Here is a 144,179-nt window from a genome sequence, read left to right on the forward strand (position 1 = left end):
TGAAACTCGGTTAACTCCAGAAATTGGGTACGTATTGTGTTTTTACTGTGCATGTACAAAGGTTCAGTATCTGACAGAATGGTAGCCCGATTCAATATATAGTGTCGCCAGTTAGTAGGAACATAATGGGGCCTTCGGTTCCCTGTAAGGATGTTTTGATTTCTCTTTTCAGCAACACTGGCGTTTCTGTTGTGAAAATGTCTGCTCTATATTTTACAGGTCAGCTGGAGCCCCGACAGCTCCCAGCTGATCTCTGCCTCGGGGGACAAGACCGTGAAGCTCTGGGATGTTGACGCAGGTACAGCTGTCACCACTTTCAACATGGGCACTGACGTGTCAGACCAGCAGCTGGGCTGCCTGTGGCAGAAGGACCATCTCCTCAGCATATCCTTGTCAGGATACATCAACTATTTGGACAAGAACAACCCTGACCGGCCCATCCGCACAATTAAGGTCAGCCTCCAGCATTTAAGGATCCTGTTTTGAGATTTCCTCGCGACTAAAGACAATATTTTTTAAAAGTTTATAAATGCCGTTTTAAATCCCCTATACTAATTTAACACTGAAACTGACTTGGTGAGCCAAGTTTTGAAACTGATTGTGTGTGATGTGAAATTCGTCAACTGTCGATGTTTTACAGACTTCAATCTTATTCACTCCTTGGGACTGGTTGTTTCTGTTAATGTGGTGGTGCTTACATTGTGACTGAACTTTGAATTGAGTGACCATGTTGGCTGATCATGCAGCAGCCAATCAAAGTCTGACCACCGAACAGCCCTGTAAGATGGACAGGTTGGCTGACCCTGCTATCCATGCCAATAGAAGACTTCCCACCAACCCTGCACCAAACATGTGCATGTGTGTTTTAATATTTCTAACTTTACCATTAAAAAATGTAAAGCTGTTTGCTATTTTCAGATTTTCACCAACACAGGCTGGTATTGACATTTATAACACATACAGTCACTATACTGTATTATGTCTTGAAGCAGCAGTATGATAGAATGTAAACCATAAATGAAACCTATTAATTATCACAATAACATGGGCTTTTTCTTCCTATAGGGCCACACAAAATCGATCCAGTGTGTGACGGTTCACAAGAGTGACGGTCGATCATGCATCTACTCGGGAAGTCATGATGGACACATCAATATCTTTTTACGTGCAGAAAATACTACAGAAGTTGCCATTTTTATTTTTAAATACCTTAAAGTACAATAGAAAATCTGGATTTTGTCCTGTATTGTTTTTCTCCAATAATTGTTTTGGTAAAATAAGAGTACACAGGTGGTATAGCGCATCTGTCATCCTGCCTCCATTTTTCTTGCGGTGTTCTCTGCCGTTGTAGTTTTCCTCAACAGTTGCCTCACATTACTGGGATGCAGAGACTGGAGAAAATGATTGCTTCTCTGCAAAGGGCCACACCAACCAGGTGAGCCAGATGGTGGCCAATGACTCCGGTGAGCTGGTCACGTGCAGCATGGACGACACGCTGCGCTACACCAACATCAACAAGAAGGAGTACAGGTGAGGCTAACTTTTAATTACTCCACGAGTATCAGTTGTGAAGATGACTTACTGAGTGTTTGGTGATTCAGAAACAAATTATGTTTGAGAGGAGAGTCTGTTGCAGTGCCTTTTTTCCCTCCTTGTGTAAATGACTGTTTTTTGGGGGTTTTTTTTCAGTGCCTCTGATGTGGTGAAGATGGATTTCCAGCCTCAGAGTGTTGCAGCTGCTGCAGGAGGCCTGTCACTTGCTGTCTGCATCGGCCAGGTAAAATCTTTGCTTTGACTCGTGCCTTCATTTGCATTGTTTTTCACTGATCTTGTGCCCAAACGTACATTTTTGGTGAAAACGTTGCTCCTGTATTTATTACTATTAGGTGGTCTTGCTGAAGAATAAGAAGAAAATCTTCACATTGGACAACCTTGGCTACGAACCACAGGTTGGAGCCTTGCATCCAAACGGCAGCACTGCTGCCATCGGAACTGTAAGTTACTTTATAGAAACTTGTGATCTTTCCTGAACTTTCATGTGGAAACTCTCAAATGTGTAGATCTTTTCCACACTCCCTCAGCACACGGTCTTTTAATCAAACCCGAGTAAAAACACAAGGCCGAGGTGTGAGGACTAATACACAGGACTAAGTGTGAATGGAAAATGTATTTCATCTATACAAGACAAGTGATGCGTTACATTTGCCGAAGCGCGTCACATGATTAGACACACACACACACACAGTGGTGGCTGTCATGCAAGTTGCCGTTTTAGGTTCAGTTTTTTGCTTAATGACATTTATATGGACAGAGGATCGAACCTAATGTTTACCATCACACGCAGCTTCCAGCAGTTGGAAACCAGAGTTAAAGTCTGGATACTGTTGCACGTATACCTTCTGTGCTGGCTGCCTTGTGCTTCTCAAATAGAGATACGGGTCTATTTGGCTTTCTTGGACTTTGCTTCTCAAAATGCCATTCTTCAAAAAATCAAACCACACCGGTTCTACTAGAATCCATGTGAATTTGCGCAATTATTTCTTCGACTCATAATCACAGCACACTCTTCACCTCACCATATTGTTGTTGGATTTGTTTTAATTATATGCTTTTCTCCTCAGGATGGAAAAATCTACCTGTACTCGATTCAGGGGAACACTCTGAAGGACGAGGGGAAGACTCTGGAAATTAAAGGAATCATCACAGACATGGCTTACTCCAACGATGGAGCTTGTCTGGCAACCGTTTCCACATCGAAGGTTGTCACGGTCTTCTCTGTGGTTGACGGTTACTCGGTAATAATCACACTGGTGGATTTTTGAATGTTCCATAGTTTGGCATTGCTATGAGTTGAAATTAAGGTATTCTAGTGTTTGTTCATTTTTTTGTTTTCTTCTCCCAGGTCAAGGATGAGTTTCATGGACATCATGCCAAACCAGTGACTTTGTCCTGGTCACCTGATAATCAGCACCTTGCCACCGGCGGGATGGACATGTTGGTGTATATCTGGACGCTTGGCGAGTCAGAAAGAAGGATCAAACTAAAAGGTTTGACATGCAAAGCCTACCTACCTACACTCACTAATGTTCAGCAGGTTTACAGATTTAGTGTTTTTATTTGTAGCATTTTTTGTATATTTTTGTATTATTATAAGCTTCATAGAAGAAAGATCAGAGTTATTTTCTCACCTTTATTTGATCAGTAAATGCATATCAGGGAAAAACCTATGATATGGATGTTTAATTCACAAACGTATTCACAATAGCATGGGAAAGATGATTAGATGATGAATAAATCACTTGAACAATCTTTGTAGATCTTGGCATTGATGGGGAAAAGAAATGCCACTCTTTTTCTATTTATTAGCAAAATCTAAGTTGATTTATTTGATGCTTTGAGTTTTTACCTTCAGTATTCACATTCTCTGGTGTGGTTCTCTTGTCACAGACTATTGGAATAAAATGTAAAAAACAAAACCACAACATGGCTGTGAGCTGTACTGTGCACAATGAACCAATACATTGCTGGGCTGTGGCATTTACGATTTGGGAAAACTTTCAGAAACTCTTGGAATATGTCTGCCATGTTTTTTGGTTTCTATCCATTTCCAGGTGTTTGTAATACAGATGAAGCTGCACCAGTTTCTTTCGAAACAAACTCTAACCTGCTTTTCAGCGTGTGACTTGATTGCCAGCATTCTTACAGAATTTAGCTGGAAAGTGGTTCATTTTAATCAGATTAAACCGGAATGGGTTGAACACACTCCCTTGGGGGAAATCTGGCAGTCTGTCTTTTTTTTGTAAAACAAAGATCAATATTCAATGTAAAAAATAATAAGCTAAATCACACACATTAAACAACATTTTCACAAAGATGCTCGGCTTAAAGAAACGGACAATGTCATTGATCATTGCTTAAGTATTTCATTTCTAACAATTCACCCTGATGTCACCGCCCCTCTCTGTTTCCTCTCTGTAGATGCTCACCGGTTGCACCATGTGAGCAGCATGGCCTGGATAGACGAGCACACTCTGGTCACCGTCTCCCACGACTCCTCTGTCAAGCAGTGGACTATTGCATATTGAGCTGCAAATAGACTCCCCCAGGGACAAGGACTACTGTAAAACAAATTATTTCCTTGTGTGTTTCTTTTTTTTTTTTTTTTTTTTTTTAACGATCTCAATGGTGTTCCTTGATGTCTGTAAACCCCCCCCCTCACACACGCACAGTCTGCCATGGCTTTCATGTGAAGTTGAAAGATGAAATGTAACCTTGAGTGCTTTTACACCCAGACAAATAGGTGTAAGCTTATCATTCTACTGGTGGCCCATTTTAAAAACTGATGATCTTGTCTGTGTTTGGGGTCAGTGCATCCTGACTTAAGGAAATGTTTTTTTTGAAAATCAAAGTAAATTTTGAAAGAAATTAAACCTTTTGGTTGCATTCCTGGAGCAAGCAGTAAACTGGTCTGAATTGAAGCTGTCTGTCACTTTTTTTAATTTTTACGGTTCTGTTGGGGTGAATGTGTGGTTTGTTTGTTCGGTTTTTTTTGCTTTGTCGTAGCATTCATACATTGTTATTCACAACTCTTCCTGTTGGACTGGGGAGCATAAATAGGAACTGAAAAATGGTATGTCTACGATCAAGATGTCTGTTCAGTTGACGGTTCTATTTCTCTTTGGGCCCAACCATTCATTTCACAAATTTCTTTTTTTCTATGTCTTTATGCATTCACTTCCCAAGTGGAAGAGACTCATTACCAATAATAAAAAAAATCTTTTTATGCATTTCTGTTTTCTTGCACAGTTTTGTCTCTATATGTACAGTTTGTTGCGTCTTCCCAGGGTTGACGAGGCACTGAACAATGGCTGCTCGCCAGTGAACGTATTGATAATTTAGTCATTGCACAACTCTTATCTGGGTGGCTCATTGTACGTTGCCACTACAGTGTCATTTAACCCTCATCAAGCAAGGATGATGGTATATTCTTTGATGTAATGGCTGAACTCTGCATGTTTACATGAAAAAATTATTCTTTTTCAGTACAAATGTGGAAGGAGTCCATACCACAGTTCAAGGCGTACTGGAGAGGTTCACAATAAAAAAGTAATTTTTTTAAATGTTTATATAGAGGGCTGTGCTGTGTTTATAACTCTCCTCTACTTCATATACTTGCTGTATGTAGTTTGCGTGATTTTCCGTGGAGCACAACGGCCTTCATAAATTGCAGTTAAGTCGGTAATGCTTTTTGATTATCCACAGTTTTATTACCCTGTGATATTCTGGTGAATTCTCCATGCTGAAACTTGCTTTCACCCACAACCCCGAGCTGGATAAATCTGTTAAACATGGATGGCTTTACTTTTTTTTTTACAATGTTTGGAAAAGAGAAAAACTACATTGACTGCTCATGTTTCAACACAAAATGAAGTTGGCCTGTTAAGATGCATAAAGTTGAATACTTCCATGCACCCATGCCATCCTATCTATTTCAGGGCACCGAATAACCTCAAATACATGTTTGCGTGTTAATTTAGGGACTCCAGATTCCTTCCTCAATCTAACAAAGAGGAAGAACACAAATAAAAGCTCAACATGGACTTGAACCAGGGAAATACTTGTAATGTAACATTGTAAAAGTGTTTTCAAATGTCATGTAGAGCCTAATGTCCAGGTATAATAGAAGCAACAAGTGAGAGGGGTTCAGTTTCTCTCAATGTTTATATCCACAGTTGGCTACTAAAAGAAAAATTCTTTCCCTCACCCACCACAGCTTCTGAGTCAATGATCTTCATGTTGGCTGTCATCACACTTATAATAATTCTTCAAGAAGGAGAAGGAGAGGAATTAATGTACTATTTTCTGTCCTTGGATTAAAATGAGAAGAACAATCTGCCAGAAAACTAAAAAGTAAGGAAAAAGTTCCTTGATCTAATTGAATGACAGACCTTTTGTGGGATAAATACATTAATTAGACCAAACAATCCCAAAGAATAGGTTGTTGAGTTTGCAGCATTATACTTGTTAAAGCAGCTGGACATGGTGTGCAGTGAGTGTCCTCATCAGTGTCTGCTGCCACTTTTGATTCATGTCTGCAAATTAGGTTAGCCAGCTTGGGCTCATGTGATGCTGGTGTCTTTTTAATAAGGTGCTTGCTGCTGATCTGAAGTCTAAAGGGAACGGTTGGTTTTGATTGCAGGATCCTACAAGTTGGTGAGTGTTACTCTTTTTTTTCTATTGTTTATAAAGAGATTACATTATGATATTTAAAACATTCTGTTGACTTCCGTGATGTACAATAGCTGCTTCACAGCCTGCAATCTGCATTCTAAAAAGTCAGTGTGCTGGCCGGGGGAAGTCAACGTCCAACTCTGCAGCTGACCATTTTAATTAATCAGAGCACAAGTTGTTCGAGTTGACACAAGTCCACAGGAAGGTTTAGGACAATATAGTTGTAATTACCACAAACCAAAAAACCACAGCCAAAAACACAATCTAATGACATAACAAAACAAGATTTGAATGAAGTCCCTTGAAATGAGAATATATCAAATAAGACAATCATAGTATTAAGTTGTTGGAAATAATCATTAAAGCTCTTGAATAATGGATATTTTCAGATAGTACAGATTTAGTGAAAGTGCATAGATAATAAAAGGATGTGCTTATAAGTGAGAATTAAGCAAATTAAAGTGATATAATTAAACTGAGAAACATTATTTATGGAAGTGTTTAGAAATAAAAAAGTAATTAAATAATAAATAAATAGAAAACATTTTAAATTAAGCACTTAAGCAAATCAGTTAATACCAAATAATGTAATATTTATGGAATATGTTTAAAACATAAAATCTAATTCTTTTGAATTACACAATTTAAACTAATAACATTGTATTTATGGAACACTAAGTGTTTTCAAATGATATAATTTCAAATAGTAAAGTTAAATGGCAAAATTAATTTGAATGAAAATAACTGACATAAAAATCTAAAAAGTTCATAATGAAAGTGCTTGTTAGTATGCAAATATAACAGGAGCATGCTGTAGAAGCAGTTGGTTACAAATCAGTTAGGAGAGTTACAAGTTAATTCATTATATTTTGTTTGGCCAAAACCTAGCACTTTTTGGATTATGAAGATAGAAACAGAGCAGTTATTATTATTATTTTTAAAATTGTCAGAATTTGTCTGTTGTCATAAGTATTTTTCTGAGTAGTTTGGTACCCCCCCCCCCCCCCCCCCCCCCCCCCCCCCCCCCCACCGAGAAACACAATACATCTGTTACCCCGGCTTCATTCCTGAGGAAAAATGTCCCAAAGGAGGAGGTGTTCAGTTCACATGTCAGTGTTTCTTTCCTGGGTCAGGTCTTTATCCCAGTGCCACAAATGTTTTCTGAGGATGGCTCACATTGCAAACAACACAATCCTCCTCCTGCTGTGTGTGCAGAAAAGTGATACTTTGTCAGGTTTTTTGCGTGGATGTTTTGCCTTTCACATAGTAGAAATGAGGCTCACATGTTTCGAATATGGGCACCCAGCAATCTGAAGAAGAAAAAAAAAAAAAGACCTAAACTATTATGAGACTGAGGAAGCATAAAGCAGCCATTGATCAAATGAGTGGAGAAAAAAATGCCTGAGGACATGGGTTTTGGGGCGGAATTAAAGACCAAGTTGTTGTACAGTTTTTCCTTAAAGAAGCTGCTGTGCGTCTGCAATAATTTCACAAGCAAACAACCTCTTTTACGCCTATGGCAATGACTTCCCCACTGCATTTCCCAGGACATTAACTCTCGACATGTTTCTGTGGGATCACTCAGGCTGAGTGTTCCTGTAACCTTTGTAAGCTGGTGTTGGGAAGCTCCCTTCTGTTGTTCCCCTGTGAGGTTCTCTTTCTGGACTTTGACCAGTGGCGTTAGTGGAGGGACCACACCTCCCACTCCCACATGCTCGAGGAATTTAAGCAGAACAATGGAACATGTCTGCCTGGGTGCACTGGAAAGACGTTCTTTCTTAAACTCATCGGAGACAGAAGCTTTCTCCGTCTGCATGGTATTTAGAAACAAGGTTTTTGGGATCTTTAAGTAAAATTCCTCATTCAGAGGATGACTTTTCCTGTTCAAGGTGAGCACTGGGAATTCTTTTATTATGACTTCATGTTAATTGGCATGCATCGAGAATCTTCCTATTGTTATTTTGCATTTTGCTTCTGACAGGTAATGTTTACTGGTTACCATGGAAAGCAGATGCGAGAGACTTCATCGATTCTCACACCAATTTATGTTTGCTTCGTTAACAAGGACAATTAGATTAGAGGCGAACCTTTAAACAAAACCATTAGTTAAAGTTAAAGTAACATCTTATCCCAAAGCCTGTGGAGAGACATGATAACAGATGGCTGTTTTTCACTTCCTGCACATGAGCTCCATTGGGACCTGTGACTGAACTGCTGACACTGATGTAGGACAGCGGCTGCCCCTTGTTGTCACTGTCAAATAGAGATCACAAATGTAATTTTATATCAAAGGCATAATAGCATGTGCTCCAGAAGAAATATGCATAGCATTAAACCATTTAATACAGTGGAAAAGTTAATTAAATCAAAAATTATTCAAGTATTACAATAGTAGTTTGGTTACTTTCATATATTGTCAGTGAACATTGGTTATGATGCAGTGAGCAGGTAATGTTCAGGGCACATCTTCACAGATATCAGGCTGTGTGCCACTGGACTGTTTTCAATGTGAAAAATGATCCACTCTGTTCTGCAATCACGGTTCGGTTTCATGGTGTTTTGGTCAAGAAAATAAATGATTGGCTGTGGTTCAACTTAGTTTTCTCATTTCACCGAAAGCTTAGAAATAACAACACTGGTGCAGTTTTTGTGTTTCCAGTTAAGCTCCTGACTTCAGTCTGGACTTGTTACATAACAGCAGGACTTCTTTGTAGTTAATCATTTCTCAAAGTCATTATCACAGTTATATCTGGGTAATGTTTAGTCACTGATCTCTCTGCAGACTCTTGACACACAGTCTGCACAAGTGTAAGTATGTTGACAGTGCTGCTTTTCTATCAGTAACACTGTATATATACATATATTTTTATTTTACAATGAGGCTGTGAATGGAGTTGTACACTATTCATGTTGTGCCATTTAGGCTTTTCAGTACAACAATGATAGTTTAGTGAAAGTGGCTGTTGCCTTTTGGGTTAAAGAATTTTATCTTAAACATGCAGCGTTTTTGTATTCTGTTGGTGTTGTGGTGCGTTGAAATAATCAATATTCCAGTGGCAATTGCAAAGTATTGATCCCAGTTTGCTTTCTGAATTTTTTTTAGACTTACGTGATTGAATGCAATGTTAATGACACAATATTGTAAATACAGAGAGAACATAATAGATGATAATGGTAGCTTTTGGATGTATTATCTACACGAATAAAAAAAAAAATATTTTCGCTATTTGCTAAAACTTGCATTTTCCATATCACATGTTTTTGAAGTATATTATGGGACTGAGAAAAGCAAACATACATTATATTCATTATTAGATATTATTTTGACTTATTCAGACAACAGATTGCACAATGCAGTACCTTGTATTTCCTTAACTTGTGGTTTTGGCATGACAAAAAAAACATGTTCTTTGAAATTCTTTTTGAATTTTGGAACTGTAATCTTGTGTGTTTTCATTTACCTCCACATCCTTTAGGCATGGAAGTGTTTGACGCAAACAAAATTCTGACAGTCTCCAGAAAAAGGACACTTGTTGAAAAGCTGCACTGGTCTTCTCAAAAGATTGGTGGTGTATTTTACCGTGACTCCAAGCTTGCTGAAGATGCTGTTCTTCTGAATGGAGAAGTGAAGGCACATGTCTTTGAAAGCAACTCATCAGGTCCCTTAAAGCCTAAATGAGACGATTTCATTTCACTTACAACACTACAATAGCTGACATGTCCCATCTTACACTCATCCGTTGGTTATAGCTCACAATTTCTATATGCGAATGAGCATGTCTGCTGATTATTTGCCAATGGTACAATGTGACACGTGTGTTTCGACTAAACAAGACGTTATGAAACAGGAAACAGTCTGACTGTGTATTTGCTGTGTATGATCATAGAGATCAGTTTACATAGCCAGGTGCATGGCTGTGGTCAGGGTATCCTTCAATAACCCCAGAATCATGGTCCAAGTGGGAGGAAACCTAAAGTAAACACCAATGACTGCTGATAAGTAAGTGAAAGTAGCTTGGGCTGCTTGTTAAACAAACAAGAAGAAAGCTGGCTCGCAAAGTTGAATTAACATATTTTCTGCTATAGTCATCTCCAGAGGAAAGACCTGGAAGAACTTCCATTAATGTCTGAATAGTTCTTCTGATGATAAAGTTTGTTTGAAGCCCAGTTATTTTCTTACTCTGTGAGAATCTGAGTGAAAGTTTATGGTGGATTTTTTAAAGGGTTTCTTACCATCTCTTGCAGTTGTGAATGTATCTATTTCATAACAATTTAATTTATTTGCTTCTGATACACAATGAAATGTGTCTCTTATACTGTATGTTAACATGTAGCTGAAACAGTCAGAGAATATTGTCAGGACCACCCGGAGACTTTTTTTTATGAGTTTGGAAAAAATTCTGGAACTTTTAGACAGTTTAGACTATGCAGAATCGTGCATTTTTCTATAAAGCCCCTAAAACGTATCACTGGCATTACAATTACTAGGATTAGGTCAAAATGAAGATTTCTAAAAGCACCTGATGTTGATTTAAAGTTTTCTCCTTGGAACTCATGGTCCTGCTGGTTTATATTCACACTCAATCAGAGCCTAATTTATTTTCTCATTTAATTACCTTGAGGTAGGAGAGGAAATATATGGAATGGTGGGGCTCTTGCTGTCAGTCAGTGACATGTGAAGTGTTCTCATTAGGTTGATGATAAACCCCGGGGCACCTGGAAACACACTTAAACTTACAAGTTTACCTGATTTATTTAGATTAAAATTTTTTTTTTTTTTTTAGCCCTAACACCCCCCCGAGCTATCCAATCACTATCCTCCAATGACAGCGCTGCTTCTGATGGACTGCAGAGACACTGATGGATCTCTACATTCTGTGCTAAATTCAAGGGTATATAAATAATTAACCACTAGGTGGCAGGCTCAGTCCTTAGTCCATTATCTGGTACAACCGCTTACTATGAAATACAATAGAACACTGAGCCAGACCGCTGTTTTGAATTATCCTGAGGTACGAAATGAGACATTTTTCACTCCACAGATTTAATCATATTAAATGTATTTTTCTCTTGATAAAAACAAACACAATCTGATTTCCTTAAACGCAGGTTTGCACACCCAAGGAGTCGATCATGAGTTCTGATTTGCAATAAACTGCAGTTGTCCAACTGGCATCTGTATTGCATGTCAGCACATTTTGCTCTCCTTCTGTCTTTTCCTCTCCAGCTGAAGTTTCACTCGGTGTGATGAACTCCACTTCCCCAATGTTTGTTTGAAATGTGTCTTGTCAGCCTCGGGAGGATTTCTGTCCACTCGAGCTGTCCTATATGATAACATGTGGCTTCATTTTTCTTTGTTTTTTTCCATCGAAGGTTGAAAGGTGGAAAAACAAAAGCACGGCCAGGCTGACGACAAGATGAACAAAAAGGTTAGTGGAGTTGTGTTATTAAAGTCTTCATGATAAAAACTGAATGATGAGGCGATGTTTCAAGCGTTTAATAATAATTAAAATTTAAGTTTTATGGTTGGGCCTTGTTCCGACTGTTGCCTTTTTATACAATCATGGAAATGGCTTGCCCAACTTTCCCCACTGAGAATCGCATGCAGGAAAATACACCAAGGGCCCGGCCACTCGGTCGAGGTGAATTTTCTGCACGCATTTGCTGTTTTGCATCACTTTACTTCTCTTATTTCTGTTCACTGTCATCAACACTTTTATGAATTAGCCCTGTTGCAAAGGCACCTTGTTGAATGTGCTTTGAAAATCAGCTTGCAAGATAGCCGTGAGCAGGTTTTATGTAAGGATCAGTTTTTTCAGAATTTGTTGTGGGTTAGTTCAGTATAGACCATAGGTTGTGAACCTATGAGTGGCGGCAATACATGATGACACAATGTCAGACTGACAATGTAAATATTTTCACAACTTTGGTGATAGAGGGTATCACAAATCTGCATCCAATATCTGTCTCCACTTTCCGAGGTTTTGACCTGCTGTTTACGATAAAAAAAAACCCAACAACAATTAGAGAGAAAACGTATTATATAGTACACAATTTACAATCTTTTGGTCACAAATTTGTAGAAATACATTCAAAATGAGCAAAAAACACCAATATACAGCTCATACAATACAAGGTCCTTCATATATATATATATATGGACTGGTGTGGAAATGTGCTACTCTCAAAGAGAGTAACATTTTGAATTAGTTTACATGTGAATTAGAAATATAAAAAAGCGACTCTTTACTTTTATGTTATTGCTGTGAGGATCCTCCTTTTTCTTTGTGAAGTACTGAAGTATGTGAATGTGCTTCAGTACTCCGACGGTGTAACATGCTGTAAAACCTCTGGAGAGGTTTCTTCTTCTTCTTCTTTTCCCTTGTTGTGTTCCAGCTGAGAAGCTGACACCCTGAATCCACCCCACAACCCCTGGGGGTGGGGATGTGGGGGGGTGGGTGGGGTGTGGGTGTCACATGTTAGAAGAAAAGGGAAATTATGTGAAAATTTGAGCACATGGATTGCTTAACGGCTCACAGAAAGTGCAAAAACAAAGACCATCTAAGCACAAAGACAGACACATGCTTTATCAGTCTGTACAGTGTCATTGCTTTCAAAGTGTGAGAGGTTGAACCCCCCCACTTCAGAAAACTCAACTACATCTCCCAATTAATAGGATTCTTCTGATGAAATCAAAGCCTTGAAGATTTCTTCTTCCCAGGAATACTGCCAGCCTGGTTTGTGCTACAACTGCAATATTCACAAATGCAAATAGTAACAAGCAGGTAGATACAAATTCTCCAATCTTCTGGTATTTTCAAACCTTCCAAATGCATGAGACCATGTAAAATGACATTTCAACTTACATGATCATTTTTCATTTCATTTCATTTCATTTTATTTATTCTTTTTTCAAGGTAATGCAACCTAAAATAAAGCAACAATCCAACAAAAAACAAACAAACAATACATTCCATGAAAAGAAGAACAGGAGTTGGATGAAGAAAAAAATCTTATAAACTCCAACCCCATTCTTGAAGAAAAACGTACAAACTAGATGGCCTAACCGATGTAAAAAACAGCAACAACAAAAAAACAACAATTACATATACACATACATACACATACACATATACACACATATACATACATTCACCACCGTCATCATCATCATTATTGTTGTAAATTTTAACGTTTTTCACATTCGTCTCTGTACAAGTTAAGTGTCCTCTGTTTATACTTATATTTAAATTGAAGAATATTTGAACAACATTTTAGATCATTTTCTAGAGAGTTCCACTGTATCACACCAGATACTGAAACACACATTTGTTTAAGGGTTTTTCCTGCGAAAGGTTGTTTAAAGTCATTATTTCTTCTGCTTGTCTCACTGTTTACTGTAAAAAGCGCTTGCAGTCCATGCGGTAACAGGCAGTGTTTTGCCTTGTGAACAACTAATAAAGTTTGTAAAGAAACCAAGTCCTTCAATTTGAGTAGTCCTGACCTCAGAAACAGTTCTGTAGTATGTTCCCTTGGAGCAACTCCATTAATTATTCTTATAGCCCTTTTTTGTAAAATAAATAAGGGCATTAAATTTGTAACATAACAATTTCCCCATACCTCCAAACCATACATTAAGTATGGCAAAATAAAGGAGCAATATAGGATTCTCATTGCCTTATAATTCAACATAAACTTTACTTTACTCAAAACTGCAATGTTTTTACAAATTTTATTTCTTACGTAAGCTATGTGTGACTTCCACTTAAATTTATCATCAATGAGGACTCCTAAAAACCTAAATTCTGACACTCTCTCAATACTTATTCCATTTAAAGTCAAAGTAACACTTTCAGGGCATTGTTGATTTGTGAACAACATAAATTTAGTTTTGCTTAAGTTTAAGGACAATTTGTTTTTATTAAACCATTTCTGAAGTTGAACCATTTCTTGTTCAATAGTTTTCATTAATGTTGTTAAGTTCTTCCCTGATACAAAAAAATTTGTATCATCCGCAAAAAGAACAAAACGTAAAATCTTTGATTCCTCACAGAGGTCATTAATATATAAAGTAAAGAGTTTAGGCCCCAGCACAGAGCCTTGAGGGACTCCACACTTTACTGTTTCTAACTTGGATTCATGGCCTATATGCTCTACATATTGTTGTCTATTTTCTAGGTAACTACTAATCCAGTTTAACACTACACCTCTAATACCATACGTCTGTAATTTAGATATCAATATACCGTGATCGATCGTGTCAAAGGCCTTTTTAAGGTCAATAAAAACTCCAACTGTGTGATTTTTATACCCCAATTCTGTTGTAATGTCCTCCGTGATTTTCATCAAAGCCATAGCTGTTGAGCGGGTGCTTCGAAACCCAAACTGATTGTCATGTATCAAGGAATGTTTCTCAAGGAAATTGTCAAATTTATTAACAAAAAGCTTCTCCAGAATTTTGGAAAATTGAGAAAGCAAAGATATAGGCCTGTAATTTGTAAGACTATGCCTATCACCAGATTTAAAAAGGGGGACAACCTTAGCCACCTTCATTTTATCTGGAAAGAAACCTGTATTAAAAGACAAATTGATAACATATTTTAATGGTCCTACAATGCAATGTATAGTTTCTTTGACAATGTACATATCTAAGCCATCACTATCACATGAATGTTTACTTTTTAATCTGGAGACAGTAGAAATAATTTCACTCTCACTGACTTCGCCAAGAAATAGAGATTGCATGACTCTGCTTTCACCTGTACAGCTTTTATTTTCGTTATGTAGTGGTATAGATTTGGCCAGGTTTGGGCCAACACTGACGAAAAATGAATTAAATTCCTCAGCCATTTTTTCACCACTTACCTCAGTATTCTGTTGATTCATTAAGTATAGTGGCTGACTATAATTTATTTTACCGCCCATAACCTCCCTTAAGACTTTCCACATTCCTTTGATATTACTTTTGTTTTCCATTAACAAGTTTGTATAATAATCTTTCTTTGCACGTCTCATTACAGCAGTCAACTTATTTTTATAGGCTTTATATTTTTTTTCTGCATTTATTGTCTGATATTTTACAAAGTCGCGATAAAGCTTGTTCTTCATTTTGCAAGACTTCAATATACCCTTTGTTATCCAAGGTTTATTTATTTTTTTTCCTGCTATATCATACCGTATTTTTGTTGGGCAATTTTTATTATATAACCATAGATACTTTTTTAGGAATGACTCATAAGCTTTGTTTACATTATTTGTACTATAAACGTTTTCCCAGTGTTCTTTCATAAGATCATCCCTAAATTTATTTAGTCTTTCCTCAGTTCTGGACCGAATGACTTTGGGGCACTTTTCTTTGTTTGTTTTCACTTTACAAAAGTCAGTTACAAATATGGGTAAATGATCAGTTGTATCATTTATCAAAAGACCACTTTTGACAGTTTTATCAAGTATATTAACAAAAATGTTATCAATTAATGTGGCACAGTTGGAGGTTATTCGGCTAGGCCTGGTAATAGTTGGATAAAGGCCTCTGCTATATATTAAATCTAGGAAATCTGAACTACTGGAATGATTAGACACATTCAAGAGATTTATGTTGAAGTCTCCACAAATTATAGATTGTTTGTTTTCATTCATCCCAACTAATAATTGCTCCAACTTGTTATTAAATGCTGTAATGCTAGACCCTGGAGTTCTATATATGCATGTGACAACAATATTCCTCTGTTTGTTCATTTCGATCTCAACGGTTAAACATTCCATTAAATCTTCTATTGCAGTAGTCATACACTCAATTGTTTTGCATTTCAACTCACAATTGACATAAAGAGCAACCCCCCCTCCTCTCTTCTTGATCCGATTAACATAAAACAATTCATAGCCCTCAAAATTAAATTCTGCACCTTTCGCATCCGTTAACCAAGTCTCAGACAGAGCTATAACTGTAAATTTATTTTTTAATGTGTTCAAATAATCATGTATTTTACTAAAATTTGAATACAGGCTTCTACAATTCAGATGAATAAGAGAAAATGACCCAGCCGTTTCTATGTTACTATTAAATTCTGCGTCTGTATAATATTTACATGTATCATTTGTGTTTGGAAATAAATTTGACTCGGAGTCCAGTTCATCCTGGTCATAGACACGACCTTCTGTGTATTATTTGTAGTTCCTTTTTTCATTGAATGATAACTTGATGTTTCAAATTGACATACAGTTTATCTGAGTCCACAAACAGTAGTCAGTGTTTCAAGTTTTAGCTTTTGTTTGTCAAGCGTTTCACCCTGGCACCGGCTGTTCGGCCATCTTTTTGTGGTTAGAAAAAAAAGCAATTTTCAAAGATTTAGTGTTTTTTTTAGCTGTAGCTCTTTTTAGATTTATTAAAATAAATCATCAACTAGCACCTCTTTGCAAATACCAAACGAGGCTTCAGAAATCGATTAGAGAAATCCAAGTTTAATCCAAATGAGTCTGTCCTTACTCTGAATGCTAATACTAAAAAACAAGGGGGCATTCAGCTCTGAGCTGAAGTAAGGTAAACAGTTGAATATATATTTTGGTATAGCACATGCATTCCCCTCACTGTGAAAGCTACATTATCTTTATTAGCACATATCCTCTCAGTGATTCTGTGCATGTGACGCTGACTGTGTGCTGAAGTAAAAAAACAAAGTTCGACTGTACAAAGAGCACACACAAAATTAAAGTGTCAACGGTTAAATTCAAGCTATTGCTGACTGTCATCTCATACCCAGTCCACGGGTGACTCTGCTTGGTTTAGCAATAATTTAGCAATTATTAGTGTCCCTTTAAATAGAAGGAAAGTACCCACACCAGTCATTTGCCATTAAAGCACGCGTGAAGAAAAGTTATTTCTATTTGTGCTCATAAACTAATTGCTATACCTCTCTGTGGCCTTGCATTATGATGTGTGACTAATTCTGTTGAGTGGCAAATGCCATTGCAGCACTCCCCGACAAGCACAGCAAATGTTCAGATTAGCATGTTTATCATTTTTATGCTCTTTATTATACACCCTTGGGATGGTAATGACAAAACAGCTCAGTGGTTGGAGGCACAGTAATACACCAATGCAGACGTCGATGTCTTTCTCAGTGTCTGAAGGCTTTAAGTGCACTCTTGGGAAAACATTAACATGGAAAGCAAGTGTAGCAAAAGAGGTGCTGCTACATTTGTATGGTAACACATGCAAATGGGCAAAGACCGTCACTGGGCCAGGGCTCTGATGGATTACATCTTACAAACAGATATTGCAACCATACCGTGCACGCACGCATGCACACACTGACAGTTTCACCACCTCCTACGTAACACCTTTTCAAGGCTCCTGATGAATTTCTCATAAATGTACTCATTGTTGAATAAATATAGACTTGCAAAGCACAGTCTCACGTTTTTCCAGCTTCACACTCACTTCTTCCTAATATTTTGAGTTGCTTTGAATGGCAATAACACTTTCTGTCATTTATTTATTTATTTTTTCAAAGATCAATTAACCAGCTCAAATCAGATTTCATGTACTCTCAGATCAGGATATATGAGAGCTTCGTCACGCAGAGCCTGAGGATATTTGAAAGCACCTCTTTAATTTCCCTTGGATCTCACATCAAATGGTGAGCAATAAAAACAAGACTCTAAATTAATTCTACCTTATCTTATCTTCTGTCTCATCACAACTTAGGAGATAATACTTTCACCCATTCTACGTCTGTATCTAAAAAACTCAAATTTCTACTCTGAGCAGTATTCTTCTCTAAATTCACCTTGAGCATATATGTAACCACACGTTTGCAGTTTGAAATCCCACGGCTGTGGCTGCTTGAGCAAAGCCCTCGATCCCCAATTGCTAAGGTTGTGCCACAATACGTGCGTATCACATGAACTCCTGAGTCGACCCTGGAAATACTTCATCACCATGCAGCCCTGTTGTACATTCACATCGACACAGGAGTTGTGGTGTCGAAGTTGGTGTTTGTGCAAAATGTGGCCATGACAATGATCATAAGTCCTTTAAATTGTCAGAGAAGGTTACTGTTCTCCATCCAATTTCTTTTTTACTATCTCCCAATAAGGCATTGATCTTTGTGGCTGCCTGTTCCATCTTTCTGAAAGAAAGTTGTTAACCTTGGCTACGGCTCATGCTTGCGCTCATGGGAATTTCACTCATGTTGATTGCTTGTATTCTTTTTCCTTTACATATTCAGTTGACCTTGATCGTACATATAAGTTGGCGGTGTATGAATGCGCATATGAGATGAATATGTGATAACTGGCTACACTTATTGACTACTGATGGAATAGAACTGAAGTTAACTGATTTGATCTTAGTATGTGGAGGTTTTAGTTTTGAGGTAATGTTGATGCTATGTGCTTCTAATATAATGCTCTGTGCCTCCCATGTATTGTGATGGGATGGCCAAAATTTTAGAAATGCTCTTACAGCAATTCAGGACAAAGATGGAAAGAGTACATTTTCCTATAATTTAATTGAAACTGAATCTAACAGACAACATATGTTGGAATTAAGTCTTAACACTATAAGAAAAATTAAACAAGAATAAATTGAAAAATCATCAGTTTGATGCTGCTCAAATAGATAGTAAATGTTTTAACGCTTTTTATACTGAGACTCTCGGGAAGATTCCCTTTGTATCTATTACAGTTTTTATTTAATTTGTTTGTGTTTTTGTTTCTATATTTATTCATTTCAAAGAACTCAGATGTATTAATTTTTTTAAATGTATTTGTTCAGAGAAAGCGGCTTGTTGTTTTTAGTTGTTTTCAGAAGCTTGGGTGCTTCTTTTCCTTGTGAGATCTGGCAACACAGGCAGACAGTCACTGTGTTTTATCTCCATCTGCTGTTGCTGTTTTTTTTTTTGTCATTTTTGGATTGCAGTTTTCATTGTTTTTGTATTTATCAACAACTTACAACAAATGTCTAGCAACTGCTGGAATTTATTTTTCCCTTAAGAGCCAACCATGTTGAACTCCATGGCCAGCTTCTTTGACAAGAGACATTTTGTCATTCTTTGTATGGCATTGTATGGCATCATATATACTTGTGACTTCAACCACTACAGAAACCTAAGGATGAGACAAAAGTAAAGAAGAAAACGGCTTGATCCTTGTTAGAATTCTTACCAGACTACCTCAAACTGTAGTCCTCATCTTCATAGTTAAACATCAAAATCCAACTTCACATGTGATCATTTTTTAGTATTGTGTTCACACAAGCCTTCCCTGTATCGCGGGCCACAAATGTATTTCTCAATTCACAACCTATACATGTGGTACATATTTTTACATTTTCTTGGACCTATTTAATTGGCCTTTATGGTAATGATTGCTTTTGCCCAAGTCTTATTTATCAAGTTTGACCAAGAGAGACCCATGTGTATTTTTAGCCTTCTTAACTCATGTGTCACCTTTTAGTATACAAAAGTTGAACCCATGCAATCAGCCCATGTAGTTGTGATTATGTTTGCGAACCCATTAAGTTAATGCAATAAAACTAAACTATTTTTCCTTTTTAATAACAACCTTAGTTGAAAACAAATAGTGCACATGAATAATCCCCAAAATAACAGAGAGACATAACTGAGTGCTATAACCCATAAAAACATAAAAATCATAAAACAATAAAACAAGAACAAAGTCTCATGTTGGGTTGGAAGCCAAAGACTGAAAATAGATCGTAAGAGTGGTTTTAAATATAGACAATGAAGCTCTATGAAGCTCTTCTATGATCTTGAAGCAGCAAAAGAAAATGATCTGTCGCCCCTGAGACTCTGCTGAAACCTCCAGGAGCAACTGATCAGCTGACCTGAGACACTGAGGAGAAGTGTAGGGATGTATCATTTCAGAAGGGTAAGTCAAAGTAATCAAAAAAAAAAAAAAGCAATGCTAAAGTGCACCGGGAGCCACTGAAAGGAGACGTAAGCAGGCATTGTGTGCTACCTTTTACATGCTTCAGTTAAGAGACGAGCAGTCACATTCTTAATCAACAAGAAAAAGATTTCCTGAGACCAAAGGTGTTTGCCAGCTGCAAAGCTGAACGTTACTAAAGTGCTAATTTGACCAATCCGATCCAAGTAATCATTGAAAACAATTTTAATACCCGAGATACAAACTGTTGTCTTCAGGTACAATGGAGTTTTACAGGAACCATTGAAACCAAACACTATGCACTCTCTATGTTTTTGTTGTAGCACTATCCACACAGAAACACAGGACACGTTTACACGTATACGGGTATTTTAAAAAAAACAGTGATATTTCTCTGCGTTTTGGCTGTGTATTTACATAAACACAGCTACGAGTCCTGAAAACTCAGTGGAGATTTGGAAAAAGTTTGTTTCTGTTTGCATCTAAACGGGGGTAGGTGGCTATTTACATCACGATTGATTGATGATGTCGTGTTTTTTTCAAGGATTCTGATTGGCCATTATGGCTTAACGCTTCTCGTTACACTGCCCCCTACAGGTTTGGAATGCTCATAGTCGCTCTGAACCAGGTGTATATGCAGGTCCGTGTCAATGAAGACTTTTGGAAACGTAAAGGGGGGAAAAAAAAAATCTGTTTTAGTAAAAACCCAGGGAGGTGTAAACGTGGCCACACACAGAGCAAAAACCAGTACATACAGAATATTTCCCAAAGCCACCAGGTGAAGACAATCACACATACAGGTACAGGTGAAAGACATTAGGGCGTGGAGCAGCAATCAGACACAGGGGGCCTGAAACAGAGTCAGAATCTCAAAAAGAACAGAAGAGGCAAAATGTGAAGCATGGCATATACCATGTTTTTAAAAAGGGAACTCAAAGAAGTGAATACAGAAAAATTAAAAACAAAACCGAGCCCTGTGCATCCCAAGTAACCCTAGCTTGGCAAAGCCAAGCGTGAGAAGAGTCTGATCCTGGAGCGGAGATGACAGCCCTTTTGGAAACAATTTTTTTTAATAAAAAAAAAGAAAAAGAAAAAAACGCAGAAAGTTATGTGCGGTTCAGAGGGCACTGCCAAAGACTAAGGCTATTGATCATCAACGAAAGAATCAATCATTTTAAATAACACAAGTGATTTGCAATTCAATGCCCATTCCCACTTGGCAGCAGACGCATCCCACATGGTGGAGTGAGACTTTGTTGTTGGATAGAGTAAGACTCTGGGATGCATTTCTTTGATATGTTATATCTGTTTTGTGGCTCTGAAAAGCTTTTGTGGGGAGTAAAAATACAAACTCTGAGTACTGCCATTTTCAAGTGCCTGTTTACAAGTGAGTGGATTGAAACTGTGTTATACTGCTGCCTCTGCCCCGCAGTCTGACAGCTCCCGATTTGTACAAGTGTTGTGATTGGTTTCTGTGACAGTCCACAGGCCTTGGTCAAGAGTGTTTTCCTGAACTCATGTCGGTTTGGTTTGGTTTGGTTTTGGGTCCATTATGTTAAGTTTAGCCTTCGTTTTCATTTGTCTGGCACTTTCAATGAGTTATTTCATTTAAAAGCTGTTCTGTATTTACCTCCCTTCTTTGTTATGCTCTCCAATGAGCTGAGCCACTTGGCTCAAAGAAACATTACTGGCCATTTCTTGCATTTTTTTTTTTTTTGTGTGCAAAACACAGCCCTACAACGGAGGACATCAAGGTGACAAAGCACTCTCCAACAGTTCAGAAAAAAACATAGTCAGGCAAAAGATGAGAGGACACAAAAAAATATTGATACAGGAAAGTAAACTCATGGTCGTTCGTCTCTGGCTGCATGTGTTCATTGTAATATACCCCAAAAGGTCTGATATGTGATTTCCAGATGGCTGTCTGTCCTGTTACCAAATTATCCCTGCAAACCATCCGTGTGTTCTTTAAAAAACAGCCTCCAAGTGGTCGTTGTTCTCCGCTTCATGAGTGGATGACCGACAGCATGGTCAGGCAATCTAAAGCTGAAGTGTGACAAAATGCTATCAGCAGGCTGAAGCGAAAGAGAAGAAATGACTCTGATAGCCATCTGCTGAAATCTATGGTGCTGACTTCCTGTTCTTTGCATAATCTGTATGAAAATCGATTCATGAGACTTAATTGGATGTATGTACCTACAACAGTATGTGAGGCTTTGAGCAAAATGACAGACACGTATGAGCTGCTCAGGCCATTTCCTGGCTCGTTCTGTCCAGCTCCCTCTGGATTTAGCCACCTGTCGCAAAGAACAGAAAATGTTTGCACACTATGCTTTTTTCCATGGTACTGGTTTGTGTACAATCATTTCACAGTCAATATCTAAAATTCACCACCCCAGTAACCCTATTTTAGCGCTCTCTATAAAAGTTTGACGTCTGTGTGTGTGTTTGATTTTTGTGACGGAGTTGCTGTCGGGTGTCACTCTATAGCCAATTAGTGTTCTACAGTTTTTAGATGTCAGGTGTTTGGCTCCACTCAGCTTGCTGGGAGTTTGACCGAGCAGATACTGACAAAGTACCTGGTAGCAGATACTACAAAGTATACAGGCAGCCCTGAAAGCTGAGTGGCGTCGAGATGATTAGGGTTCAGTAGGTGCTTGTGTAAATGTCTTATCACCACATTTTCTTTTGGCCAGGAGTCAAGTCTGATGCCACTCGGTTTTCTCATTCCTATGATATGTGGCGAAACAGAGGAAAACAAAACCATCTCACCTGCTTCATTATACAGCCAATTTTTGTATTATTTCATTGGTCCCATTAGTAAATGTGGAGGTTTGAATTTTAGGAAGGGGGCTGTCTTGGCTGAGGCTTTAAACAGAGTAGGAGCGCTCTCTATAAGTTTGACGTCTATGTGTGTGTGTGTGTGTGTGTGTGTGTGTGTGGGTGTGTGTGTGCGTGTGCGTGTGTGTGTGGGTGTGTGTGTGCGTGTGTGTGCGTGCATGTCTATTTGAAGCTTAATAAGAAATGGCCTATTGGAACATTACTGGAGGCTACCTCAGGTTTATCAGATTGAACAGGTTTCCACCCAACTGGGTTTGTTTTAACTTGTTTTGCTAGAAAAAAATTGTATTGCAGGTTTGTAAAGAAATTGGGGCTGCTTTTCACATTAAGGTTTTTTCTTTTCTTTTCTTGATTGAAAGTCCAGAGAATACATCAAGACATTAGTTCCAATATACTACAAGATTGAAAAATTCATTCAACAAACTACTATGGCCGTTGACTTATATTAGTTAATTTATTTCACAATTAAATTGAATCTCCTCCACTGGGAAAACATCCTCATTAATTGGTAAATTAAGTTCCAAAGTACTCTAAAATGCTGTTAGTTACAACGCACCAAACCAGCAGTGTAGCAGGTCTAATACACACCATCCACACAGTTATGGGTCAATATCTAATATCAATTAAATAACATGGGTTTTATATACAAGAACATATTATCAACCATGTGTTGCCAGCTGACAGTCATGAGGGCCTGAATAAATGGATACGTGCCTTTGAGGAGGAAACTGTAGGCATCATGTTGGCACCGTGGGACACCACATTTTTCTGAAGCACTGCGACAATATCCACTTCAGTGCATATTGCCATCTGGAGGGCACTCTCTGCTGAGTACCCAGTGACACTGGATCTTCAGGTTTTGAAGCAAAAGCTTCATTGAAATAAATAAATCCAGTACAGTGCAAGGCAAATGCTACATACACCATAACAAGGGGCTGCGTAGCACAAAATCATGTCGGCGATGCCAGGACATGATTGTTATAGAAAATCATCCAGAAATGGGCTAGCTATTAATTACAGCCTATGATTGCCAACTGTCCAAATTATACACATATCAAAAGAGAATGATAACAATAACAATACGGCAACGCAATCATCCATCTGCTATTTGCTTGTTGGTTTATCGTCTCCATGAGAAATTAGACATTGAAATCTTTGGTTAAAAGAGCACAGTTGTGCTTCTCAGAGTGAATCTCATTCAATTAATACTCTGCACCATCGTCCGGCTCAAATGTCAACTCGGCACACAGGGTGTGCAATAACGAAGTCGTGTCGTGAAATCTGCAAGGCACGCTCATCCTCTCATGGGAAAAAGGATTTCAATTAAATGACTGAATGGCCTTTCCTCTTGTGTCACCCAATGACAAACATTATGCTTATAACCATTCAAATGGTGCGACTACCTGCAAAATGTCCTTCATGCTTTTTTGTGTCCTGTAGTGAATTAACCGCCCATAGGGCTTCACCTTTTCAGTCTGGTTGGGATTTATTCCCCTTTTCCAGCAGCCATCTAATTTAGAAAACCATTTATATCCTGGAAATAGCATTCATTTGTACATAATTGTCATTAGTGGACTTCCTTTGCATATTAAAACATGTGGTCTACTTAGTATTCTTGCACGCTATGGAGAGTATGCCCATGCCAGCTTTTACTGTGTTTTTATCTCTTGTTTCATGAGTAAAATTTTTCTTTCTTTGCTTTCTGTCACTAGCAACCAGTCACAGCCTGCCTGCTGAATGCTGCCTTCTTTGGGGCCCTGGGCTCGTCTTTCCTTTACGGCTACAACCTCTCTGTGGTCAATGCGCCTGCTGTGGTGAGTTCAAATGTCAAGTTTCCTCGTAAGGCTTCAGGTGACAATCTGCTGTTGAGTCCTCACGTGCCCTCCATGGGTTTTATACTAATACACTTTAATAAAATGACTATGGAATAGACTAAATAAGAATTTTGTGCTGACGGATACTGTGTTGACTCTCTGATTACTAAAGAGATACCAATTTTATTTATCTTAAAGCCGCAAGTACAGTTTTGCTTGACTTTAGATAAACTGTCTTTGGATTACTGGGGACTTCTGTGTTTGTATCTATGAATAATAAGCATAAGCCTCAGTTTGCTCTGAAATAACACACATTTACTCTTTCATGCACCTCATTAGTTTAGAAATATTGTACCAGATTGTAACAATCATCATACATCCTTGTTCCAGATGATTTTATCATACAGGCTGGAACTATTGGATTTGAAAAATCTTATAGTATTGTCTGCTTATCTGTGGTGTAAGGTAGAGTCTATAACCTTTGGTATGACAGTAAGTTTAATCACACAATGAATGGGACTGGAGGAGACCACTGCAACTTCTTTTGCCCACAGGCAATGTTTTCATGCATGTAATGTCAAGCTTTCATGAAATAAATTATTGAAGCTCACCATGGACCACGAAGTGTTTTAACTCCATGTGGCTATGTAAGATTTTGTTTGGACATAGCATACTTTTGGACTTTTGGACTTAGCTTGTTCTCAAGATACTTAAAGTATATTCAAAATTTGCTAAAACTTTGCCTCCGTAGGTTTCCCAGTATTTAGAACCAAAGCTGCTCCAACATCTGCTCAACTTGTGTTTGAGGATCACAGAGCCACCCACATCGGGGCTTCTGGAGTTACACACAACAAATTACTGTGGTATTCTGTACAAGGCACCAGTCAATTAAAAAAAAAAAAAAATCCTGAGAAGTTCTTAGAAAAACAAAACAATGAAACTTGAACATTTCCATGAATTTATAAGAGAACCTACTAGATGCTAAGGGCAGCACATTTGGTTGCCAATATGTCCATGGTGTTCGTGTTTTGTGGATTGTGCCATGTTTTCTGTGGTTGCAGTGGTGTGCACAAATACATTGAACGATGAAACATATGTGTTCTGACTAGTAAGTGCCTGAAATATTAATCTGTTCAACTTATTTGTATGTTATTCAGCTGCTTAACTGTCATGCAGTTCCCTGCTACCAGTCAGGGGTGCTGCAACACCACATAATGTTCCTTTTCCTCACCAGCAGTATTTGAGCAGTGCTATGGAATGTGGAAGAGATATTCTTCCAAAAAATGAATGTGATTTAGCACAATATCCATAGAGAAATTGAAAACAATGTAGCATGTAAGCTTCGTCAGACACAGAATCATATAAACACTCCCTAAACCAATAAAGCAAACTCAACTGGTGCTCGTGGTGATTGTCACATTCAGGCCAGATTGACAGTGTTTCCCCACACATTTGAGAAGATAATGCAGCTCATTCCTACAATGAACTCACAAGATGATATTCGATTTACCTTATTTCAAGGTGAAGGCTTGAGGAAGTTGATGAATCATTGTCAAGCGAAATAATGACCTCCAGACAATTGATTATTGTTGAAGATTTTGATTACAAGCTGTAAAGACTCAATTCACACACTCTATTGTTGGGCACAATGTCTAAAATTCTGAAAAATCATGCAAAATATCAAGCATTTTGTGAACATTTTTCCACATTTAAGCTTGTCAACTTGTCTCAATTAAAGATTGCCCTTGGTCAACAAACATATTAGTCACGAGGAACTAACCGTCAATAGCTTTAGGTTACAAGTAATACAACCAGGACAAAGAATATCAGTATTTAATACATGAATGAAAGAAAATATTGCCACGATTATGTGTTTCCTCCATGAGGTACACACTGTACACCCGCCTTAAACGTTACTGTATGTAATTACAATTTTTGTTGTTTTGCTTTTCTACAAATGAGGTGTTGGTGTTAAATAATTTTTATTTTTTGTTTTAATTACACATTAGAATTCATCAGCAGGAGAGGCAAATGCAATTTGTGAAAATTAATTCACAGAGCAGACACGGTACATGGCCTCCTATCAAAATAAAGGCAGCTTTTCATGCACCAGCCTGTTTAAATGGTGCCACTTCTGGGTGAGAAAACAACATCTCCAGCGGTCATTTTTGTGACCTTGTGTGTGTTTAATGGTAATTAGATTCCTCACAGGTCATTAAATTCACATTTAAACATTACAGCTCTCAGCTCTGCAGCTACTGATATTGGTAAATATTGGAGAAGACACACAAAGTCGATTCTAGCTGTTGCTGTTACGGCGGGATTAAACATTACTTTATTGTATTTGCTCTGGAGAGGACTGCCCCTCTCTGTGGCCATAGCAGCAGTGTGTTGACCGCCACATGAGGTTCTCTGCTGCTTGTTCGAGACAGTAACTATGCTTGTTACGGCCATGACATTATCCGTTTCCTTTCCTTCCTATATTGTTTCTTTCTGTTATAATACGCCACCCAAGAACAGGCGTAAGAGATGAATGTTTCTCTATAAGCAAACACTACATGCATCTGCTGCCCGTGTCTAATTACATACATCACCATTGCAGTACAAGTCCGATCAATAAACCACAAATATAATGCTGGGCGTGCATGAGGATCATCACGGTCGTGGATGAATGCATTGTTGAAGTCACGGTATCCTTACAACACACCATGTCATATCTTAGCCACTGTGGAAATAATTTGTTTGCAGAGTCCCAATTCAGTGCTGCATCCATCTTCTGCACTGCTTTACCTCATTCAAACAATAAGGATCAGTTTGCTTTAAATATGTCACGGTTGGATATAATCATTCATAGTAAGAACTAACTAGAACAATATATTAACCTTCAAAAATTATTGTTCTTTTTTTTCTTGTTTTTTCTATTTTCCTAATGTCAAGGTAGAATAAAAGCACCTGCCACGTTTTACGCCTAATTTGACATTATCATGAAAACACATTTATATTCAGGGTCTAAAATGGGTCATAGAGTGTGAAATTGCAGGCATAAAGTATTAAATGGCAGAATCCATCCATCCATCTGCTTTATCCAGGGTGCTGGGGCACTGAGGCTGATACAAACTAAATAAAAGAGAAGGAGGTTACACCCTGGACAGCTCACCAGTCCACCATGGTTCAAACACAGAGAGACAGACAATCACACTCACACCCACAGGCAATTTATCAACATCAAATAAATTCATGTGCATGTTTTTGGACTATGGGATGAAAATGGCATGCCATTTTCATCCCATAGTCCCTTAGGGATGACATACAAACTCCACTTTAAAATGCATCAGCCAGATTCATGTCTACAACAGCTACAGTATATGATGTTTTTAATTCTTTTTCGAGTTGGTGTCATATTAGTAAATACATGTTGGTTCAGTTCAACATATAGGTTTGTTTTAATAAAAACCCCAAACAGTTTGACATTATTTATTCAGTACTTTAAACATTTTGGTGCAATGTAGCTTAAATTCATCATGATGTGTTTAAATGCAGTAAAAGTGAAAACCCTGGTGTACAATCACACTTCAGCTTTGCAAATTGAATAAATATGTATTCTAATATATGCTGGTAAACTGAATGATTATAAATCCTCCAACCCTTTCTTCAATCCTGTACATGTATTTTATTTTTAACCCTCATGTGACATAATACTAATAACTGAAACATCTGGTTTGATAAGGGCTAACATTATCTCTAGTTCCACATGAAATAGAAATGTACAGATAATTGTTCATGACTTGAAACTAATGTAATGCAGAAATAAAGTAACAAAGAAACATGCAGACAATCTCTGCACTTTCTGGTTTAGTCGTCGCATTTTGTTAGAGACAAAACAAATGACTGAGATTTTATTTTAATTGCTCACAAAAAAGCACTAGTGTATAACTGTGGTATAGTTGAAATCTCTGACTCAAGGTTGTGGTTTAATATCATGACAGCCTCCGGGGCCTATATTGTCAAATGTTATATTTATGTCAAAATCACACTGCACTGCATTAAACCACTTTATTTTTCACTGTAAGACAATTTGACAGTTGTGTGAAAAGCTGCTGCCTTCAACTTGAAACTAATAATATCTGCTTCCATGCCCCGAACTCTGATAGAGTGATGCAAAACCCTTTGTGTCACTGTATCGTCAAAACACTCATGACAGAACAATGTGGTCACAGCTCAGTGGGATTCTTTTTTAATTGGATCCTGGCTGTACAAGCTGAAAAAACAAAGGCGTCATGAGGTGAATTAGCCGAGAAAACAGTGTGTAAAAGAATGAATCCTGCAGCTCCATATAATAGGTTATTGTCTGATCTTCAAGATCACTAGGCTGCTCATATGCTTTGAGGCTACAGCAAAGAAATGCATTGTCTTTTTTCTGATTATGTATGATTTTTGTGTACAGTTGGAGGTAACATCAGTGAGAGAAAAATACAAGCATGTTGAAAATGGCCTCCAGTAAAATTCTGCCCTGTGGTCCAACTGACCAAGGTCCTTGAACCTGAATTGAAGTGCTCATATGTCCCCACTGGCAGCCACAGCCCCTAATTCTCACGCTTCGTGTTCATTTTTGTTTTGCTATAGTTTCCTTGTTTTTCTGTCTGGTAGCTCCTGCTGTAGTGCTCCCCAAGTAATTTACCTTGTGAGATTTCTCCTGAAATGTATTTTTTAGACATCTTAAGGGTAGTTTGTACTCGATCTGAAACTGGACTTTCAGTTTAAAATCTCCTGTATAACTTGTCAGTACACTCTCAACTTACGGGCTTTATTTGCTCTTGACACATTTTTGTATTGTATCTTGAGTGCAGAGTTTGAACTGCAACTGAACTGCACTCCTCAGTTTCAACCACTTAAAATACTTAATTTCTGTTCTCAGTAAAGAACCCTTGATTTCTATCTTTTACCTTTTCTATCTGGTCATAATTCCACCAAAACATGGACATGATTGAGCTGTGAAAATGACCAAAACATTCAAAAAGCAAAATAAAAAATGCTACTTTCAATTCTTTTGAGTCAGTTAAAGTTTAATGAAGTTTGAAACAGATATTTTCACATAATCCTCGCTTGCGGTGCTCACCCGGGGCAGCTCTTCGGCAGCTGTTGGTAATCGTTACCGGGTAATGTGTTAGGTGTTTAGAACTGCATCCATGCATATTCGTAATGGGAAAGTTACGAGTTGCAAAAGCTCCAAGAACACAACACAGATATCAAGCAAATGTTGCAATATTTTACAGGTTTCATCAACCTATTTTCTAACAGTGCACCAACAGTGTAGTTGTTTTTATGCAGTATATGAGCATACATGGACCGGGACATTACAAATGCATTCCCGTTGAATTCTCATAAAGGTGCAGCACCAAGGCCTGCAAACAATATATACATGATGAGAGAGGAGACTGTCTTAGCTGTTTTGTTCCCCCACAGAATGAAGGAGAAGAAAACACTTGCTTTTCCTTCCACTTTAATGCGTAAGTGAATGGAATACAGCCAGTAGGTGATGCTGGTTAAAACTCGGCATGTTTCCTGAAGAAATCCAATTCACCCCACTAAATACGTACCTTCTCAAAAAGTTATTTGCACAGCCTTGAATACATTTGAAATTACATGTTTACAAGCTCCCATGTGCATCGTTGCAAACAGGGAAATTGTTGCTATAAGAGCAGTGCAGTGGAATGAAAGGAACGCTCTTCTGAAGAGGTGAAAAATTCCCACACCTACTTGTACTCGTCGTACTTCAGGGGTGTTTCAGAAACCAGCTTGTTGCTGGGGGATGGAATTAATCATACCATGCTTTTATGCATTTTAAGTTAGTCACATAAAGTAAGGTTGAGGAAGAAGGAGGCAAATATCTCCACTATACCCAGGCTGTGAAAACATTTAACAGAGACGTGATTATAATTGGAAACTTTCACATTTCTCCAAATCATTTCAAAAGTGACAGTGGTAAGTTAGGGACCATGATCATCACATGGCAAACAAATAGTTATGGCAAAGACTGAGATTTGGTATCGTTGCTGTGGGACTAACTCATAATTACTTAAACTTAAAACATTTGCATCTCCTGGCGGAATACTTCTTCCTTTCAGTCAGTGCAAACAATTAAAGCTCTTGATTTGAAACTATAAGAAAGGACAAAATATTATCTATTTATCCTAATCTGGGTCGTGTGTGTATATTGAATTTCATATGACTTTCAAATGATTTTCAAATTCATTTAAAAAGACATATTTAGGACAGCATACTAATCCCAAGTAATGCAATACTCTGCTGTACTCCACTATTCCCTCTCTCACCTGGAAAACAGAGACTCCTACATCAGGATTCTCTTTGTGGACTACAGCTCAGCATTTAACACGGTCATCCCCCACAAACTCACACTCAAACTACACACACTCGGACTGCAACCCTCCCTCTGTGACTGGCTCCTAGACTTCCTGACTGGCAGGCCCCAGTCTGTCAGGATTGGAAACAGGACTTCAGCCAGCATCATCACCAACACTTGCACCCCTCAGGGATGCGTCCTCAGCCCCATCCTCGACACCTTGTTCACACATGACTGTGTCGCCTCCCACAAGGACAACATCATCCTGAAGTTCGCGGATGACACCGCTGTGAGCGGACGCATCACAGGGGATGATGAAGCGGCTTACATGAGGGAGGTGGCTGGTCTAGTGGCTTGGTGTGAGGACAACAACCTCTCCCTTAACACAGACAAGACAAAGGAGATGATAGTGGACAGGAGGAAGGAGAGGAGACGTCATCATCCACTGTCTATCCGGGAGCTTGAGGTGGAGAGGGTGAGCAGCTTCAAATACCTGGGTGTCCACATCAGCGAGGACCTCACCTGGACATTCAACACCACACAGGTGGTCAAGAGGGCCAAACAACGGCTGTACTTCCTGAGGAGGCTGAAGAAATTCGGCATGTCTCCCAGGATACGCAGGAACTTCTACAGCTGTGTGGTTGAGAGCACCTCAACCAGCTGCATCACAGCCTGGTACGGCAACACTACTGTCGCGGACCGCAGTCGCCTGCAGAGAGTGGTTAAGACGGCCGAGAGGATCACCAGAACACCACTGCCCTCTCTGCAGAGCATCTACCAGCGCAGGGTCCACAGTAGAGCTGCCTCCGTGTTAAAAGACCCCACCCATCCACAACATAGACTGTTCACGCTTCTGCCCTCAGGCCGGAGGTACAGAAGCTTGAAATGCAAAACAAATGGACTCAAAAACTCTTTCTTCCCCGTTGCCATCAGACTTCTGAACAGCTTCTGAACATGTTTACATTTAATCTGTACATTGCACACAATGCACATCTCACTTTCTAGCTAATATTTTGCACTGCTCTGTTATTTTATTTTATATTTTATTTTATTTTTATTCTATTTTCTTGTGTATATACTTATTTATTTATGTATGTCGGCACCAGGGTAGACGGCAAAGTAAGAATTTCATTGCACTGTGAAACCTGGCTTTTACTGCTGAAATGACAAATAAAACACCTTGAACCTTGAACCAATATGTTGTATGATTGAAGAATTGTAAAACACTTTATAGCAGGGTTTTCCAATGCTTTTACCTCAAGGCTCCTCTGTTTACATGCAAAAGAGGATGAAGACATTCAACGAAAGAAGAACATTCATATCATATCAATGAACAATTTCCCAGGTCTCTAGATTGTATCAGTTCTTTATTATGGGCTTCAGACCATGGACTAATGTAATTTTGACAACAAAACAGCAGGCAAATTCTCAGCATTCCCTTGTGGCGACTTGTGCTCCCTCAGAAAAGCCATGGAGCCCAGACCTACAGAAGAAATTACTTTTTTTTTTTTTTTACTTTCTACTGTCTGCAGTTTGCCTACTCTAACATAACAAAATAATGTGAATAATTTCAAATTGTGGAAAACATTTTCTGCATTGTGAAATAAAATAGGCCACTGCACTTAAAGTAATAATAGACAGAATGTGGATTAAAATATTTATTTATCTGGTTCCCCCAGGATAATCTGCATCTACTGAAGATACAAATATGTTAGTAGATGGAGAGATGATAGACATGAAAGAACAAATCTCGAGGTCACTCCAGGTATAATATATTTTTGGGATAAAATAAGTTCAGTTAGTAAACACCCAGGTTTGAGATGTACAGAAATTACTGTATGTACCATCCTGATTTAAATGCGTGCAACATCTTTTCAATCTGATTTTCTTTTCAATTACCTCAAATTATACACTGACAGGTTTTAGATGCTCTTCGGTCAATTCCTGTTGTTTTTAAATGACCTACCGTATATGAATACATTTTACTTGTCTTTGCCATCATTTAATTAGATTTTTCATTACCGTTGATATGAGTCATGTGAATTTACCTCTGACACATTTTACAGATGTTTCTCTGTCTTGTGTTGCAGTACATAAAAGCTTTCTACAATAAGACCTGGATTGAAAGATATGGAGAGCCCGTATCAGCAGAGACAGCCACACTACTCTGGTCCATCACAGTCTCCATATTCTCTATTGGAGGCCTTCTTGGAGCATTGACTGTCTCTGCAATAATCAAAGTTCTGGGGAGGTGAGTCGACTTGTGCATGCTTGTAAAAACATATACCTCTTACAATAGTACTTCCTTGGGGACACCAGCCAGCCAACTACGAGGGGAAGTCTGGTTTCAAATATCATAAAACTTCCTTTCATGAAGATCGGATATATTACAATAATGCTTTTGCGCAGCTTCAACTGAGATAATGACATGAAATGAATGCCCAAGTTTTGACAGCCTATCTCAGATTGAACTGAATAATTGTAAGGCGAAGACAGTTACAAAAATTTGATTCAATAGTTATGATAAATATTGAGATAAGGGTTGCTAGTTTAGGTTTTCAAGGTTTTTATTAAAACCTATGGAAGAGAAGGGGACTATCACTTTACACATCTCATATTGATATAAACACAATTTGACATCACACCTTTTTTTCTCTTTTTATGCATCCGATTTATGGTTTTAACTTTATTATATATATAAACTTATTTTTTATTGTATCTATCACTTACACATGTATTTTACACATATTCCCAGTGTGTGCAGTGATAATAGGTGAGAGTGATTGGAGCATTTTTTTGTAAATATCACTTTATATAATGACATATATTTAGGTATTGATGAGTGTTCTGTAAAGGGTTAAAATATTGTAAAAAAAGAAGCAAAAATATTTGACCAAATACACCTACAATACAGTATATTAAAAAAGCAATGAAATGTTCTGTACTGTGCAAATTATTTTGGCTCTAAAAGTAGAGTTTGGGTGACATTATGAGTTGATTGAAGTCAAAATGTCAAAGAGGCTGAATTTACATAAATATGTGGTGTGACCTTTGTCAGCTATAACATACTTCTCTATATAATCGCAGACAGACTTTGGGTGTCTTTGGGGGCCTTGCCCAATGTTGCTCTGTGGTCTTCTCATGGCCGAGGATTTGCCCAGGCACTTATGCTTGCTCATGTGGATTTGTTATGTTTCTCCCTCTACTGAATTGAATATCTCTTCTTTACATGGCGTGTTTGAGTTGTTTTCCTCGGAGTGATTCAAAACAAAAAATGATGCCAAAAATTTAGCCTAGGAAGGAGCATAGGCAATTGACTCTCCCAAAAGTATGATGAGGGACAGAGAAAAATGTTAAATGTCCAGAACAATATCTTGCTCAATCTTATAACAGGAACTTCAATAAAATTAACTTCTAACAAAACAGCGGGAAACTTGTCGAACAGAGTTCTTATCTATAATATAAATGATTTAATGAGTTTATGAGTGGTTTTCTTCTTTTGAAGCAGAAGGGAATTTTGAGAATCTTGAGAATGTTAAATACTCAAATTCCATTTTGTAGTACCGGTACTTTAATGGAAGACGGAAATCAGCAAAAACAGGCCAAGGGCCCACATTGTCCATTGATGTCTCGTAAATAGAGTTTTGCTGGACTTGTTGAATAAATTGTGGTTTAGTAGTAAGCCTGAACTTCCCCTGACTTGTTGCTGAACATTACTCACAAACACTGTGGTGAAGATTAATTTTCATCCATAGGAAATACCACAGATGCATTTTTCATTGCTTGGCAGCCACTGTGGTCCTGAGCTTAGGAGACAGCGCTCCAGTATAACAGTGTGCACACATTCTGAGGTTGTTCACTCTGTCAGACTCCTCTTTCTCAATTCACTTTATTACTTTCCATACCTTATGCACTTCCTCTCTTCGACACACTCTCTAAATCACTGTCCGTGAACACTGGCTCAGCGCAGACAAAGTCGGAGCTCACACGGTATTATGGGCTTGCTGTTATACAGCAAAATAAAATGTGGGAACTTTTCTCTAAAGAGCTTCCTATGAAGGTTGCTATGGTTTTGCTATATCTACTCCTACTACAGTACAACTGCAGCTCTGTACAGAGGTTAATTAATATTTATAATATGTCACTGTTAGTGTCAGTTGTCATTACAGAGGTGAAGTCAAAGAAAAAGTTGTGTTAGAACTACATTAATTAGAAAAGGATGTATTTATGTTTGTTTTGATTTGAAAGCATATGAACTTCATGACCTTCCAGCCTCCAGTGATTATATAAAGTGAATGAAAAGACTAATAGGAGTTTGTTCTTAAAGCAGATGAGCACATGTTTTTGTGTGTGCGTCAAATTGAAGACCAGTACCTGAGCAATAAATTTGGCTCCATCTTCCTTGTTTGTTCATGTTGGAAGTTCCCCCCCCCCCCTGTATTTTGATGTGTTATTTTTCACGTTGTTTTATTATTAATAATTTTTCATATTGTTCTTTGTTTGTTGTATTTTGTGTTTTTTCCACAGGCCCTCGAAAACTATTTTGTAAAGTGTTCAGAGAGGACTAACTATGAAGACTAAGAGTTTTAGTTAAAGTCTGATAACAGTGTTGAGGTTGTTTCATAATGTTGATTTCTTTTCTGTCTATAGTCAAACCTGCAAAGTCACTTTTGTCCCTTCCATTCTCCTTTCTGAAAAGTTCCAAAAGCATTGTTGTGCATACAGACTTTCATCAGAGTGAAAATTGAACCTCCACAGCAAGGCTGATTGGACAAAATATCCGGTGCAAGGGGGACAGGCCATTGATCATCATATTTGTTCTTCAGTCACCATCAATGGGGACTGAAGAACAAATAAAACAACACAAGAATCAGTTCTCCAACAAGAATAACTAAAAAACTAATAAGTGCATCCCAAGGGGCCAGTGTCTAAATCATCTGATCTGCATTTTTTTTATTGCCTAACTATTCAAAAATAATCTCTAAGAACTGATCCGGCACAACAACGATTACAATGCTGTGTGTATTTGCAATTCATTACTTGCACTACTGCAGACACAGTAGGAGGCAAAACATTGTTGAATCCATCTTTCAGTTATCATGTAGCTTCTATTTCAATAAAGTTAGCATAACAGTCCATTTAAATTGGAACCAGTAGCGTGACCATACTTAGTTACTGCTTCATTTAACAGTAATGACTCATTTACAGTCGTCACAGACTTGAAAGAAAGCATGAAACCCATGCTTTGGTTTTATCTCTTGGCCTCGGAAAAAGGAGTTTTACTTCTAGTTAGTGCACAAAGTCACTTGATTGATGCTGGGAATGTCTATTCTGGGGTGCTGGAAAGGAGCTTCTGAATGGTAGTTGAACCTCAGTCACAGGAGGAACAGTGCAGATTCCATTCTGGCCGTGGAACAACTTTTCCACTCTTCACCCCCCACAGATTGGCTGAGAGATAGGGCATGAGAGCTGACCATTCCGGTATATATGTGTGTTGTAGACTTGTCTTACGGGAGGTGATTTGGGACTATGGTGTACCAGAACTGCTGCTGCAGACTATGTTTGCACTTGTGGTGTGAGAGCCGTGTCTCAGAGGTGTATACTCGCCATTAAGTTCAACGTGTTCAAGGTGGGCTGGACTCCACAGCACTTCTGCCTTGTCATAAGAGAAAAAGAATATGTGTGACTTTGGTTAGTTTGACACTTTTCTCAAAGCTTTTCCCCAAAATATCTGAGACATAATGGAGTTCATGTTTTGACTTTTGTCTCAGTCTCGAGTAAAAATGTATCTCAAATAAGCTTCAAAAGGTTCGCAGCATTGAAATTTCCCTCTTTAAACTATTAAAAAAAGAGAGTTGCAGTTAAAATTAGTTTGGAGACGTGTCAGATACACCAGGAAATGTGAATTGCTTCTGTGAGTGGAAGTGGTTTGACAACTTGTTCTGCTCGATGAGATCCAATCTCACTGTCAAAGTTTCATCCTAGTTTTTTTCCTCACTATGTTTTGCTGAAATGGGAGACCTCCTCCCCTTCAAGACCACACTCTGGTACTGACAAAATCACCTCTGTGCTCTGAAACACTTTCAAAAGAATCTATTATCCACTAATGATGAGGATGTCACTCTCAGAGCCGAGGGAGACTTATGAAGCTTTCATCCGGAGTCACTTGAGACAATTAAGATGCCCTCAAGAGTCACCTTGGGTTTTTCTAGTGATCCTTGCTCTGTTGATTAATTTGAAACCTATTATTCATCCCCCTTCCATTTTTCCTACAAGACATCTGTGGGCCAGCTGGTAGTTTTCGCACAGTATTGGAAAGGTTGAAATCCACATGTCTGGGAGGAGAGCTGAATATATATCAGCAGATGAGGACACACGGGCCAATAAAACGAGAGACACAAAGGGGTTTATTAAAAGTTTCACAGGGAAGTAAATGTTTTTGTTTTAATTGTGATCTCTCGATGTTTCCTCACGTCAACTGTTTTCCATAGAGGATATATGTAGAGATTACTGAATGATATCACTTTATTCAAGTTTTTGTTTTCAAATCAAATCAAACTTTATTTGTATAGCACTTTTCATACAATTATTGTAACACAAAGTGCTTCACATACTTGAATTGTGTTTGTTTTAAGCACAATGAGGTGAGTGTTTGTCCCTATAACAAAGGCAGATAGGCATTATTGTGCTGCTGTTGTGGCATTGGGGCCATGATTGGTCCTAAAATAGTGAGGAGGCCATCATTTCAGGTTGCACCTGCTCTTGAGACAGTCTCAAGTCTCAAGTTTGTTATTGTGCAGAAGCTTTCTCTCTGCAACAGTGCCAGCTAAGAGAAATAAATAAATAAATAAAAAGCAGGAAAATAATTGAGCCCTCTCCATAATCAGTAAATGCACTCCTTTTAGTCATACAATTGTTACAGCAATGACATTTCTTTTTTACAATTTGTGTTTGTGGAGACCAAACAAATGGAAAAATTTTTTTTTTTCATTTGTGTCGTTAACCATTGAGTGGTATTACTGTATTGATGTGCTCCTCATCTATGTATTACCCAATCACCTGTGCTGATATGCACTACACATGCAAAATTGTTTAAATGACACCCCTCCTCCCAAGATTGAAAGTTGAAATTGTATCTGAAGGGTTATTTTTAAGGTTGAAAGATGAAATGTGTATCTTCATTAAATGTTTTTTTGTTATCTTCATATGCACCTGCATGGACAAAGGCTCAGTTTCTATTGCTTATGGTAAACTAAGCTAACCTGGTGCTGCTGGTTATAGTTTCATAGACTTAAGTGTAATGTTAATCTCATCAAAATAGTCCTCCAAGCGACAATAACGTCATCCCTTTTCTTTTTTCTTTTTTTTGCCCATCGGTATGGAAATGGGATGAATCTGATTTTCTCTGATCATAATGATCCAGTAACTGTCATGAATGATGGTACAGTTTCAAAGTGATTGATATTTAACTACAGATGAAAAACAAAGAAAAAACCCACCATAAGGAACATTTTGGATAAAGTGTCCTTGGGTCTCTGTTTCTCATCTTCAAGAGTTAAATGATCAGCCAGCAAACATAGTAAATGGCACGTCTGTACAGTTCAAATGGTCATTTGAGGCAATTTTCACGTTAAAGTGAAACTGTGTTGAACTGATCCTGTGTATGGAAGATTAGACATTGTCAGCCCGACATGTACTGTATCGCCCCCTGAAGAGAACTGCTTTTTCTGCTCTGCTGCACGGCAGAAATTTACTCATCTACTCGTTTTCAAAACAGATGCAGCCAGAAAACACTCAGGCCCTTTTATTCTTCAAAGATATTTATTGTTTTGGGTCCACTTCTTGTTTCATGGTTGAAATGTTTTTGACAGTGTGTCTCTCTGGTTGTTCAGTTGGGTGTTCACGTCTATTTCTAAGCACTCACCCTTGTTGATTTCAGAAAGGGAACCTTGTTGCTAAATAACAGCTTTGCTGTTATCGCTGCTCTGCTGCTGTCGTTGGGGGAAATGTCAAGATCTTTTGAGATGCTCATCGTTGGCAGACTCGTTATGGGAGTGGACTCTGGTGAGTGTTTTTTTTTCCCAATGTTTCTCGACTAAGCAGTGATCGGCAGTGATGCCGGTAACGTGTTAATTAATTAGTAACGCATTACTCTCATATGACCACTTTTGTCAGTAATGAGTAATCTAACGCGTTACTATTTCCAAACCAGCAATCAGATGAAAGTTACTTATCCAATTCACTGTGCGTTACTATTATAGCATCCCGCAAGACGAGTTTCTTGTCTGCAAAGCCGCTTTATTATTAAACAGAACTGCCCGCTCCTCCTTTCTCCTCCAAACTGACAGACAGAGTGCATGCAGGCACTGCATGCTCATCTGACCCTCGCCCTTCTTCACTCTTAGTAAAAGTAAAAACAGGTGAACCTGTACCACTGGTGAGCCCAGTCCTTCTGGCGCTAACCACTTTGACAGTGTCACTGGTATCTCAGGATTAAAGTTCCAAACCATTTGTAATGCACAGGCCATCCATATATGTACGTATGACAATGCCTCTCAGTTTTAAAATGTGTTAGCCGAATTCTGAGTTCTGTCAGTGCTGTGCTGGAGATTTTGTCATCTTTGCTTGTTTACGTCTGGCATGGAACGAATCAGACTGCGATATAACCTAAGCAGTAATGTTTTATTGGACGCTGATAGCCAGAGATAAAATATAAGACAAGTAGCTGTACACATACAAGGGGACTATGTACTAGTTTCAAACCTCCTAATACCGCTGCTGAGAGTTGTGTTGAGGCAACAATAAAGATGAGTCATCTCTGTATTGCGTGGAGATTTTAATATTCTGGTGTTTGTTTTTTTGGACAGGCATAGCTCTCAGTGTCCTCCCCATGTACCTGGGAGAAATATCTCCAAGACACATCAGAGGCTCCATCGGCCAGTTCAACTCCATCTTGATTTGCTTGGGGGTGTTCACAGGACAAGTGCTGGGGCTGCCTGAGCTGCTGGGACAGGTCAGAGCAATATGAGGTTTTAAGCTTTTATGGATGTTTATTTATTTATTCATTTTTAAATACATAGTAGCTCAGTCAGTAGAATCTTTTTTTGGGGGGGCTACTTGCTCTCTAAAAGCATTTTTTTGTGTGATGATGGAAGTCAGAAAATTCCAATTGGGGCATAAATGTGAAGCAAAAGTTGAGTAAAAGGTTGAAGAGTGAGAGAAAGTTTTCACTTTATTGTTTGTGAAGAAGATTTATTGACCTTGCTTGTGAAAGAAAACATTTTGAATGGGTTTTTTTTGCAGCAGAGAAGTATTCTGCAAGCGGAGGTCATTTTATCAACCTCCCAGGATTATATAAATGCACTTAATCCATTAGTTCAATAATTATATATTTGTTACCATGGGGACAGTTTGCTGTTGAACATATGCAAAATAAGATGTCGAAACCTCAGGATGGTTTTTCTTAAATGAAATAAAAACATTTGCACATACATTTGACAAAAACATTTACAGGATTTTTTATATTGTGGCACAAACCAGAAACAAGCATGGGGAAAGAGTGATTATTCTCTGACTGAAGATGTGTTTTGACACAGATGGCTATGAAATATTGCCAGGAGAAGTTCACGAGCCAAAGGGTGGCCGCACTTTCACTTGGTCCAGGGTAAAGTTGATGAAGGATTCAAGCCCGAGGCTACATGGATTAGTCTCATTCATTCAGGCGCTGACTGTGTCAAGTTGAAATAAACCTTGGATATATAACTGCAGGCAGTCTCTTTGACAGTTCAATCTCAGAACAAAAAGCAAAGAAAATGTCTTTCAGTACTGTTTTGAACACACATTGATAAAAAGAGACCATGGAGCAAGAGGCTTTACATTATTGAAAATAAAATAAAAAATAAAAAAAAACAACGGCACAGGTATTACAATTAACTACGTATATAAAAAGGTTTGAGCAAAAGAAAACCAAAAATAAAACATAAGGCAGTTGTTTGACAAAGAGGTCAAAAAATGTGATAGACTGGGATGAATCGTAATGGGATCAGATAACATCTACTCATCAAGGGCCATGCAGATGAATCACGGAAGCTTTGTAAATGTACAAAATTCAAATTATGCACACAGTCTATTCAAGTTACGCCACTGTTTTGTTTTGGAAGGGCAGTGTTTTGTAACTAAACCACTATGGAATTAGAGGCTGTTTATCTGTGATAAGAGTCATTTTAGATCTCCAAATCTAAAGCAGATTAATTCTTTTGCACGTGTAACCAGAATGTATACTAAGTGACTATCGTCCAAATCTTCAGAAATAGTTAAACTCATGTTATTGCCTTTTGTTTTGGAGACTGTGAGTTATGACTTGTTTGTTCTATGTCATGCAGGTTAGGCATTATCTCATCTCGATTTCTACAATCTCTAAATCCTCTCCCAGCAAAGGAAAAGGTTTGCATGAAAACACATTGTTGTCACAACACAGCCATTTATCTTCTTTTATGTGATTCAACGTTTATCGGGGAGCTTTCTCAGGAAGGAAAAAAAAAACATTTATTACTCCCACTTAGCTGTGCTGATAATCTATTCTAATATACTTGTTTGTTTATCAATAATGGCACTTACCCATCTCGTTTTATGTAGTCAATAGCAGCAGAGAAGAGCAGATTCACACATAATGCCATGTCAGCAGGGTCCCTTAACAATGACAGAACAGCTGGTTAAAACGGACAACCACAGTGCACAGCTGTGGCTATTTATACAGTGTGCATTCATTATTAATGCATCACACACAATCATCAAACTACTGGCTGTTTATCTCATTAACAACAAGAAAGAAAGTTTTTTGTGCTTTGTCATCTCAAGAGATGCTACAGAGTACTCTTCATTGAATGGCAGAAGTAAAAAAAAATAATACAGGGGAAAGATACAAAATTAATACTTTTTAAATTTTGGAAACAAAATATAGATACAATTTGTGAATACATGTTACATATTATTAAATGCAGTCAAAAACTAGAACTTTTATAAAAAAACAAACAAACAAAAGAAACCAGCCATGGTTACTCACTGACCTTAACAATAAGTGAAACCATCTGGAACTAGAACTACTATACCTTTATATGTGGCGGAACATAGATTCAACCAGGTGCGAGAAATTCGTTTCGTTTAATAGTGGCATGCAATTGGCACATAGGTGCTGAAGGTGACTCCACTGTCATGATGAAGAAAGCAATCTGAGATGATTCAAAGTGTTATATTGTCCTGCCAGGAGATAATGAGATGAATATAGTTAGATAATGGTGTTACATAGTTAACGTATCATATTCTTTAAACCAAATGGCTAAGTGCAGCTTCACTTTGACCTATTATGAATGACATCGCCGATCATGAGATTGCATTTATTATCTTTCAGGGATTCAGTGTGTGTTTTTTTTTAAAGTGGCATGATTTTTTTGTACCATATCACAATTTTTTTATTTTTTTTTTTTATTTTAAATTAATATAATATACTTCCGTGACCCAGCCCAGGATAAGCGACAGAAAATGGATGGACGGATGGATGGTAATATACACAGTAATCTCTAATGCAGAAACACATCACAGATGTTTTGTTTTGTTATTTTAGCAGTGCAGCTCACCCTACATCTTTTCAGAGTGGAGTATTTCTCTCACCTTCACTCTCTGTCAAACGGAGCCCCTCATCCATGCTACTACATCTTTGCTGACCTGCCTTAATAAAGGGTTCAGTAGGTATGAACTGCTGGTTACATTTGCAAGACAGCCATTATATTCACTCCCCAGTAACTCCTTGCTTGTTCCCACTGGACGCTGCCATCAGTTCCTCTTATGAAACACTCTTTCAGGGTCCAGCTGACAGGGAGGACAGACCTAATGCTGATGAGGTCAATGTGAGATCCATTGGCAGAATGTTTGGCCCAGCCACTCAACATCTCACTGTGAAGTTCACAACTGTCCTAAGCTTCTCCTTCCTGACATAATCGAGTTGGAGCAAGGCCATGCTCATTTCTCACTGGTGTCCTTGTGTAACAGCAGCATCTTGCCACCCCCTTGGATATTATACCCTAATTTCCCAATCTTGGAGTTGCTGTATGTTCATACAGTCTCAATTTCACTTGCATGTCAGAACTGAAACTACTGTCGCAATTATTCTGTTTGAATTTGTTTGTTTTTACAGGTGCACATCCTTCCATAACCAGTTGCCAGCAATTTACTGTGATGTTGAATTTTGCTGCATCATATCGCTGCTATATATTGCTTAGTCAGATTAAATTAAAACATCTGCACTGCAGAGCAGTGGTTAGTAGCATCACCTCACTGATTCAAGTATGACCTTGGAACTTTCTGTGCTGAGTTTTTATGGTCCCTTTGTGCATGCCGATATGTCCTCCCACGGTCGGAAAAAACATGTAGTCAAGGTTAATTGGTCTTTTTATATTGCCCCTAGCTCAAAATCTCTGATACTGTTGAATTGTCCAGAATGGACTCTGGCTTTGCTCTCGGTTTGTAGCCGTTATTGGCTTCTGATCCACACAAACATGGCGTGGATAGCAATACGGAAGATGGACAGGATGGCACATGCATTCACAAGACAGCTGCCAATCAAGGTGTTTAACATCTATTGGAACAGATTGAAGTCAGCACTTCACATAGACAGGACAATATGGTTGATTGAACCATGTGATTGTAAGGCCACCCACTCAAGGCCATCATTTCAGGTTCAAGTACCTTTACTTACATTATTGCAAGGAAGAAGAGAGAGATATAAAGAGGCAGGCATGCACTCTGTTGGCTTCTTATTACTGATGAGCCTTGGATAATGTGTCTGCAACCACTTTGTCCGAGCCTTCAGGCATAAAGTGAGAAAGATGCACTCTCTGTTCACATCAACATTCAGCAACAAATGCTAGTGAATAAAGTGCAAGACAAATAGAATCTCCTCCATAATTTATCTATCCTGCTTAACCTAAATAAGTTCTCCCCTCATCTTAATGCTTTATAGGCCGGCAACCAGTGGATAACCAAAAATCAGCAAACATCTAGTGGAACCAAACTAAGAAGTCCTGCTACTTTCCTCAGTGCTTCAACATAAAATTAATAGATTTTTGAGCAGTACTTGACATTAAGTCAGAGATTAGCAAGAAATGCTCCAAAGGACTTTACATTAGTCAGTAAAACTAATGATGTCTTGTAGATGGGTGGCACACCTCCCAAACTCTGCAGATTCAGTGCAGCAAATAGATTCAATTTGACTGTGACATTCAAGCTTGAGATCACACTGAAGTAAAAAGTTCCAATTCCAGTCACACTCAATAATTCATTCCCTCACTCACTTGACTCGGCTGACCACACTTTGCTCATCACTGATGTTTCCATCAGCCAATTCAGTAATAAACTCACATTTTTGCCCTTCACAGCGTGTCCTTAGTTCAAATTAGGCATCAGCAGGAATTCTCAGTCACACCTTGTTTACCCAAGAAGAAATGTTTTCCACTTTACGTCTTTCCCACTGCATGCAAATCCTGCTGCTCTGACTTTGCCTGCTGCTAAAGCTTTTTCAGTCACACGTCCAATCCTCACCTAAACACTTATTTATTTATTTGCATAATTTTTCAGATAATCTTCGAGGGCTGAAAACAAACAGTGGCTTAAGGTGCATATGCTTAGAAAGCCAAAGCAAGTCTTGAAATGCAAGAACTGAAACTCAACAATACATTATGCTCTGCAACTTCAGATTACTAATGAATTTTGAAACTTGAAAATCTGAGGCCGGGTTCTGTGGAATAATAAAGCAGCTTTGCAGGCAAGAAACTCGTCCCGTGCGACGCTACAATCGTAACTAACACACAGTGACTTGGACAAGTAACTTTAATCTGATTACTGGTTTAGAAATAGTAGCGCGTTAGATTACTCAGTGAGTGTGGTGTAAAAACAGGAAGTTACATGTAAAAGGCCTTAATGTCGCTTGGTCGGTGTCAAATTTGGCATTGCATCAGAGACCGACCTTCATCACAGCCATTCGGCATTTGAGGTCGTGGCAGGGGTGCAATGTAAATAGCCTAAAGATGACACACTGCGTCAGAGCCTGACCCTGGCTGGTTAAACTTTACATGCTGCATGAGAGTCCACATCTGATCACAGCCTGACGACGGTGACGTCGATTGGGCATAGTGCCACCTGCAGGAAACACAAAGTGGGGAGATGTGCACAAAACCTCACCATGCAACACATTCCGATGTGCGTGGGTGTACGAGGGCCCGTTCAACGCTGCTTGCAGCTTTAATTCATATTAACTCGCAGATCAGCTTTATAAATATCAAATGGGTTTCTCTGTTTTCATACAGCAGCTGTTGCGCATTCTCTGACACCCTCTCCCTGTCATTTCAATAGAACATCACACACATACAGTTTGTGACATACATGACGGCATAAAGCCACCGTGGTCCGGGCTGACCTTTCGGTTAGAAGAGTCAAACAGGCTTTCTCTCAGTGGGTGGGTTCGTTAATGGGGGCTGTTTGAAGACGCCACTTGTGGGGTGTAAAATAATGATAAGCTCTGACAAATGACAATTAATCAAACCTTCATGCTTACCCACTGACCTTTTACCTGGAGAGAGGCAGACTTATATACGAGCGTCACAGAAGAAGAGGCTCTCAGCCTGCCTGAGTTTCCTTGAGATACTGAGACCATCAGCATGCTTCAAACATAGACGAGGTTAGAAGAAGGCCTTAGTGCGCTCTTCTCTCTAGTCCTTGTAGAGCCTTAAGTTGAGTGGAGGTAAGATTCTGAAGTTTTGAGTTTTCTGACCACTCAGTTGAAAAGGGTGACATCTACTTTCTGTTGAAATGTGAAATAAAATTCCAGCTTCTGGCTTCTTTAATATTTTAAGTACATCACACTCACTGTTGTAGCCAAACTATCAATTCTGTGGTCTGATGGATCATCAAGAGGACAGGCTTCCACAGAAGATGACATTGATCATGAACAGCTATAGGCTCAGGGATCATGGCTTTTCCACTGATCCTAGCAGACGGTCCTTCTACAGAATTCCAAAGGCTGCCGCTCTGCTTACGTGAGAAGTTTACCAATCCGTCCACTTATTTTGTTCCAATTCTTTGTGGAAGTGTTCTGCTATTTTTCATGGTTTTACAGGATTACAGAACATTTCTTTTTATATCTGATGATCTCTGGCTCTCTCCATGGAATGCATACCGATATCCTCCAAATGTTACCCCAACTAACAGGCCTCATAGTTATAATCTTAACACCTGCTGTGACTTGCAATGAACTTTTTTTTTTTAGGTTAAACCTAGAAAAGGAATTCCCAACCGATGAATTCTCTGGTATGGTTGGTAATTAAGCCTGACCCTAACAGTGATGGCAGTAGATTGTATAATTGGGCACTTCGCTTGACATGTTCGTTGTTGTCTTTCTGAGGAGTTACCTGTTCCAGCCCTGTAAAATCCACCTTCACATTTCATAAAGCAGAATGAGGTCGTTTCAGCAGCAGGTATTTACACATTCTCCTCTTAGATCCAGACTACAAAGAGATGTTTCCCCTGCTGCAGTGTATTGCCTCTGCTTCGGTCATGAAGTCAGTGAAAGAGAAAACATGTCTCTTGAAATACAACAGTAAAACATTTATCTGCTTTGTTTACTGAAAGTAACTGTTACCTCAAGTCAAAGCTTGGCTTTCCGGGCTTTGATTTTACCAATCATAATCATGGGAGCAACCGATTTGATTAAAACACCTATATTGCAGGCATTGAATGGATGCAATGCCTGGGCATGAATACCATGGGCACTGAAGGAAATTAGAAAATTCAATATGATTGAGGAGAAGGGAATCCAGTAGGGTCATCATACATTCAAAAATACTTGATATGCTGCTAGAACAGAATTCATGCTTTTGCATTTGAAGTGTGGACATTTTCCCTCAGCTACATACATACATCTTACCGGAAAATTACACTGGCCTAAAAACATTCCTGTGAGGCATCTATAGTACACACCACAGCAATGAATTCCTGCAGAACAAATTCCTCATCAGTCAGAGTGGGTTGTGAAAGACATAATCTAGTCAGCCGTTCTCATCTCCTGCTGGGATAAGATGATCCACAGCTCAGGCTCAGTGAGACCTCTGGCTTGTGCCGCATGCTTACAGTTGCACATCCCTCCCTCATTTAGAGCATGGGATCACTGACAAGTAGGACTGTTATCATCCTCCTTTATCACTGAGAAAATGTCAGGTAAATACATTTTTATATACCAAGAAATCTTCTGAAGCCCTCTGTGACTGTGCTTAACTAAATTGTTCTCTATTGTGCTCTCTCCTGAATGTCCATTTACCTTCATTAATTTCATTCAGCAAGATCTTTGTTTTAGAAAAAAAGGCTAATGAAATGCACACACACACACACATATATATATATATATATATATATATATATATGTATGCATCTACAAAAGCCATGAGGACAAAGGCCTTCAAAGTCATCCTTTTCTCCAGTTTGTGAGCATATTCAGTAAATGCTGGGATTCATCTGACTGTATTTGATGAAGACATTAAAGGGTTTACTGAACTCACCATGAAATTCATCTTTCCATCAAACCATATCATCTTAGCTCAAGTAATCAGCCCGGGGCTTTGCGGCAGTGTTGTGATTAGGATTCTCCCTCTCTTTGATTCTGGGCCAGTGCCTTTCAAATTATAGTTAGCATGTTCTCCCTGCGCATGCATTATATAAAATCATGCTGGTTAACCTCATTGGTGACTGTAACTTAGCTGTAGTGCATGTTTATGCATGTGTGAGTGTCATCTTATGTTTGCTCTGTGACTGGCCAACAAACTTCATGTATTCCACTTTTAACCACAGTGAGCATTGAGTTACTGCTCCCTGCATCCTACAACTAAAAAAAAAAAAAAAAACATCAAAAAGACAATCGAATCTCCACCAAAGAGTTGTGTTGAGTTCTGACTCTTTCTGTTCAAAAGGCATGTCATTACCCTCTTCCCCAAATGTCCTCCATCAGAGATGATATGCAGTTATGGGGGACTTTGCATCCTGTCCTCTATCATGCAGGTGACGACTGCAGTCAGAGTACATTTGTGTTTTTGTCAGTGTTCAATGTCTGAATGCCGGTCATTGACACAGGCTGGTATTTACTCCAGTTTTAAGATCATCTTGTTCGAAGGAACGATAGCCACACAGTTTGGTGGATATTTTTCAAGAGCAAATAGAAAGTGGAAAAGGTTCAGTAAACTGGTATTTCTGTTGAATTTGGACATTTATATGTGAAAAGCTGGCAGCTTGTATTTTCCAGGTGCTTCCTGCCCTTCATCAGTCCAGTTTTAAAAATACCATGTTGAATACCACCATACAGCTGACAGACATTGATAAATATGTACTCTTTGAAGCGGGGAAATAACATTGTTATGGACCAGTGACCCCAGAAGTGCACTTTATAATATAAAACTATCTACCTCCTGTAGATTTTTTGAGCTAACATTCCTCTGTATTATTTTTGTCTTCTTAACTTTTTAATGGTTGAAGTTTGTCAACAATTTGTTTAAGTGCACGACATTTGAAAAACCTAATATTGACTTTAAAGTGAGTTTGCACTGAATTTCAGCAGCAGAGACCACTGGGACTATAAAGACATTTCACAAATGCCTTTTAAGGGGTTTGAAGAAATGCATTATTTAAAGATAATAACCCTTCTACCTTGTGTTGCTTGCTTGATTAGATATGCACTGTTTTCTAAAAGCAACATACACGATCAGAGGCATTGCACAATGTTTGTATTTTTTCATGAGGTGTTGATGAAGTTCTCCTGTTGGTGTTTGGACTGCAGGAATCAAGATGGAACTACCTGTTTACTTTCTTGGCATTCCCAGCGATCCTGCAGCTGTGTGTGCTGCCTTTTCTCCCAGAGAGTCCTCGCTTCCTGCTGATGGAGAAGAGGGATGAAGTTGCAGCAAAGCGAGGTAAAGCAAACACCACACTCACGTAATGCAGCGGTCTGCAGTGGTTGTATATTAATAGTGCTCAAAGGAGGCAAAAGTGATGAACCGGTTAAAGAGTCTTGGGTGATTTTTTCCCATTTTGATCCGTTGTACATAGCTTAGGCTGCTGCAGATGTTAATGCTCCTTCTGGATGCAGAATTCACAGGGCTCGGTGGTCCATCAACTGTCTACTGTTGTCGAAGGAAAGAAAAAAAGATTAAAAAAAAAAAAAAAATGTCTACTGTTGAAGTATCCAACAAACACCACATATACATTAGAAATGGACCCCAGAGCAATCGCATTAGGTGTTCTGTTCTTGTAAATCACACATTCATTACCATCAGGTGGATGCTTGGGGGCCTATCAGTTGCTTATCCCAGGACCGCCTGCCAGGGTGCAATATGGAAATAACATAGATCGCTTGGCACCTTTAATAGAAGCCTTTTATTCCTTAATTGCTGAGACCTCTTTCAATAGGAAGTTATATCCTGACACAAGGCAAATGTAATACTCATTTTGAGGTGTTGGATGGCCACCCATGCCTCAATAGTTTGGTGTATGGTTTTGGACATTTCATTTATAGGAGTGGAAACAGAATTTCCTTGTAGCTGTGTTCTAATCTCAGTGGTTATATCAGCTGCCGTGCACACAATAGAAATTCATTTCTAACTTTAATGATTCATACATATGCTGTTCTCAAGGTGCAGCACTCATGTCACATTTTACATTTACATCTATATTTTACATGCACTCTGAATAGTTGATCACATTTACATAAAACAGTAAGACTATGGGTGTACAACTACACTGACTGGAACAAACTCATGACCTGCATACAGCACTCATTGCACACACATTTTGTGATAAACTGACTCATTGAATTCTGTACACAAACTTGTAATGTCAGTTGCAAAGCATAAACTACAAATCCACAGTCTCAGTTGAAATATTTTCACTATACGGTAGTTATCAGAATACCCATGTGAAAGGCAAAGTGAATTTAATAACCTGTCCTGGTCAGTGATTTTAATGCTGTCCAGTGGGCATACTTCTTTACTCCCTCCCAATTATTAGCTTCAATTTTTCACAGCTGTCATTTTTACTTGCCACAGCGAGAAAAGCACAGGTGGAATTATTAACATCAGTGGAGACTCTGTGCCATTAAGTATCCCATTAAAAACCATGACAGTGAATGAGTATGTCCTATAGACGAAACACATCAAAGTGGAAGGCATTCATTATTAATATGCTCATGATTTTCCTGCTATTGGAAGTCAAAGTGTCCCCTGATTGAAAATGTATTATCCCCCTTACCCTCTCCAACATATTCATCCCACTATAAGCCTAATATCAACCACACTGGCATGCACTGTATTAAGTTTGTCTTTAGTTTAAAGCTCGTGTTGTAAAAGGTTGTTTCTATCCCGAATGGTGCAATCAATCCGATGAAAATTTCATAGTGCCATTTCAATACTTACTTGTGGACAGATCATTTTAGCCACCAAGAGAGTGAGGCTGCATCTAATTGGTTGTTTTAATAATGACATCCATTACTTTGCAGCATATATATATATTTTTTTTTTCTGTTTTGGCATATGTATTTACAGTTTGAAAGCTGGCATCAATTGAAAGCGTTGGAAACCAGAGTTATTTCTATTTTAAGGCATGTTTTGAAGCGCTGGTGAAAGGCTTGCAGAGGCACTCACCCACTCTCAGCACCGTTGAAAAGCTATAAACATCAAAATCAAAGGATTGGGCAATTTTCCATGCCTCCTCTTGATTCTCAAAATCAATCAATGAGTGTCTTTCTGTCTGCCATCTTTGTGCAACTCTTGGCCTCTTGTCCCTGTGTTACGTTTTGTCTCGTACAGTCCACATACTGTAATTTCCTGACGAATGAACAGTTCAGCTACAGCTACAAAAATTTCCTCTAGCACTAAGGGTAGAGGAAGTTTTAATTTATTTATTTTCAACATATAACTGTATTTGCCACAAAATCAATTAAAATGCAGTAAGTTATAGTAAATAGCGCAATCTATCAACCTTTTTTTGGGATGTGTTAAACATACTTTTGATTTTTACATTTGCAGTTGCTAAGACTGTGAATGGTGCATTATGTCCCAGAGATATATAAGTGTATCCTGGTTTGTATTGAATTACTATATAATCCTGTTCAATTATATAAAAAAAAAAAAAATGCTAGCATCTTTGTTATTTTATTTTAGGCATGTGGGGTTGGGACAGTAAACAGGAAAATGATTTTCAATTCTTGTAAACTCATGATTGATTCACAACAAAAAAGTCGATTAGACAACAAACTTGATGTTATAATCAGGAAGCTTTTACCTTGATGAAAGAAATACATCTTCCAAAATAGGACAGATTCCTTTTTTTATGATGTGTTTTCAGCAAAGTTTGGTTGAGTGTGATTGATTCTCTCAATGAGTTCATCTGTTGTTGCATTTGTTGGAGGAAGATGTTTATTAATCATCATTAGCGAGAGCTTCCTCGAGGCTACAGAAAGAGCAATTTTTTCCACAAACTTTTTGAATGATTAATGTTGTATGGTTCATCTTTTATGGCAGTATATATTCATACATGTGAAACTGCTCAGATACATTAAAAAAAAAAAGATTTACCATGTCACTGAACTAATATATTTTGACATAATTAAGTAGTGATCTATTTTCAACATTTGAAAATCACTCATCTTTTATTATTTTGTACATATTTATCTCTATAGCTTATATCTTTTGTACAACTGTCCATTTAGTTATATTCTCTGAACCCGGTTACTAACATTTTGTTGGTTGTACTGATCACTATCTCAGAGGCTGCAGGCTCGTCCCAGCATGCTCAGATATGGATGCTACTGGAAGCAACATACACACAGGCAGCATAAATGTATGCTAATATTTATTTTAAGCTGCTAATGCACAACATGTGCCATGGATATACAGTAATGCATGGTCATGGTGTTGTCAGGGGGATTAAATCCGCACATCAATGAAGTATTTCTCCAACAGTAAAACTGGAGTTTCGTGAACCAGCTTGCAGGCCTGACTTTTCTCTGAAGACGGCAGCTTCTGCTAATGTTGCCATCTCAGTGAGCAAGACACAGAGAGATTCTAACTCCATTACTCACTGTATAGCAGTAAGCTATATATAATGGAGTTTTAATTTGTGATGTTGTACATTTTTTCTTTTTTTTTTCAAAGATCTGGACAGGCAGTCAGTTCAGCCCTACTACTGTGAAGTCATGCTGTCATGATTGATGCAGGATGTGGTCTAACAGTGTCTTGCTGCAGAAGACAGCAATTGCTGAGAAAGACATCGTCTGTATGGGCGCTAATGTTTTTCTAAAAACTCAATATAACTCTCAGAAATTATAGTCGTTTTCCACTGTGCAAGAAATTCATGCCATGGGCTATAATGGAGCTCCAAACCCCATACCACCTATTTTCAGTCTGCAGGTGCAACATCTGTGGCTTTGGGAGAGAAAAAAAAACAACTCGAAATTTCGATTCGTCTGACCACATAACAGTTGTTTGTTTTTTTTGTCCAACCCATGCAAGTTGTTTTGATACAGGGCAAAATTAAAACACCACATTTGTCAATAATTGGCACCCTTGCTCACATCTGGAGCATCTGCTTCAAGGTACTGGTCCTGGATATATGGCCATGGCTTTGTGGTAGTTGCACATGCCACCGCCAGGTTCCCCCACAGAGACAGAGCTTTCCAACACCATAACTTCTTTTATTAAAGTAAACTCACACCATAAAGTCTACACAAAGCTTTCCAGCCTATGTCTCCCACCTGTCACCCTGTGTGTTTGGCGGCTCCTCCTTTTATGGGCAGAGAGGTGATGCAGCACACCTGATTCCTATCAGGGGCTTAATCACCAGTCACAGTCTTCAAGTCTATTGCTGAACAAATGAGCCATAACAATCAGTCTCGTTGATGGCCTGATTTCTACAACAGGAGGCAGCTTGAGTTGACTGAGAAAATCAGCTAAATCAGCAGTCCAGGGGACCAGAGTCGATGCTGTAGAGGGCTACAAATATTTCTGGTGCGCATATAGACAATGAACTGGACTGGGTTAAGAACAATGAAGCCTATTACAAGAAGTATCAAAGCCGTCTCTATGTTTTGAGGTTGCTGAGGTCCTGCAATATCTGTTGGCCACCTTCTGTTATGAATTAAATGTGGCTTTATTAAACTTGCTGCATCCTGAAGCAACACCTTGACCAGACTGTCCAAAGGTCACCAGTGCATCATCCACATCTGGCAGCATGAGATACACAAGTAGTTCAAATACTCTGCATGACTTCAGCTCCTACTTTCAATGCAATCTTCTGAAATATTGTAATATTGCGACATGAAAAGGAACAGCATGGGGTATAGATATAGCTGGAACCACATGCGTTAACTGAGCGGCGAAACATGACGTCAGACACGACTTTGATCAATTTTGTCTCAAGGGTGGTTTGCTCTCTTTGATCTTTATGTCCATGCATTATAAATGTGTATCCTCTGTAGTTTTAGTTGTTTGGCTTCTTTGCGAAATTCAATATCCTGTTTATTTCTACTGAAGTTGAGATTTCAGTAAAGTACAGCAGTGATGGCTTAGTGTAAAAGGTCATTGGACAAAGCAGTTTGTATGATGATGATTTAAAACTGAGTGACAAAATAATTCTATTATTTGCAATGAACTATTTTAATCTGCAGTGTCAGTAACAATATGATCATATGTACAATAACTTTCAGCAGAGACATTGCTGTTTTTGTGGCAAGAGGCATTTTCTCAGCTGGCTTTTATTTGTGGACTTTATTTTTAGAAGATATTTATCGTGTTGTACGTCTTTGCTAAATTCTAATTGATTATATCTGACATGTTTGTATGTAATTTCCTTAACCAACAGTTATATTTCATCTTATCACTTTCTAATTCATACTTGTGGTGCTCTGGCTCCGTCCAAACAGTGTCATGTAAAGTTTTCAGAATTTATCGAGTAGCTTAAGGTTCTTTATGAAAGTTAGAACTGAATAGACACAGCTCACTGTCTTTGATTCTCTGTTAATCAGACTGTTCACGGAATAAGTAAAGCTCTAAATTTATACTTTTAGAAATGACTAATGATATTGTTGCATTTCATATAGCAAGTGTGTTGGTACAGACTGGAAAGATACTGCTAGTTTTTATGTCAGCAAGCAATTGGAGTTTTGTTCCATCAACTTGTATTAGTTTACACTTAATTATTGAATGTTTTTCAAAAGGTTATATTTAAAAAAACATGAATTGCTTCAGTCATGACACCATACAAGTCAATTTCCTTTTTTTTTCATGAACTGTACAATCTTTTTCTGACATGGACTGATAACTACATTAATCTAAAATCAAGCTTCACACAGTTTAAATATAATTGATGAAATTGTCAGTGCTGCTCTTGCACAGTAAGTATTATAATATTATCTTTCTTTGATTCAATCGCTCAAAGATAAGACGCTCAGCATCTGATGAAAATTAATATATGGTAAATAATACATGAATGGAAGCACTGAAAAGGTGCTTTCAAATTGCTTCAAAAAGTCTGACTTTCACAAGGTATCGACCACAGTTATCAGACATTAGTTTAAAGCGTGTGCTCTCTATAATGAGAAGAAGGGAGGAGATGCTGTGTTTGTTATCAGTGTATTCAATGATATCGCTCTCTAAAAGTTTCTTTCCAAAATGCCTTTTAATTCTGTAAACTTACAATTAATCCTTTCTTAATTGTTTTAAAACTCAGACATTTTCAGCGCTCATTCTTGTTTTGCCATCTGTCTTTGTTTATTGCTTCTCTCACCAGATGAATATTTCTAACCTTAAGGCCATTCAACAATTTGAAATCAAGTTTTGTGTTTCGTTTTTTTACACATAATGACATTTCTTTCAGTAATTCAAAACTTCTATTGTAATCAAACAATACAGTTGGAAAAGCTGCTTCCATCTACTCTACTGTCTGAATAACTCCTTGAAAATAAGCACCTTGAAAATAATAATGGCTGCTTCAAGCACATTTTGTCTCGGCTACCTTCACATTTTTGCCTCAAACTGCCAGCGAACATTTTGCTGGCACGAGTGTGCACAGTGCGGCAGACCCATGTTGTTGGTTTGTGCTACAGCAATGCATAAAAATCTCCAGGCCCGGTCCTGAAGTGTCCCATTATTGTCCTGCAGCGCCAGACAAGAGCAGCATGTTCACTTGTGCCCCGTCTTGTCTCCTGTCCTGTCATATGTCTGCTGTAGGCCAAACCTCCATTTGAACGTTACAAAGGTTAAAAGCTTCATACACACAAAGCTGTCAGCACAGTTGCAACATGGCTCTTAATTTAATAATTGCCTTGCCGCTGCAGTAATTTATTTTCTCACTCTGACTTTATCCAGGAATACTCAGTACTCACCTTCCAGCCAGCCACAACTGGAACTGTAAAGTAGGAAGTACCACATGAGGTCCTACCCTTCCAATTCAACAATTCACTCATGATCCATCATGCATTTACAGTTTGAGCTTGTCTATCTCTCTGTTCTTCTCCCACTGTAAAATAACTTAAAACAAAGTCTCTCATACTTTGTAACATGTGGGACTGAATCTAGACCTTTTTTTGATGGTTTAAGAGATCATGTCAGACTGCTGCTTTGCTTCAGATTTGCTTGATTAATTCACTTCAATATGTTTTACTGTGGAAATGGTTTGTTTCAAAGATGATTAAGATAAATGGTTTGTGTGGCGTGTAGTGGTTAGCACAGCTTCGCAGTGAGAATATTTCTACTGGGCTTGCAGGTCTTTTGTGTGATGTTTATTTATTTGTTCTCTCATAGGACACATTGGCATTCACACATTGGCCCTCCCACACTCCCTAAACATGTATTTCAGATAAATTGGTTCTCTCCAAAATGGTAGTTGGATAAAGAAGTATAAAATACAGATGCATACTAGTTAGAGCCAACGTTGCATATGACAACAATTTCCGTGGGATAACCAGCTTCATCTGATTTATCTTAGTCTTTTTCTGATGCGGCTTCATAGGAGCCGCCAGCTCCTTGATGTTGGCCAGATTAACGAAAGCAGCACAAGGTACAAACATGACAAGACAAACAAAGACACTGACTTGTTGAAAGAGTCTGTGATGCATATTTGCTTTTGAGAAGTTTCCAGCTGGTCTGGATCCAAATCACAAGAACCGATCACAAGTTATCCTGGCCAGTTCATCATCATTTTTAATGAATTTAAAACACAATCTACTTCCTCCTGAGTTGCGTCCAACTTTATTTTGGCCCACACTTCATAATAATGTTTTGATGAGGTGATCCTTATGCCGTGGTCCCAACCTGTTGTACTTGCAAAAACATGGGCAAAATTTGGGGATCCATATGTGGTGAGTACCACCTCTGTATGGCTTTGGAGCATGCAGCACTTTTAGTGCATGAGGAACTTTCGCTGCGGTCGGGCTACGGATTCACTCAAGTACGGGTGACCAACGTGCCTTCTACAGCCAATGAGTGCACAATGCACTTATCTTGTCCGTGAGACTTTTAAGTTTGTTTTTTAAAGTTTTTTACATTTGTAACATTTCAGTGACCTAGGATGAATAGTAATCTATTGTTACACAAATAAGACAGTTTAAAATTGCAGCGGGGTAAGAAAATAAATAAATACATAAAAAGCGGGTCCCGATGTCAGACTAAAAACATTTAGACAACTTATTTCAATAAATTAGGTACTCGTTAAACTGTTGGAAGGCCGTCTATCCATATGTTAACAAGCTGCATGGCTCATACGGACACAGTGCGATTTTATACCGTGTCTTTTTTGTGTGTAAAAAATACATTACTATTCATTCTGGAAGACAGAAATGTTACAAATAATTCACTGATTACAATAAGTCGTCTATCTGGGATAAAACCTATACCTCCCGACATCGGGCAGAAAAACTCACGTGTGTCGAACTTGCACGCTCTTACAACATGTGAGTGAGTGAGGACACCTTAAGTGAGCAGCACGTGGGGGTATGGCCTCCGTATGATAACGTGGCAATCGCACAGAGATCGTACGTTGTAAGCATGTTGTAAGGACATGCAACTCACTTAGCACATGTGCAACGTATGATGCACGCAACTGCTCACAGCCAGCGTGTTGTGTGGGTTACATACTTATACCTTGCACAACTGTGCGAGTAACGTGCATTGGCGTATTCCCTCCCTGCTCTTGAAACTCCCTCAAACACGTTTTCAGAAAAACGTGGCAGCTGTGGCCTCCCCCCAAAAAACATACGGACTAAAAAAAAGGTCTTTCTTTCACATTTCATTTCACAAAACTTTAACTTTAAGCAGCGATAACACCATTTGTTTTTGTTATCCATCCATCCATTGTCCGCCGCTTATCCGGGGCTGGGTCATGGGGGCAGCAGTCTAAGGAGGGTAATGTTAGGGATTCATAACATCTTAACTTGATCAAATATGCATAAAGCCGTTCATCTTCACTCTGCATCCTAGAAGTGTACAGATCAGGATCATTAGAGCACTACCACCAATAACTGCGAGACGACAGTCTGCAACTGAATGATTCTGACTGGGAGAAGAAACATGATAAGAGTTTTTCTGTGACAGGTTGTGAGAGATGGTCAGAAACTTTGAGCCTTTACACAGTATGTGACCACTCCATCACGTTTATTCAGTTTGGACATTTCCAAAAATCTTTCCTGTTTGCCTCGCATTGTTTTTCTTCATTAAAAGCCACAAACTTCTCCTCGAGTGTACACGGTGAGCTCCACTCAGCCGTTGTCAATTTCCGTCATTGGTTATATCAGAGAAAATTATGATCCGTCTTTTCCAACCAAAACAGTCAAAAACACTGCCATTTTGCACATTTGACTCAGAGCCCCTGATCTCAGCTCACAATTTGTGAAGGCTGGGTACACTCCGGGTTTATTTATGTGTTTATTTTATATCTTATTCTTTCCATGATGATGGGTAAGGCTCCACCTGCCTTGCCTCTCCTGAGCGCTTCTTTTTTGATCTGCAATATCTTTTTCTGAGATCTTTACCCAATGTGGAGGTAAATAAAATTTATTGTCATTCCAGAAAAATAATAATAATAAAAAACTATTTAAATACGCACTAGTGAGAGTTCATATCACTCTGTCAAGTTCCAGATTCAGCATGGTGTGCAGCGTGTATTGATTTTATTTTTTTGTCACCTGAGCGTCTGGTCTCAACATTGACACAGTGTGGAGCACGTCTGTCCCCCTGCAGGGAAAATGAAATAGCCTCCATGATGACAGTGAGACTGTCAGACACCCTGGCATAAATCCACAGCAAGACATGTCACTGACATGAATGTCCCCAGCGTGATCCAGGACTGAGCCTCTGTTTCCATATGTTCTGTCAGCGGGGGGAGACAGTCAAACATGAATTTGTACGCACTAATCTCGATAATTATCAGACTCAAGTATGATTTCACAGTGGCAATTACTTGGCTGGCTGTTGATCATTTCTGCAAGCTGTGCTCTCACTTTACTTTGCAATTGTGAGACGTACTTGGTGTATTTTATTTATATATTGTTTCCTTTTTTTCCTGGTGAAAATACAAAAAAGCAGAGAAAGACGACTTGGGTTGGTCATTACAGTGACCCCCTTAGCCTATTATTATTTTTAGTATTTATAGGCTAGTTCTCAGTTCTCTGGTTTTGCTATAGTTTTTCTCTTTTGGATTTTACATTTAAGCCTTTGAACAGTATCAGAGAAACACAGTATAAAAATACTGCCTGGGTCTCTGCAGCTTGAAGAGCTGTTTACTCCAGCACTCTGGAAACATAGCAGCATGCATGCACGCACACACGCACACTGTCTAAATGTTTTTTAACATTTCCTCCTTCATCCTGTACCGAGTACTTTGAACCAGCTTTGGTTTGCCAGGTGTGTCAGTGTTTTTTAAACTGTGACCTACTAAACCCTCATGTATTAATGACTTACTGTTAGTCCGTATCTGTTTTTGAGAGATTAGCTATTTTTCATCCAGTGTCCTCAGCCGGGATGTCCCAGAGCGTCCAGTAATACCAGGGTTTTACCTCAACAGGAAGAAGGATCAAAATGAGTCAATGAGTGTCTTTACAGCCATTTACTGCCTCACGTCCATCACTTTCCTCGCTAAAAACAATCTTCATGTGATCAAAGTGAAATTGATTTTAAGCTGATGAGTTCTGTGTTCACCCTGTTTGGTCCTGAACAAGAACAAACAGAAGCAAAACGGTCGACAATGTAACTAACTTCAGCTCTAAATATTGACTGATTAACTTGTTACACAGCATGTTGGACAATCCATGTCAGCCTCATGCTGCTCATTTCTGTTCACTTCTATTCGCTGGTCTCCAGAGGGAAAAAAAAGTTATTTTTAATTTGCATGCAGCATCGCAAACATATTACCAAGGCAGAACATTTATCATCTTCAAGTCCCTTTACCTAGCGGGTACAGAGACCTGAGAGTCACCTGCATTGCAGGACAATTTAATATGTTGGTGAATTATGTATCCCAGAGGAAACCGTTAACGTGACAGGAGTTAGACATGGCCCGTAGTAGTGCCGCCACAGATCTTTAGAGTCCAAAGGTGCCCTGTGAGCACACACTTCATATTTATTCATTGGTTTTATTGTCCCTCCGAGATTATTGTATACATTTCCATGTTGAGTGAATTTCTCTATCGCACAGTGTAATACTCACTTGTTTCTGTATTTATCATGTTGTTTCATGGTGTAATATATAAAACATCTTTAAAATTATAATTTTTCTCTTCATATTATTTGTCTCTTCCCAATGCGAAAGCAGCAAAATACCTGAGCACAACTCATGATACCGATACTGATGTTGTTGATGTTGTGTGTGCATGTGTGTATGACAGCGTTTCAGAGGTTGCTGGGGAAAGAAGACGTGTCCCAGGAGCTGGAGGAAGTCCACATGGAGGCCCGAGCTCAGGAAAACCTCCAAACTGTGTCTGTGTTACAGCTGCTGAAGAACCCAGCTGTTCGCTGGCAGCTCATCACTGTCGTCCTCACCATGGCCTGCTATCAACTCTGTGGCCTCAATGTTGTGAGATGCTGCTCTCGTCACACTTTTTTCAAGATTTCCCATTAAATACAGCTCTTTGTGTTATGGACCATACATTTAACAGTATTCATATTTTGGTTTTCATTTAAGAAAGTTTTTAATGTTCGGATCAATTCAGAAGTAGACTGATATCCACATATAGTCAATATTGCAAAATGATCTTCAACTTGTAATCAAATGTGTTTTTAGTTTATCACCAAGAGACTGAACGAGCCTGTGTTACTAAAGTACACGCAATAACGTAAAAGCTGATAGCAATGTAATCATTTAGGCCATTTTCAATGTAATAAAGTAAATAATGTAAGAACTTGCCAAAAATGTAACAAACTAGTTAATCATTTTTCCACAACCAAAATGAAGAGTCAATAAGTGAATATGACAACTATGCTTATTTTTGATAGACAAGCTTACATAAAACCTTATTTAAAAAATACAAAACACTTTTATTTAGAAAGAAATGCAGCCCCGTTTTTGTATAAGTAAAATATTGACTGCTGTTATTACATTTCTAAAAAAAAAATTTTTATGCTACACCTTAATGTAATTAGACTATTGGAAAAATATTATTATGATAAAGGCTCAAATATCCTATTGGCAAGTTATTACAGTATTGGCTAGGTTGAATGTGAAATACTAAAATTATTAGGTTATTGGCCATTATTACAGTATTGGTTGTCACCCTTATCTTAACTTTAAGTTAAACAACATTCCTCACTCAACTAGACAATAAAAACTCCAAACAACATAAATGGCCATGGTCGTTGTTTTCCTTTCTTTCATCACACTACAATGTTTTTCAGCTTCCCCAAAATAGCACATGCAGTACGAAAAAACTTAAAGTATTACACATTTTTTGGCCACTCAGGGGCAGCAAATAATTAAAAAAAACACACAACTCCTACCGCCCCTTTTTGCAGTTGGGTTGTGCCTGATTTTCTTGCAGAATTGTGACTGCTATCAGCCAGCTGACACAATCAGATATTTGTGAGGAAAGCATCGGCGTGCAAAATTGCTTCAATTTCAGACACTCATTAGTCTTCGGCTTGTTGATGATATTGTTGTATAATGAATTATATTTATTTCCTGTCGGATGCCGAAGTGTTCATTGTGTTGGGATTCAGTGGATCAGGTGTAGCATCACTTTAGACTGACACCTCTCCCGGGTCTGTGCAGTCACATGTGTGAACCAACATCTGTGATGTTTTCTTCAACTGAGCATTTTTTAAAGTTGTTTTTAATTTTCCTATTTGTAATGAAACAAAACAAAAAAAATGGTTATAAAATCATATATATATTTTCCTCATTTAACTGGACTTTCTCTGTGCTTTGGGTTCAGTGTCGGTCACTGCGTGCCACTGGAGACATTTACCCTCCATGCATGCTGCTCTGCAGTCCACTTGATGATAATGACTACTATCCAATTACTGAGCTATCCTCTCAGTCCTAAGAAAAAAACCCTGCACAAGGAGAGTAACAACTTCTCATAGTGCTTCAAATCAAGAGGGGCAACAATGAAGTAATAAAAACAGATGACAGCTCTTTTAAGTGTCACTGGAAGCATCTTTAAGTAAAATCTCACTGGGATTGACACGGTGCCCTTTAGATGACACTGACTTGTCCTTAATGTGAACTAAAAATGTGAATATGTTTTTTCCAGAAAGATTGTCAATTTCAAACATTTAGAAAAATACTAAATAGTTGACAAAATAAATATCCATCCATTTCTATGTTGCTTTGTCCACCTTAGGGCTACAGGGAGCTGGTGACAGCTGACAGTCACGTCTAATGTAATCAATTTACCTAATCTGCAACTTTTAGACTTTCCGAAGGGAACTAATTCAAACTGACCCCCCCCCCCCCCCCCCAAGTGTGCACTGGAACTGAGGCAAGAGTGACAAGCACTTTATCGCAGAAAAAATGAATAAATAAATAATAATGCTTCTGGTCAAATGTTCTTATTCGAGAGGCAGATGGACCTCACCATCCTTTGCAATAAATCAAGAGGCTCATATGATTCACCATGAATATAGAAATTACTTAATTTACATAAATTTTCTTACCAAGGAGACAGTAATGCCATTTAAATCACTGCGGAGGTCTTCATGTTGATTGTCATATCATATTCACTGATTCTCCCCCCGACCCTCTCAATTACAGACAGATAATTTCATAATATTTCAAATTTGCGCTGCTACAAAATGCTGCAATTGATAGCTTCAACCAATATTCCTGCTGCGATTTCACAGCCTCGTTGTTCCACCACGTCAAATTCTGACAGCCATATTAATGTTTTGACTCCTCGGTGTTTTCTGAAATGGAGAATAGTGCGTGCAATGAGCCCAGAGAGCGGAGAGAGAAAAAAATTATATAGAGAGGAAAAATCTTGACGGACTCAAACATTAAAGAACCTTATTCAGTTTAGATGTAATGGGAATGTACATTTTGAGAGCTGGAAATGCATTTAAGCTGTAAAGTTGACATGAATTTCTGACGGAAAATCTGCAGCATGCAACACACATCCATACATCTAAAAGGTAATAAATTAGATTTTTTTTTTTATTTTCTCATAGATCTGGTACTACACTAACGGGATCCTTCGTGCAGCGGGCTTTGCTGAGAACATCCTACCGTACATCACACTCAGCACGGGGGCCATTGAGACCCTGGCTGCCATCGTCTCAGTAAGTTTCTGGCGTGACTCGATACTTAAAATACAGCCTGTCTGTTTCCAGGGTCAAGGATCCTCCAAAATTCAATGACAAGGTTTTCTTTTTTTCCTTCTTTTGCATCGTATTGGGACTTGTTGTATTCTGCTACATAAGAATGTAAAATAAAAAGTCCTTCTCATCGCACTGTATCTTCCATTTGACCGTCATATGATGTGGGTTTTTAACTTGCGTTATACCATCATGATGGCAGTTAAAGTTTTTTTCTGTGACTCTCGCAGCATTTAGTTATCATCAAGTGACATCTAGTCATCTCTGGTGGTTGTTTGTAGTATATTTATAGATAGATATGTCATATGACCTCATAGTCCAGAAAATACAATGGCTCGTTATTGCAACTGAATGCCTATTCAAGCCTACTAGTTTAGACTTGAATGACCTAATAACTGATTATTATTGTCCAGTTATTCACTGTTTGGTACCGCAGTTTAAATCAGCTTGTTATTCATTTATGTAAATATAAAAACTGTTGTTTAGATGTAAAGCGGCTGCCTCTCTGTCCTGCTGACAGTCTCTCCTGCTCACCATAGGGTTGTATAAATCTTTTGTTTGTTGATGATATGTAGCTAAACTCCTTTTTAATGGAGCATAGCAACTTGAAAGGTGTTCAATTTGGAATAACATCAACCAGGTGCAGTTTAGTAAAACCAGGATGTGAGAAATTGTATTTTTCTTGTTAGAATTAATGGGAAAGTCTCAAAAGTCCTGAAGATTTGTTTAATGAGAAACGATCAATCGCGGTCACAAATGACTCCCAGAATTTACTTCCGCGTTTTTCAGTGTGAATAAAGCCTGATGAACACGGCTGAAATCTAATTTGTTATTTTCCCGAATACTCACTTGTTTACTTCCTATATTTTATTTGTTACACTAACTTTTTTAATAAATATTTAGTAGCTGGAGTTCATTTGTGCTCCACTGCTCATGTGATCAGGCTGTTCTCATAATTTCTCCAAGTTGTTTATTTTTTCCTGAAATGAGCAACCTCATTCGAGTGCGTTGTCAGTTAAACTACAGATACAGACTGAATCTCCTTTTCTTGGAAGATGGCTTCTTCATTAATGTGGTTTGCATTTCCTTCAGTGGGTGTGCCATATTTTCACATACTGCTTAATGTGCAGAAAGGGCTCATATTGTGACAATTTACATTGTGGATTTCATTCTATTTCGTTGAGAAGTTTCCTGACTGTGCAGCATCTCGCAGCTGCTTGTTAACCGGCATGCAGACGCTCTGCTGGATGGTGCCGGGTCAAGCTGTGGTTCGATCTGTGGTGCAATCGACACATCCAGCTGCTGCTTCATCTTGCCAATCTTTGATATATGTCAGTAATTCATGAACAAAGTGGCTTCAAATCAATGCTTAAAAAAAAAAAAAAAAAAAACTGCTTCCAAGCTGATGCATTATTAAGTTATTTGTGTCAAGATACAAGTATTAAATTACAATACTATTAACACACACACACACACACACACACACACACACACACACACACACACACACACACACACACACACACACACACACACACACACACACACACACACACACACACACACACACACACACACATCTCTTTAACTATGGCCTCTACAGGAACAATGAATGATTCATTATTTATGTGCTTTGGCATTGTTTTTTCAGAAGAAATTAGTTAATCAGATGATGTTATTTTGGTCCTAAATACAACGATTCAAATGTGAGCCTTACGAGCCATACCTAAATGACACCTTTATCTGTGAGTCAGAGGTGCTGCAAAAACAAAGTGGAGCCAAACACTGGCAGACATTCCTACTCTCATCAATACATACATAAGGCAAGTACATTTCTTTTGTTGACATGTGCCAATGTAGTGACAACCCTGAAGCAAGTCAAGCCTCGAGCCCCCCTCTTGTGATCTCTAGGAGCCCCCGACATGGGTCCCAGACCACAGTTTGGAGATTAATGATCAATGAAGCACTGTCTCTGTCCATGCTGACATGAGAAAGTGGGACTGTAACGTTACATTCCTGTTTGTGCAGCAAAATTGAGAGCACTTTGCACCAAACAGCCTTAAAAAAGCTATTTGTTGGTCTGAGTTTCTCCGTGGGCACCATGTTGTGAATATACTGCAGCTTTTTTATGGGATGATTCACACAAAATGTTAATGGTTCACATCACACACTGTGTTCAATAAGTGAATCACAACATAAAATCCCCTCGCAAAACCACCTCACACACTTTTCACCAGAGTCAATTTCCTTGAAGCTGATCATGCTCAGATGAGTTGGTAAGAAATGCCTTGAGTACATATTTTACTTTGCCACAGTATTTCTCTATTGGACTGTCAGGGAGTAAGATTATTTGAGATAATATTTACACTATCGAGGCAGCAGAAATGAGTTGTGATGCTTAGTTGACACTAAGGTGATTTATTTCAAATTGCTCTATTAATCTTTGTCACATCGTACGTCGCTGCACATCACAAGGATTCCTGAGATGTAGTTTGACGCAAGACCATCATTACTGTATCTTCGACAAACGTTTTTTCCATTGAGAGGAGTTGATGGGTTTCTGTATTCAATTTAAAACCTTTTCAAATGTTGGTGTGGAAACATTGATCTGTGGCACTATTGCAGTGTTCTATTGATCTGGATTTGGCTGGATAAGATCCAACTCTGTGAACTGTATTTTTACCACTCACACAATAAACCCTTTAGCAAACATTGTATTTTGGAAAGTGGTTTCTAGCGTTTTTTTGTTGTTTTGTTTTGTTCCCCTCACAATACTCTCAAGAACTGTGAACTTGAAATAAACAGTTCAGAGCTGTATAATATGGGATGGCCCTTCGCTTATAAGTGAACTCAGTAGTGCAATAAATGTATGTGCCATATGTTCCCTCCTCACTCTTTTCTCTTGTCTTGGGGGTACCTTTTCCCAAGCATACAATTGAGACTGCATATCACTTTTAGTTTAACTGTTTCAATTGTTTCTCTACTTGAATGTTGTATGTTCATTGGGACTTTCGGAAAATTAGAGATCAGCCATGGGGAGGTGAGAGGGAAGCTGGGAATCACATGTGTACATCATCTATTTGAAGTACGGTGGTATCGTTTGTCATCTCCGTAAATGGCAGTTATTTATTTCACTCAAAGTGAACAAGTAACAAAAAAGTTCCAGGATCAATATTGCTATACAAACTGAAATGTTTACAATAGAAGGCAAATTTATTGATTCATTTATAATTACTTCGGTTTCAGCTTTGGACAACTTCAATTCTTCAAATGGAGCAGACTCTTTGCATAAGCAATACCATAAGCTGAAGCGTTTTTCTTCAGTGAGAAACAATTCACATTTCCACTAAGACCTCTCAAGTAACATTAGATCAGGCTGCGTCCAAGTCACAGTGCTGCAGTGGTATCATGACTTAACAAGCGCTGTCTGCTCGTATTTGTACACTCATATTTTTTGTTGCTTTTTCTCTTTGTTTTCATCAATTTTTATGTTATTTAAAAAAAAATAATAATTAAAAGCCAGTTTGGGAATTCATCGCAACCACATCGTAGTAATACCACAAAAACAACAATCGTAAAATCAGAAAATTAACAAGTTAATTTTAGCAGGCTTCCACCATGGTTTTATATATATAACATAGGAAATTGTATTTCTGGTTTGTTGCGTTCACATACATTTCATAAGATGTTGGGGATTTCTGTGTAATTTCTGTGTTTCTGACAATTAAAAACCAGCATGCATTATGCTACATTACCCACCATTCAGCACGAAGCTCTGTTGTTAAATTATGTTGCAGAATATGCAACGGTTCATGAGGCGTTCTTTAGTCATAAAGACACATAAATGTAATGTAAAGGTTTACTAGATTGTCACAAGCAATAGGATACAAACATAATTGTATGTATCATTGCTCCAATTGTAAAATGCTATCTGTCTATCTGACAGTCTCCATCTATTTTCTGTATTCATGGGATAAGTAATGGGGAATTCAGTAGCTTCTGAATAAAGATTCTGCTTTGTGCCCAGGAGGTCACGCTGCTGTTGTGAATAGCTGTCTATTATGTTGAGAGCACATATGTAATTTGAACAAAAGGAAGTCTGCGACTTGATTACCTATAATTTTGAGTATTGGAAAAGAAGAGGTTTAACTCTCATGATGGAGGCTTTTTCTGTTAGTCTAGTCAAGCCTCCAAATCAAATAACAGTAAAAGGCAACCAAAAATGGTGATTTGTTGTTTTTCAACTCTGTTCCAAAATACTTCTAGAATTAGTTTGCAACTTTTAAATTTACTATTGATCCAATCTACCTCAACTCCTGTGTTTTTAGAGTGGTTTTAGTGGTGGAGATACAAAGGGAATGAAACACAGAAAATTTCCATGACTAGGCGGTGAACTTAAAGGCTTATTTTGGTTTAAAGGGCCAATCATTTAACTGCATAATGACTCATCTGAGCATATGCTTTACATTTTCTTTTTAACACAAGGATGTTTTAACAAATAGCACTGACAAATATGCCTCTCATTTCTCCCTTTTCCTTATGTGCGTTAACAACCTGTGTAGCCTGATATCTATTTGCGTGGTTCCTATTAGCAGATTAAAGCAGATCTTTGATCTGTGGCTTTCTAAAGACCACCCTCTGAGTGACTTAACAGCCAGATGACTGACTTCAAACACCAGCATGTACTCTTTAGATACCAGTTTTCCCTGCGGCATATCCCCATCAGGCATCGGCAAGCCAAACACTTTACCAAAACACTGTCTTTCTTATAGCGCTGCTCACGCTCTGCGGCAGACTGTGTTGCTGGGGTGCACAGAGTCAAGACTGAACAACACAATTATTCATGAGCTGGATAGCAAATGTTAATTACCTCAAGTTGAGACATGAACATAACCTGTAGGGAACTCTTTACTACAGTTTATTCTGCATGTTTGCAAGGTGGAACACTTGACATCTAATGAGAATTAGTTTTCTTTGAACTTTCAGAAGTTGCCACTATTTACGATCTTCTATCCATGCTGCACACATGGCTTTGAAATGTATTTGGCAAGTACTCAAAGGTGAAATTTAATGCTAATCCTTTAATCTCATTGTATATGCCTATGATGGATGAAAGCACAACAGGTTACATTTGGCTGTAACCTGTGAATGTCTTTCAACAAAGAGCTGCCAACATACAAACAATACATCTCTAGTAAGCCAAGTTAATGATTTTACATGCTCCAAATGATTTAGCAGTTCCATTTGCACTTTGCAGAAAAAGCAGTTTCACTTCAAAGTAGCACAAAACGAATCAACCTGCATCTAGTTGCTTGCTCACGTTGAATGCCTGCACAGCACATTTGACAGTCTTCACTTGCTAATCATCAGGTCCTCGTGTTAAACATGTGAAAGATGTCTCGAGGTACTATGATCACAGAAAAATAAAAAAACAGTATAAAACCTGAAAATCCCCTTAACAGGGAGTTTAAAAGGTTTATTTGAGAAGCTAATGATTTGTATTGACCTTCTTATTGTCCTATGTCCAGTGCACCTATGTTTTATATGCACGCACGCACATTTTCTTTTAAAGCAATTAACATAAGCTCAGCATACATAACAATCCCAGCAATTGTTGAAGTTTCTCTCTCTCTCTTTCTCGCCTTTAAAAAAAAATACAAATAGGCACCCGTAGTTTTAGAATCTGTGTCTTCAATAGAGCTGCCAGATGTTGTACAGGTTGTCCTTTTTTTGGCAGTCTGTCAACAAAAATATCTAATAAGGGGTTGTAGTGATCTGTCTTATGTGCTTTGCCACCTTCACCACCTGTTCTTTACTGTACAGCTGGAAGAGCACGCTGTAGCATCAGGACAGGTCGCTCTCTTGGGTCAAAAGATAGAAATTAATTAGAGGGGCATGAGCGAGTTGACCTTGCTCAAGCTTCCTGAGGTAGTATATTTTCTTCTGGGCCTTCCTCACCTGATGAGGAAAGTAAAGTCTAGTAGAAGTCGGGTGAGTCATGGACACCAAGGAATTTGAAGCTCTCCCCTCTATCTTTTTACCTGCTTTATCTTTTTACCAAGTGTTCAGTGGGCTTCAGTCTTCTGAAATTGCTAATTATTATTTTAGCCTCATTTTCTTCACATGACGGTGAGATTCAGAGTACTTTTTTTAACTTGATATTGGAGTTGAATGTGTGAGTTATAAAGATCAGATTTTGTGGGTTGGAAGAAGTCAGTGTCTGTAAGAGGCAGGTGATGGTTTGTCAAGGTGACAATGTGAAGAAAAATGACTAAAAATTTGATCTGAAAAGACTCACAAACACAGGTATGCGCTAGAAGAGCTTTATTGGCTTAAGAAGTTATTTGGCGCTCAGACCCCGGCGGAAGACTGAGACAATAATGGCAGTAGCGTACAAAATCACTTTTGACAGGGCTAGCAGTGCTCGTCACCACTGAGTAGTGGATGCATGGACACGATGATCTACGGTTAGTCTTACCCACACAGTCTGGACACTGGTGTTAGCGAAGAAGAGGATGAGCTGGAGATTTGGTTCATTTTGAATAGTGAGAAACCCAACTGAAGTACGTAAGCAAGCAGGGGAAAAGCTCCCTCGAAAAGGAAGAAACCTTTGCAGAACCGAGCTCAGGGGTGACGGCTTTTTGCTAGCCGGTTGGCTGGAGGATAGGAGGGGAGGATGAGATGACGGTTCAGGTAATGTATGGATTCGGACTGGATGATGAGCGTTGATGGCGGTGTGGTTGCATGACCCAGTGGAGGAGGGGTGGAGGTGTGTAGCAATGCAGGTGGAACAGCTAAAGCTTGAACATGAGAGCCTATGAGTTGGAACCTGGCTGATGATTGGCTGGGTGGAGGCGACCTGCGGCAGGGACTGGCTACCGTAAGTGGGTGTGCCTGGAGAGGAGCAGTGGTTGGATGATGGCTGGAGGTCGGTCTTCCAGGTTGAATTATTGCTTTAAGCTCCATTTGATGCAATTATGTTCTGCAAAAGGGAAAAGTGTGAACTCATTTATCTTGAACCATCAGCCTGGTGCTGATGGAAGCTATAAACCTCTTCTCTTTTTCATCTTTTATCAGGGTTTTGCTGTTATATTTCTTTGTCTTTAATTCCCTTGGCCAGTGTGTTGTCTGTGTCACATGTGTTTTAGTACTAAATTTGTTCAGGTTGCACATGCAGTTCAAAAAAGAGAGAGGCACCCGGAAGGGGGATTGTTTTGGGGATAATTTCTCTCTGCAGGTGGCACTTTTCAAAATCAAGAGTGAGAGTGACATTGTTTCAATTGTCTTCTGTCTGCAGCACCCAACACCTGTGTTACTTCTGAAATAGAAGGGCTTTTTTATTTTTTGCATTGTGTTATTTGTTCACATTTTTATTAAACAAAAAGGAATTTTCTCAAACACAAACATTATGATTAGAAAAATAGTCAATGATTGACCGTGAATACTAAAAGAAGCATGTTGATTGACTGAATGTAAAAAATGCTTTTACAAGAGTGATTTCAACAAAATAGTATTTTTCTCGCTTCACATTTCTTTCACAACACCTGTAAAACATGTCACAAAAGCCGAACTCCATCAATAGAATATTTCTTGTTGCAATATTGCTTCAGTGACTTTTTTCACTCTTTCTTTTCATAGTTGATTTTTTTGGTTTGTTTTTATAACATTGGAACAAATTACCCAAGACCGTGCAAACTGGATGTATTGTGTACTCTCTCAGAGCTACAAGGCTTCCATAACCATTTTCAATACAATTTACACCACCTGCAGCAAGCTTTTATCTCCTCACGTCAATGCACATCTGTATTATACTGGGATCCATGTTGCCTTTGATTGCATCTTATTAGATTTATATACACCTTGAAGCGTCAGCAAAAAGCTTCAGTTTCATTGTGCTCTTAATTAAATACAATTTAAATAATTTAATGTTATCCATCATCTGGTTTTAGTACATTCTCATCTGAACACACCATCTTACCTCCATTGTGAAGCACGTAATGAAGAACCAACATAATACATGCACAATGCTCTCCTCTGACCCCTCTGTCATCTCTTGCGCCCTACTGGGCAATCGCCTTTTCACTGCGGCGAACTTGTCACTATACGGCTGGATAGCAAATGAGAACTGTGGATTTCATGCCACTCTGCATTAACTCACAGACATCCGGCTGTGTCGTCAGTGTTTGTGGCCAGTTGGAAAACTCAAGTCAAAATACAAACAAACGACCCAGAACAAGGAAATCCTAAAGCTGATGGAAAAATCAACCCAGTTTATGGGGTTTAAGGTGCCATTTTCAAAATTGTTTTTATCTTGCACATGCATCGACTTTCACCTTAATTAAATATATATGTATAGACAGGCATATATTTTACTTTGATGGCTGTTGTGGCAGTACTTTTGTCATGCTTTACATGTGTGATTACCTGTTAATGACTTCCTCTGAGCAGTCTGCTTCCTGCTGGACAGGACTACAAGAAGCAGAAATGTAAATGGCCATCACAGACTTAGAATCACATTTATCAGTATATATGTATATTTTATTGATTCTAACTATTGTGGAAATCTTCATTCTCAGTAGCGTGTGGTAGTCTTTCAGTCATGGCAGCAGTTACACCGTTCCGTCAATAACACATAAAAATTGGATTGGCTGATGATACTGTCACTCAACATTTTAACCCAATAGCAGCGTCCAGCTTCGATCAGAGGTTCGCGAAGCTTTACTCTGCTTGCCCCAGCAGAGGAAAGGAGTTGTGACGCGTTTAGATGACATAAGAGATTTGAGCTCTACAAAACAGAACCAATTGTCTTCTGGAAAAAGTTGCTAAAGTCACTAATTGATTCCAGACACAGATTTCAGAATCACTTTTTAATTATCAAAAAAGAAAGAAAAATTGTTTTTGACAGGGCGAGCAGTACCAGCCCTGACTGCACACCACTGGTTATTCTGACGGTGAGTTCATTCAATGGATTTCTTTGTGGTGCAGAGATCACATCACATCTGAAGGGCCAGTAGCGCCTTAAGCCGTGGCAAGTTGTCTGTAACGGCTCATCTGCTTCCTGATGTGATGTGTAGTGACCACACATTTTAATCCTGCCAACCGTGAGGGCAGTTACCAGTGTGACCTCTATTGAGTCTGCCCAGAATTGGAGTATTGTGTCACTGCTTGTGCTGTGTTTGAGAGGCCATTCAGTCCAGGAATCATTCACTTCGCACAAAATGGTCCAGGCCTGTCAAACACGTCGTCATATTTTGTATTTGTAAGTCATTAAGGTGATTTTCTTTCCGTCAGACAGCGCTGTTACAGACATATTGTCATTAGCTGAAGATCTCAGCACTGGAACCAGAGATCTTTCAGCTTGCACATGCAGCTCGCTAGTCAAAACTGACTATGTGACAAGCTGCCAAAGCAACAATGATTATATAACACGGATGAAAGCAGGAAGTCCAAATGTTCAAGCAGCTTTACATGCACAGAAGCGCGAACCTGTGATTCAGACAACTCCAGATTTTACATTATATAATGATACATTTACTTATTTAAAAAATTTAGAAAAACTCCCACTGTCAATATTTATGCAATCACACACACACACACGCACACGCACACGCACACACACACACACACACACACACACACACACACACACACACACACACACACACACACACACACACACACACACACACACACAGACACAAAGCTCATAGTGTATATGTTCATGATCTCACATCTTAATGAGCTGTCGGTTCACCGGTACTTTGTATGTGCGCAACTCCGTTGCTGTGTGGCTGCAGTGCAGGTAGTGTCTCATAAATGTCTGGTGCCCACAGAGCTGTTTGAGTTAATCCAGATCGAAAGCTCATACATTTGGTCTGCCCACAAGAAATGTCTCAAAAGAAAGAAAATAAAGCTTAACAAAGGAGGGAAAAAATATTTTTAGATGCCCCCCTCCCACAACAGCAGTGGCAAGAGTGCACGTTAGTCTCTCCACTCCATCCCTTCACTCTACACCTCTACACAGAATCCCTGTGGTACAGAAATACATACTGTATAAATACCAGTGACCTTTTTACCACAATCTCATAAAATACCTCTCCTTATGCATGGCACGAGGAGAGCCATGAATACTTAAATTCTCCCAGGTCATCTGTGGAAGAAGGTCCATCTGGTGCTTTGCCTTTGCCTCCATCTCATGCTCAGTGGTTCATCCATAATCCGCAGACACTGGGTGAGGAGCAAGAAGTCACTGCAGAATTACTGATAAGCTATGTGACATGTAGTGATGCGCTTATGTGTAGATCTTGTGAATGCCACAATGTGCATTGCTACAGGTTGTGTGCAAGGCAGCTGCAACTTAAGTTATATCTGATGTTATTCAATGCACACATGTTGTCTTGGGGAGATGAATAAATTGTGCCCTTTTCCTCCATTTGAAAAATAAGCAAAATCTACCTTGTTTGTGGCAGCCACAACCTCAACCATTTTCTTTCTTTCAGTGCTTGAGAAGTTCAAAAGTGTCGTACGAAGGAGCTGAACCAAGAGCAATGATTGGCTTTTTCGTCCTCTTTTTTTTCTTTCTGTGAAACACCATGTGCTCATGAGTAAGCGACTCAACTCCTCCATCCATGCTCTGAAGCTGAACACCTTGTTCTTGCACCTGTTAGAAAATACAATTCTGAACCTATATGTGTACTTTCCTATTAAATCCAGTCAAAATGACTCATGTGAATCTTTGGAAATGCGCTGAACAAGAGGATGAAACAGGAGAGTGATGTTGGACATTGTCACCTTACAGGGATCCTAAATTGTTTGTTCCAATGCCAGCTAACAAACCAACTAATGATTGTGTTTATATATCTAATTAAATAAGTTTGGCCCACAGAAAAAGGTGGCTTACATCTTTAATTCACCATCATCAAAACTCTTACTTGGTCATTTATAGTGTCAACTAAAACAAACAAAGAAGGCAGATGAATTCTTAGAAAAAGAAAGTGTCTCTTCTTGTTTTCTAAGGAACACTATCAAGTAAAAATTTTCTAGTTTTGAGATTTTTAATAGAGTAAACCATTGATACAACATCACTGTACATATATAACATATCACTTTCAGCTCAGCCTGGTCTATATGAGACTGCATAATCTGACAAAATTCAGCCTCCTTACTGAACAAAAGGCAATTTTTGAAACTCTATTATATAAAAAAAAAAACAGAGTGAAACAATGCAGAAATGACTTTGATAGTGAATGCCAATATATAAACACTTTTAAGTACATTTTTTTGTTTGTTTAGTAGTTTTTGCGATGATCATCTCACCTGCCTCCCCTGACGGTACATCCCAAGCAGTTGTCTATGATTAAAGTGGATGATCTGGACATAAGAAGTAAAGGGGCTTTACACAATGTCATAATCGTACTTGTGACAGGACAATGTCAGCCCTCTGTACGAGCCACCCTTCCAGCTCAGGGTCAGAGGAAATTGCCTTCCTTACCTACCCTGCTGTAAGGCCTCTGTCACCTCATTGAAGATCAGGATGTGAATCAATTCTCTGGGCTTTCTATGTGGAGTTTTCTTGTTCTACTTATGCGTACATGGGCTCATGTGAAAGTCAAAAAAATTGTTCATGCTCACAATAAAATATTTAGTTCACACCACCAGAACACATCTGAACCTATCAACTATCTGAACGTTTTTGGAGCAGAGTTTAAGTGGTATTATTGGCATATAAGCTGTATTGGATTGTATTGCTGCACTATTTAACCAAGATTCATCTTTTTTTTTCATTTATTTTTATGTATTTTATTGTTTAAACTTCATGCCTACATATACTGCTGGTCCTGAGTAATACATTTTGTTTGCATGTGGAAGCATGGAAATGACAATAAAGACCTTGAACCTTGAATTCGTTTGTAAAAATGTACCTTACAAAGGAGCTGGTGAGTTTATATCTCATTAGCATAATGTCTGATCACTTCTTTACTTTTCCAATTTACACAGTAGGAGATGAAGGCTATCCAGGGATGGATAGAAAATAAAACCAAATCCGAAAATAAACTCTTTAATTGTGACCAGTATGATAAAAACTATCAACATTAAAACTAGGTATTTTTGTTTATTATTGTTGGAACTTTTGGAGTTTTGGCTTAGGTCCCCTCTGCCTTCATTGGAGTGTTTGGATAGCTGTCACAGCCCTTACATTAATATTCAGTCTACTGTTGATCAGTGGTAGACAGACCAATTTATCCAATTTACTAATCGTCCAAATGACGTTGTCATCCCCGGAGCCACGATTAAAGAACAAGTCTTTAATCACAATGTGACCGCAAGCTTTTAAATAATATGTGGTTTTTGTCTTGTCTCTAGGGTTTGGTAATAGAACGAATAGGGAGGAAGCCTCTCCTCATATTTGGTTTCGGTGCCATGTCTGTGTTCTTCAGCTTACTCACGGTCTTCCTCAATTTCCAGGTAAGCCATGTTCTATTTTTCCACGGTAGGATTAATGAATAATAATGAATTGTTGCTGTCTATAATAGTCCAGTTGTGTATGTTTTGATATGTGATCAATAAAAGTGGATGAGAGGAACTTATGCAATGTTAAAAAAAAGAAGAGAGAATTACATTAACTGCATTAACTGACATGTATGAAAGAATAAGCCTAAAAACTCTTGCAACATTATCTTTTCCCCTGTGCATTTACAGGAAAGTGTGTCATGGATGCCCTACCTCAGTTATATCTGTATATTGGGTGTGATTGCCTCCTTCTGCTCTGGACCAGGTAAAACTACGCTCACACTACAGGACTGTATATCATTACTATGTTTTCCTGTTCTTCTTTCGTGGTTTTTCTGTCACATCGTGTTTCCCTGAACCTCGACTTTATGTGGAAACAGCATTTAAAAACAATGAGATACTGTAAAACTGTAGATTTTGACAGGTGGGCTAAAACCTCATGCTTCTGTTACCATTAGCCAGTGTGACTTTACCAACTCCTGCCAGGAATAATGAGCCTACTAATATATCAGTAATCACCACAGTGAATGTTACTGACATCTATTAGCATACTCAGCAGGAGTCACACATTAGATACTACATCTGGTTTGGCAGTGTAAATGTAAAGTGGACAGTGAGCGTGTGCAGAGGGGATCTTTGTGTGATGCTGACTGAGATTCAAGGTGAGGCTGCTGTCATCTCTCTCTCACACACACACACGCACGCACGCACGCACGCACGCACGTACGCACGCACGCACACACACACACACACACACACACACACACACACACACACACACACACACACACACACACACACACACACACACAAACACATCTTTTTAGAATAATAATATCTCTGGGGAGCGCCATCAGAGGAGGGAAAAGTCCTGGTGGGTATTTTAAGGTGTTGTCAGGTGTTCAGCAGCAGCTGATTGTTGATCTCCTGCAAACAAGCAGAGCAGGTGGGCAGACTGACAAGCCAACGGATGTTGGAGTATGATTTATGGCCTTTTGAAAAAAATGAAATCCCTCATTGCTTTAGAATAGTGAATGACTTACAGGGGAAGTAAGGAAAATCCACAGGAGAGATGGAACCAGTAGCAATTTGAGCTTTTGAGTAGATAAATGAGGGCAACAATTCTTCTGAAGTCAGTTCACCATGGAAACGGTGGCCCAGATAATTCACGTTTTGACAAAAATGCAAATGTTATCGTTTATTATAAGCGAAATGAGCTCTTTAACATGAAAAAAAAAAGACATAGCTATAGCATGTTTGTCTTTTTCTCACTTCTGAATTATTTTTTTCAATTCCTTTTCATCATTTTTTTTTAAGACTGCCTATATCTCTGTCCCTAATTCTCCCTTCCTAGATTTTTCTCATTCAAGTCTCTGAATTTTATATTAGTACATTTTAATCTTGCCTAGCTGCAATGCTATACTGAGTAGCTCCGGGCTTTAACTTTTCTGAAAGCAACAATCTAAAATGACATACACAAAGAAAACAGTTGAACAGCATGACTTCTAAACAAGGCCAACATGTTTGCAACACCTTTGTTTAGAGGTAAAAGTGACATCAAATTAAAAAACATTTTTGCAGCAGTTACTGAATTTTAAATCCTTTAGTGCTTGGTTGTAAGCCAAATCCCGCTTTCAGCTTTCTGGCTGTGTAGTCAAAAGGAACGAGTTGGCCTGAGGCTAACAAGTGGAGAAAAACAAAACAAAATTTGTAGACAAATATAATTACTTACATTAATTTGGCCCGAGCATCTCTTTAGGGTATGGAGATGTGACTTGAGGCAGTTCAACACTGAGCTGCCAATACTTGCAAGTGAAATTAAACATGCACTGGCATATTATACAGTATGTCTGTACTGAACTGAGTGGATGTTATGATCTCTATGGCAACAACATACTGTACTCCTATACACTCAGGTTCATCAACCTCTAATAACACCAAATATAAAACACACTCCTTATTACTTGTTTCTAAAAAAGGCTGTCAATGCTTAACTTGTTCTATATTGACTGAGAATGCAACTAAAAGCAACTTATTCTGTCCTGTTGCCATCTTCTACAGGACACTGAGGAGACAAAATGTGTTTTTATAATTATTTTCAAGACACCGACATTTTCCTTTTCCTGAAGTTATTCTGAACATCCATAAATATGTCCCCAGTTCAATCATACTACTTTTATTCTCGAAGTTACTTTCTTCTTTCAGTTAGTTAAGTTAAGGCTGGATTAATGCCATAACTCTGATTTACTTCCTCTGTGAAAAACGTATCCAATGGCTTGTTCCTCTCTTCGTTACAGACTGGTACTTATCCTTCTTCTCTAGAGTCTATATTTGATTTAGATTTTTTTCTGTTGCTGTTTTCGAATGGTGCAGTTGACTTTTTGTTTGTCTGATCTTTCCCACCCTCACTTGCCCTTTAATTGACATAATTATTCAGCCTTTTATTGCACTGTGTATTTTTGTCAGAAGGCTGAACTTGGATCTTGTTGCCAGGACACCAAAGGACCTGTTAACGCACCACAGAGGATGGTGTGCACAAATTCAAGTTTTAAGTTGAACTATTAGAGAGCAAAGAGAAGTGCTACAGCTCCCACAATTATCTACTGAAATAATCTCACTAATATTTAGAAACCATAAAGTCTGCACCTGCTATTACGCATATATGTCATATAGAACCTCTGGATTATATTGCATTATATACACTCATATTTATGATTTCCTTGACTGCTCTCTCACCTGGACATTTCTGTGGCTCTCCAAAACAAATAAGAGATGCATTATAGTTGTCTGCTTGTTGATTGTGGTCACACATAAAGCAGCAAAGTGTCAGGAGAAGAACGCATTTCCATCAAAAATGGCAGAATGGTTCTGCTGCTCATGTAAATAGCAAGGTTAAAGGCACAACGATATGTGTCATGAGGGCCAGAGAGAGAACTCTTTATTATTAGAGTGTTTAGATTTGTTTCCCCTGTAAAACAGGGGAAGGACCACAGGAAAGAACTATGCTAATATTTTTTGTAGAACGTGTTGAATAATAAAATTGCTATACTACATTTTAATGTCCGAGCATTGGAAAATATATGTATGCATGCAATTGTGCCATACTGTCCCCTTCCTGAACATATTCCTGAATGACCTTTATGACAGCATTTAACATTAAAGGTTCTATGTGATCCATATGCTTAAAATATTTTGTTCAGGAGCAATTTTCGATAGTTTGACATGCTTTGAATTGCATGTGGGTGATTTTCATGTTGCACCAAAATGCTGTTAGAGTATAATGGTGATGAGAGTAAATTATTTTCTTTCCAAATTCCATAAAGCACACATTTACATGATGCTGTAGCAGCTGTTGTGGGTAAATGTATAACGTGAGAGACATTTTCCCAGCATTTCTTTTTAATTATTTTGTATTTTTTTCTATAAATTATTATGAAATAAGGATAATTGGAGTTTAAAACTAATATTAATTGTATTAAAATACACTTGTAAAACTGAATTTAATGTGAATTTGATGAAAACAATTACAATATTAAAATAGCACAATGAGTGTAACAGATTTGGACCTGTTGTGGATCCATAAAAGATATAGATGTCTGTTCACACCAATTCAATCAGGTCATTAACAAAAAAGATGTCAGATTGTTTTGTCTATTCTGCTGGTAAGGCAACATTTAAGGAGATAAATGCCATCCCCCTTTGTGGTAGAAATAATTCAGCAGAAGAGCAGATACATAGACCAGAGAGGACATACCCTAATGGCTATTTGCCTCTGGTGTATTGTCCGGGTAAATAAATCAAGCAAACAGAGAGACAGCGAAGGAGTTGAGTGCTTTGAGATACATCTTTGGCCTGTAGATGAGTTTTAAGCCCAGCATCGGTTGAAGTTCTAATAAAATAGATGAAATCAAACATGTAGCATTCAGATACTCTTGACTTTAACTGCAACCAAAGTAACATCATATTTGATGCAATTCCTGCACGCATTCTCCTTTCATCGTGTTCCCATCTGGTAGTACAGGCCTGTAAACACTACACACAGGATATTTAATTGGCAGAAGCAGATGCTGGAGGTCGGGGTTAGAAATGTCGGGCAAAATGTTCACAAGCTGACAGATTTTCAGGAGATATGAGTGAGATGATTGGCACATGGAGCTTCTGCTTGCTGAAGCAACTCCCTACCAATGCCAAATACCCGAGCAACCGAGGAGGATCTTCACACATATGCAGTAAATCGAGTCAAGATTAATTGCTTGCTCTTTTTGCTTCAGGCTCACTGTTTATGCTCCTGAAGCTGTCACCATAGTGACAGCTGAACAAACGGTAATACAGGTCTTGGACTGAAAATTCTAGGTTCAGGTCATGGACATACTAGGGCATTTATAACATAAAGTCAATAAAAGATAGGGCTTTGAAAACATTTTTAAGAAGGCAAAGAAATCAAAACAGAGTTTGAGATTGTGTTAGTTTCTGCCCTTTCATGGGATGACAATGTCATGTCATTTCCTGAGAATTTTTGATTCCCTCCTCGTGTTGTCCTCCCTTTGTCTTCTTGCAAACCTGTGTCGCACTGCTCTATATTAAAAAAAAACAAAAAAAAAACGAACAAGTTCACATGTAACGCACTAACAAGGCCAGGCAAAGCAGCAGCACAACAATGCTGCATTCTGCAGAGAGACGAGATGACAGCTGAGGTTGTATTCATTACACCAGCCGGAGATGACCATGTGGAAGGAATCACACAAACCGCACGGACAGAAAGTCGATAAGAATAACTTTTTGAAATATATACTCCACAGGCACTTGCCAGGGATACATTGTTTATCTCGAAAGATAACAACACTTGCAAGAGTGTCCCTGTTTCCATTCCAAATTAGGACTTGTATGGCTGGATACATTAGTTTGAGACATTTTTCTCTCTTTGGAGGTCACGCTTTCTGTGACATACTATTTAGTATAGATTACTTCAATTGTCATCAAAGCCAACAAGTATTGATCAACAAATGCTTCACAATCCTAGCATATTTGGTGTGAATTAATCACCTGAGACAGTAAGGCCATTTCTTGTCTTTTTGATGTGCTTCATTGCAGATATTTTAATCAGGGACTTTGAAGTGGATGCATGTAAGGCAGACCCATAAATATTGCTTCACACTGATAAATACCCTGTGAATGTTATTATTTGTCCCCACACTAAGATATGTGGAATAGATGCAGGTAAACCTTTTGTGCAAGAATTTGCTTGTGATAAACAAAACAACAGAGGCCGTGGTGCTAATTAATTGTTTATAGAGTAAAGGTCTGTTAAAACGTACACTGGGGAGCGTCCTTGGAAATGTTATGGAAAGAATCAGAACCTTTCTTTACCGGTCTTGTAATTTAAGCCTTTTGTACGATGTGTAGATACCAGCATCACACAACAGGATACCTTTTGAAGAAGGTTAGTGTATTCACAGAAGGCTGCTATAAAGGAGATTAATTCTAAGTATTAATCTCTTCATCTTATTCTCACAGTCCAAAAACACATTTGTCAACCACAAAACCTCTAAACCATATACTGAGTTGCTCCCAATCTTGTGTGTGACCCTCACAGAGCGGCCATCCCTATTAATGTGCGAATGCTAACAGTATAACAGTGCAAAGCACTTTGCGACTGCTAAAAGCAGTAACAATGTGCCATATCAGTAAAACCCATTTAAATGGACTGACATGGTTGTATGTTTCTCTCTGTTCTGGACTGCTGGCCTCCCCAGGACGACTTTTACTGAACCAAGCAAAACAAATCAACCTCACATGAAGGGACCTTTCAAGTTTGTGGGGTGACAATTAATGAACAGATATAGTAGTAGTAGGCTTTGCCATTTTCATTTTGACCTCATATTTTTAGGTTTATAGAGGAAACTTGTTTTATATTTAAGGTGATTTTTTCAGAAATGTCAATAACTAGAGTTAAGACATGAAGGATTTCTTAGGTTCATGTAAATAACCTCTCATCAAACAGAAGCTGTTCCTTTATGTAACTATCTGTCATCTTTTTTTGTACAAGCTCTGGCCAGCTAACAGTCAGGTACAGGTACATATAGGCAGAATAATCCTGCTGAAAGGTGACAATTCAACTCCCTGTACCATTGAGCCCACTGAAAGCGGAGGGTTCCAATTTATTCTGTATTCGCCTTTTAGCCCTATAATATTTTCAGTGTATTCGCCTCCAGCAGTGGATGTGAGGTCTCTTGTGTAATACTAAAAATGACTGCTTTATAAGTAGAATATTCATTTCCTTGACAATCTCAATAACAGATGCCAGTTATTTTGACTTAAGTTCTTTTGTATTTCAGCATCTGGTCAAGATTTAAACATTCATTCACATCAGTCAACAAACGAGCCCACCTAGCATTTGTGAACCGTGGTGTTTATATTAAATGCAATGATATTCTTTATACATAATAGAGATGCTGTTTTGCATACACACAGTATAGGTTTTAAAAATATATATATAATTAACGTAATTTCCATTTACAGATCACACCATACCCTTCACTGTCTTGATTTAAATTATGTATAAACAAGAACAAAATTAGTCAAGAGGTGAACAATGAAACACAAATAATTGTCGAGCTTTTTTACCCGCTTCTTCTAAATTAATTTTCCACAATTTTTGTTTAATTGATTGCATGAAATAATCAAGCAGCTCCTCATAAAACAAATTTGTTATAGCAGTTAATTGGTGCTCGTTGTAGTTTGCCTCTCAAGCATGTTATTTTCTGCTCATGCTCAAAAACAGCAAAGTAAATGTTGATCAATGAGCATTTAGACGCATTAAGAATGATTTTCCAATCAAAATGCCATCACACTACACAAGAAAAGTAAACAAGCAACATAATTAAATGGAAGCGCAATGCAATGTTGTTCTTGTAACCACTGCCAGAAAGTAATAGATTTTTTTTGGTTTGTTTTTTTATTCCAATTGCCTCAGTTGTCACCAACACATTCTTTCTCTTCCAGATGCATTACTGATCTACTCTTACTGACATGGTGTCTTTTACAATACTGACAGTTATTTGATAAAGAGCTGATAATATGAACACTATCCATCCATCCATCCATGCATGTCTTTAGACTGTGTACTGGGATACGCAGAGGAAAACCAGTGCACACACAAGGGCAGCATGCGATATCCATACAGAGAGACTTCGACTACTTGACATTTAACAGAGAAGATTCCCATTGCAAGGAAAATCCCGCAGGGTTATTCCAACATGCTGCCTGTATAAATACTGATTACAATCGATTTCTGAACTCACCTAGTGTGTACATGGCTTTTCCCCAGGTAGCACGTTTACGCTGGCTGAGGACATTTATCTACTCAGACTTTGAAAGCCTTTCTTTCCCAGAGAAAATGAATTCAGCCGACAAATGACACACATAACAAAACACAACTTTTGAAGTGGTTTAAACTGATTAACAGGGCAAGTATTTATACATGTTTGTACTAAACTGATATTTTATTTTAGTGTGTTGACGGCCGTGATAATTTCTCATTTTATTTGACTACATGGACTCGAAATGACCCATTTCCCTTCTGCTGCTGAGCTTCACTGTCCAGATTGATATGTGTACAAACTGTGAGCCAGCTTTCATCTACAAAGTCTGGGAGTTTGTCTGTGCTCACTGAAAATCAGCTTATTGAGAGGCGGAGCCTAAGGATGAGATTTGGGATGTGGTTTTGGAGGGCAGGCTGTTGTAGCGGGACTGAAACCTCTTGTACGCTGAGAGTTGACTTGACCATAAAGTGAGATATATTTTGGGATTTATTTCAGTGAGGAAATATACCTCCATATTTATTTACTATATAAATACATACATCTCTAAAACAGCCAGGAATACAGCGTTTGTCACCAAACAATAAGTAACAACAAAAGACCAGAAATGATAAGAGACCCAATGGCCCGTATGAAACAAGTGGGGATACACAATATTAGATAAAAAGGCAACAGGACAGAGTTTTGTTGAGTATTGTGATAACTATATAAGTTGTGATGAATGTGACTATTTCCATAGATGTTGAATTCTTTGTGACCCCACACACTGACATTCACCTGATGGGTGGAGATCTAAAGCAGAAGGGCTCCATCTGATTTGCTGAATATATTGTCATGCCATTTATAAGTAGTGCATGTCAATAGATCAGTTCAATCAGCTCCTTGTAATACGTACATTGGACCTGTTTACATCACAGTGGCGATAAATTTGAGATATACTGTGCAGTCCCACCTACAAGGAATGACTGTTACTTCACTACATCCACGCAAGGAGATGGAAACAATCGAGTTGCCAAATTTGGTGAAACACACAAAGGATGGAGCAACAAGACAGCCGAGACAAGAGGACAGCTTGTAGAAAGCCACAGACCCTCTACACCGTGAGACATAAACAAACAGACCATAAAAGATTACGAGACAGGACAACATGGAAATCATGAAACACCAGAGCAAGAGGAACCACTAAGGAGTCAAACATCAGGGAAACTACTTCACACAGAACAAAGCAAACTACTGTACAAAACACTGGTCTGTGACACAAGGCTGACTATTTCAGGGCAATCTGTTACAATACTGATTCGTCAAACTGGGACCTTTTCTCAGAAAGTGATATACAGTGGCACTCCTCCTGCTTTGAGGGTGAATGACACAGGAGTTCTGACTCTATTTCATTACAATATCAGGGATTATCCATATCTAATCCTTTTTCTAATCATAGTGGTGGATGGCAAGTGGAAATTATTTAATGTGCACATTTATTAGAGTTTTGAAGAGCATTACATTATATAACAACTATTGTGTTGCAAATAATTTGTTTTGCAGGTGTAGTAAAGGTGCTGGTGACATGGAAATTAAGTTGTAAAAGTATGAGTGTTATCAAACACTTTTTTTTAAAGTTTTGTATGAGTGCAGACCGTGAGGCTGGGTGTACGCTCAAGTTGTGTTATTGTTTCCAGTTGATTTGACCTGCAAAGAACAGCATAATGGTAGGGTAAATCCATCATATGAAGCACTTTTAGACTACGGCAGTAAGTACACAATGCACATCAATCAAACAGCTTCTATTTTGCAATGGATTTTTTTAGAGTCATTGTCTTCACTGAGTGGTCGAACAGATCTTTAAGTCTCATTGCTGCCGAACAGTATGTTCAATCTTTAAAAGGCCGTATAGTCAGGACAGGGTAGAACGAGTGGGCCACAAAGACCCAACAGGCAAGCCATAGCGGATCAGACAGAAAGTGAGTGAACAAGATGAATCACCTTTCACCCAGACATGTGGCATTAAACATTTGAAGCTACCAGACCTTGTGTTGTGAAAGACAGCAGGTAATGACAAATATCTGTGTTTGAGAGGCTTTTCTTGACAGGTGTGGAATGTGACTCCCTGCAGGAGCACACACACACACACACACACACACACACACACACACACACACACACACACACACACACACACACACACACACACACACACACACACACACACACATACACACACACACAAGGTGTGAAGTGGACAAAGGCAACTCTTTGCAGAACAAACAAGGGGCAAAGTAAAAGTTATGACATGCCGCAGCGACTATTAAAGGAAAATTTGATTAGACACGCTGACAAAATGCTGATGGATTATGAATCAGCAGCAGAAAGACTGCGTTTACCTCTGTACACCTGGAGGTGTGCGTGTGCGTGCGTGTGAGATTGGTTTTGTTTACTACCTCATTTGGTTGCTGTCTTGTTATTCATAATATCGTCATTAAGGGCGGGCACTAATAAATGTTTGCTACTGTTTGAAAATCCAATCACTCTGTACAGCCTCCAAATTCAACTCTGAAATGAAATCGAAATCAAGGATCTACCTGAATGCACCTGGTCATAATAACACTTCTCAGAAAGGTGTAAACCATCTGTAGTCATCTTGTGTATATTCTGTCATCCTCGGGTATTGCTGCTTTGGCTGCCATATATATAAATAATATATATCATAAATAATTATAAATAATTCATATATCTATCCATCTTTTGTGCCCTCTGTGTGGGTGTTAGAGTGCACTGCAAGCCAATCCATGCTAATATGATGTGAAGTGTGGGGTTTAAATTGACAATCATTCAAGCACATTCAGTACATTAAAATACCGATGGACAGTTTGACCAGTTGATCTCTTGTGCATCTCTTTGGTCTGCCGAAGGCAGGCAGTTGACCCAAAACAGGGAGAACATGCAAACTCGTTACAGAAATGTTTTGCTGTGGGACAAGAGCTGAAAGCTCCGTGCGACTGCTCCAACAGAAGCCAGTGGAGGGAGAATCAATCATTTGCATCCTCTATCTGTAGCTTTGACTCCCTTTGTAACTTTTCCATTAAGATTTTCACAAGGGACCACTTGAGTTTTTCTTCAGCAATTTCATTCTCTGATCAAGATAGAAACATTTATTCAGTTCAGGAACCCGTTCATCAAGCATAAGAATATAAATTATTCCTATAAATATTTTAACCCCTGTAAATCCTCAGATATCTTTGACGTGGAAGCCTTGCACATGAGTTTCCCTCACACTTACAAAGATTTCTCTTTGTGGGAATAACATGGTACACCACACACGAGCACCGACACCTGACCATTAGAAAAAGAAGAAGTGGGAAACAATGTTTTGTTGCCATGGATACTATGATTGGTGTATTGATCTTCTGCCAGGGTCTTGTCATCTGTTTCCAGGGAGTGTTGGAAAAATTCACAATGGAAGATTTCACTCATGATGCCGACAGTCCTGGATTCATTCCTGTGTCATTATGTCTAACTGGGAAATGTCAAAGGCCTCTCACATGAAGCTGATTTACAGATATGTAAGCACTGTAAGAATGATTCGCACACATACACATAACACACTGTCCTTCCTCAATGCCTTTCTTGTGGTACGGTTTTATACAAACCATCTCTCTGATTTTACTTTTACTGTTGCTCTCTTTAATATTTGGAATTATGCCGTCAGAAGAATAATAGGTAGCGTGTTCACAATGAGCAAAAGTGATTTTGAGTGAAAAATAGAATCACAAAAGCCCTCAAAACTTTATAGATTTTGGCATAGTTACACTGCTTTTTCACCTGCTGTACGAAATAGTCACTCATTCACTACAAAATTAGGACATCCTTTACAATACATTGTCACACGTGGCATAGAGTACTTAATTGGCAAAACAAAAGTGCAACAAAACATCAAAGCACTGAATCGGTGTAACATTTTGACACCTCAGCAGTGTGAGATTATCACAGCAGTTGCTTCTCTCTAATTGCCAACACTATCATTACTGTTTGTTGTCAAGGTGAGAATGTGTGACATACTCCAGGAGATTCTTGAAATAGCTGAAATAAGTATTTATTTAGATTTTCATGTCGTAACAGTCCACTGTATAGAAAAGGCACACTACTTGTTCTGTACAAGCTTCAAGCTTTTCCAGTCTCCCTCCTGAGTGTGAAAAACTCCACAAACTGAGAAAGTGGCTATCGAAGGTACTTGTGCTTCACAAACCTCCAACTTCATAGCCATTTTAACTGCATTAAAGCTCTCATGTTTAAAAGGTTTTATGTATATCCACCTTTACAAGAATGGAAGTGGCATTTTATTATTGCCTCTGTGCTGTGTATCCCTGACCTTACGCCATTATTTATAATAGAGGATGGGGGGGGGGGGGGGGGGGGGGGGCTCCATTCTTTTGTGCCTGCCACTTTCACATGTGTTCAGTGGAAGTCCTCCAAACAGTCTCAGGATTTTTTGTGTCCATCCTGAGACAACCTTGATCTTATCATCAATGAAATTGTGGCCCTCCTCTCTCCCTCCACAGTTCAAGATTTTCAAGGCTGTTGTTTTCCTCCTTCTGCCAAATTAACTGTCTGAGGGAGAAGTCATGTGATTAAGCATTGTATTGTCCACATGTGGGGTTTTTAACGAGGGCAACCAGTTTCTGGTTTCCACCTGTAATCTATCTGATCTGATAGCAGCGTGATTTGCAGGGGCTCAGTTTCTCTGTGTTTTCCTGGTGCAGGCAAACTGAGACGGGCCTCAGAGGAAACAGGGTGATCCCACTCTTGTTCAATGCCTTTGCAAAACTGTTGCTGCCAGTGTTTCTCTGCTGAAAAAGTTTTCAGCAGCGCTGTCTGGAGATCATCAAAGAAACTTTGATATTATGAATAAAATACTCTCAAGACGCTTTCCTACTTCTGCCTTGTGCCAGAAAAAAGCTTGGCATTTGAGCACACAGCATGGTAAAGTAGCTAGTTCCTTCGACCGTGAGTGATTGGAAATGATGTAGAAACTACTGTCAAATGAACACGTCTGCAATTATGTGCTTTTTTTTTTTTTTTTCTGAGATAAAAAATAAAGTATAACTGTCAATTAGACAGTAATTTCGCAAGTGACCTCAAGAACATTCATTTCACATGACTGACATAAAATGAATATTGGGCGTATAATCCATCACACAGGTATAGAGTTGTGTTTCCATCACCTAATGAGGAATGACATGAGCTACAGTCTTTCGTGCAGAATAACTCTAAAATAACTTCATATTAACTAACACTGACCTTAACCTAACTCTCACTTTACTTTAAATGAAAATATGGTTTCAACTCCAAACGTAATGATGTACATTATGAGAGTTGATTTTGGTTTTGGTATTATTAAGTCCCCAAACTGCAATTTATGGACGTTGTAGGGAAAACCCTCCTTTCAAGAATCCAAAATTTAGGGCATGGGGATATTTTTTCAATTGCGATGAAAACCAAGTGAACTTCAGGACATATCGGAGTCTTTTCCAAGGACATGTCTGCCAGAACATTGTGATCAACTTGATATACTGTATGACTGAACCATGAGCTCAGTGAGAAAGAACTGTTGCATGTGATGTTTGTTATAGAAAAAGGTTTTATCTGTTCAAAAAGGTATATCAGGGAAGTTTGATTTAACAATTCTTCCTATACATTTACTTGCTTCGTTCATTTGTTTTGCATGTTCCATGGTCCATATCCTCATTGGCTGACACTTTTCTCAGTACTGTGACATCAACCACAATGCTTTGCACAATGATTTCTGATGTGTTAAAATACCATTTAAAGGTTTTTAAACGATTGTTCGCTCCAACAAATATGCACTTTTTCACGATAGACTCTAGTGTGTTCATCCAGGCTCGATTTGTGAAGGCTATATCGCATTAAAGTGTAAAGGGAAATATCTTTATGTACCACAAATATCTATGGCTATAAAGATGCGCTGGGTTGACTCAAATAATTACTTAAGAAGGTCAAAGCCACTGAAAAGAAAGGAGGAGATATGTGCTCGTGGAGTGTTAATGATTGTCTTAATTTCTGAATTCTGTAAGTTTTAAACATGCTCTATGTCCAGCAATGGACCAAACCACTTCACACAGATGACATGCTCCTAACCTAATCTGTAGAGAACTCAGTGACTGCTGAGTGGGCAAGTTCAAACTCAGAGCTATATCACATGTTCAGAACACTTAAAGAAAGTGACATTGTTTTCTTGAGATGCAGATCGGCCACCAGACCAACCAGACACCGTGCATTAGTTCATTTACTGTAATTCCATACAGTGATTAGAACACAATTTGATGCAAATTCTGTTAAAAGCAGCGAGGAATGACTGTTGTATTTTGTGCTATATAAATAAAGTTGAATTGAAAAATGTCCGCTCAACTTTATTTCTTGAGCATTCTAAAGAGATTTACAGCTGAACCAAGGTCCTGTACATACACATTTATTCCAAGAAGCCTTGTCACTATTGATTGTCACTGAAGACACCATACAACAAATCTCTGTTTGAAGATCACTGTTTACATAAAATTCACTTCAATAGAAGCTGATCTGGGTGTGATGACGTTATTTTTGACATTGATGATATGACAGTAAGTCACCTCTTTTATGTTTATTTGTTTTGATTTGTTTGTGTACGGCCCACTCAGCACTGTGTGACACTTTTAGATAGTTTACTGCTTAAAGTGAAAAAAATACTAATAAGTACAAATTTGTTTTACAGTACAGTGTTGACAATAATCAAAGTTGATTGACCACATTATTATTAATATTGATTGTAAAGTGTATGCCCTGTGCTACTGCATGTTGGTGAGTTTCTACTGCAAACATGGTGGATGTGTGTCACTCGACATGCACACCGCAGTTTTATGCATGAATGTCTATGTGATCGTCACTGCTGCTCTTTCTGTGTCATGGATGTTTCATGGCTTTATGTGGGTGGGCACTGTTTTGATAGCGTGACATGTGTATCTATCCCATTATATAATTAGAGTGTATTTATAGCATGTGAGCTGCTGTTAGATAATATCACAAGCGTGCATCTATGAGCAGTGGAGTAAATCACAAGTCACCACAAGGGCAAAGGTAGAGCTACTCAAAAATCATCACATAGTGAGAGGAGATCACTGTTCTATCATGTTAGAATATATTTCAAAATAAACAGGATTTATAATTCTCTTGGGAATCAAGTCTGATTTAATGGTACACAGATAAACTATCTAGATGAACTGGTTAAAACCCCTGTCAGAACCAATCGTGAGTGAAAGAAAAACATTGGCCTATGGTGGTGCCTTCTCATTGCTGTCCGGTCATCCTCGTCTCTCTGCCTGAGGCACAATAGATGAAGGCTCTGGCACCGGTAGTGTGACCAGCCCGTCGAAATGTGACGTCTCAGGAGATCAAGCCAATACAGAAGGCAATGCCCTAGCTCTTTTCATAAATCCCAGACACAGAGAATGCCAACTGTAACTTTTGTCTGATCTATGCAGCGCTCGCTTAATTAATCTTTAGACGAGCTGTCACACCAGAGTTTTATATTCAGTTTAACTGAATAATTGCAAAATTTTCCTCATGAAATAGCTGAAATGAAAGCTTGCCTGATTTCCCAGGGTTTTGAACAAATTAAACAATATGAGACAATGTATTCAAACAGCTGTTGTACATTACCATCTGTCGCTCAATATCAAAAATATAAAAACAGCAAATACAAGTGTCAGATCAGCTTATGTTGCTCTTATCATTTCATTAGTCAAAAAAGAACTCTAAGGAAATAAGTGCAGAGACCATTGCCATCCATCCATCCATCCATCCATCCATCCATCATCTTTATCCAATTCAGACTTGAGGGATACTGGAGTTGGTCCAAGCGTTGATTTTGGATAATTGTAGGGTCCACTCTGAGCAGATTGTTGGTCTACCAAAGGGAAAAAGAAAGTCAGTCTTCAGTTGTTTGGGTTAGAAAATTTCTTTTGGTCACATCCTGTCAGCAGTTGGTTCATAATTTGAGATTTCACCTATTGTCTCAATATTACTGTGATTACTGCAACTTCTAGACTCTTATAAACGATATGTAAAAGATTATCCCTGAAATGTGTAAAGTACCTTTACTTAGTGTTGATATACTATATATTTGTGTGTGTGTGTGTGTGTGTGTGTGTGTGTGTGTGTGTGTGTGTGTGTGTGTGTGTGTGTGTGTGTGTGTGTGTGTGTGTGTGTGTGTGTGTGTGTGTGTGTGTGTGTGTGTGTGTGTGTGTGTGTGTGCGTGCATTTGTTGGCATGTTGAATATGTAGAAATCCAATAATGAGGATATAGTGTGTCAGTGATGTCAGTGTTTAATGAGTATATTTGTGAGATTAGTTGAGTACTTTCCTCTCCACTTGAGTGTACAATAATAAGTGTGCTGTGCTGTTTGGCTGGAAGGCAAACCTGCATACTTTCATCTCACATGATTCAACACATGCTGTCTCCTCTGAGGCGTTCCACAAACATATGCTGGCCAAATAGCATAAATAGCCCAATTAATGTGCAGTCCCTGGGCTCACCTCCATCTGAGACTGAAATATGCTATAGCGACAAGTGTAAATTCAATTAACCCCCCTGACTGAATCAAGGTGAATTAAGGTCAAAATGCCTTCACATTGTGCATGGTAGTTGTGTAAATGTTGATAATTACTGTCATGGCTAAGAAGAGCATACATGCCTTGCTACTTGGTTCTCCCACATGTCTCATTCACTCTCCAATAGAGTTGAGGTTTTTTCCATGTTGGATGGGTTGTTATCTGTTGGGAAATAGAAATATTTCCAAGTCACTTCATGAGTTCACTCAGTGTGCACTTTTCCAGCCAGTAGTACATTCTATTGGATGCACACAGTGTAACAGTGACAGACTGTGCCAATGGACACTATAAACCTTGCCATGGATGTATTTAGATGGGAAAAATATATTACTATTACTATTACTATTAATATAAATATTAATACGTATTTAGAATTTTTGTAGATTGTTTAACTCAATCTTGATAAAAGTTTCTCACACTTTTCTAACACCTTTGAATTAGTGTTAATCAGCTCAGATTGTGAAACTGTGAAAATCATTGAAGACCAACCAAGGATTATATTACAATGATCATGCACCATATTGCGCACATGGACGTCTACTCCAAAACTAGACATTAAAACAATGCATCTAAATGTTCCCACCAAATAAATCAGGTTACATTAACACACCATGTTCCTTCAATATCAGAAAGAAGCAATATTTTATAGTAGTCACGGACAACAACAACCTTCCAGAAGTCATAAGTATACGTTAATTTCATTACACCTGTTTATATGCTTGATATTCATGTTTGCACATTTCTATTGTTCAAATAAACTTCCCTGTGAAGCTTAACAGTACTTCTATAGAATGAGGCTTCACATTATGCTTTACATCACATGGCATACTTTATTGGGATTCATGAAAACATCTACTGGCAAACTAAAGTTATTTCATGCGTGAATCATTCAGTCGCAGTCACAATTTCTACAAATATTATCACATCCTCTTTAGCCAGCAACACCTAATAATCCATCCTTTATAGGCAATTTAGACCAAACTCACCTTTCTCTGATAATGTTTGACCGTCGATTAAACCAGTAGATTCTCACGAAATCGGTAGATTTTGCCTTTGATGATTAGAAATCAAATTCCCTTTCTTCCAAACAAGCAAGTATATTAGATGCACTTGTGTTAAGAGCTAACACTGCTTACTCTTAACATAACACACAGTGAATTATACTTTGACTGTTGTTTCCTGTTTAATGGTCTTTCCCTTAAAAACTAGTCTGGTTTTGAGTCTGACAGAGTACTGAGCACTGATCTGAGACGTGCCTATCTGTGTCCAGCTCACAAGTAAGAAGGTCCTTGGCGCAGCGTGGCAACTGTCTTCTCAGATGTGATTATTTTACAAGAAACGAAGAGAAAATGCAGCATTTACAGATTTTCAAGGATACCAAGTTCTGTCACTTCTGTTTATATTTTTTGTGGCTATTTCAGGCTGTGAAACTTTCTCTAGACTCAGATGTACTGCTCATAATGCAACACAACTGCGCACACAAGACTTACCAATTACCATAAGGTTTTGAAGTCAGTTTCTACCAAAATATAAGAACTTGACCAGGGTCACCGAGTAAAACTAATGCATGTGTGGCTAAATAGTTAGCCAACTAAATAGAAATGCTCAAAAATGTCTTTTGACTTCATGTTTTTTTCCTAAAATAAGTCACAATCTCCACCTCTGTACCAATGTTGTGTCAGGCTGCAGCTTATACAGAGCCAGTCAGATAACACATGACGGAGATAAGACATAACTCATAAAAATAATGTTGGGCAGGTCTACCCTGTGAATAAAAATGTGTTCTTCAGTTTTCTGCATTTTTACACACACACGCAAACACACGCACATTACAGCATGGAGGGTTAATCATGTTGCCCCACACTATACTGTAAATACTGTGCACTCATCTCAGAATGCCACATCTGTCTTTGTGTCATCACATCTCTGCCACCTCCCTATTCTTTCAAACAGTGCTGGAGCAGGAATTATCTTTCCACCAAAGCAGTTCCAGCTTAAAATACCATCTTAACAAGAAGCATAGTCAGAGATTTTGCTGACTGTTGTCGGCTGCAGCCAACATTGTAAATAAGAAGCTGTCAGCTTTCCTCTTTGACTGTGTCCACAAGTTAATTTTTCTTCATAGCTGCTGCAAAAACAGCAACAGGGACACATTAATGTGGCTAAATTAACATGGAGTGTTAAAAATATTAACACATTAATTCCTGATATATTCCCTTGATTTGCACGCTGTTTGCTCGCATAAAATGAAACCTGATTGATATATATATATCAAAAATGTATGATATTTCATTGTGATTAGTCAAATTTAATCCACACTCCAAATGGGTGTTATGAGAGCAAACAAAGAGATGAGCAAAGTTACTTTATTTTTTTATTTTTTTTGCAGTGTATTTTTTTATTTTTTAATCTATTTTTTTTTTTTATTTTACTAAAAAAAAAAGAAAGACATTTTTAAATACATTACAGTCATTCCAATTTGCTTTTATAGAGAAAATAGAAAAGCCCAACGTATCCACATGAGCAAGCAGGTGTGTTTGCGACTGTGGAAAGGAAAAACTCCCTCCAACAGGGAGAAACCTTTGCAGAAACCAGACTCAGAGGTGGCGGCATTCTGCGGACCGGTTGGGGTGAAAGGATAGAGGAGAGGAAAGGAAAGGAAAGACAGAAAAAGACTTGGTGGGGAGATACACACCCTTGTTTGTGCTACATACATTTTTTTTCTTTTTAATAATACAGTAATCACAGTGATCTAAATATTTTCCAACTACCATGAGATTAAACCAGCCTGAGCAACAACAGAGCAAAAACCAAAATAATCACAACAATTATAACAAAAGCAAAAACAAAAGGACATAAAACAAAGAAAAGAAAAAAGAAAAGAGAAAAACAGGAAGAAAAAAACAAAACAAAATAAAAACAAAAACAAACAAAAACAGGAAGAAAAAAACACACACAAAAACACCAACAACAACAAAAAGGCAAACAACAACTTGATTTTGATAATTAACAGAACAATCTCGTCAATGAGGAGTGGAAGTGTGTGCGTGTGTGTGTGTGTGTGTGTGTGTGTGTGTGTGTGTGTGTGTGTGTGTGTGTGTGTGTGTGTGTGTGTGTGTGTTGTGTGTGTGTGTGTGTGTGTGTGTGTGTGTGTGTGTGTGTGTGTGTGTGTGTGTGTGTGTGTGTGTGTGTGTGTGTGTGTGTGTGTGTGTGGTTTGTCCTCTGGATGTGAATGATGGATGTGAGCAAAGTTACTTTAAAGGACAAGGCAATGTGTGATCATTAAAAGGAAATGTCAAAGTTGTGTTTCATTGGTTCCCTGAAGAAGGACTTACAAAACTAAATGAGTTGAATCATCTTGTGATCCTGCATTAAGAGTTATTGACAGTGTTGGGATGATGGGGACATTTCTCGCAGTCGCTTTGATCTAAAAGTGAGACTTCAAGGTTTCATTGTGCTGGTCTTTCATTCAAAGGTTCCACTGATCTGATGAGGAGGTTTGGAAACACTTTTCATTAAGGAGGACATCAATGTAAAAGATATAATTGTGACTTTGTATCACCACTGAGTGAAACAATTGTTTGATTAAATCAGTGTCCAATATATTTATTTCGTATTAGGTTGACTTGGTTGGTGTAAGAATTTGTTTTGTCACTGAACGATTGAAAGGTGTACATTTTTATTCTACAAGTTAAACTCGCATAAATGTGACCAAGATTTTAATTCAGACCTTCAATCGGTAAGAAACGTTTGCGGTCATAGTCAGGTTTTTTTACCCGATGTTTGGGGAAAGGGACGTTCGGTTGGAACTGAAGAGTATAAAGGCCACTCATGAGGGGACAAAAAAGATGGGAGGTAGATATATTTTCATCATGCACTTTGAGAAAACAAGTTAAAATACAATGTGGTGGACAGTGGAAACGTCTCCTCTGGTCCATCCCTAATCACCAATTTATATTTTTGCCTGTGGCTGCTCAAGCAGTGATTGGACTCTTGTCACGCAGGAGGCCGGGATTCGATTTCTCCCCAATGCAACAGATCTTTCCAAAAGTAATTCAGAAATGTTTCCTTCATTTTAAAGATGCCGTTTTGTCTAGTCAATTATTTATTCTTTTATTTAGATCGGCTGTCCCCCAGTGGGGTGCTCAACCTTTTCAGTGCGTGCTCAAGCCCCAGAGCGCCGCCGGGATTCGTGCCCATGTCTCTGATTCTCTTTGAAATGTCAGTGTGGAGAGCTCCACTGAGCTTCATGCTACACAGTCTCTGCAAGTCCCGATACTTATCACAACACTGTTTGTGAGCTAAAAGAAAAGGATTTTCTTTGTTACGAAATCATATTGTGAAGTATAGTTTCACCAGTTCATCAAACTGCCTGCAAGGCATTTTGGAGAAGCACTTGTGCTGGCTATTGTGATTTCAAAAGGTTGACTTTATTCTCATTGAATTTTGACTTCATAATCATAAGTGCATGAAAATAATGGACTTCCTACCATTTATTTTAAAAAAAAAAATCGTATCAACATTTTAACTTTTTTCTCAAACTACATTATGAGAAAAAAATGTCTATCTCCTAAAATAAATGTTTTTTCCTCATGAGTGGCCCTAATACTCCTGCACACCTACAGTATGCACACTGTTAATGAGTCACCACTTTAAGTGTTAAGAGGGCAGGAAAAGCAAACACAATAACACTCATTTCAATTTTGCATAAGCTTACTTACAAGTATGATTTCACTTGTGGATTCTAAGCAGATGATTGCTTCTCTGCCCAAAGCAGTTTTAGCTCCTGTGAGTTCTTTGTCACACCTAATGATGCATCCGTCCTGTTTTGTCTCTGCCAGGTGGGATCCCCTTCATCCTGACCGGGGAGCTTTTTGAACAGTCCTACCGACCTGCAGCCTTCATGATTGCTGGCATCGTTAACTGGCTGTCTAACTTTGCTGTCGGCCTAACATTTCCATTTATTCAAGTGAGTTCCACCATTTACATTAGAGGGCTCATTCAGCTCCATTTTAGAACATTTCTTTTGACTTGATGGGAAAAAAACAAGTAAAACTTGAAAATAAAACAGTCTACACTGTAAATTGCCATGAGATTGTCAGCCAAAGCAAGTGCCAAGCACTGGTTTGGCTGAACAAGGTCCACTATGAACTCTGTTGTTGTTGCTGTCGGAACATGTGGAAATAATGAAATCACTGAAACTGATGAAAAGTCGGCAGGTTGTTTATTTTAACCGATTTTTTTTTCTCCAGCTGAGATCAAGTGATATAACTTTAGGGCTTGATGTGGTACTTGGAGACATGATGAGTAGGGGTTGGTCAGCAAGTACAATTATGAAGCCTTTCCAACATCATTTTCTTTCAAACTCTGAGATGAAACGATATTTTAAAAAAATGAATTAAAGGTGGCTGAATTAATATGATAAATATTTGCTCTTTTTTGTATTTAATCTAAGTGTAAAAGACATGACCTAAAATGATAATATAAACTTTAGTGTAAAACTATCAAAGCAGTTGCATACCATGTATGCATTGACAATTACAGGAGATGGCACAGAAAATGGCAATTGAAGGATTGTAGAGAGAAGAATATGGCTATAGAAGGGGACAACCTCTGGCAAGGCGTTTTAGGTGGTGTTGGGAAGGCAAGACAAGACAAACATATTTATATAGTGCCATTCAGACACAAGGCAATTCACAGTGCAATACAAGGAAATAAATGAAACACAACAAGGCAATTGAGAAAGGTATAAAAAGGAGAATAGATAAAGCAAAAACTTTATGAAGATACAGGTGATAAAATAAGTAAAATCTACTGCTTATTTAAAAGCCTGAGCAAATAATGGACGGCGTGGGTTGTGTATCTAACATCCCGGAACGCAGAATAACAGGATATTTCTTATTGAAAGAACACCGGGCTGGGCTGATTAGAACCAGGTACACAGGAAGAAAGCTCACGAAATAGAAAGCAAAGCGATGAAATTGACAGCACGATTGATTACATGATCCCGAGGACAGTGCAACAGGGAAATACTTCAGGCTGCTGGGACAGAATGTGCACATACAGATCTTTTTTTCCAACTAACACTTGCACTTAATTTCAATTTAAAGAATGTAACCAGTATCAGAGTAAACCCATATTTCGCTGCCATTAGCTCCGATGTTCCGCCACACTGCACATAATAAAGATGGATGGATGGATGAATGGATGGCTGGATGGCTGGATGGATGGCTGGATGGATGGATTATTTTCCCATGGGTTCCAAATCCCTTGAACTGTATCTTATTGGATGAATAATTGAAAGTTTATTAAAGGGGCCATGGGGAAGTTGAATTGCGGTTAGAGCTCTGTCAGGGGGCGCATTCTTCCACACGTTAAGCCCTCTTGTCTTATGTAATAGAGAGAAACTAATTTCTTCTACAAAGAACCACTTTCTGGAGTAAAATGCTTTGACTAAGAGGTAAACAATCCCGACTTTAATGTAGAATCATTTAATGTTGCATCTCTGGTGTTACATTCCTAAGAGCCATTATTGGCATGTGATCTTTGTTTGTTAGGAATTATAATATTGTGTTGCTTCCGCTGAAACCAAAGAGGCCTCCTTCACGAGGATTTACTGTTTTGCCTCTTTTGTTTTACTGATGTGCCAAATCTATAGATTTAAAATATAGGAGTTCATTCATGACTCAAACTGAAATGTTTTTTTCCCCTGAAAACTATGGGGTTCTTTTTTTAGCTCCTACAACCTGAGACTGTTACTCCAGGCAACTGCATCACTTCTTCCTGCTCTGTTCTTTTATTATCCCACAGTCTGCTTTCTTTGCACTATGACGTGTTCCTTTATCTTTAAGTGTGTTGAGTGTTTTTCACTTTACACGCATCTGGCTGAGGCTCCTTCAGAGCCATGCATTGTGGTTAGAAGGTTATACAATTGGGTTCTGAGGTCATTTCAGGCTTCCTTGTTTTGGTGCTTTTATGTCTTTTACACATCATCAAATATTTATTTTAATTAATTAACCTGTCACATCTGGGGTAAATTGACACAATAAGTTCCGACAGTTCAAGTCATTCAAATGAGGCATAAACAGTGTGTTTATGGAAGAGACAGTTCCCTGCATTAATTAATTGCAGGGAAATTCCTTTGTGGGGTGAAGTGACACTGGACTTCCATTCAGGAAGCAAACATGAGAAGACAAATACAAATAAAATTGTGAACGTACACGACTACACGAGATATGTTACATTGTTAGAAATACACCTTCTATGGCATTCAAACAAGCCAGGTCATTACCAACTATTATTGTTGATATTGCAGATAAAGTATGCAGTATTTTTCACATGAAGCAGAGTCTCATCATATATGTTGTGGGAATAATTCCGCAGATAAGATGTGTGCAGGAAAATACAATTTTACCATTATAATATAATTATTGTCATTATGCTTAAAACAACACCCGAAATCAGAATTATGCATTTCATAAAATGACTTATCTAACTCAGTCCTTATGTTCTCTGGTCCTGTTGGATGACAAAACTATATGATGAAACAGCATGTTTTATTAAAATGTGCATTTTTATTTTTTTTTAGAGAAAGATGCTTAATACAGTCTCAAAGCATGAGATAACTATACTAAAAGAACATTACTCTGGGATTCAAGGTTTCATTATCTGAATATTAGTACTGACTGAGAAAATGTGATTTTGACTCAGATTAGGCAGAAAGAAATGCACTGGTCATGGACATACTGTATTTACTAGAAGCAGATACTGGAAGGTGTGTATGAGGTGCAGAAACGTCCTCAACCATAGTACTATATAGTTTATTCCCTGCAGTCCTATCACCTAATTCAAGATTAGATATACTTTGGGAATATTTGTCCTTGTTACCTTTATGCCAGGACTGAATTCTGAATTGAATTACGCCGAAGTTCAGATATGCTTGGCGTTGTTGAAATTAGTTGTCCATTCATTCTGCATGGATACAGATAGGAACAGCTGCAGCACTTATTTATTCTGAATCCATCCTTACTGTCCTGACAGACAACCCCAAAGAGATTAGATACACCAGGTGGTGCTCTCTTAGTCTCAGGAGTCAAATGTCCTGAGTCGACATCTGCTTTAACAAGGCCTGTGATGTGGAGGTGCCCTGTGTGGAATAGGATCAGTGGCCCTGGTGGACATGTAGTCTTATAAAGCTATTAGCTTAACCGATCCTCTACACAGGCCAGTGTTGAATACAAGGGGGAATCAGTTTGGCCCTGCTAATATGAGACTATGATCACTGAGAGTAAGGCAAGCACCGTGTTTAAACAGATTTCAATTTACTTTCCTCTGAAGAAGAATATGAGAACAAATGAAACATTATTGACTTTATTGACTCTGAGATAAAATTGACTTTTCACCGGGGACACTAAGGACGCTCAGCTCACAGGCACATCCATGATATCGCTCTCTAAAGAATGGTTGGACTGAATCTTCAGTTTTCTGGTCAAAGTTGTGAGCTGATATGTGTTCGATGAAATCACAATCTTATAAATGTTCTCCAAAGGTTGCCGCAGATATCAAGCATCAGAATATAACCAAGATCCACAACAGGTTTCTGGAATCAGTGAAACTGATAAGGCTGCCAGATTGCCTCTGACTGTGCTGAAGGCAGAAGATTACGTCCAGCAACGGTACTGATATGGAATAATTTGCCAGTTATTAGACCAGTCCCAAGCATGTTTGACTTGTGCAGCAGGAGTGGGTACTTGGATAGTTTCCATCACGCTGTGGGAAAAATTGGCAGCATCTCAATTTAACCTGTCACGCTTCAGAGGCAGAGCACTAACCACCCAGAGTGAAAATGGTAAATTCCTCTGTGTGCGTTGAATACAAACATCCTGCATAGTGAGAAATGGCCACAGTTCTCCCATCAGAAGGAGCTGGATCCCCTCCAATGCAATTACAAACTGATCTCTTGTCTCTTGTTTCTGGAGGGGGGAAACCAGGCATGGAGGTTTGGCATAAAGATCAGTGAACCAGGGTGCTGTCCCTGCCACATAGAGAGCATGCAGCCTTTATGTAGCCTACACATGCAATGTCTCTAAGCCAAATGATGCTGCCAGCCTGAGGATTTCAGAGGATTCTCTCTGAACGGGAGGATTGCTGCTCCCGGGTTTCAAACTGTGAGCCTGCTCAGGCTGTGTTTGCCCCTCCACAGTCCTGACCTGTGTGGTGGCTCTGCATGATGGAATGGGTGATATAAGCTCATGTAACCTGTACTGAGGTGGCATTATTTTATTTTTGCCTGTTCTCCTAAAGGAGGGATTACATTGTGCAAATCTGTATGGAAATCACATGGACACAATTATTGTTTAGAGACAGGGAAATGCATTGTCTGTGAGAGAGAAACAAAATGAGATAAACAGTCATATACCGTGCTTCAGTGCAAGTAGCGATAGATCTGGTGAAAGTACTGAAATTCTGAAATGTACCTAAGCATGTAAAGAGTATAATTAAGTTTTTGTAATGATGGACGACTCTCTTGAAAGGAACATATACCAAATATAACTATTGCTCATTAAAAGAGTGACTGTGGACTCATTTTGATATTCTGTATATCTTATATTCTCTTATATTGTGTAAAATATAACATAATACAACAATTGTAAAGAGGACAGGTTATAGGCAATAAAATAAACTAGATACTAGAAGATAAGTAACAAATTCCAAATTGCCAGTACTTTCATAGTAACCACAAATTCCAGCCTGGCCTTGACCACGAGGCACTGGTGCCACGTGACTGTGGGTCAACAAACCCAGTTCAAATCAATATAATCCATGGAGAAACTGAACATTCCCATGTGCTGCCGGTGTTGGTCTCTGTATTTCAAATTATACCTTTGACTTCATCAGTAGAGGTCAAAAGTGTGCTACGTTTTGTTTTCCACCTTGTCACAATAGTCCTTCAACCTGAATATGTCCAAACATTGCAACAGGGTCTATTACATGGTCACTTATGTCAGCATGATGGCAATGTTTAACCCTGAATTGCACCCCATTACATGTTTATTATTAGAATGAGATTGATGATTTTATATAATTTGTCTTCCTATTGGAGGTAGTTTGATCTTTTGACCTGGTCTTCTCTATGACATATAACATATGTCTTATAACATATCTCGGGTCTCCTCTATAACATTTCACATATTTCATATCACATATATATGTCTACGACATATAGCATATGACAACAGACATAAAAAGCTGAGCCATATGAAGCTTTGTTGGATTAATGCTTACAATAAATCATACCAATGAACAGAGAGACAATTGTTTGACTTTTTACATCCTTCATATACATAATTGGGTTTCTTTAGTTGTGAAGGTTAGTTTTTAAAATGGTGGATACAGATTCATAGATGAAAAATATTTTCTTGAATGTAGTTCTGTTTCAGTCGATTTGACAAAGCTCTCAACCACCTCCATATATTGAGGAGTAAGACATTTTCAATGTTGCCTCATGAGGGGAAACTGCTGCTGCTTCTATCGAACAGCTGTCAAACTTTTGAGCGGGAAACTTGGGCATTTGTGCAACGTACGTTTCAGGGGAATCACAAGCTTTACTGCTTGGTTTTATATATCCTGCTTTGAAAATAAGTAGAAAAGATCACATTCTCAATGTGTATTTTTTTTGTTGTTGTTGTTATTTGTGGGGGATTTTATTGGGCAGCCAAAGGAGAAAATGGAGTTCAGAGAAACAAAGGAACATCATAGCCTTTATAATTTACTTTCCCTGTTTATCTGATGCATCCTCTCCATCTTCCTCTCATTGTTGTGATCTTTAATGTGCTGACAGGTGTCATATGCAAGTACCTTCTTCATCACAGGCTCTTGAGTTGAATCCAACCAGCTGTGATGTGCTGCATGTCAAATATCTGCATGTCTGCACTTATCACAACAAAAAGGCAATTAATGCGGATTGCATTCCTTCAGAAAAGATCTAATGACCATCCCCATCTACACTAAAGTTTTTGTTTTGTTTTGTTGTTTGTTTGTGTTTTTTGGTTGATTGAATGATGAAAAAAAAATGTGTTTCGTATTTATTCATATGCTATTTACACAATTTAACTGGAAAATAATCAGGCTTTGCAATTATATAAGATTAGCCACAAAAAGCATTGTCACAACCAACAAATAATTTACCTTAAATACATTTCCTTATATTATTACTCACTTACATAAAGTAGTCCATCTTATGAGCAACAAAATCCATTTGACCAAATTACAGATACATTGGCATTTACATTAATTACTGTGTTTTTGTTTCTGATACTTTATTCTATTGCCCTTGTTTGCCGTCCCTGTCATCCTCTAGATTTGCTCTGCTACTGTCATGTACTCCCTCTCTGTGCTCCTCTGCAGTACACTAACGCTGTTATCCCAAGGACTTTGTATAAATGATTCATTTAGTGCACGTTACTTCATTTGCCTTCCTTTGACCTCTTTCACATTGTCAGTCAACCATAAATAGTACAACGTCATTCTTTATCTGGATCTCTTACTGTCCCTTTCTGTCTTTTATACATTGAAATCACTTTTTAACCACTACGGGTCACATATTAAACAATTTTAACCATGTGGATTGTGGGGGTTTTAATAACAAAGTCATTTAACGATTAGTTGTCTCTTTAGCAACCATTTACTTTATGACTTCCCTCTTATGCTCTAACCTCGACCTTATGCATCCAGTGTTTTATTGTAGATTTAAAACATTGATTCAGTTTCTGAAATCAATACATGAGCTTTGATTGGAATAGGTATATGGATAGGATGAAAATGTTTTTTTTAATGGAACACCCAAAGTTCATTGAAATGTTAATGGAATAAAAACCAAAAATAATAATTAAAGAACCCGTTTTACAGATTCCCTAGGAACCAGTGTCACACACCATGTACATAAAAGTAAGTTAAATGAAGTTATCTATAAACAATGACTAACAATGCTGAAAGGTTTCATTTAAAAATATAACACAATCTACATGTGATACTTTCTAATTGTTTTACACATTTCCTCATTTTCCACAAGTAAAGTTGCACTCTCTGTCTTATAATTGCCCTCTGCGCTAAGGACACAGTTCTGCTTTGCTTTTTATAGACACAGAACTTTGCCCTTGGTTATATTGTCCCACTTGTCTCTCATTAGATGCAAATGGCATTTGACAATTCTGTCTTGAGTGGGTTAAAAAAAAGTATAGATATGCTGGCTAAACTTCGTACCCTTTTAAACCTAAAGCCTGTTTAACCTATTCAAGCATTTTTTTCCCCTCATTGGATCAAGCTACTGTTAATATACGTAAACACCTAATGCAATATGTGAGGTTTTCGTCAGGGCCTGCAGAGGGATTTCGTTGAGGAGAGATTTTGTTTATGTAATAATTTCACAGTCTATGGCAGAACAATTATTTGGTAAACAACAGAGGAGTACTTCAGTTGATAGGAAGCATTTTTTGGTCATTAAATTTGTAACTCAATGAATACAAGATGTAAAGTAATAATTCACTTGCTACTGAAGCATTACTCATTGCTTACATTACATTATTGTAATTTCAATTCAAATGGAAGACATTGCTTTGTTGAAAAGTAATATTTCCTGGAATAATCTTCCAGGAAACAGAAAGGAGTACAATTATAATAAATGCATCAAGGCAGAGAATTAAAAACTACACCGCTTGAACCTTCACGTAAATTATCACGCACACACACACACACACACACACACACACACATAGGATCTACAGGGAGTTATCAACCAGAAGAGGCCAGAGTGATATAACTATTGTTTTTGTCACTTTACAAAAAAAGTCTTTATTTAATGCAAAAACACTCAACCACCTCTTAAATAACCTTGAAGATAGCAAAACTGATGTGATGATGAGAGAAATGTGTATTTTCCTTTTACCTAAACATCGCACACAACACCGATCCAAAAGTAAACCATCATAGGTGGTTGCATGACAGGTTGCAAGAAGCAGAGTAAAATTACTTCTGACCAGAAAACCACCGTGATTATGCCTTCTTATGCCTTCACATCCTGAAAGCCCCTGCATTAAATGGTTCTTCAAAAAAAAAAAAAAGGTTCTTCTTTGAGATAATATGTAGCTTTCGCTGGGTCGTGAATCTTTCAAGCACTCCTCTGTGCTTGAAATTACTGTGCATGGATAAGCATCCTCACGATGTAGCTCGGGAATGATTCTGACCCGCAGCTGATGCTGCTGGATGCAGGCATTTAGCCTCTGGCATTTATCAGGATTTCTGCAAGAAGGATTTAGTTAGAGTCACACTCTGCACAGGGTAAGCACAAATGACAAGAGCACTGGATGTCTCCACCATAATCTTGTTAGGTTCTGAAAACAGGGGCAGCCATTCAGAAACTCATTAATATATCAGCGTACTGTGTTCACTAATAAACCTGATGTGACGGAGCTGCACTGAGATGCAAATTACCTTTGTATATAGTACACCTACCTCCATTACAGAGAGACTTTATGAGGTGGAAAGTATAGCTCGTTTGTATTCATCCGCCTGGGCACACGTGCAGTTTTAACTCAACAGCTCATATCATTAAAACAATTCTCCATATCACACGCGAACTGCTAAACCCTCCTAAATACCATGCTACATTTAAAGATATGCACAATGAGAATGAAATACTAAAGGATTTTATAAATGACAGGAAGGAAAAGGATTTCAGATGTAAAGGGATTACTGGCCAATAGTTGAACACGTGTGCTTTATAAAAGCTTTTTGATATATTAGGTGGGGTCAGTAGAACTACAAACAAAATATAATTCCTACTGCACCTGCTAAATACAGCCCCCCTCATTTTCTTCTCCAAGAAAAAATATTATTCCAGTCAATTACTCTCAGGCATAAACTCATGGGCCAGGTCCTCCAACTGCAATCTGAAGGACAGATTCTCAGAAAGAAGCAGAAGTAGTTCAACAGAAATCAGGCCAAAACTTTGAGATCAGAGTTGCTGATGAACTGTCAATCAAGTGCCTCCTGCCCTTTCTCTGCAGGCCCTCTCAACATAATTAGATGTGTCCTTTTTAGTCAGCTATTGCAGGGTGTCATGTGTTCAAGAGTGAAGTGAGAGCTGAAGTAGTTTAAAAGAGCACATCAAACATTCAGATCATAGCTTCTTCGAGGCAGAAGCTGTTTTGTCTATGTAAATGTGTCTTTAAAATCATTACGCTTGACTTTAAATAGAAACTAGAATAGAAATATATATATATGCTCTTGTATGCACTGCTTTTCTCCACCTCCAATTTCCTCCCACAGTCCTAAAACATTTGAGATGAATTGGTGTGAATTGTTTCTCTGTGTATGTCCTGAGGTGGATTAGCTCCCTGTCCAGAACGACACTTCCACCTTTCAAGGGCTTCGAGGATGATGACCTGGAGGAGCCAGCCACCAACAGATAGAGCAGAGCCGTCACCTTTAAAGAGACTTCACCCATAGTTAGTTTGAATTGGCTCCTGCACCCTGCAACCCTGAACAGGGTAAAGCAGGACTGAAGATGGATGGATGGATGGTTTACTGCTCCTCTGTTCAGCTATAGGATCTAACATGTTGAGCAATCCCTGGCAACAAAATACTAAAGTAGGTGGCTTTGTCATTAGTAGGTCCCATAATGGCTCTTGTGTGATTACTATAGTCGTTAAAAAGTGTACCGGGCCATAATGATACAGCTTCTCGTAATTAAATAACTAATTTCCATCATGGCTAATTAAAAAGAAAATAACAGAGATCAGTTGATACATTAAGCCATTAATTTTATAATTAAACTAGGCACTCGTAAAAGTCGGTCTTCTAACTGTCTGAAGGTATACATGTTGAAGTGAAGTGAAAAGTGGAGTTGGCCAATCGGGCTGTTTAATATGCTTTATAAAGCAAAACAAAAGAGAGAGAGAGAGTGAGCGAGAGAGAGAGAGAGAGAGAGTTTGTTTACCAAGCTTTTATTTTACTATTGTTTGTTCAGGTATCTCTTGAGTTCACTTATATTTGTGAAGGGAAGTCGTGTCAAATCAATGGCATATAGTCAATCTGTGTCTTTGCCTGTTCAATTCAGTGATGGCTGCTATTTAAAATCTTTAAGAAAATTTTAAAAAGAACGTGTGAATAGACACATGAATATGTGAGCACATTTGCCTGGCTGTGTTATTGACCAGGAAGAAGAAGGAGAGGCGATCTGTAGTATGATTGATTGATGTTTTGATAGCTCGCCTCTTCATTTTGAATGTACAATCAGATTTTTGACTTGTGGCAATAGATGTCACTGGAAGGACAGGCAGATGTAGAGCTGAATTTGTAATTAGAAGGATAATAGGATGGAGACGGCAGTGCCTTGGGAGACCTGTAGAAAGGGACTTGCAGAGGCTAAGACCCGACTGCAGGAGATAAGGTTGGCTGAATGGAGAATGTGTGGATGTGTGTAGAATAAAGTAGAGGAAAGTTATTTCTAGTCCTCCAGTTACACAAATATTGCAGAGTTGGTCATGTTGATTGACCAGTGAGTCACTGGTTCCTGACCTGTTTTCCGACGATACACTCAATGACTGTCACAGCAATTTCCCTGGATGACAGGTAACTGCCAACAGGTCACCAAGTTGTAAAGTTCTACTGTAGAATACTGAACAATGTTAGTACTGTTGTCAAAACAAACCCATGTATAAAAGTTACTTTTTCACTATTGGATTTTGTTTTTGTTTGCATTGCCTGTAGCAGACATTTGATTTAATTGCCTTACAAGCGAAACTCATTCCTTTTACTGTACAGAGACAAGCGTCACACAATTGTCAACAAGTCTTGATGCAGGTACTTTGTCTTTTCAAAAACAATTTTTGGCTCCAAAAATACACCTGGGTTGATGGAACTGCTGTAAATATATGACAAAAGAAATTAAGAACAAAAAAAGCTTCATCATTCTAATACTAGAATTCTATCTAATGACTGCTGTTGGTCATTTCAGACAACTTACAGCCATTTTAAGCAACAGAATGTTTTTAGATTGAAATTTTTTTGCAGTTAATTTGTGTCTCAATATGAGTCACTTGGGTGCTTTTTCTAGTTTCATGTTTCTTTGTATTTGAAAAACATCTCTTTGTAGGTATTGTTTCATCATTTTATTCCAGCTGGCCTTTTGAAAATTGTCTTGCCGTTATTTTGGTCAAATTGTGAGTCTTTTCACTAATATCATGTCTTTCTAGAATCTAGAATCTTCATTGACTTTATCCTCACTCAAGAGGTGGGTACAGGACTCCTTAACTTCAGATTTGATATCCATCTTTATCTATGAATTCAATTCTTACAGTGGTCACTATTATCATGTGTGCAGGTTGTGCAGGGGTCGGGGAGTCTTGGTGTGATGAAATACTTTGTCACTATTTGTTTAGGTAGATGAAATCTCTTCAAATAGAGGTCTTTATAGTATGTCTTTGTCTCATCGATCTTCTCAATGTGTGCCAATGTGTTCATTTTGAGTGTAATTTTCATTGCATATCAATATCATGTATAGTTTCTCAAAAATATATTCCATTAAAATGCAGCAGCTAAGCTCATTTCACTATTGTTAATACATAGTGCATGTCAGAGAAGTGTTATGAGTATCAATAGCTACAACCTATTACAGATCTCAGATTACCACATTGATAAATTCAAATTTCCACAAAGCTCCCTCACTTAGGCTGACTTCTCCTGATTTGTATGGATTTTGTTTTATTCATTTTTTTAGGCACACATATTGCACATCATAGAAACGTCTGTGCTACCATACATATTCTACAAATTGCAATGGGAGTGTGAACAAAGAAAGCACAGTGTTTTTTTTTGTCTAAACCCAGCAATGCTGCAGTGTTCGCATTTCCTTGCTTGTGCCTGGAATTTTAAATCAATGCTTTAAAATAAGGATGATGTCCTTGATCGATGCAGAACAATCTACCAGCAACTGAAATGCTGTCACACAAGATGAGAGAAAAAAAAACATCTGTTCCTTTGACATGCACATGGGTTGTTGTTTTTTGATTAAGAAACATATATGATTAACATTGAATTGGTCCTGTGAACAATTGGACTGACTGTCAGTTTGTATAAGAGTCTCTTCCATTGGGTCACGTAATTGAATCATACACAATTGACCTTGCAACGCTTTCAAGTAAGATGAATTCCTTGAAATCCAAATAGATTGTGACTGGATTAATGCTGAAAATAGTTTGACCAAATGCTCTGAAGAATCTGCTAATCAGAGAAACCTGTGCTGAAATGGTTCGATTTTCCCAAGGTCAATACTGAGCTTTCGTCTTTCAGTTTCAATTCTGTTAAAAAAAAGAAGAAAAAAAAGTGTGTTTTCTTTGCAGGGTAAGAATACGCCAACAAAATAGCATTTATTGTGTCATGAATAAAGACAGCGGAAGTCTACTGTTTAAAGCAACACACTGATAGTGAAAATGTGTAGCACTTTTTGCAATTTGGGGGAATATCATGTCAGGAATTTAGTAATTGTGTTTCTTGTTTTTAATTAGCATTTAAAGTTGCTTTTAAAGCACTGAACTGATACTCAGGTCATTTACTGACTATGAAAATGGAGTCATGCCAACACACTGTATTTGTGACGTTTGTTAAGACTAATGAACCATCAGACTCCGCCACATCCATTAGTATCGGTTTGCATACATTTGTGTTTGCCTCTTTAATTAGGGATCCTAGCTATGTAGATAAAGCAGTATTGATGAACCAGAATCAATAGAGTCACTTCACAGACCAGCTCATGCACTAGCAGGCTGAGCTTGGAGTACATCTGGATCGGTCATCATCCGCAGACACTGTCACCCAAGTGAACCGCCCACCTCATGGGAAGAGCAATCTATAAAAGTCAACACACATGAAAATAACGCCCTCCCACCACAGCACATACAAGCGCTCACACCATTACCTACTACTGATGACCCATTGCTGCCCCAGAAACTGGCCACCCAAACAGAGTATTTCTAAAACTGGACCCTCGTGAGACCAGGACTTTTTTTTAAATGTCCTCTTCTTTACCCTCTTCCTGTCCAGTTTTGCAGTGTTGCAATGAGTCTTGTATCTTATCTGTTTCCTATTTTACTCTATTTTGTTCTGCATCATCTGATCTCACCACCATCCCTCATTTGCACAATTCTGTTTGAGGCTTCCCAATAACATTGTGTCTTGTCTCGTCTTGTCTTATCCTTTACTGTCCTACTTGTGTCACACTTATTGTTCATTATTCCCTGTACGGAATTGTCCCTTCTTGGCATTTCTTGTGCTGTTATAGGCAGTATCTTTCCTGTCCTTCACTGTTCTGCCCTGTTTCACCTTGAATCATATTGTTGTCTTACAGACGATTCTAAACTACCCCTTATGGCCCAGTGCTGTCTCGTCCCATTTTGTTCACACTGCTCCTGTTCAATTCTGTGCAGTGATGACCGGGACTCCGTCTTGTCTTGGAAAGCCAAGTCAGACTATTCTCTGCAGTTCATTGGCATTTTATGCTAAAGCCATTCTCTCCTGCAGGGCTCTCTTTGATTTTCTTGGCCTTTTCAACCTCATCTATCTTATTCCTTGGCTTCATTAACTGTCTCATACCATCTTGTCCTTTCCATCCTGTTTTATTTGCCCCCATCACTCATTGACCAGCCCTTTTCTCTCTTTTTCTTTTCTGGATTGTCACTCTCTTTTCACTTCTGTCTACACCTTGCCAATGGTGCCCAAGACTCCCATCTTGTGCATTATTTTGTGCCATGTCATCACTCTTGTTTTGGACTATATTTTCACTGTTCTCTTGTGTCCAGTCCTACCCCATAGTTTACATTTTTCTTTTTGAGATTTTTAACTGTTCACAACTACGCCATTATGAACTGTTTCTTCTTTTTCCTCCCATTCAAACCTTCAAAGGTCTGTCCCATTCTGTCATTTTCAATATTGCTTTTTTATGTTCTGTTTCATCACCACACAGCGTTTACCATCACAGCTTCACTCGTCATGTCACGTCACTCAGGTCCCAACATGTATTTGTGCATGAAACATGAAAATGTGGTTCATATGTGGGTCTGCATTAAACCAATGGCTCTTTATGCGGATGCCCAATTGTTTGTGTGTGTGCAGCACAATGAGCCCAGCTGAGCCACCACAGGAGATCAACGGTTTATCCCAGTGTCAAAGACGGGGCTGTGCCACTTTCTCCTCCATCCATGGGGCTTGCAAAAATTCCATTAATGACAGATGGAGTGCACATAAAAATGTCCTGTTTGTACCATGACTCATCTAATGACAACTCAGGGAGAAAGGCAGTGTTTTCTGAAGAACATGCTAACTTTGCAGATGAGTTACGTCACAGAGGCAGCATGGAAACTGGGTCACGGCCTTTGCATGATGCAGTTTGTGATGCTATTATGAAATACACTCAGTAGAGCAACAGAGGCAGTGATGATATAACTGCTGAAATCAAGGAAGTAAGTAGTTCTTCATCGAGGCCATGGTTGTTTGGACACTGTATTTCTAATGCCAGGTACACAGGGCTACATTTTAGGTCTGCCTCCTCATGAGCGAGGGATTATAGCTCAGTGACACACTGGAGAGGGTCAGTGAAGTTTCCCTACCCCATGCAAAATCCCTCTCAGACTTTACCTCCCTCACACGCACACATGCCCGCACACACACACACACCTCCATGTCAAATCTCCCTCTGGGTAATCAGTCAGTCTGTATTTTTAAATCTGTCACTAATCTCTATTATTGGCATGACACACCAGACAAGGTTAGCTGTCATACTTTGGGCATAGCAGCGCACATTTACGTGCTGGAAAAAAACAAAACAAAAAACAACAAACATGCATGTATTTTTCAACAGGAGATTTTGTGACTTGCTATTGTATACATGCTTATGGGACCCTCTGAGTGGAAAATCTTTAGGAGATTTGTGATGTCTTCAGCATGACTCACACTGATGACAAAACAGATGCCACAGATGACGTTGCTCTAGACTTGGCAAGAGTGCACTAAGGCTGAAAATGGCAGGACTTCATTCAGTAAGGGAGAGGAAAAGGAGGGCAGAAATCATGAAACTCCCTGAATAAATAAAATAAATTTGAATAAAATAAATTTGTATGTGACAGGATTTCTGATTAATGAATATTAAATTGTGAAGTGAAGAAATTCTACTAAAATAAAGATTTTCCGGATATGTTTTCTTCTTTAAATTGCCTCATGTTTGATCATTTGTTTTTTTTTCTCTCTGTGCAGGAGAAACTGCAGTCTTTTGCCTTCCTGGTGTTTGTGGTGGTCTGCACCTTGGGAGCAATCTACCTCTACTTCATCCTCCCTGAAACCAAAAATAAAACATTTATGGCCATCAGCCAGAGCTTTGCCAAGATTAACAAAATGCCAATCCCCTCAGTTGGCCAAGAACTGGAGCTGGTTGTGTCTCTAAATGGAAAATCTAAAGATGTTGCTGAGAGAGAGAGTTCCATATAACTGAAATAATTACTCCAATAATGGAGAAGCAGGGTCAGAGTATTCAATGGAAGTGTTTGTTGTTTGTACCTATAGTATTTATTTGATTACAATAAACAATTGAATTACAATCATTTTTAATAATGTGAGTTGTATGAAACATGCTAAAACATGTCTTTTGTATGAAATGACTTCATAGGGTTTTACAGCATTCCTGTTTCTCAAAGTAAAATGAAAGAAATCATCCTGATTTCATGTGTTCTTGTTACTAATCAACACCATGATGTTCATTCTGCAGTTACATAAGTGATACTAATGAAAGGAAATTGTGATCTTGTGATGACATTAATTATATGTGCATGCTGTTTGTTTGACGATCATAAGATACTATATGTTGTGTTCCAGCCGTGGTCTATTTGACCAAATCTTGGTGAGAAGCTCACCTGCAGTCACATATGATCTTATTTTCTAAGATTCCAACTAAATTGTGTCCTCACGAAAACAAATTACATTTGCTTTATATGTATTTTGCAGGTGATTAACTAAGACTGAGTATATCATTGACAACAATCACAAACAAGCACATTTAAAATGAGGATTTTGAATGTACGTATGATGTCGGTGTTCACTGTGTTATGTTTGGATGTACTAGAGATGGTGGGAAAAAAAATCTTTTTTAATGCAAGACGGACAGTAATCTGTCACAAACAAAAGAACAAAAAAGAAAACATCTTCAGAGAAAAGTGGTGCAATCCAGTTAATGAAATGCCTTTCACCTCAGACATGTTAAATACCGCCTCAATCAACCATCAATCCATCTCCTATCCTGCTTTATCCAACTTAGCAGCGCAGCTTCATTTAGCCAATCACAGATCACTATCACTAACATAAACGTATTGAGGTCTTGAGATGTGGTTTCAAAAATGCAAGTGTCATGGCAAGTCTAAGCTAAACAAGTAAGGTCTTTCAAAGTTGGAGTGTTCTCATGATAAATGCCCAGCTTACAGAGGTTCATCCAACCATTCAAGTGAAACATGCCCCCAGTGTGGTCGCTCTCCTACTGACTCAACAGTGACAGCGAGCTACAGTAGTGTACAGATGGTATACAGATAGAATAGTACACAAAAAAAAGAGGAAGATCGGAGATAATATGGGAATACTGTAATTGCTCATATTCACTGGTGGCTTCATTATGGCAAGTGACACCTTTCAGATGCACCTAGTCATTGTTGATCCTAACATTTTGATTACATTTCAGAGCTGTGTTTTGTCATTAGGTAACACATCTGGAAGCGGACGGTTCTGCACCAACGAGACCAGATGCAGCTACATGCTTCATCTCTGTCAAATGTAATCTCGCAAGTTTGATTTCTGTCATTTTCCCTCAGGTCCAAAAATAAGATGGATAGAGCAATAGTGCATCCGAAGAGAGACATAGTTAAAAAGATTGTAAGTGTGATGTTGTCGTCTTGGATAATGTTTTAATATAAACAACAAGACTGACAGACATTGCAGCAAAGCACACTGAGACACTTTCCAAAGAAAGCTGAGGCTACTTCCCACCAGATGGTACAAGCCAGTGAAAGAAGTGAGCCGAACAGAGGCACACAAGCATGGCATTACATAGTAGTGAGAGTTTGCTCCACAGTAGGGTGTAATCAACATTTGAAATCCTTTTTCCTGGAGGGGGCAGACATGCCATCTTCATATGTAGACACACAGGCACAGATACAAAGGTGTGAGTGTCATACTACTCTAAATAGGGTGGCCAGGTTTTTATAATGCAGTGGTAGGTTAAGAGGAAAGTTATATTCCTGATCATATCCACTGAGTTACAATCACATATTGTATTTGCCCAACTGGCAAGAAGGCAGGAAAGTGAAGAGATTAATAATTAGAAATCTCTCACAGCTCTGTTCCAGCTTATTACTGTCAACACACACACACACACACACACACACACACACACACACACACACACACACACACACACACACACACACACACACACACACACACACACACACACAAAGGTGTTATTCATGAGGTATGTAATTGACAAGAAGGTTTTGGAGTGTGGTTGTTTAGTAATTATGATACCTCTGCAAATAAACCAAATACTATATATTTAATGAGATGCCAGGAAAATAATTCGGTGATTGATAAAACATTGGCTGTGTGAACTCTTACATATCCACCCAGGGAGTGGTAGTAATTTAACCCATTATGCAAAATAAGTAGTGAATTCCGCTGGTGCTGCTATACAAATCTTACTTTCTCTTGCTGCAAAGCAGGCTCACTTGAGTGGAATTCCTGGCCGAAGAAAATACACACTTCTGAAATCAGGCTTATGGGGGAAAAAGTGAATAAAAATCACTCACCAATGGTGGCACTGGGTTGGGTATACATTTTCATGTGACAGGTTATTTTTACACTGAGGATGAATTGCTGCTATCCATCCATCCATCCGCACGTGCCTTTAAATTATCACAACATATTTGATGTTTGGTTCGTTCAATATTAACTGGTCCAAAATTAGAATTTTTTTTTTTTTAACTGATTCATCGATTAATCGAAAAACTAATCGATTGATTAATCGATTATTAAAATAATCGTTAGTTGTAGCCCTAATATGTGTGTGTGTGTGTGTGTGTGTGTGTGTGTGTGTGTGTGTGTGTGTGTGTGTGTGTGTGTGTGTGTGTGTGTGTGTGTGTGTGTGTGTGTGTGGGGCAGCGAGGTGATTAAGCCCTTGATAGGAATCAGGTGTGCTGCATCACCTCTCTGCCCATAAAAAGAGGAGCCGCCCAGACACAGAAGTGACGGGGGGGGGGGGGGGGGGGGATGTTAGTGGAGCCTTAATATTATTCCACTAGGTGTTATGCTGCTCTAGTCATGGCGCTGCGCACAGAGATGCTGCACATGCTGCTGCTCCAGTAAGGGAGTAAAAAAAAAAACCCAGATGTAAGCAAAACTGTTAATTCCGTTAAATGCTTTTAATGAATTAAACATTTCAAATCAATGAATTAAATTAATGTTATTTTTGACGCATGAGATGAAAGCATGGATGATCATTTCTAGGTCTGACAGCATCCTCCTCACTTTAGAGATTTTTCTCAGGTGGTAGAAACAGTTTTTGGTCAGCTGTTTGGAGTGACCCTCCAACGACATGGTCTGATCAAACCTAACCCTGAGGTTTCTGAGGCTGGTTCTAACAGGCGAACTCAGAGCACTGAGGTGTTTTTTGTTAGGGGAATCTTTTAATCAGGGGCAATGATCACAGTTTCTGTTTTTTCAGCATTTATCTGGATGTAATTTGAAGAAAGACAGTTTTTAATGCAGGTCACACATTCCAAATACCCAGACAAGACATGAAACTCTGAGGCTGCGTTTACACATACACATTTCCCTCTCTACATTTCCAAAAAAAAAAATTCATTTACACTGACCCATATAAACCTGTACAGCTGGTTCAAAGCTGCTATAAGAATATCAAACCCGTAGGTGGCCGTGTTGCATGGAGCCATGATAGCCGATCAGAAACAGAGACACGGAGTTTATCCAGATCTCCACTGTGGTCGGAGTTTTCAGGAATCATCGTTTGTGGTGAGTCGTATCTACATGTGTAAATACGTGGCACAAACAGAGAAATATCACAGTTTGGGGCTTTTTCAGATACCCAGGTACGTGTAAACATGGCCTGAGTCAGTGAAGTAGTACAACTGGATGTCATCAGAGTAGAAGTGGTAGGGCACATTTTTAAAACCACCAATGAGATGACCAAGAGGCAACAGGTGCAATAGAAACAAAACAGGCCCCAGGACAGAGCCCTGAGCAACTCCACGGGATGCTTAAAGGAGCTGGGGACTGAAGTGAAAGGTTAATCAGTTTTATAACCCAAGGACCAACCGCATCGAAAACATTTATGAACAGAGATGGAGGTACCATGTCAGCAGGGCTTGATGAGGGTTTCAGCTTGCTCACTAAAATCTTGGCATCCTGTAGGCTGACAGGACTGAAGGACGACCATGAGCACACTTTAGAGGATGCAGTGCAGAAGCTGTTTGGGGGAGGACTGATGCTGACCCTAATGTTTTGCACTTTGTTCACAAAAAAGTTTAGAAGGTTATTCCATTCCTCCTGTGTGTGCACAGGCACATGAGGAGTTGAAGGTGTCACAAGATGCCTCATAGTGTCAAACATAACTTTAAGGTTTTCTTTTCTATTTGAAATGAGCTGAGAGAAATAAGCTGAGCGGGTGTGCTCCATCATTTCATTTAACTCTGTGATCATTTCTTTGAGATGGAGCCTATGAACATCTAATTTAGTTGCTTTCCACAGGTGCTCCACTTTCAGACAACTTCTTCTGAAGCTCGATATGGCTTTCGTTTAACCATGGACAAGTTTTTTTATGTACACCAAATGAGATTTTAGCAGGTGCTACAGAGTCCAGAACAGTCAAACAATGACTATTAAAGCATTCCATAAACGTTTCAACATCCTTATAATCTCTAAAGGAAAGTGTAACAGTTGGAACAATTACAGTCTATCTATAAATAAAAAGACAGAGGAAGTTTGGTATTTAACTCAATTTGCTACCTGCTGTGAGAAAAAACCATGCGTGAGTTCCCTCAGCAATGGAGGAATGAGCCGATTTATTTCATGCCAGATAACTACGCTCACTACTGCTTTGTCACAGTCCTCCATTTGTTCAACACTTTTATAAGATAAAAGTGTTAAAGAGCAATCAGTTCATTCTCGAAATTTATCGAAAATCTAATTTCATTTTTACTTGTAAAACGATGTAATTTTAATTGGTGTAAAGTCACTGTGCATCTGCATGTTGCACTTGTATCAAACTTGATAATAACCAATACATTGATGTCAGTGTAACCCACACACACACACACGTCCACTTTACTTTAATAATGCAGGTACAGCTTGTTTTTAATATTAACCTTGACCTGTTGCATCGCAGCTTCCCACACTCGTATCTTCAGGCAGTATTTGTGTGTTTGCTTGGTGCATTGTTCCTCTGATTGTCTTTTGTTGACCGATTAGACGGTTGATCGTTTGAACCCTCTAGCTCCAGTGGGAGCTTCGAGGGTATTCTTGTTACTGGTATAATTTCACTTTTTTTGTTGTGGTGGCTGTAGCTTCAAGACCTGTGTTGACATTCGCACTTAATGAAACAGTGTTTTAGCTAAAGGCCCCTTTCACTGGCAGCTCCATTATATAAAGCTGCTGTGCCCCACAACACATCTTCTTTCTTTCAGTCCCACTGGGTCTAATACCCCACAGCTAACATTGAATCAGTTGAAGTGTATGTAAGAGTGGCATTGTGCATGCATGCATGCGTGTGTGGGTGTGCAGGAATGTGTGTGAGGATGCTGATGAGGCAAAGGATTACTGGATTCTACTCTCTGCTTAATTACAGTCAAAGCAGAATGTTTCATAAGCACAAAGTTTACTTCATAGTAGTTTGTAACTGAGAGGAAAACCTCGTCATAACAATTATAGTATTAAAGATTATTTCGATCACCTTTCATGTGAGTGATTCAACAATCAATATCAGAGTTGGGATTAAACATCAGTATTCCAGTAGATTTAAGACCTTGGCACTGTGTCAAATACTTTCAGTGAATACTTTTTGTTGAAATGTGATTCAGCGTGATAAATTAGAAACAACTCAGTCCGTCAGTGCAATTAACATTTTAAATCCCTGCTCTTTGCAATCAAATGATCTCATTAAGCACAGCTCATGTAATACAAATAGAGATGGTTCACACAGTGAATACTCTTCTGTACCAGGGCAGAAGTAAAGTCCCAATATGTAATGCAGTAAAGCTTCTGGCCGTCATGAGGCCAATTTCATTTTACCATTGAGCATTTGTCCAACAAATATACAGTAAACCCTTCACTACATTTGTTCGATCAGTGATTCTCAACCACTCGAACAGACAATTTCTAATACATTTCTAGAATAAGACTTTGGATAGAAATGTTCCATTTTTCTGAAAAATGTAGTTCAAATTTTGAATTGTCCAGTTCGTATCGAGCCATGTTTTAGCTATTTCTTATGTTTCTTGGGTATCTGGTCACTCTTTAGTCTCATGTAAGGTTTCCACATGTTTGATTTGTTGTCATGGACACACAAAGGCATCACCCTTTCTTCTGAGTGTTCTTGTTCAATTGATATTCAGCAATCCATGTGTGTTGTGATGTTAACAAGCCCTGCAGATAAAAAGTACCACCTTTCTTTCCACTGTAGTGAGCACCAAGTACAGTTATTGTTCTATCTTGCTATACTGCTTTGTCTAACTCAGGATCTCAGTGTGCTGAAGCCAATAACAGCTGACAACAGTAGAAGAAATGAATATTGGAAAAGCTGCAATAAAAATACCATTTTAATTCATGTGGATTCTGAAAGGACCCCAACAGGACAGCAGAGGAGAAAGAGTAGTTTAAAATTACTTTTCAGTCTGTCAGTTGGACTGAACAATGACAAAAATAGTGGCTGTGCTTGACTGACAAATAGTCTTCATAAGTGATATCACCCTTATATACAGCCCAAGATGGAAAGACAAGGCAGAGAAGCATTAATGCACAATAGAATCTGTTTCACACAGACATCACCTCTAATGAGCTTCAACACTCTAGAGACAGACTGACACCTCTATTCCTCGTATCACGCCAATGCAACATAAATTAAAAAAATAACAAACATATGCGCTGGTTACCATGGTAACTGGCACCCATTCTTGGTCAGCAACTGCAGTGGTCAGGGAGAGCTTGTGTTCACCCCTGACTGACCACCATAGAGGAAAAGCAGTCAGCAGCGGTGTGCCACCGCTCACAGCTGTGGTCAGACGCAGAGAGGTCTGTCACATGAATGAACATGTTCAGGTTCACAAATGCACTACTGCTCTCATGTTATAAATAGTACCTTCAACTTTAAATCCTTCATCCAGCACTTAACCCAGATCTCAAGGTTTCTTCTGTGCACACAAACAGTGTCCCATGTAGCATGAGATGTAAAAAGTTCAGCCCACTACCCAAAGGTATCCTGTTCATGTGTTCATATTGAACATCATGAAGGAAATACTGCACTTTATGATAACCTGGAAAGAAAAAAACAACCCACCAGCATCCCACAGGTAATAAGAGATAACGGGTCAAAGCAATAAACAAGCCCTTCCATCACATGTCCTGCCTGGACATAGGGTCCCCCGAGGGTCTGCAGAAGAATCGAAGTCAATCTTATACTTTCATGGTATCAGTGTTCTCCTCGTCTGCCATGAACCCTGTTGTTATAACAGATGTGCAGCTGTCGAGAGCATTTCAGAAAGCCTGCAGGCTTCTGCTTAATATGTGGAGACACACACACAACAGGGTGAAACCACTCTAATCTCCCCGAGCTGAGGTTTTCAAGGAAAAAAACATTAGGGTGAGCCAAGTGTGCATTAAAGAGACACTTGATGTTTTCGACACAAAATGATTGAAACAGATCAAGACAGTCTTTGTGGCAATGTGTTGGACAAACCATCTTGTCTACATTAGAGTCAGAAATAAGAACTGCAGTGCACTCTCTCAGGGATGATCGCATCACTGCAGACAACACGCTTCCACTGTGTTCCCAGAATCACACTTTTAAAGCCTATTTGTGGGCTTGTGACAAGAATTGGCATTCTCGTAGACATTTTGATGTTGGCAAGTCAAACACATATACAGGCACCCCTCACAGTTATAACTGCTCTTCTTTTTAATCCTTGTGTGTAACATAGCCTATTTAGTGGCTGAAACAATAACAATGGATAGTAAATAGAGAGGTTTTCACTGGTTCTGTAAGTCTGCTGCCAGCCTCGCTGAGGATTGAAAGACATCCTATCAGTCACTATTGGCAACATCTGTAACCACTGGACATGCCAAAGCATTTTAATTATTTATTCTTTATTTTTACATTATTTAATTTAAATTGCAAGTAATATTTTCCAGTTATCCCCAAAATGGGACAGTCCCCCACCCTCCCCACCTCCAAACAAAATTGTACCACCCACTGTTCTTCTGTAGCCCCCCCCCCTCCCCCCCTCTTGAATGTACATGTCACTTCTACAGTAACTGTTAACTATGAAGTGGTTCTTCTGCAAAAACTCTTCTCCAGAAAAAACAAAATGTGGATACATTAAAAGGCACGATGCATTGAATATTATTGGTGTCATTTTGTAAAGTTGGAACTTCAAACACAGAAGAACTTTAAATACATCATGTTTGATTGTAATCCAATTAGATGAAATATTCAAACAGATAGAAATCGGCCCCGTTTGAGAAATCTCCCTCAAGCTGTTGTCTTCCTCACTTTTGGTGCAATTAAGTGCATTTGACAATTTGTTAAGGGAAAAAGAAAACAAAAATTCTCGAAGCAATTTAGTGAAGGAATCAAGTCTTTTCTACAATTGCTCGAGGTTGCTTGCTTCATAACTCTTCGTGCCACATGCCATGTAATGTTTATCTGATTCAGGAAGGATATTAAACAGAGATTAAGACCTGAAACTGTTTGAGTTGTTGCCGTTTGTGTGTGGTGACGTCTGATGAAGAGGAGCCGCCACAACTGAGTTGCATGAATGTATCAAACCAGACAGTAGTTGCCAGGGTTGGCAACTACTGGCATCAAACAGCAACGATTACAGGACAGGTCAGAGAACCATCAAAGTCATTAACATCCCACCTCTTTGCCAAATTTCACCCGAGTTCAACAAACAGATGTGGGAATATTTCATCTTTGGCCAAAGTAGGCCGCCTACAAAGATCCATTAAAGCAATTACCCATGCCAGTTTTAGGGAGGCACAATATCAGTGACTTTGACACTTTTATCTGTAAAAGTAGATGGTTTGTATTTCAGTATTACCACAGGGTGAGTGAGTTTGGCATTATTGGTGTATGAATAAAAGGATGATGCTCAGTGGTGTGCTTTAAGTATGCTGGCTCACACATGCCGGTAGTACCGGAAAGTTGACTGTAATTCCCAAAGCTAATAAGTAATCACTAAAGAAATGAGGGCAAAACATATTTATCTCTTAAAACTAAATGTAATTTAAGTAAAATGCATCTGTTTTAGGAATGCAAAAACAAGCTGCAGGAAAAGAGCTGTGTTTGTATTTTTCTTGTCATGATCACAATATGGCCTATTGATTCAGTGTTTGTAAAGACTGTTCTTACAGCTCCTTCTATAAAAATCCCAGAGCAAACATTCATAATGTTGGGATAACGCCTGTGATGAGAAATAAGACCCGAGCATGCATTGCATGAGTGTGAGATAAATTATTGAGTATCATAAAGAAATGTTACGTTTACTAATGTCTTCATTGGACTGAACCATCAACTCCAAACCTTTGACTTTTTTTTTTTAAATTCCTTTTGCTGTCATGTGTCCATCCATCAGCTCGTTAGAGTCAATAAATCTAATTAATGTGTCTGAAATTCGTCAGTCATTCAATATTGTCTCAAAGCTGCAAAACTGGCTGGCAAAGCGTGTTGGACCTCATTGAGAAATTTGTGACCGCTCTGAAAAAATGGAAGAAGGTGTGTTTGAATGTGCTTGTGTGCGTACATGGTCTTACAGCATCAGTGAGGCCTGACCTCCCTTTTGCAGGGCTTCTCAACATTTCTTCTTTCTCTACTACAAACAATCATACATGGATGAGTGTCATATAAATTATATGACAGTCAATGTAATTATCTATTATATGATATGATATATAATTACATTTTTAACTGGTGTCCTGTACTGCTGGTCATGGTACAGTATCCTTTTCCTCCCTGTGTATACCTGACACAACTGTCAGTTTTCAAACACATGCTCAATGCTGTTGGTAAGTAATATTCAGAGGACTCATGTCTGCAGAAGTGGCTAATAAGTAGTCAATCCTACAGAAATCCAATGAGAAGGGTTTTCAATTATGTTTTTCAACTTATTTTATCCTGTGCAAATGGTCCATAAGAATGTTTGCCAACACTGAACTGACTTCAAAGTATTTAAATGCCATATAGCCTGCTGTAAAGGGTTAAAGGAGAAGGATTTAAGTCTTGGGTTACAATAATTTTAACAGTTACAGTTGGATACTAAGTTAAAAGTTAAAGCCAAGGCAAAGAGGTGGGCTGAAATACAGATCTTAAAAAGGAGCTCTCCATATGAGTGTGTGCTTGAGCAAGTGTATACCAGCAGGCTATTATAGGAGCTTGATAAGGTAGAATGCTTATGGATTGTGGGACAGCAGCAGGTAGTTTCTGGTGTGGATTGGTGACCCTTCTGGATCTTACAGTCACTTCTCAAAACAAACAAGCTCGCATGCTCTTGGTGTAGAGGACAGAGATGACCACACTCAATCTTATTGTCATTTCTGAAGCCAACACTCGCTTTGCAATATCCCCAACAAGAGATATATCACTGGCTTTCTTTGTTTTTCAAATGGTGACATTGTGATAATCACAAGCATGAAAAATGACTATGTGTTTCACTCCTTCACAACTAAATCTCAGTGACTGATGACACTCCATTCTTACATGTAAGCAGTGAGTATGAACGGTGGCAATGCTTGTAAGTGACCGCTCAGTTCGTACTCATTTTATTGATGAAGGGCACATGTTGAGGAATATCAGGAGACTGAAGGTGGTGGTGGAATGATGGATGCAAAAGCAACTCGGTGGCCTCTGTTGACTTAAAGATGCACCTCAGTACGATACACCATGATCCCCTCTGAACTGTAATTGCATGGACCATTTGTATTGGCAAAGTATAAAGAGCATGTGGAATGTGCAAAGGTTGTGCACCATCATAATATAGATGGGATATAGTCTTATTCATACATGAAATGCCCCCTCCCCTTTCATTTATGGACATATTTAGTCATCAAGCAGTTTGTTCTTTCAAGTTCAGCATTTGAGTAACAAAACTGACACTCTCAAACAATCAATCTAAACAAATAACTTTTCACAATATAGATTCAAACTGTATAGTATCATTAACAAGGAACTACAATCTTCATACTCACTGCATCTATTTCCCCCTAAACAATGCAAATGACTTTGGAGTGTAAATTCTCTTCAGGAGTATTTTGGCTGATCTTTTCAGCTTTGAATATTTATTGACATGATTATGTTCATTTTGTTCTTTCAAAATATCAAAATTACTTGATTAATTCATCATAACCTGAGACGACAGGAGCAGCATTATTGGCAACCTGAAACATCAGACTCAAACAAACTGTGAATTGCTCAGTTTTAATAAAAATCCTTTGGAGTCAGACTCTGGGCAGTTGTCAGAGGTTCAACACTTCAAGCACCCAGAAAGTTGTTTTTTTGTTGTTTTTTTTCCTCATGGGAGAGTCTGTCATAGTTGCTGTTCATTCAGAATTTGTGCCGCACTGGGTGAAGCAGGTGGACTGTAGCTGCAGGAAAAGCTTGTTCATTTGATCAGAAGCTGCTGACAGAGAAAGTAAGCGAGGGGAGGATTACACTTTCAGGACTCACATGTGTGCTGAAATAGAACATCACAGTCTACAGTCCCTTAAGACATAAACATCAGTGCCACGGCTACTGTCACCTGATTTCCTGAGGTTAGCTTGTCACAGAAGCAAAAGCCATAACCAAAAATGCTCACTTTGAAAAACTGTTTGGGGAGATTATCCAGATAATTACATCCAAATCTAACATGTAAATCTTGGTGGATCAATTCACCACAGAGTTTATTTTCTTTATGTGAAAAGTATATTTAAAAGGGAAAAACCTATGATCATGCACAGCAGCAGTCCAGCTCCTAGGATGTGTAGTTAATGTTAAATATGAATAACCAGTATTCCCCTGGCAGATCAATGATGATCTGAAATCTATGTTGTTATTGTTGCAACTGTGAATGTTTAGTGTTTGATTATTTAACAGTATTTAAAGTATTTTACCTCTTCGGTCATGTCATTATTATTGTTTCCAATTACAGCCATGTTTAACAGTCATTTTATATTTACAAGTTCCATCCATCCATCCATCCATCCATCCATCCATCCATCCATCCATCCATCCATACATACATACATACATACATACATACATACATACATACATACATACATACATACATACATCCCAGACATCTCTGTCATCTCCTGCAACCTCCTCCAGCTCATCTGGGGGATTCCCCCAGTCGCTTCCAAATCAAACCAGAGATATAATCTCTCCAGCGAGTCCTGGGCTGACCTCGAGTCCTCCTCCTCGTCAGATGTGCCAGGTAGACATCTAATGGGTGACCTGTGGGCCTCCTAATCAGATGAACCACCTCAACTGGGTCCTCTCAATATGGAGGAGTAGCAGCTCAACTGTGAATCTCTCCTGGACGGCTGGACTCCTCTCTCTATAATAAAGAATGACGTCCACCACCCTCCAGAGAAAACTAATTTCAGCCTCCTGTATGTGCAATCTGACTTTAGACCCAAAGTTCATGACCATAGGTTAAGGTGGGGATGTAGACCGACTGGTAAACAGAGGACTTTACTTTACTATTCAGCTCTCTCTTCACCACAACAGTCCGGTACAGTGACTGCATTATTGCATCCGCCTGTCTGAATCAGCGGTAGCGGCCATCCTTTTCTATGAAAGAATCACGGAGTCAGATTTGGAGGTGCTGATCTGTATCCCAGCCACTGACAGCATTTGTCAGGTTTATTTCTTGACATACCATGTGTCTGTCGATGTCATACCATTGGTCTGTCTTGTCAGGTTTTGTTGCGTGCATGTTGCGGTAGGTTTGTAGTTGTCAGGTGGCTGTCTGTCTGCATGCTGCATGTGTGTGATGTGCTATGTGTGCCCTCGCCCTCTTCAGGTGTCAAGTTGCTCAGTGTGTAAAGATGTGTCTTGTTGTCACCTTGATCCCTGTGCGTAGATGAATATGTGCTGTGTTGTGTATTGTTCACTGCCATTTTGTCTCACTAGGTCATGTGTCCTGGTACGTCCTGTATATTAACACCATTTACATCCACATCTGTGGTCTGGATGGTTGTTTGACCCTTGCCTCATGGTGACCTCGTGTTCTTCAATTGACCTCATCTGATTGTTTCCAGCTCAGAATACTTCACTCGTGCTGAACACTGCCTATTCATTATGAATAAACTATTAAAACTGCCTCTGATTTTGGTCTGCTGTCCACATTCTCTGACATAAGTTAAAGTGAGCTGCCATTTCATGTGAATCAAGAGTGAAACCCAAGCTCTACACTCAAAGTTTCATGTTAAAGAAATGTTGCTTGATGTTGGACTTCCTAAGGAATTAAGGCATTTCTAAAAAGTGAAAAAGACAAGGTACCGCTCCAGTGTCATGCAAAACAACTCCTGGAAAATAGTTGTCATTTAACCTCCTACCAGGTTATGTAAATTATGATAAAAAGAAACCTAAAAAAGGATGCATTAAGAGGGACCCCCAGGAAACTTTTAAACCAAGGATATATTTCTGAATTCAAAGGAAATATAAAATCTCTGCTGGAAATTTTGTATTTTGTGTCCAATAGTCAAAAAATCCCTTCCAGCTTCAAAAATTGGAAGCTGCAGGACGTTCCAGCCATAAAATGGTTTCTGACAGCTTTTGTGGGTTTGACCTCACATTTATCTTTATTTCAACTTAGACCACTCTCAAAAAGGACATTCAATACTTTTTTTTTCTATTACATGATTATAGTTTTGTGCAAGCATTTGAGCAAAAGATGAGTAAAATCTCTGTGGCCTGGTCAATATTGCATATCTAATGTTTTCCCTGTGTCTTTGTACAGACAACAAAGAAACATTTTGTCCTCATTGAGCACAAAGTCATTTAGCCCAATAGTCCCAGGGGCCGTTACTCATTTTCAGTGATACTCTCAGCTTTAAGAGTTATGAAAACAGAGTATAATTTTCCATGTAAAGTGCTTGAAAGGAGTAATAATTAGGGTCTGGTGTGAAGGGCTCTCAGCTTAGGATTTATCTGCTTATCGCATGAGCTGATTGTCCAGTAGACCTATGATCTATTTAAAAATGTAAAAAAATTTGATCATTTCTCCTCACTGTCAGTTAAAATTATCATATTTTTTTTATTACCCCTCAAACAAATTATGCAAAATAAAGCAATGATTTTACTGGCAGCATTCATTGTTCATTGGCAGAGCACACAGAGATTTGAATGCATCACAATCAAACAGATGCCTTGAAGCCAAAAATCATTTAAAAAGCGTTGCATTTCTGTGACCCACAGACAAATAAAAACATTTAGCTAAAATCCTGTCTCTTTAAACATTCCCGCTACACATGTTCACTAATTGTAATCCCACACTGATTTCAACCCAGACAAAAGCATGTAGGTCAGTCTGTTGGCCTAAAGAGAGACAAAAATACGGCTCCTCTCTTGAAAAAGTTCAAATGACATCACATGCCAGCACACCATCTGTACTGCCGCTGATCGCACCAACCTACAAAATAAGGTTAATGTGGAACTGGGCCACATCTTTCCTCAGGTCAACAAATAAACCGGCTGCTGTTTAGTCACAGAGTTTCCTCTACAACCTCCAAGAACCATTCACACAGGCATCAGCCACAGGTTATTCATTTATTTGTAATCTAACTTTGTTATTTGGAGATTATTATATTATATCAATCATTTAAAAAAAACAACATCTTATGATGAATGTACATAAAACATCTTCATCTAAAAGTCTTTAATTATATTGAATGACCATTATTACTGCTTCTAGTGGAGCATCATCTGACTGCAGCTCTCAGTATAATTACACCAGATTAGCCTCTGTCCAAAAGCTAAAACCCTGCAATGGGTGACATGCCCACACTCATAATCATTTTGTTAAACATTTGATTAAATGTGCACAAAATACAAACATAATCAGCATCGGGATTTGTACAGTGGTTGGCTCCCGAATACAGCAGATCTCATCAACATTTATACATTTAGATTATCTTTGCTCAAATAATAAAAACATTTTTAATTTAGAAAGAAAACTGAGTAATCCCACTGGGGACTCCAGAGAAGGAAAATAGTATGCTATGCCCCTCCTACTACTGGGAAGCTTCCGTTTGTCCCACCCAGAAATATATCTCATACAACTTCAACAAGTATTGAATGACACAGCTGGTTCTTTTTCTGGTTGCAACAAGCTGGGATAAGTGACAGTTTCTTTTGTATAGTTGTTACTTGTAAAGTCAAAAAAGAGATCTTCTGCCACATCTAAAAGAGTTCTTAACTCAATACACATTTCTAATTGTAAACTGATGTGAGGAGACCAGTTTGAGTTTATTTATACTGCAACAGATGGAGTCCTCACGACTTAATATTGTACCATTTTGTCAGGTTTCTAAACTCAGTAATGTTAGACAACAAATTGTTTTGTTACCTCATTTTAGCATCATCACAGAAGAAGAAAAAACAGCATGAAATTCGTTTTTGATATCTAATTAATTAATTTGAGTAATAACAATAATAATCCAAACCAACTATGACATGATTTATTATGTGATGTATAATAATCTGTCCGCAGGGATGAGGAAGGTGAGGAAGGGGGTGGACAGGCTGAGGTGGCTCAGGTGGGGTATATGCATTAGTGACGAATATATAATAGGAAAGATTCTTTTAATTTAATATCAAAGGCAGATTTATCAGGAGACTACTTGTGAAGCAGTCAGGAGTTGAGAAAGGTGAAGCTGCACAGTTCGGCTTTAAATAGTCGTGTTAAAAGATTAAATTCTGAGCAGAACATTGAAGTAAAATACTGCCAGTACTTTTGGTACCGACGTACACTTCACATTATCCTGTTGGACTAATTCATCAGTACTTTATGGACTATTCAGTGTGTCCCCGAATGTTAACCTAGTTCTTACGCATTTGACTCCACCATAAGTATCAGTCTATCATTAGGTTTGAGATGACTGGTACATTTGAAAGAATATTGCTATATTTTAATGATGCTTTTGGAATCTGAAAGCTCATTCAAAGTTACAGAATATTACAAAAAGCTACTTGTTTCCAAGTTCTTTAAAACTTCAAGTCAAATTGTTTGAACTATTTTCAGAGCACCTCCTGGGGATGGCTCACAGGGTCCCTGTAGGCCACCTAGTGCCTGCTGCTTTGTCTACCCTGTTGTAGAGACACTTTGTCAACACCAAAGAATAAAGTGCAAAGCAGCAATTATTATCAAACATTATCTTTGGACACCTTCTTCAGTAATTGTAATTATTTGTCATTTTGAGAACTAGAAACAGAGGTATAACTAATGTTATTAGTCAAGCAACTACATTAGTATTGATGTACTAGTAAATGAACAGTATAATGAAATTCGTTACACGGTTTAATTAGCAGAAGTTACAGAGCAGACATGAATATACTGGGGTTGCAGCGCTGCAGAGCTGCGGCCATTCTAGGGCTGTAACTGTTGGCTTTAACATCAGCATAAGCTGTTGTCTTGATGGTTATCATTTCACTAAACTGTTATTTATTAATCCCAACTGACTCAGTCCTCCCAACAACAAAACAAGAGATATAAGACTGTAGATACTAATATAGAATGATGTATCCACATTATGTTTTCTGCATTAAAGGCTCTGAATCAAAGTGAGCTTATGTTTTTAATGCCCGTCTGTCTGTTTATTTGTAAGTTGTCTCACCTCATCGGTTGTTGCTTCTTCTCGATTTATTCAAATAGAAGATTCCTTCACAAACCACTGAAATTCTAATTTTCCTGTTGTACAACAATTTAAATATCTTGGAGTTCATATTCCCCTGACCCTGCATTGTTTCCCACAACTACTTAGGAATTTGAAATGCAGGTTGAATCAGACCTGGACAGATGGACCAACCTCCCTAATTCTCTTCAAGCCCCTATTTCCATTGTAAAAATGAGCATCTTGCCGAGAATTGATTTTGTGTGCTCTATGATTCCTCTCGCACCTCCTGTCAATTACTGGAAGAAAATTAATTCTCGTGTTTCACAATTTATTTGGAATAAAAGGCGGCTTCGCTTAAAACTGTCAACTTTACAGAGAGGAGGATTTTAGTTGTATTTCCACCCCTTTGTTCTTGGACCTCTTTTTGTGTGGGTTAATGCTGAGATACCTGTCTCTTGGCATGAATTAGAGGAAGATATCGTTCAACCACTAACACTAGGGATTGTCTTCCAATATATCCAACTCACAATGTAAACTCTGTTTTGGTCCAATAGTCTCCTTTCTTATTCAGACCTGACGCAAGGTTGAATCCCTGTCTTGAATATCCTTTAAGTGGCACACGTTCTATCCAATATTCCACAAGAGCCTTGTGATTGGAGGCCGACCCATCACAGCATCTCCTTGGTGTAGCAGTAGCATCCAATATCTCGGGAACATTTTTTAATAATTCAGGTTTATGCTGCATTCAGGATGTGAGAGACACTTTTGCTTTGCCGCCATTCTCATTCTTTTTTTTATCTGCAACTAAGACATGCTCTTAATGCACATAGTATTCTCCGACAGCAAGCTTAATCAATTCACCCTCTTTATAATTTGATTTCTGCACAAAGAAATAACAGCAGCTTAGTTTCCAAACTGTATTCTCTTTTTTTTTTCCTGAGATATTCTTACTCTGATTTACCACTAGACAGGTTATGGAGGAATGATCACCCTGCTTCGCAATTCTGATTTTGAGTGGGAGCAGGTTTCGAAAAACTATCAGGGAGGCTTCCCACAACCACAATCACCAGCAGATTCACTTTAATTATGTCCATAGAACCTGTCACACTCGACATAGTGTACTTGCTATGAAACTGATAAACAATCCATCTTGCAGCCTTTGCAATTTGAATTCTCCAGGTACTTTTATTCACATGATGTAGAAGTGTCCTCTGATTGAGCATTTCTTCTTTGTTAATTCGGTGGCTCTTGTGGCCTAAGCAATATTGCAGGTCAACGATTTTGCTTAATGTACGCTTGAGAAGGACAATATTGTAAAAATTGAAGGTGTGGTCTATCTCCTGAGGGGAATTGAGGGAATTGACAAGGCTGGTCCCGCCATTCCTACATGCTCCAGCAATATGTATTTGTTTTCACAATATGCTGCCGAACCGAAGACAATAATCATTATTAAGTGTTTGTTTGTTTTTGTTCATTTGGTTTTTTTTTTGGTTTTCTGTTATGTAAAATAAGTGTTTTATCTTGTTTAATCTGAGTCAATTAATAAAAACAAAATTGATCACAAAAAAAAAGCTAAAATTCAGATCATCTTCCTGCAATTAGCTGAAATCAATGAGCCAATCAGTCAGTAGACTGATGCAGGATGCACAGACAATTCAGCTAATGGGTCACAGCAACACTACAGTCTTAAATCTAAACAGTTCCTTCCACGGTCACAATGAAAATAGATAGTAATAACAGTTATAATCAGTAATAACACTGATCTCCTGGTTCTCCTGATTTCCTGGTTCACCCAGGAAAGTAAGGTCCCCTGAATATGCATTGTTGTGAAAATAATTACCTGACTGGCAGCAGAACACCTGCTATCAACAAATACTGATGACATGGAAATGTGCCCAGAAGAAGGAGAAAAAAATGGACCTGAATATTAACCTGCTGTGTTTTGCAGAAAATGGACAGGCAATCTTTTCGTTTCTCACATGGCATGCCTGCGTGCGTGTGTCAGTGAGAGAGAGAGAGAAAGAGAAAAGAAAAATTGCGAAGGAGGTGTGTGGAAAAATAATTAAATAAAAGTATTTTCATTTTTGGCTCGATCAAGGGAGCCACATCATTATAACATGTCACTGAGAATTGTTTGCCTGTGACATAAGTGTACATATTCTATAAGCAACTGAGGGGAATTTGTTTATATTTATGCCAAGAGGCTCCTGAGTCTCGACTGACCTATGTCTTGGAGAAAGAAGTTTTAAAAAATGATCAGCAATGAGAGGGCAGCTCCAGATTATAAACATACAGTCAGGAAACTAAATTCTAAACAAAGTTGAGAGTGCAGCGGCTGCCCTACAATATATACAAGGCTGTGTCCTGCACAATCATATTTGGTAACTTAAAATGTTTTGCCCTGTAGCTAAAACTCACAATAATAGATGCATGTTGTCACAGAATGCTTAGATAAATAACAGAGCCAGAGTGAGACTCATTTTCAGCCCTGGAGTTTGATACCTCAGACCGGCCCACTCTGGACCACAACCTATTAAAATCATGTAATTATAATCTAACATATGAAGTCCATCGCACTGTTCTGTAAAGCCTTGTAATTCAGTGTATTTTTCTAAAATATCTCATTCATTGCAAGTAGTGGTTGCTTCATAATTAAAGTTTACTTCAACACAACTACATCAACGTTATACAACACGGCAGGATTACTATTGCAACAACACATCATCAGTAGAGTAAAACTAACCTGTGTCACGACGGTCTAGTCTCAGCTCATGGTTTGTTTTTTTGTTTTGTTTTGTTTAATAATGTGTCACAGGTCTCTTACTTGGCTGAATTTTAGAATGCATTTGTTGAGTTGTTATGTTGTTATGTGGAAATTGCAGGATGTGTGAGATTGAAGAACGTGATGAGTGTACAATATGTGACAGTAATAGAATGTGGAAAATTATTTAATTACGCAAGAGATTTCTCGAATAGAAGTCATTTATGAGAGTTCTAAAACTGTCATCATTGTAGGACCTGTGAAGGTTTTGCAATATGTGATAATTCTATTATTGTAATAATTGCATTATTTGTAAGAGTACTTGAATGTATGAAGGATACTTGAATATTTTAGAATATTTGAATGTATGAAGGTTTTAGAACGCACGAGATTTTGAAGAATTCCAGAACACGTGACAATTTTAGAATTATTTTTTCATTCACATTATTAGAATGTGAAATCCTCCTCCTTTTGTCACTCTGCGATCATGTTTAAGTGAACAACAAGTCACTTCAGGGCACTCGATGATCATGTGTCGCTGCATGAGAGCCATTTCAGGTCAAAGAAGTGAGGAACATATATATACTACAATGCAGTTTATTATGATGATGGTAAGACTGTGAGATTGATCCAAAGTCATTAATATGATTTGACTAAACATGTTTATGCTATCTAGAAATCTGCACATAAAGTTTAATTATAAAGATAATTTTGTCCAATCTATTGTCCCTTGGATTTATTGTGAGACTGCTTTTGTGTTCACTTTTGCTGGCGGCTTGCAGTGTACGTCTTATTAATGTTTTATTTCTCTCGTGATTTAACAGGGAATATCACTGCAAATGAATCTCTCCTGGTTCTGCATTAATTCTCTCCAAGTTTTGCTTTAAGGCCAGTTTCTGTAAAACGGTGAAGTGGATTGTTCTGCTCAGCTTTAATAAAGATGCTGCAGTCATGACAGCGTAACGGTTGAATTTAGGCACCAAAACCACTTCATTTAGTTTAGATTAGGCCTGCACCCTTAGAGGAATATTTGCTTTGTGAAATATCCAGTATACACTCGCCAGAAATAAATGTGGAAGTGTACCAACAATACTAGTCATATTTCTCTTCACCAAAGTCGTTTTCTGCCACATTGCCTCCCTCTCCTCTCCCCTACCTGAGCTGTCAAGCCATCTAACCTCACAGTTGCCACCAAATTGATACCATTTAACCTGAGGGCAGCCTCATCTTATTGGCCAGATTGTGCTGTTGGAATGCCCTCATGTCTCCAATACTCAAATAATTACACTTTTGCAGGCCATTAATGTTATCCCAATGATAAAAAATATATTTTCTGGGCCAGTTGCCTGTAAAATGATGGTTTTCCTTCAAATAACTAAAGTGGTAAAACAAGTTCTGTTTCACACAATTGTGTTGAACGCTTTAGTCCATTAAGTAAGTTTATGTGATCAGTGTTGACGTATCGTTCATGTGTGTTTGATTAGTAACTACATTTATCATAGGTGTGTGTCAGCGTGTGTGTCACAGATTTGCAACATGTTTATATGACTACAAGTCTAAACTCAGATTAGCTCCATGTTTACCACAGCCCTAAATTGGATGAAGTGAAGAAGATGGAGAGATTGATTTTTATTTTCTCATGGACACCAACAATAATCTCCTGATGGATGGTAACTTTGATTTGTACAAATGCTCCATGTGTGGTTCAGCCGCAGCTCAGTTGGTGGATCATGTTAATTTTCAATCCCTAAGGTGATGGTTCTATCCTTCTTCTTGCACTTAGATGAGCTGGTAAGATACTGAACCCAATTTCAAACCATATAGGTGGGTATAAGCGTGTGTGCAAATTGCTTAAAGTGAGGAATCTTGTGAAGCCCACTGAGACTGCTGAGGTGGTAAAATGCGCTATTTAAGTAAACTCCACTGAGCATTTACCCTGGATTTCCTGACCCAGCTTCTCTTCTCCCATTGGTTCATTTTCTCCTCTGCTCCCATCATTACAGCACGATGTCATAACAAACATGCCAAATGACTATGAGATGAAGTTTCTCTGTTCTATTTTAATAAAATTACTACACTTTAAGTTCTGGGAGGTTAATGTTGACTCTGAAGCATCTATAAGACAAGTTAAAAAGCTGTTTTCATTTATTAGACACTGACGTCAAGAGAGGATTGTTGCAAATGAGGTGTGAAAGGACTTTATTTCATGGTGGACTATATTCCAGCTCCATTAAGTGTGCCAGTCCGGCTGAGTGGGCAGAGAGATGCATGACCACAGGGGCTGCATTTCCTATCGATGCTTCCTACCACTTAGCAGCTTAGCTATTGGAATGTACTTGCATTAAGTGTTGTATATACAGTATATGTATAGTGATGGGTAACCAAAGGTAGTTTTATTTTTACTGTGCTGTAGTAAACTGCCTCATTTGAAATAATTGTGCCTCATGCTGGTTGTGCTCCTTGATGGTTACAATGAGAAATGTCAACACTTTTTGGAACATTTTCTGCAAACACTCGCTTGAAATTTAGGAAGTTTTCATGCCAAACAAAACTATGGAAACAGAGGTGTTTTTCTATCAAGGCTGCAGACAGGTATTCGAGTGAAATCTTTATTTTCTTTCCGCTTGAGTTCCCAGCGCGCACGGTGTTGGTTTTACAGAACACAAGAGGAAACCTTTAACTGGAGAGTGTCTGGAGAGTCTGAAGCTATGATGAATAATTGATGAGCTGTATTTCTGGCTTTGTTCTGATCGAAAGTGAGCAGCAATTACATGAGGCTTTGCCGAGGAGGGCAGAGAGGAGTCACATCTGAGCTCAAAATAGCTCAAGGTGAGTTATTATGGAAGAATGTGAAGAATTCTTATTGGGGTTTTATTATAAAAGAGTAAAATATGGCTACCTCTTTATCAACAACTACAGATAACCAATTTGCTCAAGAGTGAAACACAGTAAATTGAGGTCAATGGCTGTTTAAAGGTTTGCTTATACAGTACAAAATAATAGAAAGTCCCTCTACATAAATAATCATTCCTTCTGTGGTGATGAACTGGGTTAAAAAGGGATGCTGTCATCAATCTACTTTTGGATGATAAGCCACACTCAATAGGAGCAAAGGTGCTTTCTGTGAGGACATAGGAGCCATTACGGTGGAGAACAAACGAGTTGTGCTGAACCTGTCAGACAAGAGGCTTTTCTTGTAAAAGCAGCAGGTCAGCAGAATGATATCTGCAAAGGAAGATTGACAGCCAGTTGGAGTTCTGCATTTGGCATTGTGGCAGAAGATGGTCGGTAGAAGACTATTAATTTGCAATTTTTTTTAAAGGATTGATTGAATGAATGATGTGGACTACTAAAGAAGAGAAATAGAAGAAGGGATCTGCCCCGGGAAGCCTTGTATTGAAGAGCCAGTCAGCAGACTAAGATAGCTGTCCAGCTAGCCTTGAATTGACTTATCTGCATACTTTCTTTAAACCAGTCATCATTAGTATGTATAATCCCATATGTAGTCAAATTTGATCCCCCAACTTTTGATTCATATGCTTATATATTTTTTTAATTGCATTGTGAAGAGAATGAGAATTCTACCTCCATGCCTCACAGTCTGTGATTTCTTATTATTTAACGAAGGACTGATTGAATACCAAATTCTTAAGTAATTAAAGTATTATTTATTGTTTTCAAACTCAGGAAATAAACAAAGTAGTTATTAATGAACAAATAAAACCTGCAAGTATTTCAGATAATCTGCCAAAACCAACCAGATCAAATGGAGCCAATATTCTTTCTCATGTCTCCCACGGCCTCAATGAGGGCTCATCAAGATCAGGACCGAGGCTGCAGAGTAAGACCTGAGATTGAAGCTGTTTGAAGTTTTACATTCAAACAGGAAAAAGGGGGTTGGGGGCAATGGGAAGAGATGGGTGTACAGTGCTTGAAGGCTTTTAACTTGCCAACAGAAAAGATTATAGAGTATATAGCAGTTGCAAGTGGTTTGAAGGTTGTATTGAAGAGCTTTGAACCATGGCCAAGTTAGACATTTGAGTGTTTTAGGCAACGTCAAACCGAACAGAGGTTCATCAAAGTCTCATTTCACCTTTTTGAAATGTTAAGAGATCCAAAGAGAAAGTTTGAATATATCAAAAGGTTTATCTAATCAAAATACTGTTTTCCCCGTTGTATTGTGATGCCTAAAGCCTAAACAGAAAACTAAAGGTTATAAAGATGTTGAAGGCCTTGGATGACTTTGATTCAGTCATGACAGTTTTGCTTACCTCCAAAAGACAAAAACATTGTTTTTAGTCAGTATTTAACAACTTTAGATTACCAAGACAAACTTAACACTAGAGGTTGCCTTTAAATCTCAAACAGGATATTTTCTAACATATAAATGTCATTTATACAAAGTTTTCCAGGAAATTCAAAACTATGGCTCAAATAAATGAAAGGTTTTCACTGAAGTTAAAATCCAGAGCTCTAAAAAGGCATTAATGTTACAGTTAGTGTGAATCACCTGAGGGCAGTAATGGGTACAAATTGTGCCACTGGAAGCACTGAGAATTCAATTGACGTCAACATATTTCCATTGTTTTAGATGCCAAGTTTTATTATTTAATGACTCTTTGATTTTAAAGAACATGGATGTTGTTCCCAGAAATCAAACAAAACTGCTCTGTTTCAGGTTTATTACATTAAGAGAGGAAGAGAACTTGTTATGTCCTTTTTTTCTATCACTTCAGTCTCAAGTATCAGTCGAGGCTCACGAGCACACGGAGTGATTTCTAGAGTGCCGCACTCATGTTAATCATATGGTTTCCCTCAGCAAATCACAGCCTCGTTGACCCCCTCATGTGCCTGTCAAGCTTTCAATAATACAAGCAATTTTATGGTTAACAACAAAACCATTGCAGATGTCTGATTTTAAATCTCTCTTAGCAGGTCTTCAACAATACGGTCTTGATTTCAGACCAGCAATTGTTATGTTCAGAAACCGTATATTTTCAGAGTTGTTTAAAATTGCCCCCGCCTCCCCATTGGTTCTTCTATAGTTGATAGGCTTTTATACTGACCCCAAGTATTAATTAATATTACACAGATCTGTTATGTTTATTAGGAGTTATAGATTAATTCAACATTTTCTTTCATTTTTATGTCACACCCGTATATAATCCACTTTGACAAAGACACAGAAAACGATAAATTGACCTTAATCCAACCACATAGAGCGACAACATTTTCAGAGCAAACAGGATGGATAGAAGGCTTCAAGACTAATAACAACAGCCAAAAAGTCAGGCGAAGAAACCTTGGAGATTAGTCAATGAAATAGGACACAAGTCATAGTGTCAGCTTTTTAAGGTAGTAGCTATTCATTTCAGTTTCATTTAATTAGGAGAAATTATTTCAGAAGGAGACAGCAGAAGCAGAGGTGGCTGTTTTCTGGTGCAACTGTTCGTGGGTGTTAGATGATAGTAAGACAGTCAATGAGAGAGAGAGAGAGAGAGAGAGAGAGAGAGAGAGAGAGAGAGAGAGAGAGAGAGAGAGAGAGAGAGAGAGAGAGAGAGAGAGAGAGCACACAGACTACAGGAGAAGGACACAACACGTTTCCAATGGTAATGTGAATGTATCAAGAATGAAAAATGGAGAGATGCTCAGTGCATTAAAAAAGGTATGCATGGAATCTAAACCTATAGCAGTCCCTAACAAATTTGGTCCAAGGTGATCTGAGTCAGTATTTATTTTAAGACCCACCAAATTGGGAGGTTTTAAGCCTGATCGTGAAGGTCCCATATTATGCAAAATTCACTTAATAATGGCTTTCTATGTGTTTCCAGAGCCAATGTAGAGTTGTTGGATGTTCATACTTGTCTTTCTCAGCAGTCTGGTTCTTGTCCAGCCAGCTGATGACTTTGTTGCACTTCTGCAGGATCTTCTGCTTGTCCTCGTCGCAGGTCTCGCCGGCCATTATCTCGTCCTCCATGGTGGACTTCATGTTGAAAGCCTCCAACTCCAAGCCATTCTAAGCAAACACTTTATCGCGCTGCACATCGTCTTCAGCCTTATACTTCTCTGCCTCCGTGACCATGCACTCAATGTCCTCCTTGCTGAGACATGCAGAGTTTTTCCCTTCATGATGTCAACTGGGGGAAAAAAAACGTTCCCTTAGGGAGTGGATACTCCCTTTGACCCTCCCTCAGGTAGATTAGTTCTGCCATTCAAAATTATGAGCGGACGCCATTTTTTCTCCTCACAAACACTACCAGGAAACAGACATGAAGCAGGTGTGAACGTACACAACTCATTAGCATTTAGTGGGACAGAGACAGAAACTACCTGTTCTCAGTCAAGCTCACTGGAGGGTCTTTCTGACAACTTTGAAATTGTTAAAAAACTGTATAGTATGGGACCTATTAAGTAAGCTCTGCCTACTGGATTATGAAACAGCAATTGAAAACCTCAAACCTTTGTTGCAGTTTGTTTAAATGGCATGTTGGGAGTTTCTGAAAATGTCCATTTTATAAACATCTTTCAGAGCACTATGTTTTTGAGACGTAATGATCCCATCTGCCTACATGTAAATAGGAAACTTGCAACTTTTCTAAACCATGAGCATGGCTGCCCAATAGTTGGCTGTAAATAGTTTTTCTGTACATTAACTTGAAAAGTGTTTCAACTTTTACTGTTCTCTACACACAACAATGTATGGCTGTTTGTAAAAGGCACGGCACTAACTAATGGCTTGGCATGCGTCCTACATTATTGAATTTTGTTGCTGCCAGATCGTGAAACTTTTGTGAAATGAAAATGCATAATCAGTAGAGTTTAGACAAGATTGTTCTTGTGTAAACTGGAGGTTCCTAAAGTTTCTGACAATTAGATGGAGTGTGGTTGATGAGAGCTTTATGTAGAGAAGAAATTTAAATTCTGTCTCAGATTTTACAGGAAAGTCAATAATTAGAAATCAACATAATCCCATTAAAACTTGTCACGGCTGGCTGAAGTTTTTTCTTATTCATCTTGAGACTTTTTAAAGAGACGTACAAATAATGGAGAAACAGTCGAAATGTGACAAAAACATGAATTGATTTTCTCTGAGCCATCATTTTTTTGATTTCAGTGACATTATGAATTTTGTAGTTTGCTTTTCATCCCCCCAAAAAGTATTTGACTTTTAAAGATTTTTCAAAGATTTGGCACGCTCCTAAGTCTAGACACAAAGAGACTCTCAAATAATTGCAAGAATTTACTGCAGCTCCTTTTATACTTGCTAATAGCCTCAAAGGCTTCATTCTCCTACATTTGTGCACATTTCTGGCAACAGCCACCATGCAAGGTGCTCAGACACCATTTTGAGAAAAGTGCTTTGGTGTCTCACCAACAATATGGACAGGATGAAAAAGGGACTCAAACTACCTATCTTGTGATGAGAATACAATTTTCTCTTGTCACTGGACCAGCTCAAATCTTCATTCATGGCTGGCCTGTGTGAGATTATTGTGTCAATTGATTTGTAGGCAGGAAATGTGTGGAGAGAGCCCCGGGGCAGTAGTAACCTGCAGTGTCCTTTTTAGCTGAAGCCCATCACACTTCAGCCATGGCAGGTTTGACAAATTGCTCCAGGGAGACTCTTGCATTTGCACATGTACCTGTGCTAACTGGTACCACTAGAGAATGTTTAATGATCATTTAACTGCAGAGTTGCCAGTTGGGAAAATGTCATTTAGTTGAAGATGCAGCATGTTCAACACTGACATAATGCCAATTACATGGATGCACAGAGGGTATAAATTACATGTTTGCAACAAGTGAGCAACAACATCTTCTGAGAAGGCAGTCATATGAAACTAGCCAGGCTTTCTTTGCCATCAACAAAAACAAAAATCACAACAACACAAAAGGAATAGCAGTAGGCTGGTTATCAAACTTCTTCTTTTACTATGAACCTTTCACGGAAACGTTTGAGAGAGTTTGAAAATGGATGAATAGAAAAAGTGGATTCCTGGACTTCTGATGACAGATAAGTTTATTGTGAGTTCATTGTGACGGCTCACACTGAAGAATCCCAACGATGAAAGAAGAGATGAAAGAACACACTTTCTGAATATCGTATTTTATAATCGAGGTCTTCCTTCTCCCTACCTTTTTTTGTTACCTTTGTTGTGTTTTATTGATAATACCACTCTTTGTTTGTAGATCAAAGGTTTACAAGACACGGCTGTTCAGCCCGGCAAAACAGACGACCTCACATAGACCACTTGAGCATGTGGAAAGTTAGGAGACAGGATGATTGGATAAATAAGCGGCGCCTTTGTCTCTCAGCGGTAGCTCCATGGTAAAAGGTTATTGGTCCCCTGTGCTGTTGCTGATACCGTGATGTGGTATCTAACAATGTAAAAATCTTCTTCTTGTTAACCAGTGTCATCCATACAAATGAACAAACTGCCGTCTTACCCGCTTCTTATCGTGACTCACTCATGATTCTTTGACTCGCATGCACAAGAGTTCAGATCAATAAAGTGTAAACAACAGTGCCTGGAGGTGTACATTTTTTAGAGCACCACTGCAATACTGAATGCCAGTTGAAAATAAACCCTTCAGCGAGTGGCCAGCCTGTGGTGCTCACAACAGGTGCATTCAGAGGTGGAACCTGCCTGGATGATTTAATGGCTGCTTACATTGCATGAAATATGTGTGTTGTGAGTTTGACTGACAGAGCATCAAGTTCGCTGTTCAGAGAAAACAGGAACTGGACGATTATGAAGAGACATTCCACCAAGCGGAGCTGAGAACTCACAGCGGATAGAAAGAGGACACAAACTAGCCTCCAGCATCCTAAGAAGATGTCACTTTGATGCAGTACACTCAGACAAAAGGTTCAGTGCACATAATTCCCTCGCGTCTCCGGTTTCGTAGAACTGAAGTGAGAAAAAATGCAAAGGGTTTTTGTTTTTTTTAGTAGCAAGAAATCACCAAAGGGTTTTGAGAATGTGGAGTCTTGCACCACGGGCTTCAGATACAGACCTTTTGATCTTGTTGTGTGTGTGTGTGTGTGTGTGTGTGTGTGTGTGTGTGTGTGTGTGTGTGTGTGTGTGTGTGTGTGTGTGTGTGTGTGTGTGTGTGTGTGTGTGTGTGTGTGTGTCTGGAGGATGATAAACTGGGGATTTAGGGCACCGTTTTCTAGGTTATACCTAAAAGCCACCTGTCTGTCTAGAACAGTGGGATGATTTAAAATATTAGTACAGAAATAAGTGCTCATGTGACTGGAGAGGAAATCTCTCTCTCTCTCTCTCTCTCTCTCTCTCTCTCTCTCTCTCTCTCTCTCTCTCTCTCTCTCTCTCTCTCTCTCTCTCTCTCTCTCTCTGTGTCTCTCTCTCTCTAATCCACTTTTATCACAATAATAAGCCAAAGCTTTGTACTGACTGTTGCCATCTGACGATCAGATTTTGTGAGGAGATATTCTTGAGGTCATTTGGAAAAGCAGGACTCCCCCACTCCAACCAGGCTTTTTGAAGAATATTCTGACAGACCATAGCTTGATGCTATGAAGACGAGAGTCATTAAAATTCTTTAGACTGTCTGTAAAATCCAAATGAGCTCACCAGGAACTGGTGTGGCAGCATGGGGAAGGATTTGCTTCATGATGAAATTACTGCTGCCAGTTTTTTTTCTTTGCACACAATGCAAATGCATTCATACAGATGCCCTCGTTTTGAGAGCTTTCATGTTTCACTCGTAACTGCAGAGATCAACGTTTAAAAATGTTTCTGATGGTTTATCTTGTTTAATCTTTTGTTGGCATTCAAAATTTTGAGTTATGGATTAATTATCTGTTGCTTGAGGTAAAGCTCTCAACCTAAACACAACATCCCAATTTATGATTTGATAAAAGCAAAGCCAACCCTGTCCACGTTTCTTTTTTTCTGTCACCCATGGTTTCTCATTATCCTTCAATCCTCATCTATCCTCTTCTGAAGAAATTACTGAAGTATTTTGGGCATTTCAACACAATAGATGAAACTTGAAACTTGCACACATTTTTCTAAATAGGATGGATCTCAGGAAATAAAAAAAAAATGTACTATAAATACCTCAATGGTGATAAATCCTACAGCCGCACATTTGAAAAATGCATGAATGCACATTATAATCAAAACAACACAAAATTGGGTTGAGGGGTTTTGTGTAATAATGGCACTCTGAAGAAGATTATGGGTAATTTCTTCCAACTTGACATTTTCTCAATTCACTATTGTTCAGATTTATTGGCGTCTTTGAGGAGGATGCAAATTTTATGTGTTTGTGCTTTTCCTATTATGTGCGGACACAATACATTAGAACAAAAGCCAACAATGGACACAAAGCCTCCTGGGCTGAAGTTAATAAATTACTGGCACGATAATGGACTTATTAAGGTTTTGTTGGATATCACAAGAAGGTGACTTGAATTAATGATAATGACACAGGTAGTAGAACCAAAATCAGGATTTTTACTGTTGCAAATTTGATCAAGTCCATATAAACCAGCCAGTTGAGACAAAAGTACAAAAGTCAAGGTCACACAGAGTAAACAAGAATTAAACCCACACTGCCACACTATGCTATTTATTCATCCAAAGACTGAATAATATACACTTGTTATGAAGCTTAGAATAAAAAAACTAAACTAAAGACCGCATCTACAATATCAAAAGTAGGACATTTCGCTTTAATCCTCATTTGATGGCATGCATGTATATTAAAAAGAAAAAGAAAAACTTTACGTTGCTTCAAGTAAAGTCACAAAAGATTAATTCAGCCAGAATTTCAGAGGGAAATGAAATAATGTGTGTGAAAGGATTTTCTTGAATTGTTTTGCCAATTCAGATTTGCAAACTGGAAAAAAATATGGCATTTGAGGAGCAGACACTACAACACAAACTCATATATATATATACATATATATATATATATATATATATATATATATATATATATATATATATATATATATATATACTGTGCTTCTGCAAAGTAAATGTGAGATCGACTTCTCACATCAATAACCAAAACTAGACACCATTATTTGCATTGCAAATTTACACCAGCGAATCTGTTGGTATGGCCTTGAAGGACACACACAATCAGCATCAACTGATTAATTCTTTAATCACACACAGCTCATTTATTTTTGCCTTTGATTGCCATCTTGCGTACCTTAGACTGTGGTGAATGTCTCTGGCAAAGGCAACAAGCGACTAACAGCCAGATGTCACTTTATTTGAACGACAGTGATAAAATTCGAATTTGTTTATATAATTCATGAAAACTCCAGTCTACGATTTCCAGCCAACAGAGCAATGATAAACATTTGATTGATAAGAAATAAATCAGGTTTCCCGTGATGCATCAGTTTGGCCTTTTTTCAGAAGGAAATTTAATACTCCATTACAGGCCAAGAGGCATCAGATGAATATCAAAGTGACCACATTGGCACTCTGCTTTCACATTCAGATAAGGAGAATGTGAAGCAGATTGAAGGGAGCCAAATGTGATTCGTAGCTCACGATTAACGCCGTGCGCAGTGCTCAGGAACATCTTTCGCAGCACTCGCAGTAACAATAACTCTGGGCTGTCGAGGTTGCTGCCAGAGTTCACACTTCTACTTTCCCACAATTAGATAGTGCAGAGTGGTATTCAAAACACCTTGTAACAGTCAATCAAGTGTTTGTTCTTGTCTCCTCTCTCACTTTACTCTCATAACCAAACTGGTTTTACCTCAGTTGAGGTGTGTATTTGCTTTTAATTATCTCCTTATGTGCAGTTGCTCATTATTGGATTGAAAACATAAACCCCATCACCACAGAGAGACTGATAAGCTGTGGAAGACATTTCTACACATCTGTCAATGTGTTCATGCATAAGGTAGAAGGACAGAGTTATCCAAAGTCAGAACTATAAAGCTCACAATTAAAAAAAAAATTTTTTTAAGATAAAAAGCAGCAGCCACAAAAGCAAGTTGACTTTCTCTGTCGCTGATTGCAGCAAGGCAGGTGGACTTGTTAATGTGAGAAAACTTCGGTTAATGTTGCAAAGACAAATATGTACATTTGTTTGTGCAAATTACTTTGACGAGTACATGGTTTTTATACAGTTGTGTGAGACTGTGGCAGTCTGTAGTGAGAATAAATCTGCTTTTCACAGTGAAACAATCAGATTTCGGTAGATACCTGAATTAATAGCCTGGGCCTTATATGGCCACTTGGCTACATGAAGACCCTTGTATTCTTTCTGACAGGCCAGCAGGAGGCCAGTCACATATTAATCATTAATTATGTGTGCGTGTTACTTGCAATATTACTGCTTTTGAAACTAACATCATTTGTAGTGTTTAAAGATTGAGTCTGTGAGCACCTTGGCGAGTAGAGCTCCCAACTGTTTCCCTGGAAATGCGGAAAAATCAATAAAGAATGTGGAAATCAAAGTTACTTGTTAACTGAATCAAGAGGTTAAGCCATGTGCTTAGTTTGTGGTGAACAAATCAAGTATACACATTTTCTCAGCTCTCTCACAAAAATATAAAATACTGAGAAACTCAGTGCCTCGATCTAAAGCGACATAAATGACAGCAATTGTTCCAGGAGACAACCCTACAGATATGTTACCTTGACAGACTGCTTAAAAGAAATCACTGTCCACACTACTCCTCAATGTGAAAATGCCACC

The 144,179-nt window shown here is 38.5% G+C and overlaps 2 protein-coding genes across 2 annotated transcripts in view; both read left to right on the top strand.

The window, feature by feature from the left end:
* Positions 1-4,787, top strand: part of wdr1 (WD repeat domain 1) — an 8,920-nt gene extending 4,133 nt beyond the window's left edge. The window contains exons 8-15 of the mRNA XM_080494911.1: positions 220-453; positions 1,066-1,153; positions 1,374-1,530; positions 1,690-1,777; positions 1,887-1,994; positions 2,622-2,795; positions 2,903-3,047; positions 3,979-4,787. Coding sequence (XP_080351037.1) covers positions 220-453; positions 1,066-1,153; positions 1,374-1,530; positions 1,690-1,777; positions 1,887-1,994; positions 2,622-2,795; positions 2,903-3,047; positions 3,979-4,085 — 1,101 coding nt within the window. The 3' untranslated portion in view covers positions 4,086-4,787. The remainder of the gene's footprint in view (positions 1-219; positions 454-1,065; positions 1,154-1,373; positions 1,531-1,689; positions 1,778-1,886; positions 1,995-2,621; positions 2,796-2,902; positions 3,048-3,978) is intronic.
* Positions 4,788-20,106: 15,319 nt separating this feature from the next.
* Positions 20,107-112,060, top strand: slc2a9l2 (solute carrier family 2 member 9, like 2; the record flags this gene model as incomplete). Its single annotated transcript, XM_080494398.1, has 12 exons — positions 20,107-20,124; positions 24,696-24,797; positions 33,249-33,409; positions 39,098-39,222; positions 40,026-40,171; positions 49,028-49,160; positions 60,119-60,306; positions 62,895-63,005; positions 75,405-75,506; positions 75,741-75,816; positions 96,367-96,494; positions 111,830-112,060. The coding sequence occupies 12 exons, from the start codon at positions 20,107-20,109 to the stop codon at positions 112,058-112,060; spliced, it is 1,521 nt and encodes a 506-aa protein (XP_080350524.1).
* Between the last annotated feature and the right edge of the window lie 32,119 nt (positions 112,061-144,179).

The sequence above is a fragment of the Blennius ocellaris genome (assembly GCF_963422515.1).
Source record: "Blennius ocellaris genome assembly, chromosome: 4".
Classification (NCBI taxonomy): Eukaryota; Metazoa; Chordata; class Actinopteri; order Blenniiformes; family Blenniidae; genus Blennius; species Blennius ocellaris.